At 44.2% G+C, this 144,179-nt stretch overlaps 3 protein-coding genes across 6 annotated transcripts; 2 read left to right on the forward strand and 1 right to left on the reverse strand.

The window, feature by feature from the left end:
- Nucleotides 1-30,167: 30,167 nt before the first annotated feature.
- PLCG1 (phospholipase C gamma 1) lies at nucleotides 30,168-82,138 on the forward strand. 2 transcript variants are annotated; one of them, XM_075277492.1, is made up of 32 exons: nucleotides 30,168-30,529; nucleotides 56,573-56,725; nucleotides 56,958-57,051; nucleotides 58,317-58,364; nucleotides 60,686-60,770; nucleotides 62,686-62,769; nucleotides 63,184-63,206; nucleotides 64,252-64,324; nucleotides 66,193-66,294; nucleotides 66,374-66,492; nucleotides 67,003-67,088; nucleotides 67,801-67,921; nucleotides 68,207-68,375; nucleotides 68,652-68,774; nucleotides 69,780-69,881; nucleotides 70,171-70,358; nucleotides 70,560-70,760; nucleotides 71,280-71,399; nucleotides 71,499-71,679; nucleotides 71,771-71,848; nucleotides 71,980-72,083; nucleotides 73,387-73,483; nucleotides 73,718-73,787; nucleotides 73,892-74,049; nucleotides 74,518-74,614; nucleotides 75,128-75,352; nucleotides 76,060-76,208; nucleotides 76,300-76,414; nucleotides 77,693-77,854; nucleotides 77,941-78,029; nucleotides 79,112-79,263; nucleotides 82,088-82,138. In XM_075277492.1, exons 1-32 carry the CDS (start codon nucleotides 30,316-30,318, stop codon nucleotides 82,128-82,130), a joined length of 3,825 nt encoding a protein of 1,274 aa, XP_075133593.1. In that variant the 5' UTR covers nucleotides 30,168-30,315; the 3' UTR covers nucleotides 82,131-82,138. The 2 variants fall into 2 exon arrangements, with proteins under 2 accessions (XP_075133593.1, XP_075133595.1); XM_075277494.1 differs by having other exon boundaries at nucleotides 79,115-79,263.
- A 7,537-nt stretch (nucleotides 82,139-89,675) lies between these two features.
- Nucleotides 89,676-112,714, reverse strand: ZHX3 (zinc fingers and homeoboxes 3). 3 transcript variants are annotated; one of them, XM_075277495.1, is made up of 3 exons: nucleotides 112,628-112,714; nucleotides 97,415-100,243; nucleotides 89,676-92,221 (listed from the first exon to the last, which is right to left on the reverse strand). In XM_075277495.1, exons 2-3 carry the CDS (start codon nucleotides 100,128-100,130, stop codon nucleotides 92,211-92,213), a joined length of 2,727 nt encoding a protein of 908 aa, XP_075133596.1. In that variant the 5' UTR covers nucleotides 100,131-100,243; nucleotides 112,628-112,714; the 3' UTR covers nucleotides 89,676-92,210. The 3 variants fall into 3 exon arrangements, with proteins under 3 accessions (XP_075133596.1, XP_075133597.1, XP_075133598.1); XM_075277496.1 differs by having other exon boundaries at nucleotides 112,551-112,670; XM_075277497.1 differs by lacking the exon at nucleotides 112,628-112,714 and adding an exon at nucleotides 103,262-103,331.
- Nucleotides 112,715-131,721: 19,007 nt separating this feature from the next.
- Nucleotides 131,722-138,152, forward strand: RAB5IF (RAB5 interacting factor). Its single transcript, XM_075277498.1, has 4 exons — nucleotides 131,722-131,945; nucleotides 133,486-133,589; nucleotides 134,601-134,730; nucleotides 137,359-138,152. The coding sequence occupies exons 1-4, from the start codon at nucleotides 131,835-131,837 to the stop codon at nucleotides 137,398-137,400; spliced, it is 387 nt and encodes a 128-aa protein (XP_075133599.1). The 5' UTR covers nucleotides 131,722-131,834; the 3' UTR covers nucleotides 137,401-138,152.
- Nucleotides 138,153-144,179: the final 6,027 nt, after the last annotated feature.

The following is a 144,179-nucleotide window of genomic DNA, read 5'->3' on the forward strand; positions in this document are numbered from 1 at the left end:
TGGGACCTGGAACCAGCTTAGAGAAGGCTCATTTGTCCAACTGGCGAGAGCTCACTGCGGTGCACCGTGTGCTTCGAATGTTTGCACCCCACCTGCAAGGGAAAGCTGTGAGAGTGAGAACAGACAACTTAACAGCAGTCCGATATATCAACAAACAAGGGGGGAACCAGATCCCCCTCACTTCTGCAGGTGACGAATCTAATATTCTCCTGGCGAAGAGGAATCTTTCACAACTATCAGCGGTTCATATTCAAGGTGGGCTGAACATCCTTGCGGATCAGCTAAGCAGAGGCCTGGTGACGACAGGCGAATGGTCCCTAAATCCGGACATCTTTCATCATCTCACTGAGATGTGGGGTCTCCCCGAGGTGGACCTGATGGCCACCCAGTACAACGCCAAAGTGACGAGGTTTTGCTCCCTCTACCGGGAAGACAATCCTTTGTCGGTAGATGCCCTGTCAATACCTTGGAGGTTCAAACTGGCATACGTTTTTCCTCCTATTCTGATGATTCCGAAGGTATTGGCGAAACTCAGGCAGGACCAGACTTCGGCAATAGTGATCATGCCGTTCTGGCCAAAAAAAAAAAGAGGGCATGGTTTGCCCACCTCATCCTAATGAGTCAAGGGACCTACTGGAGGCTTCCACAAGTCCAAAACCTGGTAATTCCGACAGCTCTGCCAGGACCTGGACAGGTTCAATCTCATGGCCTGGAGGTTGACCGCATCGTATACGGAGATAGACGATTATCCCAGGCCGTTCTAAGAACGTTGGCCCATTCAAGAGCGGATTCAACTAACAGGAGTTACCAAAGGATCTCGGATAGGCAGCTTAATAACTCTGCTATCGAATCGGTCTTGGAGTTCCTACAGAGTGACCTGGATAAGGGGCTAACTCCAGCTACCCTGAAGGTTCATGTTTCAGCACTTTCCGCTCTTCTAGGGACCTGGTTATAACAAGATCCTCTATTAAAGTAATTCCTTAAAGGGGCCTCTAAGCTCCGCCCTCAGATGCAGCCCCCTGTCCCGCAATGGGACTTGGCTGCGGTTCTTCAGGGGCTTTGTTCTCCCCCCTTTGAACTCTTAACAGAAGTGGACTGGAGATATCTCTCCTACAAGGTAACCTTCTTGTTGGCAATTACCTCTGCCAAAAGGGTTGGAGAATTACAAGCTTTGGCTGCCTCGGAGCCATTCATTACCTTTTTCCCTGATAGGGTTCAACTTGGGTTCATCCAGGGATTTTGTCCTAAGGTCGCATATATTTGCGCATATATTTGGATTGTACAGCTTCCTTTCGAAGAACCTGCTCATCAATACCTACGGCCATAACAAAGGTGTTAAAGCCTCTAAAGCCACCCTGTCAAGATGGATCAGGGAGGCCATCGCTTGCTCTCTTCGCACTCAAGACCTACCAGTACCGGAATTGGACCAACTTCCCGGTCAGAGAGACGCTCGCTCTCGTTAGAGCAGATATGTTCCGCTGCTTCCTGGAGTTTTCATCTGATGTTCGCCAGACGCTGCAGATTGGACTGGCGCAGCTCAGAGGTCACAGCCTTCGGACATTCTGTCTTGGCATCTGCTTGCCAAGATCTCCCACCCTAGTTGGGATTTTACTTGCTAGATCCCCATCTTGTGCTGCTGTTTGGCGTAGGGGGAATGGAAGATTATAAAGATAATCTGTTTTCCCTTAGCCCAAACAGCAGCACAAGGCTCCCTCCCATTGTTTATGGTAATGTTTGTATTGTTATATTGCCTTTTATACTTTTTGACTAACACAGGGGGGAGGAGGTCGCTCTGGCCTCTTATAGGGGGAAAAACTGTTAGCTAATTAAAAGTTCCACCTATCCTAACAGCACACAGGGGCAGGAATACCCCATCTTGTGCTGCTGTTTGGGCTAAGGGAAAACAGATTATCTTTATAATCTTCCATTTGCTCCATTTTCTTACTATTGCACCAACAGTTGTCTTCTTCTCACCCAGCATCTTACTTATGGTTTTGTAGCCCGTGCTAGCCTTGTGCAGGTCTATGATCTTGTCCCAGACATCCTTAGAAAGCTCTTTGGTCTTGCCCATATTGTAGAGTTTAGAGTCTGTCTTTTTTTTTCCGGGTAGCTAGTAGCGGAAAAAATAAGCGACATGCCCTATCTTGCTGCGGATTCCGCGTCTGAATTAGTCGCGGCTCGAGACACGCTCCTGTGCAGGCCCTTTCATTCGGGACTGGGGTTGAGCGATTGGGATCGGAAAAGATCGGATTCCGATCGGCGATTGAGAAAGTTTCACGATCGTGATCAGAATTCTGATCCCAATCTTTTCGGGAGGATCGAGATTGTGGGCTTATTTCCCACAATGCTTGGCTACTGGCCAATTATTGTGGGAAAAGCTTAGCACCCATAGGAATGAATGGAAGCGGCCGGCCGCTTATCCCCCTGCGTGCCGGCTGCGTCCATTCATTCCTATGGATTCACCGCAGCCTGCCACTCTTCTGCTTCGTCCCTGTTTTACTGTATACTCAGCTGAATATACGGTAAAACAGGGACGAAGCAGAAGAGTGGCAGGCTGCGGTAAATCACTGTGTGCTGCGCTGCTGTGAGGACGACAAGGCAAGTTCACGAGTAGATAGATACTACTGTATATTGACGTGTCTATCTACTAGAGAAGTCAATGTACAGTAATATCTATCTACTCGTGAACTTCGCTCAACTTACCTGCTCAGAAGTGCTGCGACTGCCCTCTGCTGGTCCGGTCCTCTGTCCTTCATGTGGCTTCAGAGCGCCCTGCGCCCCGCCCCCGCCTCCCTAGACTAGTATTATAGAGAAGGAGGGGCTTAGGAGAGTGTGGGCGGGTACTGGGAGGGGAGACGTGAGTGAATAAATTTTTGGACTACATGCTGTGTAGTGATTAGGATCGCTTTTTAAATCCGATCTCCGATTATTTAAAAAATCCCATTGACTTGCATTGGGATCGGGTTTGAATGGAAAATGATTGGAAATCGGATTTTAAAAATGATCCTGAAATTTCAAGATCGGCTCAACCCTATTCGGGACTAATCGGGAGTGGTATGCCACGTGGTATTGTTTACAAGGCGGAAAAGGTTTCTGCGACCTTTTCCTCCGTGTGAACATACCCTTAATGGCTGGTAGGGGATCAAACACTTATTTCTCTATGCAAAATGCAAATAAATATATAAAATTTATACAATGTGATTTTCGGAATTTTATTTTTGATATTCTATCTCATACTCAGGGGTGAACCTTCCCCTTTCGCCGCCCGAGCTAACTGCAGAAAGCCGCCCCCTCCTCCCGGATCAGGGGTGTGGCCGGGTGGATCAGGGGCGTGGCCAAGTGAAGGGGCGGGGCTTAGCCCCGTTCGCCGGCAGAGAGTAGGCCCGGAGACTGCCTGCTCTCTGCCTGAGCGTGAGGGGAGGCTGCCGGAGCAGCGCTGCTTCAGTGGCCTCCCCAAACCACCGCTCGGTGATAAGCCAGTCCAGGACAGCTTGTCCTGGACTGGCTTAGGTTAGCAAAAATGCCGCCCTCCCTGAGGCCCTGGCATAGTGCCGCCTGAAGCGCTCGCTTCAGGTCGCCTCATGGGAGGTGCGGCGCTGCTCATACTGTTAAAATTAACCTGCGCATAAAACTATAGACCGTTCATATCTTTGTCAGTGGGGAAACTTACAAAACCAGTTTTAGGTAGGTTTGTAAAAACAAATGCAGCAAAGTAAGAAAGCTTTCAGAAACAGAAGTGTTAATAGATTATTATTTTTGTAATTAACAAAATCTTTGGTGTGACCTTTCCCCTTTGGAGGAGGAGTCCTGGAAGTGATGATACGGCCCTCATATAAGCCCTGATCTCAACATCATCCAGTCTGTCTGGGATGACGTGTAGAGACAGACGGATTAGAGAAGATCTGGGCTTAGTTCTTCAAGATGGTGGGAACAACCTCCCTGCCGAGATCCTTCAAAATCTGTCTGCAAGTACCGAGAAGAATTGATGAAAGGCAAAGGTCACAGCGAATATTGATGGGATTTACATCTCTCTTTTCTTCATTCACTTCATGTTGTTAATTGACCAAAATAAACAATTAACCCTTCTATTTCTGAAAGCATTCTTACTTTGCTGCATTTTTCGAACCTGCCTAAAACTTTTGCACAGGAATGTTTTCTATACTGCTACAGCGAGGCGGCAGACCGTGAACACCAGACAATGCATTAATCCATTTCTTCAGCACTTGGCGGAATTAAATGACTTACTTGCTGCAATGAGCTGAGTAAAACCAGACGTGGCCACAAGAGGGAGGTAATAGCTCAGAAATTAATAGTCAGTTCTGGCGCACATCTGGGACACTGCGAGCTGCCAGCAGTGGCGTGTTTCACGAGGTGGAGCTCACCCTGAGGACATGAAGACTTATGGATGTTTTTCCTGTGTGTGTTCAGCTGAATGCGTCAAGTTCATCTATATAGACCCGATAGGATTTTACCCTAGTGGATGTTCACTTTTTATAGTTTATATGTAGAAGCGAGGGTAGGTTGGAGACTCTGCTGCAGAAACCGCCAAAAATTGGCGCAGAGTAAGGTCCTGCTGGTTTCATTTTCAAAACAGAAGACACCTGACGGACCCCATTATAGTCAATGGTGTCCGCCATTGTCCGCATGTATCCTCAAAAGCCCAACAATGGAGAGACCGGTGCAGATGTAAACCTAACCTATTCTATATACTATAACTTACACTTATCCAGAGTGAAGTTGAGCACAGATTTTTTGTATAGTCCATCCTTTGACCCTTCAAGATCTATTGACACCCAAATGTTTTTGGGACTACACAGGATTGGGTCTAACTTAGTTGTCATTTTGTATATAATATATATCAATGGACAGTGAAGAGGATTTTAAGTTAAAATTAAAGCGAGGGACACTAAAATAATAAAATGTCCCCGTATATAGTGCATACATGACAATCAGACTACGTACACATCTCCATATGGAGACTCCTTCGTGATGTGCGTCCAAAATCGCCCGATAAAAAGGTGCTGCAAACCCAACTTCAGTTTTAAAGAACGGACATCTGACGGATCCCATTATAGGTATAGGGATTCATCGGGCTCTGTATGTGTCTGACAAAAACAGGACCTATACTATAAGCTTACTAGGAAGCAAACTCGTAGTGCTGGCCAGTACATGGGGTCCCTTCTAACAGCTGATCAGTGGGGTTCTGAATGTCGGACCACCACCAATCAGCCGTTGATAACCGATCCTAAGGAGAGCCGCTTTATATTTCCTTTTGTTACGAAATAGGACGTGGTGACCCAAGTCACATCAACAATGGGTGTCACCATTTAAAGGGGCTCTATCAGCAAAATTATGCTGTATGAGCCCCACATATGCGTGAATAGCCTTTAAAAAGGCTCGATCCGACGTCATCTTCTGGCACGCCTTCCTCTTCTTTCGGTGACGCCCTCCAGTCCTGGCTCTTCCCCGGCTTCACCATCGTCTTCTTCCGGCGGTTCAAATCTGATTGGTTCAAATCCGACATGTGCGCACTGCCATTGAGAAAAATGGCGCCGGAGTGCGCGCAGTAGCTCCGGAGGGAGCGCTTCTGCGCATGCGCCGGATTTCAACCAATCGAATTTGAACCGCTGGAAGAAGACGACGATGAAGCCGGGGAAGAGCCAGGACTGGAGGGCGTCGCCGAAAGAAGAAGAAAGAAGAGGAAGGCGTGCCAGAAGATAACATCGGATAATACATCACCGCCCAGCGTGCACGATAGGTATGATTTACATATATGGGGGGGAATAACATTAGCGGTGCCTGAATAGTCACGCATATGTGGGGCTCATACAGCATAATTTTGCTGATAGAGCCATTTTAAAGCCCTGAACTCAGAATCTGCAACACGAGCTGAGTTTATAAATTTCTCATCTCCTCTATAGACTATGACACCATGGAGCTAGTGGGGTATGAATGAATCATCCCTGAACCCCTCAATCATTATAAGGACCACTGTCTAAGCATACAAGTTCTTGCCAGCTACAGGATATGCGACTCAAAGTGATCCATAGGACCCACCTGACCACACTTCAAGAACATAGAATGGGTCTACTCTCTACCCAACCTCAGACTGCTTCAAGTATGAGTATCCGCTTGTGGATTCAGAGGTTTTTGGGGTGGGATAGAAAACTTTTTGAAAACACATCTGGTTGAGTCCCTTCCCTTCTTCCTGGGCGATTCTGGGCTTTATAGACAAATAAATACATGAACTAGGAACAATATTCACCTCCTAGATTTGGTGGGTCGAAAACCAATAATACAGATGTGGAATAAACGCCAAGAGCCCCCACTCCGCTTCTTTTTGGGAAAACTCTTGTTTGTTTATAATGAAAATGCGTTAGGTGGAGGTAGAGCATCCTAAGGTCAAGCTGTTTTTCCAGTGATGGGAGGGTTATAAGTCCTTGTTACCCCAGCATGAGGAAGATAAACTTTGGACATGTCTTCAACTCACAACCTGGTACCAGGAACGGGTGTTGTTGGGGGAGCCTCCTCTAGGAGAATAAAGGGAGGTATTGGTGATACACACAATGGGTTGGAACTTGGTACACATGAAATTAGGCGGCCATGTGTAGCCCCGATAGGGGGTGTGGGGAGAGGAATGAGCTCTGTGTTTATTTGCTTAGATTTTTTGGATATTCTTATGTACTTTTGTTCATCCACGTACATTCTCTTACTGTATGGGTGGACTGCCTCAATGGCAGATGAAGGATAGGCTGGGTTCACACTTGCACCCAGATTCCGTCCCCAAATCTGCTTGGAAAATGCAGTCCTGCAAGCACTTTTTCGGGCAGAAACCAGGCAGACCCCATTACAGTTTATGGGGTCTGCGGATTTCTACATGTAACCACTTTTTAAAGTGGATTGGGTTTCCATTTTTCGGGTCCCCAAGTGGACACGGAGAAAGGAAACTTGAATGCAGGTGTGAACTTAGCGTCATTTGATATTCATACGGAAGTTGTATCTGTATCCGTAGCTTCGCAAAACCATATGTAGAGCTTGTAGGATATGTAAAATGAGCCCATGTGCCTATAAAACTTCACCTAGAATGGACATGATTGGGCTTGGCTCGGATATTGCTTTGGGGCTGAGGTTGATAACGGGACTGGATAAAGGTCTGGATTCTGTTAGTTTTGATATTATGCCTCATCTTTGCAGATGGTGGACCACAGTCGGTGTTATTTATTTTGATAAGTTTTGTGCTTAAAGGGGATGTTTGGTTATGGATGTTTATCCCATAGCCACCAGTTGCCAGGACTGTAATTTCTGGCAGTGTTCACAGCCCCATGGAAGTGAATGGAGGGGAAGTCATGGAAATGTAGCTGGTGGTTGGATTCCCAGCAGATACCTGTGGATAGGCAGGGGTGTAACTTGAGGAGGTGCAGAAGGTGCAGTTGCACCGGGGCCCAGGAGCCTTAGGGATCCCATAAGCACTGGCAGCAGTATTGAGATTACAGCCAAGGAGACCCACAGATAACCATCACTATCAAGAATTCGCTGTAGGGATGAGGTAGGGGGCCCCGGACAAAAGATTGCACGGGCCCCACAAGACTTTAGTTATGCCACTGTGGATAGGGGAGAAGTGTCCATGACAGCACAACCTCTTTTACCCCTTAGCGACCTTTGACGTAGTATTACTTCATGGGTGCAAGGTAGTTTGCGCACCATGAAGTAATACTACGCCACAACAGTACCAATAAAAAGCACACATTGTCCCGCAAAACAATAAGATCTCAGCCAACACTGTCAACCGAAAAATAAAAATGTTACGCCTCTCAGAAGATGGCGATGCAAAAATCACTGATTTATGTCCCCAAATGTGTTTTTGCTCTGCAGAATTAGTATTGTATAAAAAAAATACTATAAACGAGGTATCGCCGTAACTGTACCGACCCGCAGAATAAAGTCCACATGTTACTTATACTATACGCTGCATGGTGAAAAATTTAAAAGGTAAAAATCAATGTCAGAATTAATTTATTTTTATTTTAAATCCAGCAAAAAAGAATTAATAAAATGTATTCAATAAGTTGGAGGCACCCAAAAATGGTGTCATTACAAAATGCATCTCATCCCGCAAACAATAAGCCCTTATATGGCCACGTCACTAGAAAAATAAAGAAAATATAGTATCTAGTAATGTGAAGACAAAAACCCGCAAAAATCGCCAAATTATTAGAATACAACTGGCTGCGGCAGGAAGGGAATATATAAGCTGTGCGAGAGTATATTGGGGGACAGATTTAGAGCTTATGAGGGAAAAGACACTAGAAGTGACCCCCAAAGTGATCCCCAGAGTGACCCCCCCAATCATAGGAGCTACTGGGACATAGTACGGAATTTGGCGTTTGCAATGTCCTCCACACTGCTTATATATTCCCTCTTCACCATCCGCTCTGCAGTCACGTCTGGGATACTAATACTCACTATGCCCCCTGATAAATTCTTTGAGGGGTGCAGTTTTCTAATGGGGTCACTCCTTTGGGGAATCCACTTTTCTGGTAACTTACAGGCTCTACATACATGACATGGCATTCAGATACCAAACATCTGAATCTGCACTACAAAAGCCTCATCGCGCTCCTTCCCTTCTGCGCCCTGCTATGTGCCCAAACTGCAGTTTATGCCATAAGTATGACACTGGTGTACCCGGGATACTGTACGTAATGTCATATGTGGGTATAAACTGATATTATGGCACAGCCAGAGACAGAAGGGAAGAAGATTATTTGGTTTTTGGAGCACAGACTTAGTCGGTTTAGTTTTTGGATGCCATGACACTTTTGCCGAGACCCTAAAATTGCCCCTACAAAATGGGGTCACTTCTTGGCGAATTCCAGTTTACTGTCACCTCCAGGGCTCTGCAAAAACAACATGGCGCCCAGAAAGTTCCTCTAAATCTGTAACCCAAAAGCTAAAAAGTGTAGTGCTCCTTCCCTTCTGAGCCCTGCTGTGTGCCCAAGCAGCAGTTTGCACCCACATATATAATTTTTTTCCCCTCGGGATGGCCCCTTAATAGTTTTAGGAGTGCAGGTCTCTGACAACACAAAGTGGGGGCAATGTATTGGGCACCGAAATGGCAGATTTCTTTCAAAATTTAAATTTTCATTTTTGTACATTAATTTTTGGGAAGCATTTTTAGGCTCAAAATGATAATACCCCTTGATACATTCCTTGAGGGGTGTAGTTTCTAAAATGGGGTCACCTTTGAGGAGTTTCCATTGTATTGGTTCTGTTGGGGGTTCAAGACCCCCTGAGGTATGTTGTCGTAGGCCAGATTGAAAAAGAAGGAAGTTACGAGCGCTCGGGTGACACACACACAACAGACACAGCTGTCAGTTATTCAAGTGCCACACTTTATTGTACAAAATCTCAAGTATATATAGTCACAGACAAGCAGCTAGGCATATGAGCCTTTGTCTTAAAGTTTCCATCTTGCTGCTTAACAGACAATTTTAAGCTATAAGAAGCTAAAGATTTGTGCTGATGATCAGTTTCAGTTCTGCCCCCCCCCCCCCCTCATGATTTTCAACTGCAAGCTATGTAGTTTCCAAAAGCTATTTCAACCCTTCACAATACTTTAGGGGCTCAGCAGATGTGACATGGCACAGGCACAATCTGCCCTCCAAAACCCAAATAGCGCTCTTTCCATTCTGAGCCCCGCCATGTTCCCATACAGCATACTATGGCCACATATGGGGTATTGCCGTGTTCAGGAGAAATTGTTTAACAAATTGTGTGTGGGGGGGGGGGGTTTGTCTCCTTTAACCCCTTGTGAAAATGAAAACTTTGGGACTAGTGACATTTTAGTCATTTTTCACTTACACATCCCAATGTTAGTAAAATCTGTGAAACGGCTGCTGGGTCAAAATGCTCACTATACCCCTTGATGAATTCTGTGAGAGGTGTAGTTTCTAAAATGGGGTCACTTTGGGGGGGGTTTCCATTGTTTTGGTACTCTAAGGGCTCTGCAAATGAGACATGGCGCATTAAAACTACTCCAGCAAAATCTGCTGTTCAAACACCCAGTTTACACCCACATGTGGGGGATTTCTGTGCTTGGAAGAAATTGCATAACAAAATGTGAGATGCATTTTCTCCTTTAACCCTTTGTGAATGTGTTAGTGAATTTTAGGTCTAAATGAATGTATTAGTGAAAAAAAATGAAATGTCTAAATTTCACCTCCATATTATATTTTTCTTATGAAATGCTTAAAGGGTTAACAAACTTGCCAAAAGCTGTTTTGAAAAATTTGAGGGGTGCAGTTTTGAAAATGGGGTGATTTATGGGGGTTTCTATTATATAGGCCTGTATAATTCCTTTTCAGAACTGAAGGGGTCCCTAAAAAATTTTCTTGTAAATCTGGAAAATCGCTGTTACACTTGTAAGCCTTGTAACGTCCTAAATAAATTAAAAGACAATCAAAAGATGATGCCGATATAAAGCAGAGATATGGGAGATAATATTTATTCATGTATTTGGGTGGCATGACTATCTGCCTGAAAAGTAGAGAATTTCACATTTTGAAAATTGCAATTTTTTCCAAATTTCCATCAAATTTTCTATTTTTTTGAATAAATAAATACAAAACTATTGATTAATGTTTACCACTAACATGAAGTATAATGTGTTACGAGAAAACAATCTCAAAATCACTTGTGTAAGTTAAAGCATCTGAAAGTTATTGCCATTTAAAGTGACACATGTCAGATTTGAAAAAAAGAGGCCTGGTCCTTAAAACACTTTTGGGCTGTGTCTCTAAGGGGTTAAATGCGTAATAAAAACAGTTAAAAAAAACCAAAAACCTTTATACAGTAAAAGATCTTGACTGATTGAATTTCTCCAGACCTGTCACAGGAAATTCGAGAAAAGGCAATTTATGACCTTAATCATACAAATGGAATAGTTAGAATGGAATGAACGTCACGTATGATCAATATCTATACGCAGCATGCGGCATAAATTGTTGATCTGTATATACAGGACCTAGACCATAAATTCTTTCCTCTAAACATCTGGTCTAGGATACGAAGAAATTCCCGGCCTCTTTAACGTCTCACTTCAGACCTTTACATTGAAATCTGACAAGGGCACAGTACAGTAACATGAAGCAGCATCTCCGCACATCCTCTGCTCTCCCCAGTTGTCAAAACCGCTGCACAACAAAACCAAGCCAATGCCTTGAAAGGTGCTCCAGCCGCGGAGGAAGTCACACACTGTAAGACGCTTCCTGCCCTTATATCATGCAGATGTATCTTCACCTTATCTGATGCAAAGAGGTAAAGTCTAAGACCCTGTATAGTGAAATGCAGCTAAGGTGCCGCATAGCGAAACACATTCCGTTTTTTTCCGCAGCGTTGAGTTCCATTGAGTTTTTTCCTCCCCTACTAAATCTATAGGGAAGACGTTCACAATTTCATAACTAAAATTAACATTATGTTTTTGCAGAGTTTTTTCTGCGGACTTTCTTCCCTTATCATAAGCACGTATATGCAGGGAAGGCATACATGGAAGAAGGCGCTCAACCCAAAATTAGAATGGAAAAATAGACAAGATACACAGTACAGACCAAAAGTTTGGACACACCTTCTCATTCAAAGAGTTTTCTGTATTTTCATGAATATGACAATTGTAGATTCACACTGAAGGCATCAAAACTATGAATTATCACATGTGGAATTATATACTTAAGAAAAAAGTGTGAAACAACTGAAAATATGTCATATTCTCGATTCTTCAAAGTGGCCACCTTTTGCTGTGATTACTGCTTTGCACACTCTTGGCATTCTCTTGATGAGCTTCAAGAGGTAGTCACCTGAAATGGTCTTCCAACTGAATATGGCTGCCATGTTCTGAAAATTATTTGTATTCTTGAGAAATCCATTCATTGGAGAAAACAGTAACAAGTAAGTCTATGGAGCCAGAAAAAAAACATGGCACACAGACAGCATATATTTTATATTTATGGACGCAAAAAGAGTAGATGACACATGGATGAAAAAATGGAAATACACCAGGATTTACAATGTCCATTTTTTTATAGCTCTCAGACTGGGTTACCCCTCAAAGAAATGAAGCTGAATAGATTTTTAATGATATTTGCTAAAATATTTTCTTTTTCTTGAAGTCTCACCGCAGCAGCTATTTCAGTGTCGTGCTTCCTCTGGGGTTGCCATGGAAACGTCAACATACTTCTGAGCACAAACTTCCTGCCATGTGCTTCATAAAGACACATTCATGGATGGAAATAGCAATGACAGGTGCACAGATAATGTTATATTTACATGGCGCAGTAAAACTGAATAAGTGGCATATTATAAGACGCCATCATTGACCATGTGACATATATGTAGTACAATACCATAAAAGCAAGCAGTTAAAGGGGTTTTCCAAGAGTAGATAAGATGGTCTATACTTAGGATATGTCATCAATAGCACGGACCCGTCAACACACCCCATTGATTGATTATTGCGGCCAACAGATCTGCAGAACTATATGGCAGCTAAGCGGCAGTATTCTGGCACAATCTCTACCACAGCCATAACTTGAAGCTTCAGGGACCCAATGCAAAATATGTAATGGGGCCCCTACCTTGCGCCATTTACAATACTGGTATATTTTATGTGGCAGAGGGACCTTTGGGCCCCCACAGGGTCTAAGGCCTGGTATCATCTGCTACTGCTGCACCCCCTATATCTACACCCCTGGTCTACATAGTGTACAGAGTTGTCTGTTCCAGCTCCATTTACTGTGTAGATCCTGCGGCCATAGTGGCTGGTCGGTGCAGGTGCCAGGTGTAGATGGCTGAGGAGGCCCAGACGCACCACTGGCTATGGGGTTATGAAGGCTGGCACTGATAACTTCAGTCTTTATAAACCTCTCCCTATGGGCCTTATTTTTATGCAAGTCTTAAGAAAGAAGACAGATGAAGTGACTAGCACCAAATGTGCAAGAAGTCCTGGAAGTGATGATATGGCTCCCACATAACCCTGACCTCACCATCATCCAGTCTGTCTAGGATGATATGAAGAGACAGATGGATTGGAGCAAGCCTCCATTCACTGTGCTTAGTTCAAGATGGCAGAAACAACCTCCCTGCCGAGTTCCTTTAAAAACTGTCTGCAAGTACCGAGAAGAACTGATGGAAGTCAATGGGCAAATGTCACACCAAATATTGATGGGATTTACATTTCTCTTTTCTTCATTCACTTAAGTTTGGTAAATTTACAAAAATATTGTCAAAAATGAACACTTCTATTTCTGAAAGTATGCCTGAAACTTTTGCACCTTGCTGTGTATTTCAGTAATATGCTCATATTATGGAAAGTGCTGTTTATACAAGTTGGAGGCAGGTAACGTCACCCACTCTCACTCGTACAGGAAACAATTCTAACAATAACATACTTTTTGAAAACTGGTGATAATTGAACTTTTTAACTGGGTTTTCCCATGTACGTACCCATAGTTATATTTGTAGACAACTTAAAGTTAAATAACTTTGCAAATACAAATAATTGAAAATCATTTGCAGAATTTTAAAGATTTTCTCTAACCATCTTGGTGGTGACATCTGTTGTATCGATCAGTTGCCAATGGATATGACGATGAATGCAGGAATGTTCTATGGTCAGAATATCAGCCATGATGTCCTTATTGTGACCGGGTTATCTTCTCATACATGTAGTGTGCTCCTGATAACCAGCCATGATGTCCTTACTGTGTCCAGGTTATCTTCTCATACATGTAGTGTCCTCCTGATAACCAGCCATGATGTCCTTATTGTGTCCGGGTTATCTTCTCATACATGTAGTGTGCTCCTGATAACCAGCCATGATGTCCTTACTGTGTCCAGGTTATCTTCTCATACATGTAGTGTCCTCCTGATAACCAGCCATGATGTCCTTATTGTGACCGTGTTATCTTCTCATACATGTAGTGTCCTCCTGATAACCAGCCATGATGTCCTTATTGTGTCCGGGTTATCTTCTCATACATGTAGTGTTCTCCTGATAACCAGCAATGATGTCCTTATTGTGTCCAGGTTATCTTCTCATACATGTAGTGTTCTCCTGATAACCAGCCATGATGTCCTTATTGTGTCCGGGTTATCTTCTCATACATGTAGTGTCCTCCTGATAACCAGCCATGATGTCCTTATTGTGTCCAGGTTATCTTCTCATACATGTAGTGTTCTCCTGATAACCAGCAATGATGTCCTTATTGTGTCCAGGTTATCTTCTCATACATGTAGTGTTCTCCTGATAACCAGCCATGATGTCCTTATTGTGTCCGGGTTATCTTCTCATACATGTAGTGTCCTCCTGATAACCAGCCATAATGTCCTTATTGTGCCCAGGTTACCTTCTCATACATGTAGTGTCCTCCTGATAACCAGCCATGATGTCCTTATTGTGTCCGGGTTATCTTCTCATACATGTAGTGTCCTCCTGATAACCAGCTATGATGTCCTTACTGTGTCCAGGTTATCTTCTCATACATGTAGTGTTCTCCTGATAACCAGCCATGATGTCCTTATTGTGTCTGGGTTATCTTATCATACATGTAGTGTCCTCCTGATAACCAGCCATGATGTACTTATTGTGTCCAGGGTTATCTTCTCATACATGTAGTGTCCTCCTGATAACCAGCCATGATGTCCTTATTGTGTCCAGGTTATCTTCTCATACATGTAGTGTCCTCCGGACAACCAGCCATGATGTCCTTATTGTGTCCAGGTTATCTTCTCATACATGTAGTGTCCTCCTGATAACCAGCTATGATGTCCTTACTGTGTCCAGGTTATCTTCTTATACATGTAGTGTCCTCATGATAACCAGCCATGATGTCCTTATTGTGTCCGGGTTATCTCCTCATACATGTAGTGTCCCCTCCTGATAACCAGCCATGATGTCCTTATTATGTCCGGGTTATCTTCTCATACATGTAGTGTCCTCCTGATAACCAGCCATGATGTCCTTATTGTGTCCAGGTTATCTTCTCATACATGTAGTGTCCTCCGGACAACCAGCCATGATGTCCTTATTGTGTCCGGGTTATCTTCTCATACATGTAGTGTCCTCCTGATAACCAGCTATGATGTCCTTACTGTGTCCAGGTTATCTTCTCATACATGTAGTGTCCTCATGATAACCAGCCATGATGTCCTTATTGTGTCCGGGTTATCTTCTCATACATGTAGTGTCCTCCTGATAACCAGCTATGATGTCCCTATTGTGTCCAGGTCATCTTCTCATACATGTAGTGTCCTCATGATAACCAGCCATGATGTCCTAATTGTGTCCAGGTTATCTTCTCATACATGTAGTGTCCTCATGATAACCAGCCATGATGTCCTAATTGTGTTTGGGTTATCTTCTCATACATGTAGTGTCCTCCTGATAACCAACCACGATGTCCTTATTGTGTCCGGGTTATCTCCTCATACATGTAGTGTCCCCTCCTGATAACCAGCCATGATGTCCTTATTGTGTCCGGGTTATCTTCTCATACATGTAGTGTCCTTGCCTGATATCCTATCCACAATAAGGACATCATGGTCGTGTATGATTTGTACGTGAAGCCCTAGTTCCACCATTTTACACTGGGGATGATTGAAAATAACAAAAGAAGCCATACTGACCTGTCATGCATGCCGCTACTTCCAGCAATGAGTTTCATTCCCCTCTACCAGTATATGTTTACATGGCTGCAGTGGGAGGTGTCCATATTCCCTTACCTATATCTGCCATAATTGTACCATGGATGTTGGGTCTTTAAATATGGTAACATGGTGGCCACTCTGAAGGCGAGCGAACACCATAACCACCAGGTCTCTGCTGTAAAGTATAGAACAGCCCAAGCACTAATACCCACCATCAGTTCCCACTAGGTTCAAGCACACCAGGGAGGTAAAAAAATTTATAAAAATTAAAAATATATATATATAAAAATTCACAAAAATAAACATAAACAAATGATGTATCCCTATGTCTCAAAATGCCCAATCTATAATCCTTGCGAATCCCATGCCCACTTTGCGGTAAAAACAGTGCGGACACGATGCGATTTGCGAAACCCCCACGGTTTTGTAAATCGCAGCATGTCAATTATATCTACGGACACATCAGTGGTTTCCCCATAGGTATAACTGTAACAGAAAATCTGCGGAGGAAAACTATGCCAACCTTCTGTTTAAAGCGCTGCGGGAAGAACTGCGATGCGTTGCCGCCTTGGTTTTTCTTGCAGCGCTTTATAGCTGCGGGTAGTCCCGTGGGGCATTAGCCTAAATGTTTTTTATTTTAGATTTCCAAGATAAAATGTCTAAACTGACACTTTTCACCATTTTTCCTCCCAAAACACTGGAATAAAAAGCGATAAAATTGTCAGGCATTCGCCATAATAAAAAAAAAAAATTTCGCCCACAATAAAATAGCTTATGCAACCCCATGTACGGAAATATAAAAAAAAAGTTAGGGGTGTCAGACTATAACAACTCCCCAAAAATTTTTTTGGCTTTTGAATTTTTTTTAGAGTAAACATAATAAAAATTAAATTATATATAATATAAATAATATATTAAATTATATTAAAAAAATTAAATTATATATTAAATATAAATTGGCTATCGCCTTAATTGTAACAACCGACTGAATATAAGCAACATTTTATTTTGGCTGCACAGTGAATAACATACAAACAGCTTCCCATTATATTGTATGGAATATTATATTGTACCATAATGAAGTACAATCTGTCCCCAAAAAAATACCGTAAGCCCTTTTACGGCTCTGTGAATGGGAAAAAAAAAAAAAAAAAAAAAGTAACCATACGTTTCTATTCGAGGACAGCCCCTTTAATAGCTGCCCAACCAGCGTCCTGATTATTTTATATTATTTCTGTTGTCTTTTTAGCTTTGAAATCATATAAAATATTCATCTTCACATGTGAAGTGCAAACAATCACCCAGCATTACTACAGGGCAAGGAAATAGGTGAACTTTGTGCAGCCATATGGTCTCAATATCTTATTAAAGACCATAAAGAGAAGATTGTGGTGACGTAACCGGTCACTCATCAAATATTAACTAGCGACAGCGGTTATTCGTATAGTAGGAGAGACTTATAGGTGAACTAGGCAGCTGGTGACTGGACACATAGGATCATCTGTGTAGGGGGAAAGGGGAATTGTGGCTGACCAAAACGTAGACCAGAAATGTCAAGGGTGCATGGTCATATAGCAATGGGCGCATGTGAATAAAACTCCACGGCATGCGGCCACCAATAATTGCAATCGTGCAATCATTGCCACTTGCATGCGGCCGAGGTTTTTGATCACACGTGGCTACCACTACATGAGTATGCACCCTAAGGGTAAGTTCACATGGAGTAACGTACCGCGTGATGTGGCACGTATACGGCGTGTGAGACTTTGCGTGCCATAAACGCTCCCATTGATTTCAATGGGAGCCAGGATCGTATACGCCGCGTTATTTTGCGGCCGCAAAATCATGCCGCGTATACGATCCTCTCTCCCATTGAAATCAATGGGAGTGTGTACGGCGTGCAAAGTCTCACTCACCGTATACGTGCCACATCACGCTACACGTTACTCCGTGTGAACTTACCCTTACAAAGCATTGTAAGAGAAGCCAAAATTTTTGTTACTATGTGAGATGAGCAAATCTTAAAATATGTGCCTGTTTTGCCAAATTTCTTATTGCAGATCACTGGAAAAGCCACTGATCATGGGTATGGGGGTCCCACGTAGACTGTACATGCTTGCTGTCGCTCCATTCATCTCCATGGAATTGATGGAAACAGTTAAAGGGTTGTCCAGGAATTGGAGCCCCTGGGTAGGTTCAGTCTCATGCCAGAACCTTGTTGGCAAAAGTCTCCTGTGTCTCACATGACCACTGAGGTCACTGGTAAGGAAGTGGTGATATATGTACGCATACCTCCCAAGTTTCAAAGGTCAGAAAGAGGAACGCTGCATGGTGCAAGAAAATTTAGCCCTACCCACTTCTAATTTGACTCCCCCCATTCCCATCCATTTCTCTTTGTGTCTCCACACAATGTAATTCCCCTACAGTTTCCCTAAAATGATATGCCCCCACATTATAATGTCTTCCTAATAGTGCCCACATTAAATTATGAGCTGCCCCCAGTTTCATGCCTCCTTCCAATTGCCCCCAGTTTAATGTCCCCCCTCCATCTGCCCCCAAAGTTTAATGTTCCCTCCTCCTGTCCCCAGTTTAATATCCCCCCTCCTGCTGAACCCATAATTTAACAGTTGTTAACAAAGAAACATAAAAAACCAATTACTCACTGAACCCTCTTCCCTACTAATCTTCCCTGGAGTCTCAGATCCTGGAATCTTCAGAGACATGTAGGCACGATGTGAGTGATGTCATTACATTGTGCCTACTACTCCCAGAGTAGACGGGGGACGAATGGTAAAACTGGGAGTGGATGCCTTCCTGCTTTACCATTTTTGTATTCAACTCAAACTGAGACATACCTTCCAGTGACTGGGACAGTGGGACAATCCAGTGGGACCGGAATCCAGGACAGTTGGGAGGAATGATGTGAGTCATGTCACTGACCCTTCTCCAGCATCTGCTGAGGCCACCGATTGGTCTCAGTGGTCATATGAGTGCAATACAGCCTAGCATGAGCCTGAACATTGCTCCTGCAGTTTATGACCACAAAGGTATGTTCCTGCTCCTAGTAAAGGCCCCTAAATGGCAGGATTATTGGTTTGGAAGGTATTTTCGACTTGATACACTCCCATTAAGTGCTAAGCTTCTATTTTGCAGTCCCATAGGGTTGAATGGAGAATGTGCAGCTGACATTCCATCAATGGGCAGTTTATAGATGGCAACACTCCCTGGGGCGGGGTGCCGGCTTCTTTGTTTGGAAAAGCCCGTTTCCCACCGGGGTCTCCACGCTTTCTGTTTGCGCGGTCTTTGGCAACTCTTTTCTTTGCCGTTTCCCCACTTTTTTTTGTGTGGAGTTCTTCCCTCCACCCCACTTGGTTGGTCTTGTTTGTCTTTTTTTCCCGTCTTTGGTGTCTCTTTTCCGTTTGTTTTTCTTCTCCTTTTCCTTTTCTCATTTGTCCCCCTTGATTGTTCTCCGTTTGTCCCTTAGTTGTCTCGTTCTTCTTTTTTCTCTTCTTTTTTTCCTTGGCCATGTCCTCTGTTAACTTTTGTACCCTCAATGCTAGGGGTCTCAATGTCCCCCAAAAGCGTAATCAGATTTTGTATCAGTTGCATAAACAGCGCTCACATGTCCTTGTTTTGCAGGAAACCCATTTTAAGAAGGACCACGTCCCGGATATCCGCAGTCGTCACTTCCCTAAGTGGTTCCACAGTGTCAACCCAGTCGCTAAGTCCAAGGGAGTCTCGATTGCTATCCACCGTTCTCTGCAGCATGAGGTTCTGGACACCTGTATCGACCCCGAGGGTAGGTTCCTCTTCTTGAAATTGCGCACCAGTGGTACGGTTCTCACCGTGGCTGGTTGCTATCTCCCGAATCAGGGTCAGTTGGCGTATTGTAGGTCCCTTATCCGCAGATTGGCAGACTTTAGTGAGGGGGTTGTGGTTTTGGGTGGTGATTTTAACTTCGTCCTGGACCCTCAGGTTGACTCCTCCCCCCCCCCGCGCCCCTCCCACGCTCCCTCGCAATTGCGCTGCTTGTTGTCAGCCCTTCACAACTCCCAATTGGTTGATATTTGGCGCATTCTAAACCCTCAGGGTCGAGATTATACCTATTTCTCCCCGGCTCATAACTCGCATAGTCGCATTGACTTTTTCCTGACTAGCCACCACGCCCTATCATGGTCCCCGGTAGTTCGTATTGACTCGGTTCTTTGGTCGGACCATGCTCCTGTCCATTTGTCCCTGGACATCCCTGGCCTGTCACGGCGCCCCTTTAACTGGCGCTTGAACGAAGGCCTTTTGAAATACATCCTTTGTATGGAGGCTGTCGGGGAGACCATCCGGAATTTTTGGCTTGATCATGCTCTTGATCCTACTTCTCTCCCTATGCAATGGGAGGCTATGAAGTGCGTGGTGAGGGGGGTTCTTATTCAACACGGCGCTCGTCTTAAGAGAGAGCGAGCCGGGGGATCTCCGACTGAGAGACCTATGGGATGAAGATGCAAAGGAATTGATCACTGACCCGTCTCGCTTCCCACAACTGTCACAATTGTCTTTCCTTCACAAGGAGCACATTAGATTCTTCCTTACGCAACTGAAAGACACTCCTGACTTGAGACTTCGTCTGTCCGCTTTTGAGAAAGTTTTAACCTCCCGCACTAGGATGTTGCGAAAAATCTCGTCCTTGCTCCACAGATTTGTTACACCCCCTGCAGATTACAAACCGGCCTACATTACCTCCTGGGAGATGGACCTAGAACTCAAGTTCTCCTCTGAAGAAATAGCTAACATCCTGAAGTTTTCACACGGCGCGTCCTCATGTGTGCGCATGCAAGAAAACCACTTCAAAATTCTCTCGAGGTGGTATAAGACACCTGAAAGGATGGCTAGACGTGGTTTGAGTGATAACCCGCATTGCTGGAGATGCTCGCAGCAAGTAGGCACGTACTTACACTTGTGGTGGACATGCCCTTCTATTGCAGATTTCTGGGCTGAGGTGACAGATCGTATTAGAACCATCACAGCAGCACCCTTTGACCTCACGCCTGCGACGCTGTTCTTGGCTCATCCAAACCCCACTTATAAGCCTGAAAAAGACAAGCTAGTTACGCTACTGCTTGCTGCAGCTAAACTTCTGATTCCAAGGTACTGGTTGCAAACCGCCACGCCCCCCTTATCACTGTGGGAGAACACCAACCGCCCTGCCCCACCCCACCTCCAACCCCCCCCCCATATAGCAGTCACCAACGAAGAGGAAGATGAGACTCCATGGACTGTTATAACCCAAACCCCCCCCCATACCCACCACCCACCCAACCCAACTCCCCCCCACACACACACACTTTACTAGCTTTGGCAATGCCAAATACCTATTCGGACGTGCCAATAAAGCATTTTTTGATTTGATTTGATTTGATTCTGTTAACGAGATCTCGAGGTTGGAGGAACTACTCAGCTGGTCTCGAAGGAATCATGACAAATATGTTAAGATCTGGAAGCCATGGCTTGAATACTGGAATACAACACGCGCTACCAGTAGTTGTACGCAATGACAGAATGGACCTCTCTGACAGGTCCGCCCAGCTATTTTGGCCTTTCTTGGAACAGACACCTACCCCCCCCCCCCCCCCACCTCCCCTCACCACTTCTTTCTTTCGTGTCTGCCGATTTGCTTGTACACCGGTACAGTAAAACTAACTAGGTATGAACCTTATTTAGTTTCTGGTTCCTAGGTACATTTTGACATCCGACATTCTTGGCCCATTTAGTTGTAGCTATGTACCGTCTATATTAGAGATGGCTCTATGTGTGCTGATTTGAATTTCTGTTGTAATGTTCTCTTCCCCCTCCCTTTTTCTTTTCTGTACCCCCATAAAATTTTTTGAAAAACCAATAAAAACTTCTGAATTAAAAAAAAAAAAGAGAGAGCGAGCCGTTGGGGTTACCGCCCTTTTAGACCTTATCCATGACCTGGAGCTGTCTCACAAACAGTCCGGCTCCCGTTCAACCTTTACGGAGCTTCTTAATGCGAGGGAGGAACTTCGCGCCCTCTTGGACGGGAAATATCTGCGCTTTAGGGACCGCGTTAAGAAACATTACTACGAGTTTGCTGATAAATGTGGTCGTTCGCTGGCTCGTCGTCTTCATCCGCGAGATTCCCCGGCGTATGTTCCGCGTCTGCGTACTGGGTCGGGTGGTCTTGTTCATAATCCCACTGACATTGCCGCGGAGTTCCGCTCGTTTTATTCAAACTTGTACGATATTCACGGTCATTACGCGGATTTGGACCCGTCGGTGCTTAGAGACAAGATCCGACAGTATGTAGCTGACACTGCTCTTCCCTCCCTTTCTTGTTCTGACGCGGAAGCCCTTGAGTCGCCATTTACGTTAGAGGAAGTCACCGCGGTAATCCAGTCTACACCTGCGGGTAAAGCGCCGGGACCGGACGGGTTCTCTGCTCGTTTTTATAAATGTTTCAGTTCCCTCCTTTCCCCGGATCTGGCGCGGGTGTTTAATAGTGTGGGGGATTCGTCTCCGTTCTCTGCGCAATCCTTGTCTGCTCTGATCACTGTGCTTCCTAAGCCTGGTAAGGACCCTGTATGCCCGGGGAGTTACCGGCCTATTTCCTTAATAAATATTGATGTGAAATTATATGCGAAATTGTTGGCGAATCGCCTCTCTTCCTTCATGCCCGCTTTGGTTCATAGTGATCAGGTCGGCTTTATCCCGGGTCGGGAAGGGCGTGATAACGTTTGCAAAACTGTTCTGGTCATCTCTGTAGCCCGCTCCTCTAAGGTTCCTCTTTGTTTGCTTTCGATCGATGCCGAGAAGGCGTTCGATCGCATTCATTGGGGTTTTCTTCGGGAGACCCTTGCACAGCTCGGGGTTGGCTCCGGTTTCCTGGGCAAGATTTTGGCTCTCTATGGGAATGCGTCGGCGCGGGTCCGGGTGAACGGAGTGATCTCGGATTTCTTTCCGGTCCGCAACGGTACCCGCCAAGGTTGCCCCTTTCGCCTTTGCTCTTTGCTTTAGTGATGGAGCATCTGGCGGTGGCGTTGCGTCGTTGCCCCGATGTCCACGGTATACAGTTGGGATCCCGTATGGTTAAGGCGGCGCTATATGCGGACGATCTTCTGTTGTATGTCTCTGAACCGCGGGTTTCGTTTCCGGCTGTCTTACGCGAATTCTCCCGCTTTGGTGCCCTTAGCAATTTTAAGGTCAATTTATCTAAGAGTGAGGCTCTTAATGTCTCGCTTCCCCCTTCTGAGGCTGAATTCCTGACACGGTCTTTTCCATTTCGGTGGCAACCTTCCTCCTTCACATACTTGGGGATCCGCATTTCTCCTGATCCTGCTTCCCTGTTCCAACTTAACTATCTCCCGCTCTTGGATACTATTACCTCTGATCTACGTTCTTATGGAGCTCGTCTCCCCTCTTGGTTTAGCCGCATTCATGCCCTTAAGATGGATGTCCTCCCTCGGTTCCTGTACCTATTCCAGGCCCTGCCCATCCCTCTCCCACGCGTTTTTTTAGCCAGGGTGCAGTCATTGTTTGGGAAGTTTGTGTGGGGTTCCTCTCGGAGCAGACTTGGGTTCAGTACTCTTGTCCGGCGTAAATACAGGGGTGGCGTTGGTCTCCCGGATGTGCGCCTTTACTATCGTGCCTCAGTTTTGCTTCGTCTGTTTGATTGGCAGTTCCGTCGCCATGATAAGCAGTGGGTTTCCATCGAATTCGATCTGATTTCGTCTTCGCTATCCTCTTGGCCATGGATCCCTCCGCACTTTCGTCCTAAATCCCCTGGCCTCTACGTTCTCCCTTCGCATTTTCTGAAAGTATGGGATCTGGTTTGTTCTTCTGGCCGCTTGGCCCGTGTTCCGGGCCCTTTAACTCCCCTCTTCGACAACCCTATGTTCCCTCCTGGTTGTTCGGTTGACCGGTTCCTCTGTTGGGACCGAGTAGATTGTACCCGTCTTCAAGAGGTGGCGGGTGATTCTCCGCTCCTTCCTTTCGCCCAGCTGTGTAGTTCTCATCCTGACCTGCGCCTCTCGTGGTTGGAGTACGCCCAACTTCAGTCCTTTCTGAAGCAGTTTTCGCTCACTCCTCGCCTCTCTTCTCCTCCATTAGCCCTAGAATCCTATATTGGGCGTCAGACACACCCCCCCCCCCTCGCGCCCTTTCGCTATTGTATGATGTTCTCCTCTCGGATGTCACTGCGGAACTCCCTCCCTACGTCGCCGCTTGGAACGCCGACCTTCCTGTGGGTTTGTCATCTGCGGATTGGGACCGGTCCTTTTTGCTTTCTCACAAGCTGGCCCTCCCGTGTAGCGCTCAGGAGAGGAATTATAAGATTCTGTCCCGGTGGTATAGGTGTCCAGTGCTTCTCCATAGGATTTTTCCCGCTGTTTCGGACTTATGTTGGCACTGTGGCTCCGCTAGGGGTACTATGTTGCACATATGGTGGGACTGTGACGTTCTGCGCCCCTTTTGGGATGCGGTGTTTTCTTTGTATTCCAGGGTCATTGGGCGCTCGGTGGCTGTCTCTCCTCAGCTGGCACTTCTGTCGGTCATCCCTGGCAAGCTGTCAGAGATTAAGAAGGACCTCCTGGGGCACTTTCTCGTGGCCGCCAGGACCGTCATTCCAAGACACTGGCGCAGCCCTACCCCTCCCTCCCTGCTTGAGTTCCTCCAGGAGTTCCTTCTTATTCAGCGGATTGGAGACCTTGGTGGCGGAAGATTCCCCTGACTATTCCAAGTTTGAACTTCGTTGGCGTCCCTGGGTTATGTTCCAGGAATCATCTGCCTTCTCTACTGCCTTCGCATGAGTGTGGCATGGCCGTCTGTTTTCTTCTCCTTTTCTTCTTTCCCTCTTTTGCTTTCGTTGTGGTTTTTTAATCTTCATCTTGTGTTTGTTTGTTTGTTCCATGTCTATTCCTTGTCCCTTTTTCCTTTTCTTGTTGGGCTGTATTTGGTTTGTGCGGAGGGGGGTCTTTTTGGCCTCCCAGCCCGCGGACTTATATGCTTCTTCATTGTTGCTCGACTTCATTTTTGTTACTCGTTGTGTATTTTATTGAAAAATCTTTAATAAAACCCGTTTAAGCATATAGATGGCAACACTGATGATCACTGATGATGAGAGTTATTCCATCGAGACGTTCCGTACACATGCATACTGGGCTCAGCAACTGTGTACATGTTCTCAATAGAGTGAACCTTTGCCAGACACCTCTAACAGTCGGTTATCTCTTTGCAGAATAGAACATCTGACATCTGGACACATTTGGTACAGCACCATACACAAATGGTCGATTGGTCATATTGAAATCAGAAGGTCTAGATATTAGTGGCCATGTTAAGGACTTGTGCACATGACCAATTATGATCTAAAAAAAAATCCTGCCTGTATATAGCCTGCATTTCCCAGATCGAATCTGGTCTGGAGACTGAGACTCCTTTTATCATAGTCCTCTAAGATGCTGCGAGTCCTGATTTTCCCATGGCTTTGCTGTCCTGTACTGTACTGTATATAGTATGGAGTTACGGGACAGTAGAGCTACAAGGAGTCCGGGACTCCTAACATCATACATCACTATAATACAAGGAGTCATGGTCTCCTGAATGGTTCTGGACAAGGAAATCCAGGCGCTATATGGACCACATTTTCTGGCTTGTATATACCGGTATGCAGGAGGCATGGGCTTGCCAGTTCCTCTGGTTGAAATCTTGAGACTGACTTAAAGGATGCAGTGGGTGCACATAATTTTGCTCTGTAGAGGCATAAGAGTTGCACCTACTATGTCTAAAAAAAATAAAGACTTGCTGCAGTGTAACAGGGCTCTGTGTCTGACTCTGTATGCCGTATGTGTGGGTTTCCACCTACAGACACACTACATGCTTACCTGAAGACCTATAAAACCAACTCTTGTGGGCTCTTATAGGAAGGAAATGACACTGTAAATTCAGCACAATGTGAATACAGCAGGTAATACAGTTCATGCTTTACAGGCAGATATGAGGGACGGTTTCTTCTGGCAATATCCCTAATTATCAGGGAAAACCAGTCATGCTGCCAATAAACTGGTTAGGTATGTAGTGTCACAATGGGCAGCGGATGAAGTTACCATACAAAGGAGCACATGCTTTGATGTGATAAGGCCATGTGACCGATGAATGTGATGTCACATGCCCGCTTTAAATATCTGATCGATGGAAGTCTTGGTTGTTGGATCAGATGAATGGTTCACTGCTTGGTAAGTGTTGAAGGCGCTAAGGCCTCATGTGTTACCCGCTCCGAAAAAGAGTGCAGGGGTAACACATTGCATTTTTCTCTGCAGCATCTTTCACATAAAGTCCGCAGAGGAAAACTTTCTGTTCCTATTGTACCTATGCAGAAAACGCAAGTGTTTCCGTAGGTATAATTGACATGCTGCGAAAGCGGAACATCACCAATACTACCACCACCCAATCATACTTACTCATTTTCCTGTCTGGATATTCAGGGGAGCTGATTCCTCCTCCTCATTTCGGCTCTATTGAGCAGGTGCCAGCAGACATCAAGAGGAGAAGGAGCCGGCTGCACAGAATAACGTAATCTCCAATGCCTAGAACATCTGGACAGGAAGACAGGTAAGTATGAAGGGGTGTGAGGGTGGGCTGGGTTAGTTAGTTAGTTAGAAAGGGCTGGTAGTGGGAGGGCTCGCTAGGGAAACAGGGATGGGGTGTGAGAGAAAGAGGTGGAGAGAGTGAGAGGGAGATGTAGTGTGAGTCAACTCTGAGTGAAGAGCAATGCATCATGGTAGTTGTAGGATAAAGGGATAGAAAGCTACCCCATGTAAACAAATGCAGAGGATGCCAGGAGCTCCAAGAGAAACCCAGAAATCACTCAAAACACTTCTAAAGGTATTTGGGTGCCCTTATTAACCCATTAATAGCACTAATTGTCCTTTTTTAAAATAAAAAAAAAGATGTTTTTGGCTGGGAAACCCCTTTTAATGACACGTTACCTATATTCTGCGGGTCAGTACGGAAAAAAACACAGTTCCGAAATTAATGTGTTTTTGTCACCTTATTTCCCACAAAAATAGCGATAAAAAATGTTCAAAAGGTTTTACATACCAGAAATCGGTACCAGTAAAAACTACAACTTGCCCCACAAAAAAAGAGCCCTCATATAGCTCTGTCATCAAAGCAGTAAAAGTTATGGACTTCAGAATATGGTGCCCCAAAAATTGGGTAAACTTGGTAAACCATAAAACCAGTATTGGGAGACACGGTGGCTCAGTGGTTAGCACTGCAGCGGTGGAGTCCTGGGCTCAAATCCCGCCAGGAGCAACATATGCAAGGAGTTTGCATGTTCTCCCTGTGTTTGCGTGGCCTTCTTAAAAAAAAATCATAAAACCAATATAAACATAGTATTGCCACAATCGTAACAATTTGCCGGACAAAGTTGCAATGTCATTTTTAATGCAGAGAGAACGTTGTAAAAATAAAACTGTATGAATAATGATAGAATTGTAAATTTTGTCACACAGACCCAATGACAAATATTTGTAATGCACGTTTCTCACACAAAGGACTCAAAGCACAGGGAGCGTTGTGGAGTAGGGGAATGTCATACAGGGGCTCATCCCAAACACCCACAAGGGTCAGTTGTTTTATTGGAAGACAATTTACCCATCAGTATTTTTTTGGTATGTGGGAGGAAACCTGAGAACCCAGATGAAACCCACACAAACAGAGGGAACATACAAACTCTATGCAGATGTTGTCCGTGGTCGAGCCAATGACCCCAGCGCTGCAAGGCAATACTGCTAACCACTGTGTGGCCCTACATAGGGCATTATTACTGTTTGTTTTTTGGGCCTCTCCAAAAACATTAATTAAAGCTAATCAAAACATTGTATGTATCCTGGAATAGTGCCGTCTAAAAGTACAACTCAGTGCACAAAAAATAAGCCCAAATATAGTTATGTTAATGAAGGAATAAACAAGTTAGGAATTTTAGAAGGCGGAGATGTAAAATAAGAAAATGTTGCTGAAAGATTACCCTAAAAGAGTTAAAATGGAGTCAGACAACCCCTTTATGTATTATATAAACAAATGATATAGAGAGTGGGGGGGCAACATGGTGGATCAGTGGTTAGCACTGTAGCCAGTGGCGTAACTAGGAATGGCGGGGCCCCGTGGCGAACTTTTGACATGGCCCCCCCCCCTTGACCAACACCGACACTGAAGACCTCGACCGGCCCCCTCCTACACATTCCTGCGCACTCTATTATGCCCCATAGTGGACCCTTCACACAGTATTATCCCCCATAGTGGCCCCTGCACACAGTATTATCCCCCATAGTGGCCCCTGCACACAGTATTATCCCCCACAGTGGCCCCTGCACACAGTATTATCCCCCATAGTGGCCCCTGCACACAGTATTATCCCCCATAGTGGCCCCTGCACACACAGTATTATGTCCCTTAGTGGCCCCTGCACACGGTATTATTCCTCATAGTGGCCCCTGCACACAGTATTATCCCCCATAGTGGCCCCTGCACACACAGTATTATGTCCCTTAGTGGCCCCTGCACACGGTATTATTCCTCATAGTGGCCCCTGCACACAGTATTGTACCTCATAGTGGCACCTGCACACAGTATTATCCCCCATAGTCGCCCCTGCAAACAGTATTATCCCCCACAGTGGCCCCTGCACACAGTATTATGCCCCATAGTGGCCCCTGCACACAGTATTATGTCCCACTGTGGACACCCATAAACAATTATTATACTCTGGGGTCTTTTCAGACCCCAAAGTATAATAATCGGAGACCAGGGGGGAATAAAAACATAAAAAACTACTGTTTCTTACCTGTCCCCCAGCTCCTACACTGTTGGCCTCCGCTGCCGTCCATCTTCAATGACGTTGGACGTCACATGACCCGGGACGCAGACCGGGTTCATGTGACGTCAGAGACGTCAGACAACTAGGAAGGAGGCCTGGCCAGGATCGTGGAGAGGTAAGTAACAGTGTTTTTTATGTTTCTTACCTCTCCCGGGCTGCCGATCATTATACTCGGGGGTCCGAAAAGACCCCCGAGTATAATGATAGCAGCGGTAGCGGCTGTCACCGGGCCCCTAATGTCACGGGCACTCTGCTGCCTCTGCTGCTATGGCGGTAGTTACGCCACTGACTGTAGCCTTGCAGCGCTGGAGTCCAGGGCTCGAATCCCCCAGGAACAACATCTGCAAGGAGTTTGTATGTTCTCCCTGTGTTTGCGTGGATCTTCTTCCATTCTACAAAAACATACTGATAGGAAAATAAAATGTACATTGTGATCCCTATGTGGGGTCACAATCTATATAAAAAAAATAAATAAATGATATAGAGATTGGCATATTGTAGCATAGCCTAACTGTCAAAGGGTCAGTTCACACCAGCATTCAGGGACTCCGTCCCACTTTCTGCTAAACATAGTCCTACAAACAGGACGTTTCTTTCTCCAATTCCAAGCAGAAACCAGGCAGACCCCAGTATTGTCTATGGCAGGGGTAGGCAATCTTCAGCACTCCAGCTGCGGTAAAACTACAACTCCCAGCATGCATACTTGCTCTGCTGTTCTTGGAACCCCCATGGAGGTGAGTGGGGCATGCTGGGAGTTGTAGTTTCACAACAGCTGGAGTACTGAAGGTTGCTGACCACTGGTCTATGGGGTCCACGGCAAATGCTTTTTAAGTGAATGGGGTTTCTGTTTTTTGGGTCCCCATGAATGGAAACCTGAACGCTGATGTGAGCCAAACATCTGCCAATTCATTCTACATACAACTGGTAAACTGAGGTGTAATCCATTTTCACGAATCCCTCATAGACACCGTACAATGGCCTGATACATGACATATTCTACTTTTTAACTTCTCGGACACAGATACCGAAAAAATGTAAATGGTCACGTGAATAGTTCAATTAGTTTCTATGGGGCTGTGTGCTCTCCATTAACAAAAAACATATAGCACACGGTGGTGCGAATAAGCCACAAGTGCCTCAGCTCCCTCAGGTGGAAGCACATGTATCCAGCAGTGTCTCTGCGCCATAGGCCAGCACTGAGTGCAAGCAGAGGGTCTATCCCTTTAAGAGGCAGTCCCAGTATACAGGGGGTGTGGAGTCCTGGCTCCAGTTCCTCTCTGCTTTTAATCCCACTGGAATCTGTATGGATTCATGCTAACAGGACACTGCAAGGAAGCACTGGGTGGGTATGTGCTGACTGCAATCTGTGCATCCCCCTATGAGACAGTGGCCATATTTGCAGAATCCCTGCATGTACATGTATGCACTGCAGATGTTTGCTTTAGGGGCAGGAGAGATGTGAGGGTCTGCAGGAGGGACACTTCCTCAGATCATGTTCCTGTGATCAGTGCATGCAGGGGAGGAGGAGGAGGGGAGAAGAAGAGGAGGAGGTGGTGGAGGTGGAAGAGGAGGAGGAGGGAGATCTCAGCTCAGACTCAGTTGGCAACAATAGAAGCTGGAAGCCTCTTCCCTGGGCTGATATTGCAGGCAGCAGCACTTGCAGGATTGCATTGTCCTCTCATGGCCTCTGATCTGGATTGTGCTCTCTGAGTGGCCCCTGGAGTGGAAGCATGATGGATGCTGGGGCTCTTGTAAATGGCTTTGCCCCATCTGGGCAGAGCGAAGCTGAGCTGACCCATCTATGCAGAAGCCTGGAGGTTGGCACAGTCATGACCCTCTTTTACTCCAAGAAGTCTCAGAAACCAGAGAGAAGAACCTTCCAAGTGAAGCTGGAGACAAGACAAGTTACATGGAGCAGGGGGGCTGACAAAGTGGAAGGAGCAGGTAAGAAGGCATAAAGCCTACTGTACATATAGCCTCATGTACTGTCCACATGCCTGTACTGTACATGTGGAAATGTTACATACAGTCACTATATACTATGTAAGACACATATACAATCTTACAATATTATCATTACATGTTACAATGTTACCAGTGAGACTGAGGATCTCCAAATGGGCCTAGAACTACAGTAACAAGTGATCCCATTGTGAGGGGGCAAAGAATAGTTTTTAATATTATAAAAGGAATATGACTCACATAAGACCCCCGATTGTTGCGCCGCCGTAGGACATTACTGACGCCTTACTGTACTTCACAATGTGGTGCACAATGACCGACACTTTTTTTCTTTGAAGTTTTTTTTTTTAATAGTTGGAATAGAAAGTGTAACAGTGTCATCCCTGTAATTATCGCTGTTTCTATAGGATTTGGCGGCGTGACATGTAAAGGATGGTACATAAATTTACATGGCTTGTATGTAATAGGTGACTATGGGCACAGGTTGCACCTTCTACCTAGAATGGTGCCTATGCATGCTACACCAGGACGGTGGTACCGGTCCACCAGCGCCAAGGCTCAAGGCAACATGTGCAACTTTATGTATAGATTTTTATTGACACTTTATGGCAGTGTTTTTTTTTTTATAAAGGTGTTGTCACACTTCTTATGTGTGTTATACACTTATAGGTAAACTTTTTGCTTAGACTCATATTCTATATAGTGAAATACGTTTGAGACAAGTACCCTTTAAAAGTAGGGTTTGAGGGGTGGTCTTCTCAAAGAAGATGGGTAATATGCGAAACTTAAAATCTGTAACAGTTTAACGGCGCTATCTTCTCTAAGAGGTGCGTATTGGAGACGTTTCCCTGTATTATTCTTGTTTCATAGTGATTTATGTTCTTGGCCTATATTTCTACATATGTTCCCTTTATACTGATTGTAGAAGCCCCTATGTCATTGTGCCCAGCCTGGGGCACGTTCTTGTATACACAGGGGCTGCACTAGTTCTGGGAATAGCTCTATATTTCCCCTGTCTATTTGTGGCTTCCAGGTGTATCCTGGATGTTATTGTCCTACTTCCACCACTCCGTTAACTCCTACTACACTGGCGGAGCGGATATTGTCCAGCAGGCCTCTTGTCTGCAGCCTAGGAACTAGTTTCCATAGCCTTGACGGCTGCGACTGGGTAGTTCATTAACTCATTGGATTGCGCCAATTGTCATATGCTGAGCCGGTACATTTAGCTCCACGTAGTGTATATTTTATTGAATATAAGAAGATAATACAGCAGTACTGGTCAGATCCTATTGGCAAGCACTAGGCCTTGTTCAATCCTAGGCCCTCAATGGCAGTAATTGTTCCTGCAGCATTAGGGTAGCAAATATTGCAATTTTATTTTGTCATATTGGTTGTATCATTCCAAGAAAAAAAAAAAGAAGTCTTGGAAATATTCCTAGAACCGCTTCTATATAAAAACATATATGTCCAATTTTATACAGAGGTGTGTTATATGGAATCGATGGCTAAATCAAAAATCGTACAGTCCATAGCACGGATCTATATGTTAACATTGTGATATATTGTATATACTTCAATGTGAAGGCCCTACAATCCGAAAAATATCACAATCTGGAGTTAAGGTGCGAGTGATGACCGTCAATGTACAGCACTATAGAATGTGTTGGTGCTATGTTATGGAGATAGATACATTTTTTATTTTTATATTGAATAGATCTTAATGTCTTCAAGGAAACCTGAGTTGAGGAAGACTTGACTTTTAAAAAACATGTTATTAACCTTTAAATGTCTCCCAGATTTGATTATTTATAGGAGGACATTTTCTTTTCTATATGTCCATACACAAGCATGTTCAGCTCATCATCGCGCCACATCCTTAGCGAAAAGCGAGGCCTCTTCGTTCTTGTAGATGACAATAACACTATACGACAACGTGCGCTAGAACATGAAACTATTTTCTTTTTATTACAAGTTTGCTATGAAAACCTCAGAGTTCCAGCAAACCCTAACTCTGTGTAGGTGCTGCTTGAATCCTTACTATGGCCATGTGCGAGAGGCCGTGTTTTTTTTTTTTTTTTTTTTTTTACCTGTGTTGGTTTTAATGCACAAGGCCTATTATATTTTATAGAAATGAGTTCTTCACATTTCCATGGAGCTTTGGTTGTCTTTATGTGAAATCTCACTTTAGTCCGACACCTTAAGTATGTTGGTCCTTTGTGACACGGAGGCCTGGTAGAGATTTAGGCTATATACACATGACCGTATTTTCAGCCCATTCGTCTATATGGCCCCATATACACGATTGTATTTTTTCGTGGAAGGGACTGGTCCATTTCCTGTACGTTTTGTAGTCTTGGCTCATTCATTGAAATGTACGAGTCAGTAGAAAGCGTCCGTGTGCCATCCATTCCGGTTTTTTTATTATTGTTACGTTCATGTTGCTTTACTTTCTGAAAAGTGTGCTCTGAAATTTGTTTGCTTGCTATGGGTAACAACTCCACTTTTCACAATTTTAGTAAATCTCATCTACTGTCTGGTAAAAGCTTTGGCAGGGATATACAGAACAAGGTAGACTTTTTATGTAGATTGTGAGCCCCATATAGGGATCACCATGTACATTTATTTTCCTATCAGTATGTCTTTTGTAGAATGGGAAGAAATCCACACAAACACGGGGAGAACACAAACTCCTTGCAGATGTTGTTCTTGGTGGGATTCGAACCCAGGACCCCAGCACTGCAAGGCTGCAGTGCTAAACACTGAGCTAACGTGCTTCCCCAGAACACTGTAGACTTTGGCAGCTTTAGAATTTTTATTTTTTGCCTTCATTAATTTTTATTCAGTCCTAAATTAGAACGTAAAACTCATTTTTAATATTCTGGGCCCCCTTTGTTGCTGGGCCTTCTTTTGCGTGTGGCCATGAACGTAGATAAGAACTGTGGTCCATCTTTGTCACTGGCTTCAATACCTGCAATAACACAGCGCGTGCTTCAGTTAGTCCTCCGTCCTTATCAAAGGGATTCACTGTAAACTCAAGAGTTCCCCTTTAAACTAGAACATGCTTAGGAGACTACAAACTTCTTTCCTTGGCTCCTTCATTACTGAACATATACAAGAAAAAATACTCTGATACACGCGATCCAATGCTTTTAATTGAGATATCGCCATCCTATATTATTGCGCAGTAGCATTTTCTTGCATATGGAGTAAGCAGATGGATTTGGTCCTGACATGTGATGAGTCAATATTGTAGGAAGCCGTGACCTATCTACAGGTCGGTTTTATTAGTTGTGACAAGATGACATATGGCAAAGGCAGAGTCCGAATGTAAAAAGGAAGCGCAAATACTTGTAATCCAGGTTGTGGGGTTTTTACCGTACTTCATTTTTTAATACTATTCCTTATCTATGGTGTCTTTACTAGAAATTATTATTATTATTATTTTATTATTATTGTTTATTTATATAGCACCATTAATTCCATGGTGCTATACAGGTAAATATAATACTAACAGTAACCGACTGGCACGGTGGGGTAGAGGGCCCTGCCCGAGAGGGCTTACAATCTATGGAAATAAAGAGTAAGCTCACGCTAAAAACTATAACGGTAAATAAGTCATTGGGGTATCCTCGTTTTTAAGGGAACATGTCATGTGAATTTGGGACAGTAAACCACTTGTATGTCCGTATGGGTCAGTGGTTAAGTGTCCCAGTTATTGCCTATAACCTACCTGCCCACCATAGCGTTGTTTAATAAAATGCCGTAATGCTTGCCAAGACAAGACCCCATACTCTCCTCCGATACAAAGTAGTACACCTCAACTTCACTGCACATGCTCTGGACATCAAGCACATGTGCAATGAAGCCAAGGTGTAAGTGCTGCCACCTCTCCATTGATGGCGATTGCTGCTCTGGGTCTGTGAACGCTGCCTGCAGGACTAGGTCGGGGAATAGGGAAGGATCATGTGGATATGATGTAAATGTTTAAGATGTAAATATCCCTTTAAATTTTACATTCCCCACAGCTATTGATGGCATGTCATTAGGATATGTCATCCATGCTGGATTGGCAAGGTCTGACTACCATGATGCCCACTGACCCGGTGATCAGGGGTTTGCCTCTAACCTTGGCAACATATGTCCGTCCATTATGGTCTTTCTGTATTCATGTGGATAACAGTAAAAACATGAATGCAATAGTTTTGTGGGTTTTTTGCTTATGTTTTTTTTTTATTTTATTTTTTTCCCGTAATTGATAGAATTTCACTCTCTGTGTCTGTATCATCTGCTACATTGACCAGGGCATGAATGCGCCATTATTCCATCTGCTACTTAACAACATCCTTCTGTTTAGGCAACAAAGTTTGGGTTTTTGGGTGTTTAGGATATAGACATATTTCTGTGTGTGTTACACTTGCTTTGTATGCTTAGAGAGCTAAATTGGCAGCTCCCATAAAAACGCGCTGACTACTCTTTCCTGTTTTAAAGCCTGTTTTGGCTGGGGGCACTGACTTTGTTGATAGGATCAACGTGTTACTCCAGCCAGTACATTATGATCTTGTGAGGGGCATTTTTATATTTAAGAATGTGGTATTTCTACATACAGCTCTAAGAATAACCTCAAAAACAAGATTTAGGGTTTTTTTTTTTTTTTTGTTTAAGGAAAACTGTGCTGTGATGTGGGCGCCTATAGCAACCTATGACAGAGCAGCTTTCATTTCTTAAAGGGATTGTTTTACAATTGGCATTTATTACTGATCAATGGGATGGTGGATCCCTTTAAACTGCTCTGGGGAAATTGACTTGTCATATGGACAAAACCAATTTTCCTGATTTGAAGAATGAGGCCTTATGGGATTCAAGAATGAGGCCTTCGCAGATTAATGAAGCAATGTTGTTGCCCCTAGCAAAAAATCACAGCACAGCTTTTATTTTGTATTTGGCTCCTTAAAAATGAAAGCTGCGCTATGATTGGTTGCTGGGTCAACTAAGACTGGTTTTGCTTTTAGACAGTTTTAAATAGAAACTATGGGGGAATTTACAATTTGTGCCAGTTTTCTGGTGTACATGGGTGATCATGTGGTGCATTTTTCCACTTTCCCCATTCAGGGTCTCCTTCAGCATGGGCAAGCAGGGCAGGGGCATCTTGTTCTGACATTTATTATACCTCAACCCCGAAAACTGGCGAGAGTTAGGCTAAGGCATCACATAGAGGGTTACGGGAAAAAACGCGATAGCAACGCATCGTTTTTCCCTGCAACGCTTAACATAGAAAGCGCCAAGGCTTTTTCTGCGGACTTTGTTTCCATTATACCTATAGAGAAACTGCCGGCGTTTCCATAGTTAGAATTAACGTGCTGAGATTTCCAAAACCGCAATGATTTTGGAAATCACAGCGTTTCCACTGCAATGTGTGGGAGGGATTGGCTAGAATCCAATCCACTTCGCCGCTGCATTTCCACAGTAGCCAAACCATTGCATTTACACCACATGGGGCCATGGCCTTATAACCTACACAAGATCGTGACTGGCATAGATTTTCATTATGGATCATGGTTGTTTGTCTGATGTATTAAGAAGCCGGAGCCTCTTGATGGTTCAGGCTCATACTGACCTTTCTTACAGGGTCCGACCAGAGTTTGACACTCGGCCCCTGCATAAATCGTCTGTCCTGGCAGACTCTCGAATCTGCTGCAGTGGATAGGGAGTATAAGCAACTTTGCTCCTATTCTAGTAATGGGAGTGTCCTGTCCTCCTGATCTGTGTGGTGTCCGGCTGTCAGACCTCCAAAGATCAGATAATGATGACCCATCCTATGAATAGGCCATCAGTACGAAACATGCATTAAGGCCACAATACCCTTTTAGGCTTTCCCACGTTGCAGATTTTGTTGCGGTTATTTGAGCTGAAGCTAGGAGAGGATTAAGTAGAAAGTAGAGGTATAAGTACTTCGTTTATTTTTTTACATTCCTTTTGTAGCCATTTTTGGCTTTGGCTCAAAAAAACACATCAAAATCTGCAACGTGAGGGACCTCAGCCTTAAAGGGGTTTTCTCTTTGACATTAGATTGGTGGGAGTCCAATATCCAGCACCCTTGTCGATCGACTGTTTGCAGAGTCTGCGGCCTCTTCATTGTATGCCACAAATGGGACCGTATGTTGTGTAGCAGCCCTGCATTGCTTTGCTACTCAATCTCATTGACTTGAATGCAACTTGGCTACAAACAGGTCATGGGTAGATGAACATGACGTCACAGTTTATGAAAGGGAAGCAGTGCCCACAAGAGTGCCACAACCTCTTCAAACAGCTGATTGGCTAGGGTGACAGTTGCTAGACTTCTACCAATCTAATCCTGATGATGACCTATCCTAAGGATACATCATCAGAACAAAATTCGTGAAAAGCACTTCAAAGTGACACCCTGCAAGTTTTCAAGTGGCTAACCATGGCAGCAGTTAACCCGTTATGCAGTAGATGGGAAAATCGATGGTGAAAATCAGTCCACTTTGGAGGACATCCCACAGCAGAGTTGTCCTGTATGACCTTATCCTATAAGAGTTTACTATAATATACATTTATGACCGACTATAGCTTCTGTAACCTGTTCATATTAGTGCCATACAACGTGAAGGGGGTGGCACAAATATTTGACCGCAGCTCCAATGGCACTCTTTGGCACCACGGAGGATTTGGGTTCCTCATTGTAGTCGAACATTAACAATCCAGGAGATCCTGGTTTCTGAGCTAGAAATGTATGTGTGACCCACACATTCTGGGGAGAAAGCTGCCCCCCCCCCTTCCCAAATCATATTCTACTAGGTGAGGCGTTATATATACACCAATGTCTATGGTGGGAAACCCCTTGGAAACTTTTTGTTTCTATGGCTCTCATGATCTAAACTGACTTCTGATTATATCTAATCTCTACTAAACAACTGTTCACATCTGGACTGGAGCCTTATTAAAAATGCTGGACACTATAGCACAGACCGCACCGGACTGTTTTTCTTGGTAAAATCCCGAAAAACAATTAGTGCAGTCTGTTGGGTGCCATTTGTCCATCATGCAGTAGATCTGGCGCTTATTGGAAATAACAGGGCAGATGTTTATGAAACCTACAACGTAGACGTGACGCCTTATGGGTCTCTGAAGGTTTTGTGAACCTGGTAAATCGCAATATGGGCGCAGAACCAATAGCAATAAATCACTACTATCATTTAGGAAATGTCTCTTTATTTTGTTAGCTGTGCTAGTGTTATGCTTTATATTTGAAATAGCGCCACTTATATCTACTGGCCGTGCGTGGTATTGCAATTTAGTCAATTTACAAAAGTGTTTGCTGCAATACCGTACTGGCCAAAGTGTAATTGTTTATAGAAAAAAAATCCAAATTCCTTTTCTCATTCCAAAATTCTTTATGTACAGAGCTGCAGATTCTGATTCACACACTGGATTCTGAAAATAAGCTGAGGCCTGATCCTCTCACTGGTGTCTTCACCTTCATGGACATCTTCACATTCATTTAGGAACACTTTGGCTATGAGTCATGGAGGTGACACACCTCTCGCCCCGTACATGGTTACACATTCCAGAAGTATCTGTTACCGCTCCTGATGATTGATTTGTCGTACCTTCATATCATCTTTGTCTGAAAATCAATTGAGCTGTGTAATCCATATTGTCATCCTGAGCGGCGATGGGATCAGCACCTTCATACATTGTGAAGGATTGGGCCATCTCTGGGTGGACGCTGGTCAGACGGCCATAATTCATCTGTTTATATATTTGTGGCGATGGCTTAATGTCTGCGGTTCTGGAGTGAAAGGCCTTATTCACCCAGAGCACTTTTACTGCGAACAGTTGAAAAACATTGGTGTAGTCTAATGAAATCGCTGCTTCCTGTTTGTGCGGGGATCACAATAAACACATTTAACGGGGATGAATAGGTGCTACACTTTTGGACAAGCATGTCTCCACTCAGTGGGCAGAACACCCCCAGCACCTTGCTCAAGTGACCAATATTACCATATGGGAAGGGAATTTTAACAGTAAGAGTAGGTTCATACTACTGTTATTAATGTCCATTGCTGTCATCTCTCAAGATGAGAGCAATGGACATTGAGTGACTGATGCAGAGCCCCCTCCGTCTGGTGTCCATCAACAGTCACACTCAAGCTTTCAGCCGTCATATTTTTTAGTTTGCTAATGCAAGACATTCACACACGCCGGACTTTCTTCCAATGTGTTTTTTACATTACAGTCAGTGGGAACAGACACCAGTTGAAGGGAGCTCTTCATCTATCACTCTACTACAGTTATTGTCTGTTGCGCTCATCCTATGAGGAGAAGAGCGATGGACATTCTTAACAATAGAGTGAAAGTCCCTTAAGTATATTGAATATTTGGAGATGCATATTGCATTTCCCTTATATGACGTCCACTCATATGGCAAAGAAGTATGTGAACCTGCACGAGCACCATAGCCTGGTACTACAGCTACCTCTGTATCCCTTATAGATATAACCTTGATTTTTTTTTTTATATATATTAATGGCTTTGTAACCAATTGGTGCCTAGACCAATTTTAGGTAGACTCAGAGTTGGGGCGACCGAGGAAGTAGTTACCGACTCTGCATTAAAATCATGATTTTAATGATCTACAATTATTATTGTATAATTTGTTTCATATTTCCTTACATGGGGAATCTATTAATAGCTTTGTAATTTAATTAGATCCTTACTACTTCTATATGACCATGGCTGTCCATTGACTGTCCATGGCCATGCCATTTATCAAGGAGTCAGTCGGGCTTTGGAAAATTAGAGGATATGGTTTGGCCTACCGACTCCACAGGAACAATTCCAGCTTGCAGAATACAGGCTGCTGTTAACCATACTTGGCATCAGATAACTACTGTACTAGTTTTGCTTAGAGACCATGTGGTTGTACACATATATATATATAAACTTCTCCTTGACTGCACACCCTATTTAGACTCTATTTAAAGGGACTTTTACATAAGTGACTCCTTTTTAGTACAAGGGAACCTTGTATAGGTGACTCCATCTCACCTACAGCAAGGACAGGGACTTGCTTGTTCCAAGAATTTATTTACCAGACCGCCAAACACTATATAGATTATATGCTATACTTTACTATCCTATATATATATATATATATATATATATATATATATATATATATAATCTCAACGCATTTCAGGCGTTCTTGACTAGCCTTGTCCCATCCTTGTCCATTGATCACTGACCCGTCTTAAGATGCTCATTGGTCCTGTATATAAGCAGTGTTTGTTTGATAAATAAGCAGGCCTGTGCTGAGCGGGATTTTTCCAGCCGTGGATTATAACCTGTAATGATGTGCATACCTCTGCGCTGCTTGCCACCCTGGCAATAAGTTGTACACAGACTTCTGTGTCCTTTTTAGTAACAGGGAGTCTTTGTGTTCTCCATTACCCCTCCCATGTCCCTTATGTCTGTTTCCCAAACGTCATTCACCCCTTACGTGCCATGATCCAGAAACCTATTGCTGAGTGAATGTGATCATTTATTAGGCTTGATATTACCGTCACAAGGACGCTTGGAATGGAATGAGTCAAATTGCAAAATATAGGGTTGTTTTACTGGGAAAGGCAGATAGGGTTTCGCTGGTCAGTATCGCAGTGTTCTTTGTGTTTCTCCTAGTGCTATGTGGCTTACATCTTGTGCCCTTGGCCGTGTCCCTATGGAGGCCCTCTCTGATGCATATTGATTTATCTCTGCAGATTCCCTTACCTGCAGATGAGCCGGTAATGGATACAACCCCGCTCTAGCTGTATACTAGTGATGGGGCTGATTCTTATCTTACCATTTGTAAACTTCCTGTGAAGCCAGCAATTGTCTGTTCTCAAGGGCCCCTCACCCTTACTCCAGCTATATTCATTCTCTGGGGACCTTCAGGATTGAGTGACCAGACTCCATTACCAACAATCCCCTCAGCTAATGACCTCATAGGTAGCTGGTCTGAGGCCTGATACAGCCATTATGTTTGCCCTATCGGGGTGTTTCTGAAGACTCAGGGGTCGTGATACCTATTGGTATCTTGGACCCCCTTGTGCAAATTCTCCTCACAACCATCATCCACATCCCATTCATACATTTTAGCAGAATTTACTTTTTCCTTTCTGTCTCAATTTAGGCCCAGACCAATTATGCAGACTTGCTATTAATGGTGGACATTTATGAAGACTGGTGATGGAAGAGGGTGCATCTCATTTATGACTAGGTTCATGTCTCCTCATAAATTGGGTGCAGCCTCTTCAGCGCCTTCTACTAAAGGCTGTTCTTGCCTCTTTTTTTTTTTTTTTGTCACAACCTCCACCCACAGAGTCCCTTCATGACTACATGCTGCTGACCAACTGCTATGTTTTCCATTGCAGGGGTTGTCCAATTATGGGCACTTTTTTGCTATCCACAGAACATGGGAAGTGTCCAATAGCTGGGAGCCCAATCGACATGTCCCCCAGTAATCGGAAGAATGTGGGACCAAAACGCCCCCTAAGGCCTCCTTGTGAAAGGAAGACCAGTGCGCTTGTGTTATCAGCACTCCATTCATTTGTATAGGGATTCTGGGACTGTAATCTCCTATGGGACCTCGCCTCATAGAAGTGAATGGAGTGGCAATCATGCTGGCGCACCAGAGCTCCATTCATAAGGAGTCCTTAGGCCTAACATGCCGCTCATTTAGACACGTAAACACGTGTCAGAGCGAGGCGCTTCAAAACAGATCCCATTGACTTCAATGGGTGCCGGCTTACGCGTGCTACACATTGAAATTAATGGGAGGCTTTATAATGTAAGCCGGCACCCATTGAAGTCAATGGGATCTGTTTTGAAGCGCCTTGCTCTGACACGTGTCTAAATGAGCGGCGCGTTACTCCGTGGGAACGGGGCCTTTTGGTCACCAATCCCCCTGATCACTAGGGAGACCCAGCAAACAGGTTCCCATCAATTATTCCCTAATGGGCAACTCTTTTAAACCTCTGGGAGTTTCATTTCGAGAACTCTGTGCCTGAATTGGCCACGAAATCCATGGCAAGATTGAGCAGGACGATTATTTTATTTATTTTTTAATTTTTTCATCATCTTGCTCCAATGTTGAGAGCCTGAATCTAATGCTGATTTGGGGGCAGAATAGACCTCAAAATTGGTGTCAGTTGGCCGTGTGAACATAGTCTTAGAGGGCTCCTGGAATGGCCATTTATGGAGGCTTCAGCAGGTGAAACCAGTCTTGTCTTATCAATCTACATTCCTAAGCTCAGTTTCTATTGTTCGGACTGGAGCCTACAGTTTATTGTCCTAAGAAAGGAGCACTCATTTAAGTGTATCTGAATATTCGTGACATTCCTTTCTACTTAGAAGAATTGGAGACCACCACCCTTGTGGCATTGTGAGATTTCTCATGTCTATGAAACTGCTCTCCCACTGCTTTCTGCATAAAATAAAGGAAGGTATGGACTTCCTCCAGATTTGCTATACACACCTTTGTGCCTGAGTATTCTTGTTTCCACCAGCACAGAAAAGGTATTCTCAAAATTAGGAGACCCCTCAGACAACTAGGAGAATAACTTTTAGGTTCTCACAATAATTGGTTACTTTGATGGTCATAAGCTCTACAACTCGACAACGGTTAGGGGTATTATTTCTATGTAATATTTTATTTTATTTAGTTTTTAACCCCTCCAAAATCCAAAACTTGGCAAAAAAATTTTTTTTTTTTTTAATTTCTTGGAATTGACATACTTTGACATCCGTAACTTTTTAATACCGTTACTTCCGTGTATGGGGACGCATAAGGCGTTTTAGGGAATGTCTTATGTCTTGATTAGTGGAGACCCTGTTTTTTAAGACCCTGCATCCTCTTTTCTATGTTTAGAAAGGGTTAAAGGAAATCAGAAAAGAGATCAAAGAAATGTTACCAGCCTTAGGGGTCTGTTCAGTTCACATTTTTAACAAATGCAAAAAACCTGCATACAAATGGCCACCTGTTTATGTAGATAACAGTGTGTACTATGTTTTTGTGTTCCATTATACGGATGTAAAAACCATGCTGTGAATAGAGCTTTATTGTGTTTAGGGTTATCTATGGGCACCCTTGGGTTCGGGGCCTGGTTGGAGCTGAGACCACTATGACCCCTATAGGGCCATGGACTTGCAGTTTGCATTATTGCGGATCCGCACGCTCATTCAGCAGGACTAATCGGTGCGGTGACCACTTGCTGCAATTTCCTTGCTAGGCTGCGAGCATGGGACAGAATGCAGGACTCAATGCTTACTTGGGCACGGGCCTACTGAATGGTTTTGTGTTGGCACGGGCAGTACATGTTGTCATCCATGCAGTTCTGCCATAGGCCCGGTACATGATCATGTATGTTCATGTATGAACATTAAAGATTTCATGTAGCTATAGAACTGATTTATGTGTTCCTGAAGCTTTTGACCGCCACTAGACAGAGACTGATATAGTTGCATTTTTTTTGTACAGCGCTGCAGAATATGTCAGTGTGATTATAACTTATTAATAGTAATAATTCACAGCTGGGCACTAATCACCTCGTCCCCTCAAATACTCACCCCATCCACCAAAATAATAATTGATCACTAATCTAATTGGGATTTGTGGCTGCCTGTGTGCTATAGGCCACCATACAGACTCACAGAGGGGGGCTACCCTTACTGCACTGCAGATCCGCTCTTACTTTCCCTTGGGTCTGTCTGGAAATTCATCAGAATGATCTACCGGGCTCCAAGATCTAGGCAGGATATGAGGAGATAATGGAGCTGCCCCCTGAGGCCCACATGACGTTCAGAGGATATCAGGAGCTGCCTCATGTCCGTCCCACACATGCTTATGTGTCTCCTTTTACTATATTTGCTTTGCGCTTCTATATGATTGTATTATTACATAAGCATTGATTTTCAGGAATGTGAATTTAATTCACTTACAGCTATTAATATATGCGGGAAGTGGAGCGCTCATTGTTTCTGGGATGATAAAACATGGTGGGATTGACTACAGTAAGGCAGGAACCCAGTGACCATTGCAACAAGAGACCAGTAGGGTTCCACACCCAGAACCCGGCTGATCAGCTGTGTGAAGGAGCCGCAGTACATGCCAATGGATTCGTAGCGGCTGTGTAGTGTCTGAGGCCTTGTTCTATTGAAGTGAATGGGACAAGGCTGTAATCTCATCGCATGACCGCTAGAAGAGGTCACAGGGCTCGCACAAACACCTTGACCCCTTCACACAGCCTGGGTGTCTTACTCCACCTACTGATAAGTTATTGATGACCTATCCTGAAGATAGGTCTACCTGGATACCTGGGGTCAGTACAAACATTTTGCAAAGAAATGGCTCACCACAAAGATGTTTCATGGGATTGAGATGAGACCAGTGAAGTTCCTCCAGTAAAACACTCTGTTGTGGATCTCACTTTGTGCACAGAACTTTCTAGATATGGCCGCCACAGTGTTGCAAATTCACTGTACTTGTCTAGTTATGGATCAGCCCAGCTATAACCATGCTCAAATTGCCTTGGGTGATGATTCCTATATGATATAACATTACTGTTGCCACTGCATGCCCTAAAGCAGTGATGGCGAACCTTTTAGAAACCGGGTGCCCAAAATGCAACCCAAAACTCACTAAATTATTGCAACGTGCCAACACGTTAATATAACCTTAATACTGTGCGGATCCACAAGTGCGGACAGTTACAGACCCGCAAAATACAGTCGTGTGAATGGGGCTTTACAGAGCTTTAAGTATAGAAACAATTATGTACCGCATTTGGTATAATTTTGAACAATTAATGTTCACTATTTACATCGCACAGATCTGTTTTATAGTGACCGTGCAATGTTATTATGACCTATAATAATATCACATGTCAGGTATAAAACCAGTACTGTCTGATGTAAATAGCGAAGGGCCTCCACACAGTCCAATCTGCTCCACAGTGGCCCCCACACAGTATATTTTTCTCCACAGTGGCCCCCATACAGTATGATCTGTGCCACAAATGGTTGCCCACAGAGAGGGCTCTGAGAGCCACCTCTGGCATCCGTGCCATAGGTTCGCCATCGCTGCCCTAAAGGAGGGGTTCTTCTGGCATCTGCCAAATGCAGGTTTATCTTTTAGATTTGGGTGTTGATATTTTCTTTTTTTTTTTTTGTCTGTTTTTATGGGGGGGGGGTTGCTTAGAGCAGATTTTGAGGTGAACCCAGCCTGCCCCCCACTATTTTCAATGAGAAGCGCATATATATATATATATATATATATATACATATATATATATATATATATATATATATATATATATATATATATAAAATTTCTATTTGGATACTTCCTGTTCTGTCCACTTTTCAGCAGTCGTCACAGACAGGATTACTATGATTTGATAGCGCTTCTACCCTGTTTCCCCGAAAATAAATCATTCCCTGAAAGTAAGACATAGCAGAGGTTTTGTTGAATTGCCTAATATAAGGCACCCCCAAAAGTAAGACATCCCCCCCCCCCCCCAATGATAATAATCTTTCTGTGTAAAGATTGTATGAAGAAAAACATTGCAGCCGGTTGAGCACTGTGCACGATGTTCCATGTGTACAGGTATGCCGGCTGCTGACACCGCTGCGATACATATATGAGCTGGGAGATGCCTGCTGTGCATACACTAAGCATCGTATGCGGCGGGGGGTCCACTCTCCCAGCTCATCCCACAGCAGCCGGAACAATGGATACAACATACGGTATCGCAGCAGTCTGATTTCCTGTGCACATGTAGCACCGCACACAGCGTTGAGCCGGCTGCAATGTTTTTCTTCATACAGTCTTTGCGCAGCAGCACATCTCAGCGTAGGTCTAAACAATTCTCCCATGGACGTCAGAGAGTCGTCTCCACACTACTGCATCTCTGGTCCATGTGGCTGCTGTAAAGCATATCCCTAAATGCTGCAAAAAGCAGCTCAAGCAAGATGGCCAATCCACACAACTATGTACAGAAAGTAGAATTAAAATTAATAAATGAAATTTAAAAAATCAGAAACTAAAAAAAAACCCTTGTGTAAATTAATACCAAATCTGTAATTCTCGTAAATGAATATGAAAACCAGTCTTGTGGGTTTCAGCAATAAATGGTGAGGGCAGATTCATGTGAAACCACAAATTGCTGTAATATCTGTGATGGTTAAGAGTTGTATCCTCTTATATGTATGATGTAGCGGTACTATTTACTTTCACATGTGATGTTTAGGTGTAAAAAAAAAAAAAAAAAAAAAAAAGGCTCCGTTCACATGAAGCATGCCGTTTACCTAAAGAAAATGTGTCTTGAAAGAGAGTCTACAAACAGCCCTTAAATTTTGTTGTAGGGGTGGTTAGTTAATAGGAATGAGCAAACCGATTTGTTTGCAATGGATTTAATCAAATATTTCCATTAGTTTCGGGTTTGCCCATAGACAAAACTTTTGGGTTTCGTTACTCACTAAAAACTATTTTAGTCTAGGCTCTCCTCAGACCCCAGTGTGATGAGTGTAGTTGGAGGGGAGGGATAATAGATAATAACAACAAACTGTTATACCCCACTTGCCTCCCCTCTCCCAAGTGCGTGGCTGTTCTTTGGCATCCCCTTCAGGCCCAAACACAACTCAAGTGGGGCACATACTTATCTCTCGATCCTCGCAGCTTGTAGGGCTAATATGTCCTGCAGCCTCCAATTCAAAAAGTGGTAGAGCAGGAAGCCTATAGCTTCCAGCTCTACCATCTACAGAAGCAGATTGGAGCTCCTCTTCTCCCTGGTTCTGTGATCTGGTTGTAATTTTAACAACCAGATTGGCAGAACTGGGAAGATTTGGCTGCACCCCACTTCTACCGATTTAGGTGGTGTCACATTGTGGCCAGGAGTGTCTCCTGCCTCACAGCAATTTGCCGAGTGTGCATCTATTTTGCAGTGGAAAGAGGGAAATCAGGGGACACTTGAATGACTCCCATCAGACTGAAACAGGAAGGCGTATTCTAAGAAATATATGGTACTAGCTTCTGCCCGCTACTTCATCTGCGGATTGTTGGCGTTGATGATCCGCCTATATTCATGGTTTGCCTGCTCCGGCATTTTGGAACCTTGCAAGCTGTCTTGCTGTTGACCTTGTTCCTCACCCCGTGCCTGTAATTGTTCCGGCATCTCAGCAGCTCGATGTGACGCCATATAATGAGCGTATTGTTGGTGTTGATGATCTGCATGCTCCGGCGTTTTGGCAGCTCTCAAGCTGGCCTGCCGCTGAACTTGTTTCTTGCACTGTGCCTGTGATTGTTCTGGCATCTCAGCACCTCGCTGGAACGTCATATAATGAGCGGGTTGTTGGTGTTGATGATCCACCTGCTGCGACGTTTCGGCAGCTGTCAAGCTGGCCTGCCACTGAACTCTTTTCTTGAGCTGTGCCTGTAATTGTTCCGGTATCTCAGCAGCTCGCTGGGACATCATATAATGAGTGTGTTGCGGGTGTCGATTATCATCCTCAGCTCTGCTTGAGTAGAACTCTGACTTCTGGCTCCTTCATAGCTCTTGTTGTTTACGACAAATTAGATTTTCGTTTTCCAGGCATGTTGAAAATTGGCAAACTTCCAATTTGGATTAAAGGTGTTTGCCCTTGTCAGTTTGTCAGAAGTGCCTGAAGCAGATCAGATAATATGCAAATGCATGAACACTCACCACTGAGGGTTAGCGTGTGTTTACACAGAGAGATAACAGCCCTGGCTTTCTCGGAAGCTGAGATAAGAGCAGTGCAATATAGTATGTGAACATAAATTCATAACAGTCATGAAGCCATGTTATTTACCGGGATAAAAAGTAGCCTATGTTTTAATCGAAGTTACAATCGATCTATGTGCCAAATTTCATTTAAATCCGTTCAGCCGTTTTTGTGTGATTGAGGAACAAATATCCAATAATAGTAGGAGTAGGATGTAAGTACGATGTGCCTTAAATACGGTATATTACTTTTTCTGGAATCAGACATGGCGAGTACTGGGGAGTAACACTCTGACTGAAACGAAAAAAAAAACTGGCACAGATTTAGTTTAACGAAGTAGTGTTCCCTGTAAAATTCTGAGTAAAATTTTTACAGCATTTTTTTATATGAACCACTTTATTTTTGCTTTAAGAAGAAATTTTCTTTGAAATACAGAAATAACAAAAACAGCATAAAAACAGCCTGGGATACAATAAGTCACATCCTTGTTTTTGAGGCTTTTTTTATTTTTTTATTTTGAAACCTCTATCATCCATCATGCCTGTTTTGTTGAGGCCACACCCATCCCTAAACGTTCACATTCATTCTGAGGTCAGAAGATGTCTGTCCCAAATAAAATGTTCTATTTGGAGCCATGTGTGAAAAAAGAATTTCCTGTGCATATCAAGCTTCTCATCGGGAGCTACAATTATGGCCGCATCTCTGATAGGATAAGTGGCTTTGGGCAGAAGTTTAGACGCTGTCGCTTACGAAAATATATAGCACAAGATCTCAGAACTTGGCTTTGTTCTTAAGTTTTTTTTGTATTAGATTATTTTTTTTACTTAAAAAAACAAAACAAAAAAACACCCTTTGTGAACAAGGCCTACATGAGGACCTGTCATCAAGTACTGAATACTAAACTGCTTACCTCATTTGATTGCTAATGCACCTCTGAACCCCTGATCAATTTAAATTTTATTTTTTATTTTTTTGTTTCTTGGAAAAAAAATTTTTTTTTTCTTTTTTTAATAAGTGGAACAGTGGCAATTAAGTGAAGTAAGTAATTTAGCTTTGGTGACATGTCCTCTTTCAGGTCTGGTTCACATGGGGCAGATTTTTATTTTATTTTTAAGTCAAAATACTAAAATTCTCTTGAAATGAACCGCTAGGAAAAATAACACATGCGCTGTGATGAGCAGGCGCACTGTTTGAACAGCGCAGGAGCTAACAATTAGCATAACCCACGCCTGCCAATGACTTATAATACTCTGCCTTCCGCCGGGCTAGAAAGCTAACAGCCCAACGGTTAAAGAATTGTTTCACCTGATGAAGGGCGAAGTGTTATGCCCAAAACGCGTTGTGCTGGAAATAATTGAATAAAACCGTTTATTTTAACTTATTTGGTGAGCGTGGTTCCTTCCCAACCAATTGTGGTACGATCAATCTGTGTTGTTGGTCCTTCTGATGCATTCTGTACACGCCCGTGAGGCGCCAGGAACCTTGCAGCTACACCAGAATTAAAGGGAACTCCCGTCAATCATTGTCACTGCTATCTCATAGATGTTTATTCACAACCCCATAAGGTGAGCCTTAATTCCACTCTCCTACCTGTTATACAACAGTGCTACACTACGGGCCGATCGGTGTCTCCTTTTTGTTTTTGAGCTACGAAAAATAAAGGTCTGCTTATTTTCCGGAAACAGCACCAGTCTTCTCCATTGACTGCGTCTGGTATTGCAGCTTAGGCTCGGTTCACATCTGTGTTGTAGTCTTCGCAGATTCCTTCCAAAATCAGCGGAGGGAAGACTTTGCCTCCTTTGGTTTCAGAATAAAATAGTCTATGGTGTACGCGGGTAACCACATTTGTAGCGGACGGCCTCTCCGTTTTTCACCGACCTGAATGACAGAGAGCTGAAAGTTAGTGTGAGCCTAGAGTTAGCAGTATACACATAAATGGTCATGGACGAGAGTCACCGTTTCTCATCTTAGGCCACCACTTTCCCTATGTCTTATTAGGGCACGTGGATATCCTAGAAGGAAGTCCTGTACCTAGGCAGAATAGAGAACTGCTATTAAAGTGAGGCTCTTGTTTACATTTCAGTGGCCGACATGTTTTACTACATTGTGTACGTTGTTGTGTGGTCTGCCTTTTTTATTTGCGTAATGCTGGCTATAAACTTGTATCTCCATCTTCGAGAATTCCCAGTTGACTTTGATTATCTCTGGTGCTCCCATACAGAATGAATAGAGTGTCGGGCGCATGCGCAGCCTGTTGTTCCATCAGAATGGGAAGACAGGAGCCCTATGCTCACGGCATCATAAAATTATCCCTTAACCAAATGGTAACAGGGATAACTTCATAAAGTCATACAATCCTTTTAAGTAAAGGACACCCCACCAACACTCACACACACTGTGCCGGATTTATGAAGAGTGGCATTTTTGTACGCTGGTCTTATTCTGTGGTCCACTGGAATCCGATGTGCCAGATTTATTAAAAGGCGCCTTTCTAGCTGTCCCTGTGCCATAACTGAAATCTACACTGGCTAGGGGTATATTATTTACGCCTGTAAATGCCTGGCCACCTAGTCTTTGATTTTTGGGGCTTTTTGACATCAGAAAACTCCGTATGAGGTTCATCAATGTGCCACACTGCTCATGTGCCCCAGTTTCCAGAGTTCCTATATTGATGGTCTGCAAACAGAAGATTTTATAACATAAGGGGTTCTCATACATGGTACGGCATGGTCACATTTAGTTTAGCATTTATCGCTGACTTGCACCTATATTTGCCGTTAAAAAGAATGCCCCGTTGTGTGGCCCAGCTAGTTCACATTGTGTAGGGCACCAAAATATTCCTTACAAGTTCTCTTGGTGGTTCCAAGTGGTTCACACCTTACTTGATGACACCGTCTGGTTGAAGCCGTATTTAGAGCCAATGCATGCTGATTATTTTTCATTATGAAAATACAGTGATAAATTATTTACAGTCTGTTCTTTAAGACGTCTTAGTCCCGTAAAGTAGTCCAAGTCAAACACAGGGGAGCACTTACCCGCCAGAAGGAGAGGACTCGTCTAATTAAAAAGCGGTCAAAGTTGGCTCGGTACATATTTGCTAGAAAAATTACTTGTAAATGGTCGTACACCTACTTTATTTTTGTACTGGATGCGACGTTGGCTGAAAACTTCACAAAAACACTCAACACGATTTACCCTAGAACAGGCGTCGTCAACCTTTGGCACTCTAGAAACGACAACTCTCAACGTGCCCGCATGCTCTTCTGTTCTTGGAACTCCCATGGAGTGAGTGGAACATGCTGGGAATTTTAGTGTCTTAGGAGTGGCAAAGATTGTTGACTCCTGTCCTAAAATACAAGATAATTGGAATGGCTTTTTCTAGTCTTAAAAAAGAATTCAAAAAGTCTCCTAAACCCCTCCTTACCCATGCTACCCACCCACGTCCTGTACTAACAGAGGTGACAGTGTGGTTTGCAATGTTGCCTTGTGGTGTTAGGCTCTTGGAATCAAATCTAAAGGAAAGTTGTAATTTCCTAGTATTTTCGTGAGTCTGGCTCTGGGTAAACCGCGTGATACAATGGAGGGAATTTATCAAGGCTTGCATTCTCAACACCTTAAGTCTTAATTCCTCGGCTTAAAGAGTTTTTCCTATGAACATAACCATAGTTAAAATTGTAGACAACTTAAAAGTTAAACAATTCTGCAGATAAAAATTTTTTTAAAGATTTTCTCTAACCATCTTGGTGGTGACATCTTTAGTCTTGATTGGATACACCTAATAATACAGGCCATGATTATCTTCTCATACATGTAGAGTCCTTGCCTGATAACCTATCCACAATAAGGACATCATGGCTGGGTTTCTGACAAGTCCCAGACCATAGAAGGTTCCTGCATTCATGGTCATGTCCATTGGCAATCGATCAAGACGAGAGATGTCACCACTAAGATGGTACGAGAAAATCTTTCAAACAATGCAAAATTTAAAAAAATGATATGCAAAAAAACTTTTAGTTGTGTCTACAAATTTAAATATGGATACATTTATTGGAAAACCTTTTTAGGCTAAGGCCCCCAATTGTGGAAACGCAGCTTATTTTGTTACGGTTTTCTGATCCAAAGCCAAGAATGGCTACATAAGGAATGGGATATATAGGAAGCTCTCATATTTCTCCCTCCTGATCAATCCACTTCTGGCTTTGGCTCAAAAAACTGCAGCAAAATCTGCAACAAAAAAAAGCTGCGTTTCCGCAGTGTGGGGCCTTAAGGCTCTGGCCTCCTAATAATTCAGGTGCAGGCCACTGACCTCTTCGCCAATGAGGACCTGCCGTAGCTTTAAGACACAGCTCACACCAGCTTGAGTTAAACTACGCATGACGTAGACTAAATTTGACCCTGGCTTGGTCTCTGCCTAGTTTTGTGGGGCAAAGAATGACCAATATGGCACAACTTTGGTGCAAGAAAAGGCCGCAGGCCACTGTTTTCTCCAATATACCAGTGGGTTAATCGGCTTCCTATGTACGTTGCTGTAGTGTGTATGTGTGTACTTGAAAGAAGATGGTGAGGGATGAAAATATTTGTATGCAAAAAAAAAATAAAAAATTGTATAACGTCTCCATCAATCTTATGCTCTGAAAGATTAGTAGTATTTGCAGTAGGTGGGTGCTTGTGGAATACGTTGCTGCATAGGAGGTGAGTGGGGGAGCAGTGGGCACATCTAGAGGATGACAGAAGCATTGCTCCTCCGATACAGGATGCGGGCAGGCAGGAAGCTATACTGCAGAGCACACAGGCTGCATGTGGTTATGTTGCAGCTGAGCATCCTGTCCCACTGCCTGGTTTTGGTCTCTGGGAACTAGATCAGCTGCGGGGAAAGATGAGTTAATGTCATATACTGTACCTACAAGAAAGTAGAACCCGTATGTGTTTGAAGACTCTCCGTGTCAGTAACTTCTGCATCCTTCTCACGCACCCTGAGACGGTATTTTGCAATACATGCTGATGGATCAAGCTTCTGTAGCGGGGTCTCGTGGGACTTCTGGCCATAGCTGTAGGAAGTGTAAGGATTGTAGATACTTCTCCCCTCCATAGTACCATTAGCTGAGACTGTGACCTGGATATATGACCTTGATATTGTTCTCATTCTGGGTAGGAAACCCTCTTTGGGTTTTTTTTGTTTTTTGTTTTTTTTTAAAAAAATCTTGTAAGAATTTTAAGCATAACCTAAGCAACCAAAGAAGGCCATAACAGAAGTAAGATCCAGACATGAAACCTGGGGCCAAGACCCTTAAAGGGATTCTACCATTAAAATCAAATTTTTTGTTATTGACCCGTAGGAATAGCCTTAAAGGGGTATTCCCATGATCATAATCATATCTTTCTAGATTATTAAGAGTTAAACATTTTTTGCAAATCTAAGTAGTTAAAAATTCTGCAGAGTTTTAAAGATTTTCTCTAACGATTTTAGTCTCTTGTCTTGATCGGTTGCCAATGGATACGACCAAAAATACAGAAACTTTCTATGGTGTGGGACTTGATTTTGTCATTGTAGCTCATTGTAGCTGGGTTATCGGGTAGCGATACTACAAATCTGGGAAGATATCCCGGCCACAATGAGGAAATCCTAGCTGACGGGACGGGCCCCAGTGCTCAAACAGCACAGGCCACAAGAAAATGGCCGCTTACTGTGTAAGCAGCCATTTTTCTTGTGGCCGCGGGCTTGCGCAGTCCGCTCTGCCCGAGGTCTAGAAGTTTGACCCCCAGCACCAGAAAGAAGATGGAGGCTTTGCTGGAGAGTTCTCTCGCAGCATTAGGGATGCCCCCAGTGCTGTTTGAGCGCTGGGGCCCGCCCCCCTGTGATGCAAGAGAACTCATTTGCATACTGACGAAAACCGTGATTTCTACCAAATAATGGCGCAGAGAAGATATCTAAAGGTAGGAGAAGAATAGCCTTTCTTAAGGCTAATCCTACGTGTCAACGACAAAAAAATAGATTTTAATGGTAGAATCCCTTTAATACAATAGAAGAACGTCCTCCTAGGAGATATCATATGATGTAGCTGGCCCTTCGAGGTGAAACCATCCCCGATTGAAAGCTTTAAACTATCCTGTTTCTATATGTTCTCAGACAGTCAGACCGGTGTAGGATACATACACGCGGAAATTGACTCTGATGTTTTCCATGGGAGAATTTTTTTTTTTTAAAGGTGGTTAATAATAATGAAACGAATGACCAGAAAATCCCTTCTCTCTGATCACCCATCGTTCCAGTTCAGCCGCTAAGTTGACTCTGGTCTTTGCTTCCTGATGTTTTGACCCACAGTAGAAAACCCACACAAGTCACTTCATACACGTTCATCCAGATATCAGATGGCCTTGGCTAGAACATGTATGATGAACCTTCCTGTGAACCACCTTGTTGGTATAAAGGGGAGACGTAGGGTGCATCTTATGTCATTTAGATTTCATGATACTATCCAGACGCTACTTTTACTTACTTACCATGGAAGAGTCTCCTTGGTCATGTCTACTGCATCAAAAGTCATCAGTCCCGGCTCATAAGTAACCCTTTACCAAGACATTCATGCACTTTAACATGTCAAAATTGTAGTTGTCTTAATGAATCCATTAACATTTACAAATTATACCAAGACTGTGGAGTTGGTAGGCCATAGGTCCGACTACCACTCTTCTATTTTTCTACAGCCTGACTGTGACTGCTCCAGCTCCAATAGCTGATGGCCATAGTCAAACAGTAAAGATCCTCTAATAAGTCACACAAAAAAAAGCTAGCTTACAAGCCAGTTTATCCATCAATAATGTAAATGTATCGGCATAAGTTACTGGGCAAATGTGGTTTCTTGTCTCATGTACGTGTACAGAGTATGAGCACCACGATCTTGCGTCATGACATTCTCAACCACTAAGTCATTTTCAGCCTAAATTCAAAAATTTCCAAAATTAGAATTAGAAACTGAAGTTTTTATCTGTAAATCTGATGTTCCCTGTAGATGTATCTCTGACTGTAGAATGAAGCAATGCATATCAGTATCTTATACCATCTATATGGTTAGATAAGACCATGGGGTGGAGTGTATATGTATCTGTGTAAGGTTGGGTTAAGTTCACTTCTTTACAGTACGGTTCATTTAAAAAATATGTCCTAGGAAAGGCGTCTGTAGACTTCAGGGATTGAAATAAAATTTTCCGTGCGTGCTACTTTTCTATATTGCAAAAAAACAGACAGACCTTTGTTATGAGGTAGGTAGGTAGATAGATAGATAGATAGATAGATAGATAGATAGATAGATAGATAGGGATGGATATATAGATGTATAGATAGAATTTTATTATAATATACGGTATACCGTATATATTTATTTAATTTATATATATTTATTTATTTTTAAATATCATCGCCATCCTACGTAAAACGGATTCTCAGATTGCTCCTGCCAGACACATGGGCCATACAGCAGTATATAGGGATACCACTTTGTATACCTCTTGCATCTCAGTTGCCCCAAAGAGCTCCTTTTGACTCCTTTTGATATGGATACGCTCTCTGGCAGTGTATGGGGCACATATTGCTGGCATTGTAATACACACCTAAGCTGTTACAGGCCTCGCGTTTTAAGAACGAGTCGCTCCGCTTACTTAACCAGTGATGGATCTGAAGCCAGCGCCTGCTCTCTTAGATGCAGTCCTGCTGACGTATGTACTACAGGGATTATGTTCTGTCTGCTGTAATTTATTGAGATTATTAGATGTCCAGATCAGAAAGCTATGCCCTGTGAATAAGCGCTCTGTCTGCAGCCTTTTCATTTATATGGTCATGGAAATTCTTGGCGCCTTCTTATATTCTTGCAGTCGAGATTGCATTATCTCCTATATAATGTTACAAGGAGAGTTGAAGGAAGAGACTGTTGAGATGATTGTGGTGCGTAGAATAAAGGTAATTTAATTAGGATGATATTCTTGGTTTACGGTAATTCCTGATGGTATAGCGGTAAATAGTGTGAATGTAGTGTGGTAGGGGTAAATGTGCCATTTCAAAGGCTCCTGTTAGACCCCGCTTTTTTTATCCGCTTTTTGTTTTTTCTTTTCTAAAATCAGTGCTACTTTTGTGAGCGTTACTGGGGTATCTTTGGGGGAACTTTAGGTTCTGTTCACATGACTGTATACCGCAACCACCCAACTGTTTGCAGAAGAATACTATTGAGGCTACTAACATGATTTTGTTTTTATTTTTTTTGTTTCTTACAAACTGTATGAATGGACCATTAAAAAAAAAAAATTATAATTAGGACAGGACCCATTTATGGTCATGCGTGATCCGTAAAAAAATTGGTCCCATCACAGATGAAAAAGAGCTGTTTTGTCCATTTTACAGAGCTGTTTTTAGCAACTGTGGTGTGACTATAGCCTAAAAGACCATCCTACAATAGCACAATTGACAGCTAAAGTTTACTGTGTATTTCCATTTAGAACAGCAAGGCGTTTTCCGGTAGAAACAAATTATGGAAATTTTTTAAAAAAATTTTTTTTAAAATAATAATGTAAAAAAAGCTTTATTCATCTTACCATTACCCCATTGCTGGGTGTCCACTCTGGTCTTTACTTCCTGGTCCCATCTCAATGCGCAGGAAATCCTTGCCCAACGAATTACTCTTTGAGCTGGGGTCACGCCTGCAAACGATGATCGGTCATTTTTGGAAACTTTTTAATGTCGAGATGGGACAAGGAAGTAAAGCGGGTCCCTAGTGATTGGTAGAGGATGGTGTAGAGATTATATCTAAAAAAAAAAATTTTTTAAACCAATCTAAGTATTTTTCCATCATTTTATCCCATTCTTTTCCTCCATTTCCTTGCTCACCGAATCCCAGAATGAACAGACACCAGAGTTGGGATTTGCTATAGCTATCAACATTCACCCATAATACTATTTGATGAATATTACTTGACCTCTACTCCTCTTCCATGTTGTCCTGGATCAATACACTTAAATAAAGCATTGAGATGTGTCTTTCGGACCAGTGAGACTTGTCTAATCTTCAGGACTAAGATGGAAAAACCTTTATGGCTAGTGCGGAGAATGTGGATCATGAACTCTTTACAACTATTTATTAGATAAAAGCATGCATTGCTGGTGGGGTTGGGGAGTAACCTGTTCAGATGAGAAAGTGATGGCTCATCCATATATTATACCATCTCTCTCCTCAGTGGACATCAGGGAGATAAAGGAAATTCGACTTGGGAAGAATTCTCGAGATTTTGATCGCTACCAAGAAGATGCTACGGTACGCCTGGAACCGGATCACTGCTTCGTCATCCTCTATGGGATGGAATTTAGACTTAAGACCTTGAGCCTGCAGGGTAAGTGACCTCCATATGATACCTCTTAGTGCTACCTTAATAACCCTCTCTGTCTTATAACATTAGTACTAACCACCAAATGTCCTGCCGGCACCAAACGCGTCTTCATTAATATTGATCCCATTGAATAAACCATTTCCTGGAAATATGTACATGGCTGACTTTGGGATAATTTTGTAACTCTAGTGATCTATTAAACCTTCTGCTTTCTAAATGTATTTTTGTCCTGCAGCAACATCAGAGGAAGAAGTGAATATGTGGATAAAGGGACTGAACTGGTTGCTCCAAGATACTCTTCAGGCCACTACACCACTTCAGATAGAGAGGTAATAAACAAGGGTTCCCTTATAGTCAAGGCTCCAGTGACAATCCAAAGGGGGGGCCATACACGCCAGATTTATGTCCATCACACCCGGCACTGGCCGACCATTGGATAAACAGGAACTCCAGACTCCCCAACCAGTCTTGTCAGAAGAAGCAAGGATCAATGTGTTGTGTTTCAGCTCCTGATCCTTTCTTGATGATAAGCTGTCACCAGATGGTATATTCACACCTTTACACCTCTGCATTGAAAACGTATTGCACTTAGCCTTGCATTTTCTAACTTCTATCACCAAATTACATGTATGTCCACCATCTAAGTTTACACACGCTTTGAAGTCCTGTATTGTATACCGCGCCTACAACTTTGCACTAGGAACAAAGGAATACGTTAGTTTTACAGCAATATTTATGGGAATTTCACATATGAGACATCTATAGAGTGTCTCCAGCACTTTAAGGAGCAGATGAATTAGACACAAGACCGTCTATACATACAGCTTTCTCCATTTAATAGTTTATGGGAGTTGCAAAGCCTTTCCATGTTCTCCTGATAGTTGAGAGTTCCAAAAATGAAAACCCCATATGGTAGACTGTTGTAGATTGTGGTCCTTGGCAACAATGCAGCGTGGCCTTCGGACCATAACATTTGATGGGCACCTGATGTAAAGCGGTATACAGTTGTCCATTACTTACTGCATGAGTGGTTGTATTTGTTGGTCTGGACAGGTATCCAACAAGATTAGGGTGAGTTGGTCTAAAAGTAACTAAAAATCCATCTTGACAATATCTTTACACAAAAAGTATGATAAATACCTGATCACTGGGGTATGATTGCTGGGACCCCCCACCTATACCAAGAACGAAGGGTCCTATTCCCCCAACGGCGCACTCAGCCTGAAGGGAGCCGGGATGAATCTAGACTTAGCTGGTGATGGACCTCAATGGGAGATTTGTCCACCACTGGTCTTGCCCACATTCAGCCTGAGAGTGTTCCAGCAGAACGTGCAGTATAGGATAGCCCTTTTAAGAAGTTTGGAACATGGCAAGGCCCCTTAGAGAAGAAGCTACGGGCATGCTCCTTTTTTAGCACATAAAACCTTATTTTGGCATATAATGCAGTTCACAATTAATTGCCTTCGTCAGCGCAAGACCTTCTAGCTCCTTGACCAGATTGGGTTGGAGGTGTACATGAAAGTTACTGCTTTTTTCTATTTCATCACGAGATTTGTGATTTTGTTCAAATAGTGTTTTTTTGCTTCTTTCATAGATGGCTACGGAAACAGTTCTACTCTCTGGATAGAAACCGCGAGGACAAGTAAGTTTCTGACACATCTGGAAAAACGGCCAAGTATTAGAGAGTCAATGGTATTGTTACAAACCTACCGTATATACTCGAGTATAAGCCGAATTTTTCAGCACAGTTTTTGTGCTGAAAAAGCCCTCCTCGGCTTATACTCGAGTCAGCAAAAAAATATTTTATTTTTTTTTGAGGGGGGGTGTCTATGACCAGCTGCAATATCAATGTATAGAAACTCCCATAAAATAGTGGGGAAAAAAGAAGCTTTAAAAAAATAAAAATTCTAAATCCCTCCTTTCCCTAGAATACATATAGAAGTTGAAAATTACTATGAAACACATTATACACATTAGGTATCCCTGTGTCTGACAGTGCCCGGTCTGCTGAATATAGGGGATCTGCAGTGCTCCTGTTCCGTCGGGAAGGGGTTAATAGGAGCACTGCAGATACCCTATATTCAGCCAGACTGAATTCCAAGTGGGGGGAAAAACCCCAGTCCTCAAGCTCAGGGAAGGGGCAGACAGACAACCAAAACACCCCCTCCCCTTCCCCAGCAACTACTGCACCCAAAAACTCCGACCATTTTAATTTTTGAAGTTTTCCAGTAGTTGCTGCATTTCCCCCCCCCCCTCCCCCGGCTTATACTCGAGTCAATAAGTTTTCCCAGTTTTTTGTGGTAAAATTAGGGGCCACGGCCTATATTCAGGTCGGCTTATATTCGAGTATATACGGTACTTTAAGAGGATTTAAAATGCCCAAATATTAGAGTATTAGATATTTCCAAATTATATTTGTTACAGAATATTTTTTTCTGGTTTACTAAATTTATTAAAGGGATTCTATCATTAGAAAACCCTTTTTAAACTAAATACACATAGGAATAGCCTTAAGAAAGGCGATTCTTCTCTTACCTTTATTATTCTGATCCGCGCCATCGTTCCTGACAAATATCTTCCTTATGTAAATGAGTTTTCTGGGGGCGTCTTCAGTGCTGCTTGAAAACTCTCCAGCAACGGCCTCTGTCGTCTTCTCTGCACTCCTTCTCTTCGTCCAAAAGCGGGAGATTGTGTTTCAACAGCTTCTGAATAGGCCTATGTATCTCCATGGTAACTGACTACAAACAAACTCTCGTAGTCGGACTCCTCAGTTATACTCGCGCTCATCTGTCCTCTACTTCTTAATACCGTATATACTCGAGTATAAGCCGACCTGAATATAAGCCGAGGCCCCTAATTTTGCCACAAACAACTGGGAAAACTTACTGACTCGAGTATAAGCCTAGGGGGGAAAATGCAGCAGCTACTGGAAAATTTCAAAAATTAAAATGGTCGGAGTTTTTGGGTGCAGTAGATGCTGGGGAAGGGGAGGGGGTGTTTTGGTTGTCTGTCTGCCCCTTCCCTGAGCTTGAGGACTGTTTTTTTTCCCCCACTTGGAATTTAGCCTGGCTGAATATAGGGGATCTGCAGTGCTAATATTAACCCCTTCCCGACAGAACAGGAGCACTGCAGATCCCCTATATTCAGTAGACCGGGCACTGTCAGACACAGGGATACCTAATGTGTATGTGTGTCACAGTAATTTTCTACTTTTGTATGTATTCTAGGGAGAGGAGTGATTAAGAACTTTTATTTATTTGTTTTTTTAATTTTTATTTTTATTTTTTGCACTATTTTATGTGAGATTCTATACATTGATATTGTGGTTGGTCATAGACCCCCCCCCCCCTCTAAAAAAAAAAAAAAAATTTTTTTTTTTTTTACTAACTCGAGTATAAGCCAAGGGAGGCTTTTTCAGCTCAAAAACTGGGCTGAAAAATTCGGCTTATACTCGAGTATATACAGTATATTGAATGTATGTTAGCAATAAATAAGAAAAACAAATGCAAGGGAGTAACACATAACTATACAGACTAGCAGGGTTTGTTTGTAGTCTGTTACAATGGAAACGTACAGATCTGTAAAGGAGATGCCAATACAAAATAGGTTGCTCGCTACAAGGATGGAGATCAGTGTTCATCCCTTCTAATGTGTTTTCCACGGCATGTCCAGTTATTTTAAAATCAGATTCCCCTACAATCTGGTGGCTCCATTGTCATACGCTCTATTTCCGTACTATGTATATGTTGTCTCTGCCGTAAACTCCTGTTTATATTTGCCCGTTTACTTGTATACTGTCTCTAAAGTTAATAGTCTTCTTGTTGATGTCCCTTTGTTCTGTGGCCTATTGTCTCCATTTCCTTACATTAACTTACAAAGATATCAGGACTTAGGCCTTACAATGACTGACCCACATGACCGCTCTGAAATGTATACAATCAACCATTTGCATTCTTTCTTTAGGATCTCTGTGAAAGATTTGAAGAGTATGTTATCTCAAGTCAACTACAGAGTTCCTAACATGAAGTTTTTACGTGATCGACTCCAGGTGAGAGACTTTGTCGGGATTCCTTTAAGTACATACGCACTTGTGTCTAAAACGGGGTTGTCTCATTATAGACTTTGGTTCCATATGCGAGCCAGTCAGTGTCTCCTTCACCAAAGTTAAGAAGGTGCCACTTTGTTTCCTAGTGCATCCATTTAGATTTTCCCTGGTTGCACGGGAAGTTAGTAAGGTAGATTCATTATTCCTTGTATAGTAGTTTTCTGCCGTGCAAGGTTTGGAAACTTTTTGCATAAATAAAGTATTTGTTTCCAGATTTCTGGTCAGTGGCCCCATTTCCTTGTAGTCTACACAAGGAGTACGGCTCAGATAAGGGTGTCTTAATTTATGAGCGGGTGTGTATTTATCCGTAAATAAGGTCCACCCTCCACCGATGCTGGGGATAGATGAGGACTAGTAATTCATAACACCAATATTACATATTGAGTCTAATGGCCACCTGGTTGGAACCAACAAGAGGTAAGTGGCATTGGGCTTTCCATGCACTGTCTTCAACAGAAGTCGGGGCCCTCAAACCTCCACTGTCACTGGTGACCTATTATAGTGAAGGGTTAACCAGTTTTATAATAAGACAGCCCTGAGTTACATCACACTTAATATATACCAGTCTTATATACCACAAATGGCAGTGGTCTACCACAAAGTCCTCATTTTAATCCTTTTAGTACTGACCTTGTTGGTGGAACTGAAATGTAAATGTCAACTTGTGCTGGGGACTAGTAATACAGAACGGGGCTTTCCAAATAAATACAGCACAACACACAATTCTAAGGTTTTCCGATGTATACTGTTTTGTGCCATTTGGTGACATCCTGTAGGGTTTCTTTTCCCCACAATTGACACACTTACCTGTCTATAGAATAGCTGATAGATGTCTGATCACTGCTGAGACCCCCACCCATCCCTGGTATGATGGCCCAGAGACTCATCTTCTGCAGCAAGAAAGAGTTTGAATAGCGTGGTGGTCAAGTACTTGCCCTGATGCGTCATACGCGCTTCATGCTGTCTACCTCTGTCCCATACACCTTGTCCAGGGAGTCTTGTTTTACTTGATGCTGATCCTGGAGGGTTCTTGGCAGGTTCCAACCCCTCATGTAATAGGAAAGCAATACCTGGCCCCCAGGTCACTCTGCTTCATCCCTTTTCTCAAGTAGTTACTTGTGCTATGGGGGATGGTTTTTCTATAGTCTGTCAGGTAATTAGTGGTGAAGACGGAATAGTAGGGACTAGGAAGCGAGACCCTGGGACTGGTTCTGATTTATGTGACCCAGAGTCAGAACCTGACCCGAACCCCCAGGTCCAGCATCAAAGAAATAAGAGGAAGTAAGTAAAATTAGACTCCCTGGACAAACCTTTTAAATGGAGCGCCAGGACGGAATACCTGTAGTAGTCACTGTCATCGTAGTAGTAGCCTTCTTAGTAGTCGTAGTTCTCTTCCCTGGATGACACATCACGGTACTTATGACTAGTCCATCCTTTAAATCTCCTGGAAAGAACAAATAGTCCTGGCGGCGTACGTTTAGTGCCTGGAACGCATTGTACTGATCCTCGTAATAGTGTGAAGATTTGCAGCAAATGAGTCCTTAGAGCAGGATTGCGGCCAGGCCAACAAATTTGGAAAGCTCCAATTATTGATGGAAGCTAGAAGCAAACACTATAGCAAGAGTCTGTTCACATAATAACATTCTCGGCCATGAAAAATACAACCTGCTTTACTTTTTCGTGGTCCAGTCTCTTAGATCCATTTTTTCAGGCCCTCTTCACCCATTGAGGTGAATGGCTCCACGAAAATAATGGATTCATGAAACCCACAGCCAAGATTTGGGGTATTGTGCAGATGCTGACCATGCCTCCATACTGTGCCTTATCTCGCTTATCTCTCCCCTCGTTTCCATTACAGGAAGTGGAACAGAGGAACCATGAAATTAACTATGCCCAGTTTGCCCAGCTGTACCGCTCCCTCATGTACAATGCACAGAAGACGGTATGTTCTTTCTTTCTGATCTGTAAACCATTAAAGGGATTTTCTCGCATACTGAGCCAGCCTGTCTCCAGTCAGTCATTTGTAGTAAATTGTATGTGTTATTACCCGGGCGCAGCCATAGATTGTGGTGGAGACGTCTTTCTGTGACTGTTTGGATGAGTTTTACTTGCTCGTAGGTAATTTTACAATAAAAGGCAACCAAAGAACCAATTTGCAAAGCTTACAAAACACAAATAACAACATAAACTACAGGCAGGGTTGACCCAAATAGAGGACATTGTGGTTTATAGGGTGCCGGATGTCATTGTAGTCATCTCATGTAGCTTTTCTCTAGACTGGTACTGCAACCACGCTATGTTATCTGTAGAAATGTGTCTGATACTCACCATCACCTCTATGGTCTTTTTCTTTTAGATGCCGCTTCCTTTCTTGGAAAGGTGAGTGTAACCGATTGAGTAACTTTATTTATCCATAAACCAAAATACATAACTTGTCTGCAATTTTATTTTATATTACCAATTCTATGTGACATATGATTTACAACCAATTTACAATGTCGTTTTAAAGAGAACCTTTAATGCCTTCTGCGTTTCGGCACCAATATCACTCCACTGTCAGAAGGGCTCGCCTTGCAACCTACAATCATCACTGCGCGGTGAGGAACACCCCACTGATGGCACACGGCTATAGAAGATTACTGTCAGGGGGTGACCCTCACAGCCCAGCGATGACACCGAGCAGTAAGGCCCGCCTTTCTGACAGTGGAGGGATATCTGTGCTCAAACTAATGACACCGATATCTCTGGCACCAGGGCTCGTACCGGCAAAGCTGACCATGCACTGAAATCAGCGCACTGTCAGCTTTCTGGTGCTATATTATACCACTGATGTCAGAGGACATGAAAGGTCCTCTTTAAATATACATGGAGCAGTAAGTGCATATCTTTTTGGGTTTCCACAACTTGCATGCACCTTGGGGTCGCACAACCAGTGCAAAATGTCAGGGGAAAGAGCAGCCTCACATAAAACCTTATTTTATAATATTTTATGTTTTCGCACATTTCCTTACATCTCAGCAATTCCCCCTTTGGGATGTAGCATCGTCCATCCAGACCTCCCAGTTCATACATAGAATATAAAACCTGGAAGAATTGCCAGACAGGGGAATGGGACCTTAGAGATGACAACTGATTTAGGTCCTGGCACCCGTTGGTGGTTGTCACCCTTGAATGTGAACCTCTGTATACATGTAACTGTGTGTGTATTTAATGTTCTCTACTTTCTTGTAGAAACAGCGCCACACTTATCCATGGGTTGTGTCTGGTATTACAGGTCCATTCTAATAAGGTGAATGGGGCTGAGCTGCGGTATTGCTCACAACCTGTGGACAAATGTGGCAATGTTTTTGGATAAAGTAACGCTGTACATTCTATTTCTATTGGCTTTTTTTAACATAATATTTTTTCGATTCCTTCCACATAGAGGTGGAGAGCGCCCCGAACTGTACCGAGTATCATTGCTGGATTTCCAGGGCTTTCTATTGGACTATCAGAAGGTAAGTAACCTTAGCATGTGTGTGGGAGTCCAGAATACGGAAAAAAATCCCACCTTAAATATTGCTGGAGTCCTATATAAGGGTAAACGTAGCCTCTCCGCTGCCTGAGGCGAACTACAGAAAGATGCTCTCCCACCCTAAAAAAAAAAAAAAAAAAAAAAGCTACCCAACCCATTTATCATCTGGTTGCATGTTGGGACCCCCTAATTAAAATTGTAGTACATGGCCATCTTTCATGACCACCATTTTTTTTTCCTTTGAGGGGGAGGGGCACATCTTTCTGTGGTTCACCTCAGACAGCAGAAAGGCTACGTTCGCCCTTAGATAGGACTCAGTAGAAGACCCCCCCCTTTTTTGACCCACACAGTGATATGTTAGTGGAATAAAAGTGAGTGGGGCGACTTTTGTTTTATATTTGTTTTTATTCGGCCGCTACTTATTGTATTATTGCAATAGGTAGCAGCCAATAATTTTTACTCTCTCCCCATCTATACTACTGTCCAGGCCACCTCTGCTCCCAGGACTCTCTTCAGTTTTGTTACTCAAGTCATGCACCAGCGGAAGTTGGGCTGGTCAGAAACATAGATGGGGGAAGTAAAAATTATCGGCTGATACCTATTGGAATAATACAATAAGTAGTGGCCAATTAAAAATCTAAAAAAAATCCCTGCCCCCCAGTTTATTCCACGAGGTGCCGCCTGGGGCAATCGCCTCATGGTCCTTTCACAAGAATGAGTGGCGTGTGTGTATTTTCTCTGATCAATGGGATTGTGTTGCAGTAGCAGATACAAGGATAAGGAAGTGTTTCTGCTAAAAAAAAATACTTAATTCTAGACCATGGGAGGTCCCAGCAGTCAGAATGTTGGGGGACCCTTCAGCAAATTTAGTAGATATGGGTTAACATTGGTAGACAATCTAGCTCCCCCTAGTGGTTGTCTGTGGTAAACATTGAAGATTCATGTAAAGTTGTTATATAGTTTACAGATCACAAGGGTTAATCTGAGAAGGGCCGATGATATGTAATTGCATTATGTAATACATGCTGTATAGTGCTTTACATTCGTCTATAATTGCATGTGATTCTGAGGCATGATGGAGAAAGCTAAACCTAATAGTCCTGTAACCCTGACTATTCTTACAAGGTACATATAAGGGGTTCCCCATGTTCTCCCTGAAATCAGTAAATCCCTTTGCCTGTCCCAGGACCATGGAGATGGAGTCGGGGCCAGTTTGGGGTGAAGATAGAGTTGGGGAAGAAGTTGCCAACTCCGGCTTCAAAATCAAATCGTTACCTTTAATGATATTATATAATAATAATAATCATATAATTAATTAGATACGTAGTTTGTTACATATCCACTTCCATAGGAATTCAATCTGTAGCTTTTTCATGAATTAGACGAGCTTTCCTTCTTCTGTTTGATCATAACTGGCAGCCATTTACGAAGGAGTTGTAGTCATAGTCAGGCTGCTGAGAAATAGAGGAGTCTGTGCTTTGGCCTATTGACTCCACCATCCTGGATGGACCATGTGTGTATACACTCTTTACATAGAACTCGAACTTTGTGCATTGATTTGCACCAGCTTTCCGCTATTAAGTTGGAATTTTTTATTTTTTTTTAATGTAGATTGTCAGCCCCATATAGGACTCACAATGTAGATTTTTCCTATCAGTATGTCTTTATAGAATGGGAGCAAATCCACGCAAACACAGGGAGAACATACAAACTCCTTGCAGATGTTGTTCCTGTCGGGATTCAAACCCAGGACGCTGCAAGGCTGCAGTGCTAACCACTGAGCTACTGTGTTACCCCAAGTTGGAAATTTTTTGTGGAACCCATGGTCACACTTTGTCGTATGTATTACAGGAAATGTGGGCAACTGACCTTCTCCAGGTCCGAGACTTCATGTTCCAATTCCTGCGTGACCCCCTGCGGGAGGTAGAGGACCCTTATTTCACCTTAGAGGAGGTAAGATCCATATACCCTGTGCTTGTCGCCCTTTGTCCTGTTACATCTCTAAGCTTTTTCTCTTGTCTTGTCTCCGCAGTTTGTTTCATTCCTGTTCTCCAAAGAGAACACTGTGTGGGATTCAGCGCTGGACACTGTGTGTCCCCAAAATATGGACAACCCTCTGTCCCATTACTGGATCTCCTCTTCCCACAACACGTAAGAAATCCTCAGGGTTATTTCCTTCTTGCCTTCATCACTTCTTTATTACTATTGCGTTAGTTTTTCCATGTCTGAACTTTTTCTCTGGGACTTGTTAATTGAATCCCCCGCTGTGTTGTTCATGGGGCCAGGAACATAAACTTTCCTCTCTACCCAATCCTCTGCTTCTAGTAATGGAAGGTGCGCTTTTCAGTTTACAGGCCCCAGGCTGACTTTGCTAGGTGCCCACTGCAGCCAATCACAGGCCTCAGCCGTGACCTCTTCACACATGACATATGACGTGTGTTGTGATATGCCGTAAGTGAAGTGGTCACCACTAAGGCCTGTGATTGGCTGCAATGGTCACCTGGCACAAACGACGGAGGACCAGGGAGAGGTGAGTAATGAAATGTATGTTATTGGCCCCATCAGCAGCATTGTCAATTCTTAAAGCAATAGGTCAGACAACCCCTTTAAAGCTATTGAATGCTTCTGCTCCACCTGCTCACTCAGTATTTCTGTTCTCAGGTACCTAACAGGGGATCAGTTCTCCAGTGAGTCCTCTCTTGAAGCTTATGCCCGCTGTTTGCGAATGGGCTGTCGCTGTATAGAATGTAAGTTTTAAAATGATAGCGCCACCTTGTGGATATTCTGTTACTTTTTTCCCCTCTCTATTTTCTCTTCTAACCTGTATGAATGTGCAAGTGGGTACCTTGTAGTTGTCACTACTATGTGGATTGTGTGGCCGGGTCTATTATGGGGGATTGTGTGACCGGGTTCACTATGGGTATTCTGTGACTGGGTCTACTATGGGGATTGTGTGACTGTGTCTACTATGGGGATTGTTTGGCTGTGTCTACTGTGCGGATGCCTTGACTGGTTGTATTGTGGGGATTCTGTGGCTGGCACTATTATGGGTACACTGTGGATCTTCTCAGTGATAAATGGACCAGCAGCGTGTACATTGGTGCTCTATGATTGTCACATCTATGAGGACATAGTGTATGGTAGTTTAGTGTGATACTACACTAAATGTGTTTCCTAGAAACGCAAATCAAATATATATAAAAAAAAAAAATGCCATAAATGCTTTGGAATCCTGAGCCTGGAGATCACGTGGTCGCCATCTTGCTTAGCAGCTGTTTCTGGGCGGCCAACCAAATAATCTGCGGAAATGGTTCCTTGGTGTGTCTGGAGGACTCCCTGATGTACGGGGAGAATGTCATGTTATTGTTTTAGGATTTAACCAGTTTATAAATAAGTTTAGGATCTTGTGTAGAGAGAACCTTATTCTTTACCATGTAATATCTGTGTCCTCTTATCTAGTGGACTGCTGGGATGGACCAGATGGGATGCCAGTAATTTACCATGGACATACACTGACCACCAAGATAAAGTTTTCCGAGGTCCTCTTGACCATCAAGGAACATGCCTTCATAACGTCAGAGTAAGTATTGGGTTTCTTGGAGAGATACAAATCTCCAAGTCCCCTGCATAGACCTAGAGTAACATGATGACATTCAAAGTTATACAATATATAGTATGTGAGCACATACATGCATGCACACGTATAATAAAACCGTATACTGTATGCTTCTAGCACCACCTAGTGGCAGCCGCAGGCAGGAAGAATTTTATCTTTGAATTCTGCATTAATCTGTAATCCTGGGGCTTTGGAATTCTTGTCTACATTTTATATTAATATTTTCTAATTATATTATCTTTTATTTAGTTACCCAGTTATCCTGTCCATTGAGGACCACTGTAGCATAGCCCAGCAGAGGAATATGGCGCAGTACTTTAAGAAAGTCTTTGGGGACATGCTCCTGACTAAACCGGTGGATGTCAGCGCTGATGGACTCCCATCCCCAAACCAGCTTAAGAGGAAAATCCTCATCAAGGTTAGCTTGCTGCATGAACAGATCGGAAAGAACAATCTATTCCAGCAGCCATTGTTTCAGCCATGATGTATGGCTAATATTAGTGCTGTATGGATTGTTACCTACATATGTTATAGATGTATACAGGAAATAAAGTTCTACATCTCTTCAATCAGCATCTTGTAGACTCTGTGCAACGCTTAGCCTGGTCGTGCATATTAGGTTTGTGTTGGCTACATGAACCATCTCTTCTGCGTCTCCCATTATTTATACCTGCTGTTTTCTGCATCTTTCCAGCACAAGAAGCTTGCAGAGGGCAGCACCTATGAGGAGATCCCGACCTCTACTGTGTATTCCGAGAACGATATCAGCAATTCAATCAAGAATGGAATCTTGTACCTACAGGATCCCATAAATCATGTAAGTTCACGAATGGGGACAGTATTAATTGAAACCCTGTGGTCGCGCCTTCTCTTTCCCATGTTAAGAAAATGTTAGAGAAGTCCATGCAATCCGTTAAAGAGAGAGGCCACCAAACCTCCTCAAGCTAAAGGGCCCCAAGAGGGTCGAGGACTATAGTCCCATCATGTTGAAGCCAACGGGTGGCCAACTTGCTGCTGGTTTCCACCTGGGGCCTCCCTCTATTTACATTGGTGTTGTAGGGAAGGTGGGAACTCCCTATCTGTAGACCTCAGAAGGGCCCCAAAAGGGCAACCATGGCTGCTGGATTTGTAAAAATTCCTCATTGCAAGGTCAGGAGACCAGGTATATAAGGGTGTGTACTCTCACGCTTCAAAGGAGGAAGTGCCGTAAGTAAATAGAGGTGGCCGTATTGCTTCAGCTCAACACAGTAGGCCTTACGCCCTGTTCAGCCAAACTCGCATGTGTTGTGGATAGAGAAACCAATTCGTTTTGCGTTGGTTCACCCCAATATTCCAAATTGTTCAGTTTTGGATGAACTAAAATATCCGCCTCAGCTCACATAGCGGTAAATCATTATACTTGGAGGTCTCTCATGTTAGGGCCTCCTCGTGGTGTCCAGTGCTTTCCTGGTGATGTTATGTGCCCAGGGTCACCGCTGTGGCCTAAAAAGACCCCAGAGTATAATAAATTCACTTCTGGTTAGTACCAAACTTGTTCGACCTGAAACGAATTTTGAGACCCAAGCCTGAAACTAAACAAATCTTGGAAGATTCGCCCCATCTCTAGTTGTGCCAGACACCTCTGTATCCTACAAACACTTATGACAAAGACTTATCTTCCATAAGAATATACATGAAGGTGCCGGACCCCTCTTTCCCCGACATCATCTATCAGGGGATAGTCTGCATAACCCCATACACGTAACATAGACAGTAGGATATACGTATAGGCACCATAAGTGAAATATGGAGGTCTATCTAATCATGTTTCATCTCTTTACAGGAATGGTATCCTCACTTCTTTGTACTTACAAGCAGCAAGATCTACTATTCGGAGGAGACGAATGGCGGACAAACCAACGATGATGAAGAGGAGCAAAAAGAAGTATGATTGATGTCCAAGCCTATTAAAAGACTTAGGCCGCATTCAGATGACTGTAGATATAAGAACTATATATGTTGTATCAAGAGTGGGGTCGGATCCTGCTGGAACAAAGCAGGAAAACCTACAATTTTTTTTTTACCCTTTGCCATTGGTGGATCTTATCCATTTCTTAGCACTAAATATATTCCCCCGCAGCTACAGGGATCTATAAGTGGAATTGGTTTATATATTTTTTGGCTATCCAGATAATAAATTAAGACTTATCATATATACAATGTGTCCCATTTAGGTCAGCAACAGTTCCGAGTTGCACTCAGCTGAAAAATGGTTTCATGGAAAACTTGGTGCCGGCAGGGATGGACGACACATTGCCGAGCGCCTCCTGACTGACTACTGCATCGAGACTGGAGCCCCTGATGGTTCTTTCCTAGTGCGGGAAAGTGAGACTTTCGTGGGAGATTACACTCTCTCATTCTGGTATGTGTCAAAAGTAGAACACCATGGTGTGGTATAGTGCATCACTTTGGGTACAATTGATATCCAGAATAGTAGACTAATCCAACATTAGGTGTCTTGTTCAGACAAGTTTTTTGGGGGATTTTATGGTTTCAATTTTATTTTATATTTTTTGGGAATTTTATTGTCTGTTTGGTGACTTTTTGTTCTTTTATACTATAGGCGAAATTCCAAAGTCCAGCATTGTCGGATACACTCCAGACAAGAAGCGGGAAGCCCCAAGTTTTTCCTAACTGATAATCTGGTGTTCGAGAGTTTGTACGCACTGATCAACCACTACCAGCAGATGCCATTGAGGTGCAATGAGTTTGAGATGAGGCTGACCGAGCCTGTACCCCAGACCAATGCCCATGAGAGTAAAGAGTGAGTTAAGGAAATTTATACACACAAAAAGATGTAGTTAAAGAGGACCTCTCACCACCTCCAACAAGTCCACCTCTTTGCATCAATTAGTAGAAACCCCTCTGCTGAATCCAGGATGGTTGGAATTTTTTCTCTAGTCCCCACCATTCCCAAGCAATCAATGCAGTTAGTTTGGTGCCTGATATGCTATTAGGCTCCGTACTGTCAGGAGGGCGGGGTCAGGCAGGAGCAAATAAGGATTGTGATTCTGAGCTCTGACACTGGCTGCCACTGATTGGAGCTCTGAATAACGCTCCCTGCCTGACACCGCCCTTCTGACATTACAGAGCTTACATGGTATATTAGGCAACAAAACTACCTGCACCCTGCTCAAGAATGGTCGCAGCTAGAGAGAAAACTCCAATTGTGCTGGAATCAGTGGAGCAGTAACTATTAATAGATGCTAAGAACTTGAATTGGTGGCGATGGATATTCATCCGTCCTACTCGCTGAATCCGACTTTTCACGTTCTCTTTGCAGATGGTACCATGCAAGCCTTACCCGAGCTCAAGCTGAGCACATGCTGATGAGAGTACCGCGGGACGGTGCTTTCCTAGTGCGCAAAAGGAGTGAACCCAACTCTTATGCAATATCGTTCAGGTGAGACTTGGAATATTCCCACTCCATTGAGTATCATCCAGCGTTTTAATCATCCGAGCGTTTTTTCACATTGTTTTTTTTTTTATTGACCTGGTGTAGAGCGGAAGGCAAGATCAAACACTGCCGGGTGCAGCAGGAGGGACAGAGTGTGGTACTGGGCAGCTCGGAGTTTGACAGTCTGGTGGATCTCATCAGTTACTATGAGAAACATCCCTTGTACCGCAAGATGAAGCTGAGATATCCCATCAATGAGGAGACTCTGGAGAAGATCGGCACTAATGTGAGTGTTATGTTTGGGCTATTGTCTAGGTTGGGTTGACTGTTTACTTTTGAAGGCATGGATCCATCACTATATCCTCTTTGCGTTGTAGGAACCAGATTATGGGGCACTTTATGAAGGGAGGAATCCTGGTTTCTATGTGGAGCCGAACCCCATGCCCTCATTCAAGGTATTAGTCCTACTGGATTGGTGACAACTTGGGTGTAGATGTCTGTGTCACCTTTTACCAATGATCCTTTGTTTTTTCCTTCCTAATATTCCTTCTTTTCTCCCCGAATCTCTCTCCTCCTGTGTCCCCAGTGCTCTGTTAAGGCCCTGTTTGATTATAAAGCTCAGCGAGAGGATGAACTTACTTTCACAAAGACCGCCATAATCCAGAATGTGGATAAGCAGGAGGGTGGATGGTAAGCACTTGGCCTCCCAACCATATTTCCTAAAGAGCTATCCATTGTAATCTCAAAGGAGGTTGTTCTATCAAGGCACCCACTGTCCATATGCCTAACATGGGCTAGGAGTTTGAGCACCTGGAGACACTGTGATCAGCTGATCTCCATTTCCAAAAGGGGCCATCTTAATGAAAACCCCCTTTAACTGTTGAAATAGTTTTCAACGGGTTTTACATCTCGGGCATATATGACATATCCACAGAGAATATCATAAAAATCCTGTAGACCTGAAGTTGAGATTCCCATCCCATGTCAATGTGAATGGTAGTCTGTGGCTCTCTCTAGTCTCTATTATGGGAAGAATAAGCAAATCTGACTTCCATGATGTAATTAGGAAGCCAGTGCCTCAGTCATGCACACCAATAGAGGGCGCTGACTGAGAATGTGCAAGTCTAATGTCCATGATGTAATTAGGAAGACAGAGTCTCAGTCAAACACACCTATAGAGGGCACTCCCTTTAACATCATGCCGACCTTCTAAGAGGCCTTTGTTTGCAATGATGTTGGGATTATACCAGATACAGTCTTCTCAGCCAAGGACAGCTGTTTCGATGTATTTGCATCTCATCAGCTTGGCGTAGAGAGGACTGACCTGGCAGAGGTGAGAGGCTTAGACCGGGTTAAGGGGATATCGTCATTCCATAGGGAGAGACCACCATATAGGTGTGTGGAGTCTTATTAAGCCATGAGCGCTCCACTGTGCAAAGGAACATGGGAAGAATATGCAAATCTGACTTCCCTAGTCTCTATTATGACAGTCCTGAAAATTGCCGGACAGCTTGCTCAGCAGTTTTTGGCCTAGAAAATAATGAACGCCTTACACATGGCACAGCATGGGGGGACCCTGAGGCCTGTTGCCAAAATGGATCCAAAAGGTAGATATTAGGGTTGAGCAATTGGGAAAGATCGGATCCCGATCGGCGATCGAGCAAATTTCACGATCGGAAATCGTATTTTAAAATCGATCCTGAAATCTCAAGATCGGCTCAACCCTACTGTACATATAATATACAATTAGGGTTGAGAGATCAGGATCGGATCCCAATCGGCGATTGAGCAAATTTCGCGATTAGGTTCGGCTGGAAAATGATCGGAAATTGGATTTTAAAATCGAACCTGAAATCTCAAGATCAGCTCAACCCTAGTAGATATGTCATGAATATCTGAGATTAGTAACTTATTCCACTTAAAGGGGTTTTACTTCAGTGAGGTTCTATTATTTTATTACAGCTTATTAATACTGGCCTTATGGTTTCTCTAGGTGGAGAGGAGATTATGGCGGTAAAAGGCAAATGTGGTTCCCTTCCAACTATGTGGAGGAGATCTTGAGCCCCCCTGAGCCCGAACCCGAGCGACCGGTAAGATATGAGGTGGTATGGAAAGCGATAAGCGCCTTAGGGCAGATTACGGTAAAGATGATGCCAAGCATGCTTTTCTAGAGTTTCCCTGCTTATTTGGGTAGTGAAACAAATGCATACATGGACATGACATGGATGGGTTTGGGGAACACTGCCAGGGCGGGTATTTGTCTGTGTCCAGAGCATAAACTAATACAGATTGTTCCTTTTTTTTTTTCTTTTTCTTTATCACAGCACCTAGATGAGAACAGCCCCCTTGGAGACCTCCTTGGAGGAATATTGGATGTGCCATCTTGTCAGATTGGTAAGACGCCTTCTGAAGTATTGTCTATATTCCTTATTACAGATGTAGATGACCCTTGTATATAATGTATTAGGGTACTTACTTGTATATGTCCTTTGTTGTAGCCATCCGTCATGAGGGGCTGAACAATCGCCCATATGTTTTCTCCATAAATGTCCCATCTGTGACAAGACTTCCACTTGATGTGGCTGCTGAGTCAGCAGAAGATATGCACGACTGGGTTAGAAAGATCCGGGAGGCAGCTCAGACCGCAGACGCTCGGGTACGAGAATACAGATTTTTCTTATTATTATTATTATTACTGTATCTAAATAAAACCACGGATGGCAGTATCATATTTGGTGGTACATCTGACAACCATAACTTTCGATAATCTTTGAAAATCAGTAACCATCCTCACTATGCAGCTTATTGGAAGTTAATGACATAGAGCCATTTTATCAATATACACATAAAAATCTACTTAAAGTGATCATGTCACATTGCACATGGAGTTTTATCTGCAGTCACCAATGTTCAAATTGTCCTGCAGTGCCTCCGCAGGAAAAATGAAGCATTACATGCTATCCATTCAAAGTAGTAGGCTGTTCCAGTATGGTGGGTTGTTAATAGCGAATAGACGAGGGTCCTAAATGGTCACCCCTTTATCACTCCATGGCTGGGAATTTCAGAATAAGTTGTTTTGGGGTTTTTTTTTTTAACCAATTTTTTTCTTTCCGCCTCCTATTAGCTCACAGAGGGCAAAATCATGGAGCGAAGGAAGAAAATTGCCTTAGAGTTATCCGAACTTGTCATTTATTGCCGGCCGGTGCCCTTTGATGAAGAAAGTAAGTGACTGTGGATAGTTATCGTCTTTAGGTCATGTTGTTAAAGGGGTTTCCCATTTTCTTATCCCCTATTCTTAGGATAAGGGATAACGTTCAGATCGGTGGAGGACTTAAGTGGTCAGAGAATTGGGAAGGATGGAGTTTTGACTCCTGTTCTGAATGGAGTGGTGGTTGGACTCCAATTATTTCAATGGGAATACCCGGCTATCTTCGTCAGTCCCATTTAAATCAATGGAGTGGCCTGATCAACAAACCATTCAGAACCGGAGACAAAACTCCATCCTTCTCCTGATGGATGGCAGTATGGGTGGTCAGACCCCCACTGAGCTGTATTAGGGTGCTGAGTGTTTACTCAATGTTGTAGTAAGATGCAGAGCATGTGATATCCAGATAGGAAATTCTAGAAAGAGAGAAGATTGATGATGGATACCTTCTGTACCCCTGCACAAGGTATCTGCAGCTAGCTGTAACAGCAAATGATTTACCTTCTGTATACCTTCTGTTCCCCTGCAGAGATTGGCACAGAGAGGGCGTGCTACCGAGACATGTCCTCCTTTCCTGAAACTAAAGCGGAGAAGTATGTCAACAAGCAAAAAGGCAAGAAGTTCCTGCAGTACAATCGGCGTCAGCTATCTCGCATTTACCCCAAAGGCCAGCGCCTTGATTCTTCTAACTATGACCCTTTGAACATGTGGATATGTGGTAGCCAATTGGTGGCTCTCAATTTCCAGACACCAGGTAACTTTCATTTATTTTCTTATTTTACTTATATAGTGCCCTCCTATTCTGCAGCCAACACTGTCCCATATAGGGCTCATAGTCTATATTCCCTATCAGTATGTCTTGGGAGTGTGGGAAGAAACCAAGGCAAACACTAGAAGAACATACAAACTCTATACAGATGTGTCCTTGGCTGGATTTGAACGTCCAAGGAGTCCAAGGCAACAGTGCTAACCACTGAGCCACCCTGCGTAGACACATGGTTGTGCTATGTCACAACAGGGCCCCATATTATCTCTGTACGCAGTATTTTGTGGCATGCTCTCGCAGACAACATATTGTGGATGCCTGTCCAAGGCCCATTTCTACACTGCAGGGAGCTCCTTGCACCATTGTTTGTTTTTTTTGTTGTTGTTGTTTTTTAATGTAGATTGTGAGCCCCACATAGAGCTCACAATGTACATTTTTTCCCTATCAGTATGTCTTTAGAATATGGGATGGAAATCCATGCAAACACGGGGAGAACATACAAACTCCTTGCAGATGGTTTTTTGCCCTTGGCGGGATTTGAACACCAGGACTCCAGCGCTGCAAGGCTGCAGTGCTAACCACTGAGCCACCGTGTGGCCCCCTCCTTGCACCATTGTTGTGCTGTGTACATGACCAATAAATTCTTTGACTTATTGGACTACGTTTTCCACCTTTTTGTGACTTTCCTTCTTCAGACAAGCCCATGCAGATGAACCAAGCTCTGTTCCAGTCAGGCGGCCGCTGTGGCTATGTCCTGCAGCCAAGCAGTATGAGAGAAGACATGTTCGATCCGTTTGACAAATGCTCCCTCCATGTGTTGGAGCCGGTCATTATCTGTGTGGAGGTGAGACTGGAGATCAGCGTAGACTTCATAGATGTTGTAGGAAAAGCAAAAGTAGACCATTGACTGCATGTATGTTTCTTTCAATATACAGATTCTTGGTGCCAGACATTTGCCCAAAAATGGTCGAGGTATTGTGTGTCCATTTGTAGAAGTGGAAATTTGTGGAGCGGATTATGACAATGCCAAAGCAAAGACGGAGATTGTAGGTAAGATGTTGGGTCTTTGGAACCGTTGTGGTGTTGTTTTACGTGATAGAAGTGCCGTCCCCATGTATATTTGGTTATTAAGTGAAATCTATATGGAAGGCACAGAATTAAAGAGATAAGGGGGGAAGGAAGGAGGCGAGGGCAGGGAGGAAGGCGACCCTAATATCAATCGAGCACAAGTTGTCTGAAAAGTTTACGTTTTTTGGCCCGTGAAACCAATCCTATATAGAGAGGGAAAAATAGTCTCATTGTAATAAGCGTATACATTTTTGGCAGCCCTAGAATTGGTTTATGGCAGTAAGGCTTTTGTAAAGAATTAGGGGGTTATTATTTTATTACCTCTTTGACGTACCCACAGAATGTTGCCAAAAATAAGCTATATTTTTAATCGGGTTTTAAACATGGATTTTAAAGAATCTTTTCTCAAAAAATTTCCATGTTATTATCTGGATTTTAGAAGCTTCCTAAAAATCATTTAGTTCTGACTCTTGACCACTAAGCCAAATAATATGCTGCAACTTCCTATTTTCTATAGGAGACTTCTTTGCTTCCTCATTTATTACTGATGATCACAGCTATCATGTAGATAGTATAGAGACAGAATCCACCAGTCATAATAGGGAATATCATGGCTTCTCATCTATTCCTCTCTCTGTACAGGTCACAGAACATGCCTAGAGAACTCTCCCATAGACGTCAATAGGGTTTACTCCAGACCATTGTGTCTATGGCCCATGACCCATTACCAGGAGACAGGAGTAGAGATGAGCGAACACTGTTCGGATCAGCCGATCTGAACAGCACGCTCCCAAAGAAATGAATGGAAGCAACCGGCACGGCAACTGGCCGCCGGCAAAGTCAGCGTCACAGGTGCTTCCATTCATTTCTATGGGAGCGTGCTGTTTGGATCGGCTGATCCGAACAGTGTTCGCTCATCTCTAGACAGGACGTCACAAACAATTTTAGGCTTAATGGCAAGAGTTAGAACTGCAAGATTTAAAAAAAAAAAATTTAAAATATGGATAACATGGAAAATTTAAAACCTCACTAAAAATAGGTTTAAACAATAGGACATCTCTTGGCAAAACTTTGTAAAACAAGCGTGTCACCTTAGTAGGGCCTTTACCCTAAGACCTTTTACAAGGATTTGTGCAGGTTCTAGTGGTCAGAAGCTCTTTGTGATATAGATAGATATAGATAACTAGACCGTTATGTGTATATAGTTTTTATAGATATATATATATATTTTTTAAACTACATCTTTTGATTTCTCCACAGTTGACAATGGGCTAAACCCCGTCTGGCCTCAAAAGACGTTCCAGTTTCTTATTGCCAATCCAGACTTTGCCTTCCTACGATTTGTTGTCTATGAAGAAGACATGTTCAGCGATCAGAATTTTCTGGCTCAGGCATCATTAGTGGTGCGCGGCCTCAAAACAGGTGCGGTATGAAATGAGCGCGTACTTCACCAATGGCGAATATATGTCTGAGATCCTGGTATAAGTAACTTGTTGTACCTATTGCAGGTTTCAGGGCTGTCCCCCTGAAGAATAATTACAGTGAAGATTTGGAGTTGGCTTCTCTCCTTATCCGGATAGACATCTACTCCAGTAAGGTAAGACGTTATGGAGGGCCTACTTACTTTATAAAGAAGTTCTGGCTTGGAATAGATCTCCAGATCAATAGTCATTTCAAAATGGCTGAAATAATTTGGCATCGTATTGGTATAAATGGGTTCTTTGACAAGGTTTTAATTTCTTTTTGGAAATTTAAAATTTTGTGAAACTTGGTGCACTTCTGGTTTGTTTGGTTTTTTTGACTTTTGGAGTGTGGGAGGAAACCCACGCTGCCTATGGCCATGAATATGCTGTAAAGCATATCACTAAATGCTGTTAACAGAGCAGAGGACAAGCTCAGGCAAGATGGCCGCCCCCATCGTCATGTACAGGAAATAGAATTAAAAAAAAAACTTCAATCAGGAAATGAAAATAGACCAGAAAAAAAGTGATAGATTTGACTGGTTTTAACGCTGATATAGATGCAGTCTGCACACTTGTATGTGCCATATGCCGCATGCAAGGACTTCTGGACTCTTACTTTTGTGGCTACACAAGCCCTGGAAAATCCCTTTAAATATTGTGTCTGTGTAAGTTCAATGATCAGGCAGAATATTATGATCTAGGTAGGTATTAATATATGGTGGACATAGTTGTAGTAGTTATCACTGTATGAAGCCGCTTTTGTATAAGGCCTACTATCAGGTGGGCTCTGTAAGGCTGAGTTCACACAGAGTTTTTTAGACCGGATTTTGACAGAGAATCCGCCTCCAAAAAATGCCTCCCATTGACTTCTATGGGAGCCACTCACTTCTTTTCTCCGCTAGCGTTTTTTTTCCCACTTACGGAAAAAAGAAGTGAGTTGCCCTATCTTCACATGGATTCCGCGGCTGAATCCTGCGGCTCGAGACTCCCTCCCGTCTAGGCACATTCATTTAGGCCTAATCTGGAGTGGAATGCTGCGACAGGATGCCAGTGCACTGCAATGGCATCCAGTTGCGGCTAGCCACGGGAGGCATTTTTGGGAGGCGGATTCTGAGGCGGCTTCCGCATCAAAATCCGGTCCAAAAAACTCATAGGGTCAAGTAACTTCAGTTGTGCTTTGCTGTAGTGAGTTCCTAATTTTCCACCTATATTTCAGCAGGAGAACGGTGAAGTAAATGGAGCTTCTGCCCCCCGTCTCAGCGATTCACGGCTACGTGATGGCTTTGGGGATTCTCGATATGCCGCACACCAGCTGGATGATTTCCGAATCCATCAAGAATTTACAGATGGCTTTGATAGAGATAGGAGGTAAAGCCAAATCCCAAACTGTTTATTGTGGAAACTTAGTCACTTTATCAGTACTTTTATCCTCTAATGGAGAGCTAAGATCGGTTCACTCCAGTCGACCTGTTCATGTATTACGTGGATGTTCATTTCTTATTCTTTTTGCAATTGGAGTTGTCTTCAAGAGATCTATCAATAAGATGGGCCATAGAATGGCTGGTGGACCCAGCATGATTATACATTACACAGACAGCCATGGTTTCCAATGGGTATGATGTAATGGAGTCCCAGGTCCCCCTGCCATCAGCTTATTCTACCAGAAACCAATTGTGTAAAGAGAGAAGCACTTTAAGTACCCCATATAAACCATAAACCCTGAAAGCGAAATAGTTTGAAGGGTTAAATATCCCCAACAACGCAGAACGTTTTCCATCACTTAATGAATAGTATGGATGTTTGATGTGACATCACGCTAAATTTTTCATGGAACATTCTCATTCTGCAGCTTGCATGTGTTCTCATACATTGCAGGCTGCTCATTGCCGTTCAGTGGAAAATTTGTTAGATGTACAGCTTACTCTGTTGTCCTTATCGCTCTCCAGAGCCATCTTCTAAGCTGAAACCTTTTTTAATGCGATTTTGGACACCCCCAAACAGAAACCCTATCTGCTTAACCCCTTCCCGACATGCGCCGTAATAGTACGGCGCGTGTCGGGTCTGTAACTATGGCGACCGCCCGGGAGCGGGGCGGCCGTCATAGCCGCCGGGTGTCTACTGCTTCAAGCAGTAGACAACCGGCTGTAATGCCTCCGATCGGTCCCCGGACCGATCGGAGGCATTAACCCCTCCGGCGCTGCTGTCAAAGGCGCCGGAGGCGCCATTTTCCCGGAGGCGCATGGGCGCCGCCATTTTGGCAGGGATCGCCGGCTCCTGGAGCATGATCCAGGGCCGACCCCCCGTTGCCATGACAGCCGGGAGCCTTGTTAAAGGCTCCCAGCCGGTCTGCAAATTCTCTCTTTTGCAGGCTGGTGTATACAGCCTGCAAAAGAGATGATGCTTTTTTGCAATGCATTGCAATGCATTAGCATTGTAATGCATTGCATTAGTGATCAGACCCCCTGGGGTTCAACACCCCTAGGGGGTCTAATAAATGCAAAAAAAAAAAAAAAAAAAAAAGTAAAAAAAAAAATATAAAAAAATATAAAAAGTATTAAAAGTTCAAATCACCCCCCTTTCCCTAGAACAGATATAAAAGTAGTTAAAAACTGTGAAACATATACATGTTAGGTATCCCCGCGTCCGAAATCGCCCGCTCTACAAATCTATACAAATATTTTTCCTGTTCGGTAAACGCCGTAGCAGGAAAAATAGTCAAAAGTGCCAAACCGCCGTTTTTTCACTGTTTTAATTCTGATAAAAATTTGAATAAAATGTGATCAAAGCAATAACATTTCCCGAAAATGGTAGAACTAAAAAGTACACCGGGCCCCGCAAAAAAAGACGCCCTATGCATCCCCGTACACCTATGTATAAAAAAGTTACGGCCGTCGGAATATGGCGACTTTTAGAAAAAAAAAATTTTAACACCGTTTTGGAATTTTTTTTAGGGGTCAAAATGTAAATAAAACCATATAAATTTGGTATCCCTGGAACCGTACCGAAACACAGAATACAGGGGACATGTCATTTTGGCTGCACAGTGAACGCCGTAAAACCAAAGCCCGTAAGAAAGTCGCAGAAATGCATTTTTTCTTCAAATCCACCCCATTCTGAATTTTTTTTTCCTGCTTTCCAGTACATTATATAGAATAATTAATGGTGGCATCATGAAGAAAAAATTGTCCCGCAAAAATTAAGACCTCATATGACTCTGGGAGCGGAGAAATAAAAAAGTTATGGGGTTTAGAAGGAGGGGAGTCAAAAACGAAAATCAAAAAATGCCATCGGCGGGAAGGGGTTAAAGGGATCCTATCATTTAGAAGCATTTTTTTTTCTCCCTAACACATCGAAATAGCCTTAAAAAAAGGCTATTCATCTCCTACCTTTAGATGTCTTCTCCGCTCCACCGTTCCGTAGAAATCCTGGTTTTCGCCGGTATGCAAATGAGTTCTCTGGCAGTACTGGGGGCAGTACTCAGTGCTCAAACAGCACTGGGGGCGTCCCCAATGCTGCGAGAGAACTCTCCAGCACCACCTCCATCTTCTTCAAGAACGGCTTCTTCCTGTGTCTTCTTCCGGCACAGGCTTTGAACCTTGTAGGCCTTGGGCCTCGGGCAGAGCCTACTGCGCATGTCCGCGGCCACAAGAGAAATGGCCGCTTACACAGTAAGTAAGCGGCCATTTTCTTGTGGCCTGTGTTAGGGACAAAAAAAATACTTCTGAATGATAGGTTACCTTTAAAAAAGCAGAAACCCACAGACTATAACAGGTTGTGCCAGGTTTCTTGCAGGTCTTTTCTCTCCACATCTTTAAAGCTGAATAGGGAACAAACTCTCCAGGCAGAGACCGGGCACATGTGTGATCTTAGTCTTACTTTGTTGGCAGACTAAAGATTGTTCAGGAGAGCAGAGATAAGTGCTAAAAAGTGAGGAGTCAGCAAGATCATCTGATGAATTTCATTGAAAGAGACTGAGCAGCCTGCAATGTATGAAAACACGCAACCTGCAGAGGACAAATGGTTGAAATTTTTTTTATTAAACCAATCGTTTTTATTACTAAATAGATGCCAATCTATGAAACGCATGATTCAGAGGGGTTTATAGCCTGTAAAGTTGATGAGAACTTCACCTAGCTAAGCACTAATGTATCATGTTAGTAAATTTCATTATTAACACGTGCATCTTTTTCAGGGTCCCACGAAAGACACGTCTAAGTGGAGATAACAGACTTTAAACCCAAAAGCCAAGGATCTTCATAGACAGAGGCTGTAGTGGTTTTCTGCAATAAGAATCCAGTTTTAGCCCTGTCCTTTTGGAAAACAGTGCCTCGATGTGGACCTCTGCTGCCAGACAGCTTGATCTTTGCACATTTGGTGTCTCGACTCAGTATTACCCCATAAAGGGTAAATTTGCTTAATGTCTCCAGTGTTTCTACCAAGGGAACCATTTTACCTACAGCACAGACTGTAGGAACTTTCTCTATATATAATGCCTTGTATATTAGTATGGCTGCTGTCAGAGACTGGGTTTCCAGTACGCCGTTTCCAGAGCGGATCCCATCCTCGCTTCATCTTTGGTCATCTTCTGTCAAACTGTGAAGGAAGGCGCTAAAGAATCATTTGTATTCCAGGTTATTACCCGTTCTTTCAGTACTGCGCCACATTCCAGGAACTCGAGCAGTACCAAAAAAAAAAAAAGCTACAACTGATATTTTTTGTTTATTTGTGCATGGCCTTTGACCTCTCACTGCAATAGTTCTCTTGGAACCATGAAGGCAGGGTTTGGTATCTTGCTGCAAACGCATCAAGTTTTACATTTCATCCTATACAGGACTATTGTGTTCCTGTACACCATGTTTTTTTAAGTTTTGGACCTATCATTACAAAACCAGCCATTTCAGCAGATCCGGACAATCAAACATGGCAGATTGAACACTCAATGACAGGACCGCCACCGCTACATTTCCTGAGAATGTTTCGAGAACCGATGGAGTAGTTAAAGGGGTTGTTATAGATTTGTGAAAAAAGTCTGTTTTATGTTTAGTTTTTGGTTTTCAGAAACTGCGCCTCTCCTGTCCATTGGCTGTGTCTGGTATTGCAGCTCAGCTCCATTCACATGGACAGGGGTGGTGCTTTTTTTTTTTAGGGGTAGGGGACTAGGGACAATTTTTTTTTTTTTTTCTTTTAATGCCAGCTATGTCTTCTATACTGTACTAGACAAAATAATTGTCTGTTATGGAGATGTGATCTAAAGGGGTTGGCTGCTTTCCGTACAAACTTCACATTTGCTGTACCTTGTGTTTAAATCTCATGGTTATCCCAACTTTTTTTTTTTCCCAGCCCCCACCATTGTTGACAGGTAGAGGTGACTCTCTCCATGCTCAGTTATTTAGCCATGTGACCACTTCTCCCTGGTACAGCCGTCTTCTTCCCCAGTGCAGAACACGCTGTGCGCATGCGCAGATATGGGCGGTGGTATTTTTTTTTGTATCTGAAGGTACAGCCAAGAAAGTGACTACACCTTCGTATAGGTATAGGGGGAGCTATTCCCATTGTTTACGTGCTGTACCTACGCATAGCCAAGGGCATGGGGAAAGTAATGAGCACCTGTTAAACAAAAAACACGGGCAATTAAGACCAGTGTATACTCACCTGTCCCCGATGTTTCGGTGTCTTGCTGGCACATCCCGTTGCTTCTGTTCCGACGGCTTCTCCCAAGTCTCTTCCTGAGTTCTGCTGAAGCCGCTGATTGGCTTTAGGGTGCATTCACACGGAGGAAAATGGCGCTGAAATTGGTGTGGAATCCATGTCAGATTCAGCGCTGAAAAAAAAAGCCTCCCATTGACTTCAATGGGTTCCTTTTTCTGCTAGCAGCGCCATTTTCCTCCGTGAGAATGCACCCATAGCATTCCCTTTAGGCCTTCCTGTGACCCATTGCTGGTTGGCCTCAGTGGTCACCTGAGTAGAAGACCTGGAATGCGCTGGGAGGACACCGGAGCATCGGGGACAGGGGTTTTTTGTTTTTCTTTTTCACTGCCCAAAAGTAAAAGGGGTTGTCCATTGTTGCCTTGACCACCCCTTTAATTCATAACTTTCTTATCTCGCGCCCGGCCTCAGCAACTTTCAGAAAAGTAGCGAGGCCGTCACAGCACTGGCAACTAAACTAGTCGCCAATCGCCAATTCCTAACCATTTTCCACCACCGCCTATGGCAGATAAGAAGTTTGCCCAAAAAGTGATCAACCCCTTTATTATACGTTGGCATCTAGTATATGGAGTGTGTTATCCCTCAAATGGTTAATGAATCCGTAAAAGTATTAAGGTGGATGTATTCTGGAATTGTATGACAATGTGGCCATATACATATCTGCCAGTGTCCAGCAGTGTTACATGAAGTATTGTTAATGCCTCGTATCTGTGTCGTGAAGTGTTGTCATTCATCTTGGTTCACCTCTTATAAGTGAATGTTGAGTAGGAGACGGGTCCCTTTAAGGCCAGTGACAGATGGTGGTACATCGGCCACAGTATATGGATGTCCTGCAGTACTAACTTAGGTCACCATTATGGTTTGGTAGCATTGGAGGAGTGCAGCTCTAATATGGGCACCAAAATGCGCCCCCTTTATGGCTTTGCCTTCCTATCCCAAAATGTGTCCATAGGAGGTCAACACCCACTTCTTGTTCTTTGCACCCCAATAGACTCTTGGGGACAGACTGACATTATTCCACTAAGAGCATGTGCCTTATTTTAGTTCTCCCCCCCCCCCCCAGCCTGAATTTTAACTGTATGGTCAGCTCCCACAGATAAGTATCGGCACTTCTTTTTTCCGGAGATCTCGGAGGACCACCCTGTCTCTGCACCCTGCGACGTACATAAGGAAGTCACAGTCTATTGTGTATTCTGTCCACCAAGAACACTTTGTAGGATATGGTAGTATTTAAAGGGGTTCTCCAGAGAGTCTGTGTGTAGTCACTTCCTCTGGGGGTTTAGGTTTGCCCAGACTGGACCAAACCCTGGGTCACATGATGGAACCCGCACCCACTTCCAGATTTTTCTCTGCCGCTTCTTCCGTGTTCACACCAGGGCTATAGAGATTACCAGACTAATAAAGCCAGGTGACTACAAGAGAGAAGGTGGAATGACTTGGGGGCCAGGTCTGGTTCCGATTATATGACTGGACCGACTAGGTACAGCGCCTAAAAGCCCTGGAGGAATAAAGTGTACCTTTAAGGAGAACACCTTTAAAGTAAGGCTGGATACATGCCTAAACTGCAATTCCAGACATAACCTATACACACAAGTGGCGCTGTTTCTTTTATTTTTTGTATGCACCCTACTTACACATAGACCTGATGTAGAAGAGCCATTGTGCAGCCACAGGTAGCTTACGAGATGTTCTGGTTGGACCACAGTACTGACCCACCTTTCTGTATACCTCTCTGCAAACAGATCCTAATTCAAAGGGGTGTCAAGGATTACAAAAAACATGGCATCCAACAACAGTGCCGCACATGTCCACAGGTAGTATGTGGTATTGCACCTGATCAATATTACATACAACCAATGGACGCATGTGGTGATGTTCCTGGATGAAAGGGGTTTTTGTTTTTAATTTAGTTTTTTTAACACCTGTTAGTTTTTTGTTTTATCTCAAAATGTTGTTGTTTACGGAACTTTTGTGTCTGTATTAAATACACTGAGTTGCAAAGTAATTCCTTACTCTTAGTGGGCCCTGGGTCTGGATTTTCTTTTCTTATAAGAAGATCTGTCACCTGTCGACGCCTGATATTGTAAATTCTTGTGTTCCTTATAATGTACCTGGTCTGGAGCATCTCTGCTTATAACACTCTGTTGTTCCTCCTACAAATTTGTTCATAAACATATAGAGACTGAGAGCACTGGATTGTGTACAGACACCCCTTGGACAAGGGGAATGGTGATACCCCATAGGTGTAACAGAGGGACCTCATAACACAGAGTTACACTAGCGTTGGCCTATTCCTTGTTCTGGTCCCTCAGACCGCTACCACAGTGGTCACATACGGACACTATTGAGTGTAATGGAATCAGTCTGGTTGTCCATTTTTAAAACTGGAAAAGTCATATGTGAACATGGCCTTGGGGAATGTAAGTATTTACTGAAAACTGATGCTAAAGCTGAGATTACATGCTGAAAAAGAAGCTTTTGGAGAAGGGAGCCGTCACACGGAGTTTACGCTCACTCATTCTGAACGTAAAACTCGTTCAGAGTGAGCGGCGTAAAAAAAAAAAAAGATCCCATTGACTTGAATGGGTTCATGGCTTACGCACGTATCACATTGAAAGCAATAGATTAAAAAAAAAACAAAAAACAAAAACCTCCCTTTGATTTCAATGGGGAGAGCACATATACCGGCACCCATTCAAGTCAATGGGATCTGTTTTTTTACACCGCTCACTCTGAAAAAGTTATACGTTCAGAATGAGCGAGCGTAAACTCCGTGTGCAGGCTCCCTAAGAGTTAGTTCCAAAAAAGGGGTGTAACTCTTAATATAATATACTTATACTTTATTCTGCTAAATCCACTCCTGGCTTTGGCTCAAAAAACAAACAAACCACATTGCTTAAAGAGGACCTTTCATGTCCCCCTTAATGTGCGGTATTATATACTGCTAGAAAGCCAGCACTGTCAAAAGGGCGTGGCCTTACAGCCTAGCATTATCTCTGGGCTATGAGGAACACTCCCCCCTGACAATAGTCTTCCATAGCCTTGTAATGTCAGAGGGGAGGAGTTCATTATGGCAGTGAAATCTCCAGCCCCAACCAATGCATATACCAGAGAAGCTGGCAACGCACTGAATGCAGCACAGCATGCTCTCTAGTGATATATAAAGCCACATAGTCATGAGCACATGAAAGGTCCTTTTTAAGGCTATATTCAGACAAATAGCCGTCATGTGACTTTTTTTTATTTATTTTTTTTATTCATTTTGGCAGATTTATTAGTAAAAGTGAATTGCTCATAGCAACCAATCACAGCGCTGCTTTTATGTTTCAGGAGTAGAATTGAGAATGCAAGCTGTGCTGTGATTGGTTGGTTGCTTGCTATGGGTAACTGAGTTAGTCTCTTGTATTGTAATACATTTGCCAAGCCTATTTCAATTGAACTACTCAAGTGTCTTTTTTTTTTTTTTTTTTTAAATATGTTTTAAGGGGGTGTTCACATGATAGAATTCCAATGCGGAATTGGATAATAGTGCCAGTGTATTTTGCCTCTATTGGGCAGGGCCGAATTTTGGACACCGTAGTGCAGATGTGAACCCAGCCTTAGTCTACCTGTTGTATCCAGCGATTACCAAACATCTTCATTGGAGATGAGCGAGTACTATACTCAATACTCCAGTTTTGAATAGCACGCACCCATAGGAATGAATAGACACAGGGGGTTAAGTAGCTGGCCACCAGCAAAGTCTGCGTGCCGGCTGCTTCCATTCATTCCCATGGGTGCGTACTATTCGAAACGGCCGTTTCGAATAGTACTCGTTCATCTCTAATCTTCATATGGAAATCCTTCAGACGTGACAGCCTGAGTATTGGCCAGTTAGGGACCAGACATCTGCTAATAAATCCATGTTCACATAAGTATGGCCGCTCTGACCTATAGTTACCCATCTCCACCATTGACGCCCTTGTATTGTAAAGAAACTCTTAATGTGCAGCAGATTATTTATCATTTCCATGCTGGAAAACCGGATTAAACATCACCACCATGTTAGTAATAAAGCACATATTTATAACCAGTGTGTGTACACTTACCAATGTCCTGTCTAGTGGGAGGGAATGCAACAATACCTTTTGGACATTATAGACATCACTTAAAGGGGATGTCCAGTTTCAGCAAATGTTTTTTTTTTTTTTGAATAATGAAAAGTTGTACAATTTTCCAATATACTTTCTGTACCAATTCCTGTTGGGTTTCTAGATCTCTGCTTACTGTCATTCATTCAGCTTACTTCTAGGGAGTAAAAACCAGACATGGTCATGTGATGGACACGGTGCACAGCTTGTTACAGTCCGTGGTCATGTGATGGACACGGGTGCACAGCTCATTACAGTCCATGGTCATGTGACGGACACAGGTGGATGGCTCACATGACCATGGACTGATCTGTATCTATTGGAAGTGAGCAGAGATCTAGAAGACCATGAGGAATTGAATTAGTATAAGTTTTATTATATAAGTTACATGGTGGGACAAGACACCCCCTTTAAATTTGAGCAAATTTTTTTTCCCCTAAAAATAGAAGATTGATGGCAGAATAATACCCCCTCCAACTAGTCTGCCCTTATATTATTACCATTTTATCTTAGGACAGGCATGTATCTAGCCCCGCCATGCTTACTTATACTTACTGCAGATTTCTCAACCACATCTGCTGCAACTTCATTCCAAGTCTCAACTACTTTTTCGGTGTAATAATATTTCCTATCATCGCTTTTGATCTTCCCAACTCAGTACAGTAAAAGATTTTCAATTTTCTATGGTTTGCTGTGACTGGAGGACATGACTAAAGATTCCTATGTATGAAGGAGGTGAAGCATCTCTGGTGCAGGATCCAATCCCATCCCTGAGTCAGAATTAGGGCCAATTCACATGGCAGTTTTGAGAACAAGTTAAATTCAATGACAGGAATATATAATTCCCGCTATGCCAGAAAACTGATATTGAGGAACTTGTTTGGTGAAAGGATCTTTCTGGTGCCAAATATACATCTCAATTCCCAATCCACACCTTGACCACCTCATTCCGTGGCCTGTTACCTTTCATTCACATCTGCGTTGGTATTCGGTTTAGGGAGTCTCCCCTTCCCCCCCAAATGGAATGCCGAACGCAACTGCAAGCACTGTGCAGTGAAAGCATACGGCCACCATAGACTATAATAGGGTCTGTGTGCTTGCCGTGCGCTGCCCCCGTCAATCGTGCGGACAGTATTATGAACTACTTTAATGTCTGCATGATCCCTGCGGAGATCTGGCGGCAAGCACACGGACCCCATTATAGAGGAGAGAAAAAAAAAAAAATCTCTCTTAACACTTGCAATTAAAGGCGTTACCCCATATTTATCACGATAAATATTTATCACCCATGTTGTTGCCTATTTCGGACACTCCCACAGAAGTGAATAGTCGCACATGCACACTAGTGCTTTATTCACACAGGGACTCTGCGATCCAGACAGAGACATATATAAGTACAGGTCAGTCAACAGCAGTCTGCGGACAGTTTCCAGGCAACAACATAAAATGCAATAGATATGCTAGCCTTCACCATTGTTGGCTGAGATATATGATCAGTGGTAACTCCCAGCCTTGATAACACAAGACTTCACTATAATAAAGCCGTATTCACACATTAGTGATGGTTCATGCGAACCAGGAAATGGAGATCTGCACCAATTCTGTGTTTTGAACCCATTGTCAGTGTTCACATACAGCCACAGATGCCAGGGGTGTAGCTATAAGGGGGTGCAGAGGTACCAACTGCTACCAGGCCCCAGACCCCGAGAGGGCCCTAAGACCCCAGTATTATAGATGGCAGATGCTAAGTGGGGGCCCCATTACTTGCTTGAGGCCTAGAAGCTTCAAGTTCTCCGATGCATTTACCTGAGGTCTGAACAAGGCCTTAGTCCTGCCTCTGTATCTGACAAACACGTACTACACATCATTCATAAAATACTAAAATAAAACATACGGTTTATTTAAGTGTTTCCAAATAAAATACAAACGTAAAAAAAACCCAGCAAAAACCAATTCTTCTAGTTTATACATTTAGCTATTTACATGTCAGAAAGTGCTTCTGTTCCCATGATGCAACATGTTCTAGTGAAACACAAAAATAGGTCATCTTCTATATACATTCCTATATCATTGCTATGTCAAAAACGTAACGACGGACACCTTACCCCGTGTGCTGGTAGTGTATAGGAAAGGCAAGAGACGGGCATTACACAGCGACCCGGTACGTTTCTGCCACTATAGGCCAATCTACACATTACACCTACGTCGTTGCAAATCCGCCACTTCTCTTAGGCCTCATGCACACGTGCGGCGGAGCAGGCCGAGGCTTCATCCCAATCATTATAGAGCAGGTCCTATCCTCTCCATATCAGAACACCCACTGGAATCAATGGGGGAACAAAAGGCAGTCAGATGTCATCAGAGTCCATTCCACTATAAAATTCCCTCTTGGATTGTAGCCGTATACTCACCCACTAACACCAACAAAATCAATATATCAACCGATAGCCAGAACTGGCAACTTATCTATTTGGAAACATACCCAGAGGGCCCTGTCATCAGATTTATGCTCCCCAACTATGGGGAACTATGAAATCCTGACAAGATCCCATAAGACACAATGTTATGTTCTCCACCGCAGGGTTCCAGAGAAAACTTCAGATAAAGCTTTAAAATGTGTTGGGTTTTTTTAAGCCCAGAAGACCCCTTTAGGCTGGGACCTCATGTAGCGTAAACTGCGGTGTTTTACATTACCTGCATAGGGGATGAGATTCTAGCAAATCCCTTCCATCCCTTCCAAAAATACGTACATGTGAAACGCTGCAATTGTCAAAATACGGGGCAGTTTTGGCAATCACAGCATGTCAATCATATCTACAGGAACGCTGGCTGTTTCCGTATTGTATAATGGAAGGAGAAAGGTTTCCTCTGCGGGTTGTCTGTGGAAAGTGCTGCGGGGAAACTGCGATGGTGTGGTGTAGCCCCACAGCGCTTTTTGGCTATGGCCTGCTACATGAGACCTTGATGGTTGGTTATCACCCTCAAAAAAAAAAAAAAAAAAATGTAAAAAAAATAATTTCACCTCATACTGTCCCAGGCAGGACTTTACCCAATTACCAACTTTAGAATCTATTACAAGAACAGGGCCTAGACCAGGGGTCGGCAACCATCGGCTCTCCAGCTGTTGTGAAACTACAACTCCCAGCATGCTCCATTCACTTCCATGGGAGTTCTAAGAACAGCAGTAGCAAGTATGCATGCTGGGAGATGTAGTTTTACAACAGCTGGAGCGCCAAAGGTAGCCTACCCTTAGCCTAGACACAGATCATCTAATATTACAGCTTTATTGTCTAAATAGGCCCAAGAAACTTCAATGACATCGACAGGCACTTGCTATGCATCCTATTATTTAATAACCTACAAAATGAATATGTAATGAGGACCAAACAAATTAAAATAGGAAGAGTGTGACCGCTACATCAAAATACACACGAGGCTGTAGTCTTACCATGGAGAAACAGGAGTTGAACAGAAAGACTGATGGCAAAGGTAACCCTAACCTTTTAAGGGGGCATCCACACGGACAGTGGCACTGACTCTGGCATGATAACTCTTGGCAGAATCAGCGCTATTTTTTAAACAAAAAACACTCCCATAGACTTCAATGGGTTCCATTTTCCGCACAGAACCCATTGAAATCAATGTGAGGCTTTTTAACCCATTGATTTCAATGTGCTCCACACAGAAAACAGAACCCATTGAAGTCAATGGGAGTCTTATCAGCGCCGATTCTGCCACGAGTTATCGCGCCAGAATCATCGCCACTTTACTCCGTGTGAATGCCCCTTTAGATGTTGTTCAATGCCAGAGACAAATCAAAATCTCCTGACCTGGTAGAACTGACTAATAAACAGTCTACGGCGTTTAGTGGGTGTACAATTGTATGATTTATCTTTATGATTGCGCTTAGTAAAACAGGAGCTTTGGAGCTCTGTATTGGAATCCTATGAGTAAATCGCAATGGCTCAAAAGGTAGCCCATTGTCATACCATGTCACAAGTACCTGATCCTATTCCGCTTTCTTCTGTATCCCGTACGTTACCAATAAGTAAAGGGAGGAAAACAAAACTTTATTTACAACCAGTTAGTCCAAACAAGATTCTCGCTAGAAATTTCTGTATTAAATCAGTTTTCAATACTAAATGGTTATATTATTCTGTAATATAAATAAGCATCTGTACCAATACACATAACAATGAACTGAACGGGCCATAGAAAAATACAATGCACTATGGGGGAAGCACAAAGCCAGAGACAGAAGTGAGAATGCAGAGTCCTGGGAACGGTATATACAATGAGAAGGGCTGCACTTGACAAGAGTTTTTCTCCTGGAAACAGGGTCCCTTTAATTCCTATGCATTGCCATTGCGTCATCGGGTCTTACAGAGACACAATGCTGACATCTCAAGGCCAAGTGCGTCCCTGTGGAGTTGGCTGGAGATCATATTCTTCTTGGTTTACAGTGTCAGTTCCATAGGATCAGTCAGTGTCTGAAAGACAAAAAGTGAGGTATCATTTTACAACGATTGGCGTATAAAAAAAAAAAAAGGGGTTCTCTGGCCCCTAATGCATATTTTATATTGATTAATAATGCACGGGATAGAACACCAGTAGCTGATCTGTAGGGGTCCGAGGCACGGACCTCGCACAGATCAACTGGCAGACTCAGGGTGATGGAAACTACAGCACAACTAATAGGAGAGCAGCTGCAGTACCCTGTAACCGCTACAAGTAATAGCAGAGCAGCTGCAGTACCCTGTAACCGCTACAAGTAATAGGAGAGCAGCTGCAGTACCCTGTAACCACTACAAGTAATAGCAGAGCAGCTGCAGTACCCTGTAACCACTACAAGTAATAGCAGAGCAGCTGCAGTACCCTGTAACCACTACAAGTAATAGGAGAGCAGCTGCAGTACCCTGTAACCACTACAAGTAATAGGAGAGCAGCTGCAGTACCCTGTAACCACTACAAGTAATAGGAGAGCAGCTGCAGTACCCTGTAACCACTACAAGTAATAGGAGAGCAGCTGCAGTACCCTGTAACCACTACAAGTAATAGCAGAGCAGCTGCAGTACCCTGTAACCACTACAAGTAATAGCAGAGCAGCTGCAGTACCCTGTAACCAGTACAAGTAATAGGAGAGCAGCTGCAGTACCCTGTAACCAGTACAAGTAATAGGAGAGCAGCTGCAGTACCCTGTAACCACTACAAGTAATAGGAGAGCAGCTGCAGTACCCTGTAACCACTACAAGTAATAGCAGAGCAGCTGCAGTACCCTGTAACCACTACAAGTAATAGGAGAGCAGCTGCAGTACCCTGTAACCACTACAAGTAATAGGAGAGCAGCTGCAGTACCCTGTAACCGCTACAAGTAATAGGAGAGCAGCTGCAGTACCCTGTAACCGCTACAAGTAATAGGAGAGCAGCTGCAGTACCCTGTAACCGCTACAAGTAATAGGAGAGCAGCTGCAGTACCCTGTAACCAGTACAAGTAATAGGAGAGCAGCTGCAGTACCCTGTAACCACTACAAGTAATAGGAGAGCAGCTGCAGTACCCTGTAACCACTACAAGTAATAGGAGAGCAGCTGCAGTACCCTGTAACCACTACAAGTAATAGGAGAGCAGCTGCAGTACCCTGTAACCACTACAAGTAATAGCAGAGCAGCTGCAGTACCCTGTAACCACTACAAGTAATAGGAGAGCAGCTGCAGTACCCTGTAACCACTACAAGTAATAGGAGAGCAGCTGCAGTACCCTGTAACCACTACAAGTAATAGGAGAGCAGCTGCAGTACCCTGTAACCAGTACAAGTAATAGGAGAGCAGCTGCAGTACCTTGTAACCGCTACAAGTAATAGGAGAGCAGCTGCAGTACCCTGTAACCGCTACAAGTAATAGGAGAGCAGCTGCAGTACCCTGTAACCAGTACAAGTAATAGGAGAGCAGCTGCAGTACCCTGTAACCGCTACAAGTAATAGGAGAGCAGCTGCAGTACCCTGTAACCACTACAAGTAATAGGAGAGCAGCTGCAGTACCCTGTAACCAGTACAAGTAATAGCAGAGCAGCTGCAGTACCCTGTAACCAGTACAAGTAATAGCAGAGCAGCTGCAGTACCCTGTAACCGCTACAAGTAATAGGAGAGCAGCTGCAGTACCCTGTAACCACTACAAGTAATAGCAGAGCAGCTGCAGTACCCTGTAACCACTACAAGTAATAGGAGAGCAGCTGCAGTACCCTGTAACCGCTACAAGTAATAGGAGAGCAGCTGCAGTACCCTGTAATCACTACAAGTAATAGCAGAGCAGCTGCAGTACCCTGTAACCACTACAAGTAATAGCAGAGCAGCTGCAGTACCCTGTAACCACTACAAGTAATAGGAGAGCAGCTGCAGTACCCTGTAACCACTACAAGTAATAGGAGAGCAGCTGCAGTACCCTGTAACCAGTACAAGTAATAGGAGAGCAGCTGCAGTACCTTGTAACCGCTACAAGTAATAGGAGAGCAGCTGCAGTACCCTGTAACCGCTACAAGTAATAGGAGAGCAGCTGCAGTACCCTGTAACCAGTACAAGTAATAGGAGAGCAGCTGCAGTACCCTGTAACCGCTACAAGTAATAGGAGAGCAGCTGCAGTACCCTGTAACCACTACAAGTAATAGGAGAGCAGCTGCAGTACCCTGTAACCAGTACAAGTAATAGCAGAGCAGCTGCAGTACCCTGTAACCAGTACAAGTAATAGCAGAGCAGCTGCAGTACCCTGTAACCGCTACAAGTAATAGGAGAGCAGCTGCAGTACCCTGTAACCACTACAAGTAATAGCAGAGCAGCTGCAGTACCCTGTAACCACTACAAGTAATAGGAGAGCAGCTGCAGTACCCTGTAACCGCTACAAGTAATAGGAGAGCAGCTGCAGTACCCTGTAACCACTACAAGTAATAGCAGAGCAGCTGCAGTACCCTGTAACCACTACAAGTAATAGCAGAGCAGCTGCAGTACCCTGTAACCACTACAAGTAATAGCAGAGCAGCTGCAGTACCCTGTAACCACTACAAGTAATAGGAGAGCAGCTGCAGTACCCTGTAACCACTACAAGTAATAGGAGAGCAGCTGCAGTACCCTGTAACCACTACAAGTAATAGGAGAGCAGCTGCAGTACCCTGTAACCAGTACAAGTAATAGCAGAACAGCTGCAGTACCCTGTAACCACTACAAGTAATAGCAGAGCAGCTGCAGTACCCTGTAACCACTACAAGTAATAGCAGAGCAGCTGCAGTACCCTGTAACCAGTACAAGTAATAGCAGAACAGCTGCAGTACCCTGTAACCACTACAAGTAATAGCAGAGCAGCTGCAGTACCCTGTAACCACTACAAGTAATAGCAGAGCAGCTGCAGTACCCTGTAACCACTACAAGTAATAGCAGAGCAGCTGCAGTACCCTGTAACCACTACAAGTAATAGGAGAGCAGCTGCAGTACCCTGTAACCACTACAAGTAATAGGAGAGCAGCTGCAGTACCCTGTAACCAGTACAAGTAATAGGAGAGCAGCTGCAGTACCCTGTAACCAGTACAAGTAATAGGAGAGCAGCTGCAGTACCCTGTAACCAGTACAAGTAATAGGAGAGCAGCTGCAGTACCCTGTAACCACTACAAGTAATAGGAGAGCAGCTGCAGTACCCTGTAACCGCTACAAGTAATAGGAGAGCAGCTGCAGTACCCTGTAACCAGTACAAGTAATAGGAGAGCAGCTGCAGTACCCTGTAACCACTACAAGTAATAGGAGAGCAGCTGCAGTACCCTGTAACCAGTACAAGTAATAGGAGAGCAGCTGCAGTACCCTGTAACCAGTACAAGTAATAGGAGAGCAGCTGCAGTACCCTGTAACCAGTACAAGTAATAGGAGAGCAGCTGCAGTACCCTGTAACCAGTACAAGTAATAGGAGAGCAGCTGCAGTACCCTGTAACCAGTACAAGTAATAGGAGAGCAGCTGCAGTACCCTGTAACCGCTACAAGTAATAGGAGAGCAGCTGCAGTACCCTGTAACCAGTACAAGTAATAGGAGAGCAGCTGCAGTACCCTGTAACCACTACAAGTAATAGGAGAGCAGCTGCAGTACCCTGTAACCACTACAAGTAATAGGATTCCTTAAATCATCAGTATGAAATGCAAAACGGAAGAGCAGTGTATACAATAAAACACAGCAAATAGAGCAGGAAGAGGGTGCAAGGAAATAATAATCCTTATTAAAAGGGTTGTGCCACATTACGCCCTATTAATAGTATAAGGAATAACTTCATAACTTCCAAGAGGTCAGCACTGATCCCAAAGACAGGGCTCTAGTGACCATAGCCTGATGGAGTGGCAGGCTAAGCATGTGCACTGCTCCCCATTCGTTCTCTACGGCAGAGCTTACTCTAGCCCAGTAGTCGCCAACCTTTTTTGCAATGGAACCAATTTTCCATGGCCTGGCAGGTCGGGATTGAGGTAGGGCAGGGCTTTGGTAATATGGGTGCGGGGTTATGGAGGGGGTTGGATTTTAGTGCATACTTATTTAATGACATTTATAATGTGACAACTCACCATAGGTTCAGAATGAGTAGGAGCACCGGGTGGGACAATTGACATATCTAGCTGCCCAATAACATCCAGAGCTCCTCATCCCCCAACTCGCAGAACATACAGCTAGCAGGAGGGGAAAGGGGGCTGGACACGTGTGACATTCTTGTCTCTGCTCCATCTCAATCTATTACAGCACTGGACCTAAAGCCCACTACCCATTTGAACAAAATTGTAACACATGAGCCCAGTTTATAGAATCAGGCTTTGACAAATCATAGTGTGATCTAGGAACAACCTTGTGTAGGATCAGGCTCATACAACCCTGTTGTGAAGGTTCACATCTGCACTGGTCTCAGTGTCATTCGGGTCCGCCAGGGGACTGTACATGGATCCCTGGCAAACCCGTCTGAAACTAGTGGGGAGAAAAGTTCTCCATACAGGACTCTTCTCTCTGTGGCAATGTGAACATCCAAAGAGGGCTGTTAGCGGGGAAGTTTAGGATCACTGAAGATCCTACTCCTGGGACCTCCTGGGTTTTCCTCCCAAGTCCACCAAGTGAATGTAGCTGGCTATGTGCTCAGTCAGTCCAATAAAAGTGAATGGAGTGGGGGCCACGGAGATGTAATTCCGCTCTGTCCACCTAAGAAATTCGCTGCTGGTGCCCAGTGGTTGGGACTAGCAATCCTGGGGAGAAGAGATAACGGTTAGTAGGAAACTCCCTTTAAATAGGAAAAAGGAAGGTACTGCAACCGAGGATGTGTGCAAGCCTGACCTTACGTATTATATGCCACCTGCTGTAGTTAGAATAAAGACCTTCGCTGGTCACAACAATAACCCAGCCCTTCCTCAGTTGGCAGTGACAGCATAAAGTAGTCACTGACTACTGGGGGGCAAAAACTGATGAAGTCAGGGGAGCCTGGTACAATGTGTTACAAGTAGCACAAGGTGATGTGCCCATACCTGGCTGCAATGTGTTCAATGTGTACTCCATCCCCCTTTCTTAATGTGCAGCAATCTCTGCTGTACGTTCATGGAGGGGCGGGGGGGGGGGCGTTACACTGTAAACCACATCTCTAGCAGTATATCCTGCTTTATAGACAGCTAGAAACCACAACACTTCCTTACCTAGTTTGACAACTGGCGGCTGAAAGGAGGCCAAGTCCGCACTGGTTTCCTGAGAACTGGGCTCCCAAGACTCGCTGTTTTCAGATGGCTCTATAGACTCCTCCTTGGATTTGATCTCTGGTTTCTCTTCGCCGGTGGACTGTGGGTCCTCACCCCCCTCCTCCAATAGAGGACGTTTGTCTTCCTCCGATTTTTCTGCAATCCAAGACCTAATTTCGTCGGCAGACATCCCAGTCTTGTCGCACAAGTCGTCCAGATCTTCCTCCCTCAACGAATGCCACTTCCTGTAGTAATCCAGAAGTGGCTTCACGTACAGGCCTTTAGAGTCCGCAAACACTCTCTTGTAGTTATCATACCACTTTAAGTTGCCATTTTTATAGGAATACCTGCAGTCCCCAAACCAGCGTACAATTTCTGATCGGGTAAGTCCAGTTTGCTCCGCCATGCTGTCATACTCCTCGGTCGATGGCCATTGGGTTTTAACAAACATTTGCTTTAAGCAGTCCCGCTGCTTGGCCGTCTTCTTCGTCGAAGGCCTACTCTTTTGAGGCGTTGATGGCCTACTGCTGCCATTGCTGGGCACACTATAATCGTCCTTTGAGGCCTCTGTATTGTCTCCCGATTCAGTCACCCGAAGAGCCTTCAGATTGATCTTTATTGGGTTGACTTTTCTCTCCGACACCGGAGAATTGTTTTCTATGACAGAAGACACGAGGTCATCAAAAGTTTTATCAGAGCTGTCCATCTCTTCGGCAGAAACCTCCTCCTCCTCTTCATACCGCGCTTGCTCTCGCTTGAGTTCTTCGGCGATCTTTTTGCGTTTTTCCGAGAACCAGGTATCTATTTCACGTCTTGTCATTTTAGTCTCAGTCCGTAACCTATTTACCTCCTCGTCGGAAGGTTCATTATTTTGTGCAAAACTATTCTCCAGAGCTCTTAGCTGCTCCGGCGCCCTCTCCTTGTATCTGGTGGCTGTAAAGTCTGGTGTCTGATGCCATGACTGTCGTCGTGGGGTATGTGATGGGGTATGTGATGGAGTATGTGAGGCTGTATGACTTGTCGGAAGTGCAAAATCAGCATCTGTCATGGTATACAATATATCAGAGTTGGGGTCGGCTACCTGGTCACTCGTGCCTATCCCATACGAGGCTGGTTTGTTACGGAAGTGATATCTTTTATCGCTAAACCATTTCCTAACATCTCTGGTTGTCAAACCTGTAATTCTGGTAAGTCTTCCAACTTCGCCATGTGAAGGAAACTGACTTTTGCAAAAGCTGCTTTTCAGAGCACTAAGCTGTTGGCGTGACTTTTTGGACCGAGCCGTAGGATCGTACGCGTTTGGCGATGGCATACCTGGTGAAGTATTATGATAATCAAAGTCCATGACCTCGGTTTTGGTGTCCTCGGACACCACAGAGGGAACGGTTATGGGCAAGGACGTAGCAGATCCATGAATCCCATTTGTTAAAAGGGGCTGAGTTACGAGCAATCCCCCCGCTCCTTGCGGTTGACTAACAATCTGACCTGGAAGAGTGGCCTGGATAAGGTGCTGGACGTTATTTGCGTTGGCGACGAGCGGTGCATTGAGAACGGTTATAGTTGGCTGCGGTATGGGCTGAGGAATGGACTGGATTACGGTATTAAACATTTTCTTTCTGGAGTCTTCGATCTCCTCAGGTGACCAACTAATGCCCTGTTTAAGTCTTTGTGCCGTAAACCAGATTTTGATCTGCTCTTCGGGGTATTTTGTCACAACGGTTAGATAGCAGAGCTCGGCTTTTGTGGGGTAAGGGAATTTATTGAAAGAGTTCTTTAGGAAGGAGTTTGAGTCCATGGATGAATTATAGGTCGGAATGCTACTCAAAGGAATCATTACTTTCGGAAGCGATTTGGCGGTGGGAAGTTGGTGGCTTTGAGTCTTCTGGACAGATTGCTTCGGTAAAACTGGTGTAATGATGGTGGCTGGAAGTTTTGGCTGTATTACAGACTGCGGAGAGTTTAGGGATACTAACTGTGTCACCCCCGTTTGCAGTACAGGAACTGTCCCTATTATGGAGCCATTCAGAATGGTGGAATTGACAATGTTGTTGATGCTACTTGTAGAAACGGACCCATTCCTAAGTGTTGTGCGGGTCTTTTTCTCGAAGTCTTCACCCACGTGGTTGGCGATTGACTTCTTTCCGTCGCCCCTGTTTTTCACACTCTTCGCTACAGGTGGTTTAGTAAAAGATAGTACGGAGTAATCGTCAGCACGATGGACGCCCAAATCCTGATGGATGTTGTTGGTGCCTACACTTTGCTCCACGACGGTGTAATTCTGGTGCTTGGCCACAGTCCAGGAAAGATCGACGTTGCCACAGTGGCTATCCGAGTTGTGAGATTCCAGTTCCTTAGGGTCTTTTACTAGAAAGCTGCATACAATACAGACATAGGAGGGATCGTCCCTAAAGTCAAGGTGCTTGGTGTTCATGTGTTCAACAAACGGACTGGTCTCATTTGAGCCGTAGTTACAATATTTGCAAAAATAGCTCATGCCGTCGACGTTTTCATGCCCATTAGTGAGAAGATCCGGGTCGCCATCCATTAGATCTGTGGCCGGCAAGATCTCATGGGACTCATCTTTGGAGTTTTCTTCAGATATTTCCGTGTTACTCTCTACTGCCAAGGCCTTGATGGGTATCATACAAGGTGTGGTGGACTTTCTTTTGCTGGCCATAGTGTTTTATTTTATGTTCCACAATGCCAATATCGGAAGGTAAAGTTTTAGATCAAAAAAATCAGGTGGATGGTCTGTGAGACATTACACTTGGACCAAGATGACTCATAGACCTAAGAAAGAAGAAAATATAAATTAATTTTATTCATTCAGATTTCATACAATTCATAACTCATTCCTTTGGGCGGTCCTTCAGAAGCTTTCTATAGAAGTGTGGACACCGAAATAGCGCTCAATGACTCTGTAGGACCGCCCACCAGACTCCTAAGCAGAGCATGGATGCAACAGTACACCACATCTTTACAGTGCTCTGGTCCCAAAATGGCCACATGGCCGGAACCCGTGCACATCGTAGGTGCAATGTTATTCAATGTAAGATGCAGATGGAATGGTCTGGTTACATGCCAATCCATCCGTACTCAGGACTGGAGCACTGTGTAACCAGGAGGTAGAGGTGCGCACCGAGGACATGGGTACACCACATACGTGTAAGCCCAACAGTAAGATGCTAATAATGCTGTTTCCATTCCATTTGTAAACATTAGGATAAGACCGTAGACCTTTTGCAATAAAGCAGAAGTCCTCAGGCTCAGGGAAGGGGAAGACAGACAACCAAAACACCCCCTCCCCTTCCCCAGCACCTACTGCACCCAAAAACTTCAGCCATTTTAATTTTTAAAATTTTCCAGTAGCTGCTGCATTCCCACTCCCCCCCCCCCCCCAGGCTTATACTCGAGTCAATAAGTTTTCCCAGTTTTTGTGGTAAAATTAGGGGCCTCGGCTTATATTCTGGTCAGTTTATACTCCAGTATATATGGTAGTTAAATTGAGGAATATTAACATACGGCAAGTTTTACAACCGGCGCACCTGCCGCAGCAGAATCCCCCCCCCCCCCCATTCAGATGGCTACTAGAATATAAGAGCCATCAATAACAAGGCCAAGTTCACGTATCCAGAGGAAACTCTTAATCCTTTTCTCCCTGTTAGACTAGTTCTTAATGCTGGAAAATGAAGCAGACAGTAAATATTTTGCAGTGACTTATATGGCACAGTTCACACATCCTGGTTGTAATGCCTTTGTGCTTTCCTTGTAGTGGCAAAAATAAGTTCTATCCAACTTCTACACAACCAGCAAGTATTCCTAAGGGATTGTTCACATGGCATCTTTTATGGACTGAAAAAATATAGAGTCAATTTCATGAGAAACCCTCCTGTAAAACACTGGAGTTCTGGGGTTGCATCTTCATTCGGCAGAATTGTCAGGCACAAGAATATCCACAAAACACACAAATAGCAAACAAGCGCACTCGGGGTGTACTCTCTGCCTCCTGCTAACTTCATAGGGGTAAAGATCAGCTTCTAAATGCTTCATGTCACCTTGTTACTTATTATTATTGCTTTTTTTTTTTTTTTTTTCAAATCGGTGCCATAAAAACAGGGCAGTGGAGTCGTTGTCAGAGCTCGGAGCAATTTTGGCTGAAGTCGGAAAATAAAGTTGTAGATTCCAAAACGATTATTTGTAATTACATGGTACAACTATTATATATTGTATAATTAACTCAAAGTATTTACTTTCACACAAATCAAACCGCTGTTTCATGAATTTGAGAATCTTTGGGGTATGTTCACACGGCAGAAACCAAATTCCACTATGTGAAATCTCCGCGTGGCGAGCCACGACAGGATGGCGATGCAGTGCATTGGGCATTCCATCGCGGCATCCCGAATGAATGGGCCTAATCGGGAGCGAGTCTCAGGCCACGAAATCAGCAGCAAGATAGGGTATGTCGCTTCTTTTTTCCGCTAGCTAGCGGAAAAAAAATGTGAGCGGCTCCCATTGAAATAGGAGCCTTTTTAGCAGGCGAATTTTGAGGTGGATTCTGCGTCAATATCCGCCTGCAAAACACTCCTTACTGCTTCTATTTGTCCACGGCTGTCAGACTTTTGTGAAGGAGTCGGAGTCAGAGCTGTGGAAAGACGGACAACTGGGAGTCGGGATCGGTTTTGAATGGAGTCAAAAAAGTTAGCGTTGTCACAGGATGAGAGCAACGGACATGATTTAAATGATAGATGCAGACAGAGCACATGTCATCTAGTATCTGTCAGCATTCACCCCATGTAAAAACAGGAGAGAAGCTTTCCTTCAGTCATTTTTACTTTTATGACTGAGGAAAAATCCTGCAGTCCCTGAAGACTTTCCGTCATGTTTTATACATTACAGTCAATGGGAACAGACAGCGACAGGGGGGGATCCCTCTGTACAATACTCTACGGCCATTAATGTCACCCTATGACTGATAACAGCAACGGACTATAATAACAGTAGTGTGAACATAGCCTTACCATCTCGAAAAAAGAAATGCATTATACAATTAGAAATAATTACCATATAGTCATATATGTGTATAATGAGTAGAATGCATTCGTTATTATATACGGTATATACTTTCATAGGAAGTCAGTCAGTAGCTTTTCATGAATTACTACCATGGCTGTCAGCCATTTATGAAGGAGTCAGTGGTCTTATCTACAGCCATGCTGATATTCTGATATATGGCGACTATATTGTGAAAATAACAGAGCCAGCGCTGTGAGTAACTTCAGCCTGTGTACATCACTACAGAATAGGTTGGCGCTATACAGGTAATATGATAAGTCCTTCCATTCTGCACAAGGCTGATGAAACCCAAAATCCCGTCTTCTAAAGTACAGACAAAAAACCGGAGAATTATCAGGAAGCCATTACATAACCGAGCACAATATGAGGAACATTCCCAGAAAACTAAACGTCAAGTCCCAGAAAACCCGGAACACGAAATAACCTACAATCAGAGCAACGCACTTGTGTGCAGTCACAGGCCTGGTTATATAATAAAAGGCCCCGATCCGTCTGCAATTCCAAGTGGCCAGAATGGAAAGAGATTGACACGCGGCCAAGTAACACCAGAACAGTGTGTTCTGCCATCTGCAGACTTTGCTGGGTTCAGTCATGGAAAAATACTGTGCAGAAACAAGGACGGAGCAGCGAGAATCTACAGAGCAAAAACATACACATGAAATATTACAAACACATCATCGTGTGCACGCCAATCTAGGGCACAGGTTATGGCAATCTGTAGGGGGCGCTCACCGGCGTACAGCATCGTGATGAATAAGCTGTTCTGGAACTGACAGGCTTTTTATGCTCAGACTGTAAAGCTGGCCATTGACGTGCGAAACCTTCACGGACGTTACCCCATCCCCCATATTAAATCGTGTGTGTTTGGCACAGCCGAGGGAGGTGAAAAACGCACTTGGCTGACATCTCCTACGCCATAGAGAATAGCAAATAGTCCAAAGGCGGATCTGACTGAAAACTCTCAGCAAGTCTGTCTGATATCCAGTAGAGGAATACTGAAAATCTCTACTATTATGCTAGCCTTCTATTTTATGTAGAAAAGGTGGCGGGATGGGAGAAGTCTACCCAACCCAGGGTCCCCAGTCTAGGGGGTAAGCTGTTGTGTGTACATGAGGAGTATATAATGTCTACCTTACACAATACACAGAGAAAAGTGCTCTCAGAACCATATAGGACATCGCCAAATACTGACCTGTATAGGAGTGAATAAAACACTGCGGGTGGGATAGAAAACTTACTATTAGCTGCAGAAGCCTGTTTGTCATAGCCTTTGCTTTTCACTCACTCCAAATCCCTCCATAGACTTCTGTGGGCACTGGTAATCTCTATCATATAACCCTATATATCACAGAGCTCAGCTTCTCTCCTCTATCATATAACCCTATATATCACAGAGCTCAGATTCTCTCCTCTATCATATAACCTATATATCACAGAGCTCAGCTTCTCTCCTCCATCATATAACCTATATATCACAGAGCTCAGCTTCTCTCCTCTATCATATAACCCTATAAATCACAGAGCTCAGCTTCTCTCCCTCTATCATATAACCCTATAAATCACAGAGCTCAGCTTCTCTCCTCTATCATATAACCCTATATATCACACAGCTCAGCTTCTCTCCTCTATCATATAACCCTACATATCACAGAGTTCAGCTTCTCTCTTCTATCATATAACCCTATATATCACAGAGCTCAGCTTCTCTCCTCTATCATATAACCTATATATCACAGAGCTCAGCTTCTCTCCCTCTGTCATATAACCCTATAAATCACAGAGCTCAGCTTCTCTCCTCTATCATATAACCCTATATATCATAGAGCTCAGCTTCTCTCCTCTATCATATAACCCTATATATCATAGAGCTCAGCTTCTCTCCTCCATCATATAACCCCATATATCACAGAGCTCAGCTTCTCTCCCTCTATCATATAACCCTATATATCACAGATCTCAGCTTCTCTCCTCTATCATATAACCTATATATCACAGAGCTCAGCGTCTTTCCTCTATCATATAACCCTATATATCAGAGCTCAGCTTCTCTCCTCTATCATATACCCCTATATATCACAGAGCTCAGCTTCTCTCCTCTATCATATAACCCTATATATCACAGAGCTCAGCTTCTCTCCTCTATCATATAACCCTATATATCACAGAGCTCAGCTTCTCTCCTCTATCATATAACCCTATATATCACAGAGCTCAGCTTCTCTCCCTCTATCATATAACCCTATATATCACAGAGCTCAGCTTCTCTCCTCCTACCATATAACCCTATATATCACAGAGCTCAGCCTGTCTTCTTCATATCCTGCTCTCAGATATGGCACCATTCAGGTTTTACTTCTTTTACTCCATTTTCGCAGGCTATGAACGGCCACAGAGTTATTTTCTAACATGTTAGCAGGAAATTGATAGGCAATATGTATCAGAAATGACAAAGTTCATGCTCTCTGGCATTTCAATCTTAACACACTCCTGTAGAGATCCGTGCCAGGAGTTTTATAGGCCTATTTTATCATCAGAGACAAAATGAATGGAGAAAGAATCATATCCACACTAATGTCTGGTGTTAAGTGACGGGGAAAAGGTCACTTGGGGCGTCTGAGGCCCTGGAGGAGAAATATTACAATAACTAAACCTGAGATAGAATTTATTGCCGTGTGGTATAACCTGTGTCGGTGCTGCGGGCTACCCTGCACGGTCGCTGTACTCGGGGTGCGACGCTCACGTTGTGTTTTTCCATCCTTGGTCTCAAACTTCCACAGTATAAATAAATGACATCGCGCATGATCAGATTGCTGCAGGAGGGCCGGGCGTAGCGAAGCGTGTCGAAAATCTGACCCACAATCAGCCTGACAGGCAAAAGGAAAGAGTGAAGCGGAACAGATTGGGGCTGGCGGACTGCAAGCATTCGTGCACATGGAGGCCCAGCTAACAAGTAAAAACGAGGCACAAAGCCTCTTGTATTGTGTCCGGGAACTAAAAGAGTCACCCACCTGATAGCAGGAGACGATACATTTATAAGGTATACACATCAATAACGGAAAAAACAAAAAACTTCTCTAGTCCAAGTCTCTGAGTGAATGTGAGCACCCCCACCATGCCAGACTAAACTACACTAGGACCTAAAATACCGACTATAGGAACACCTGGTTAGGCCGCGTCATGTCAGCGTACGTCTCACCAGTAATCCATCATACGGATATTATCCCATCAGTCTTCATAGCTGCATATAGGAACATGGGAAAACACCCTTTAAAAGGAAATTTCCAGGCTAAATAATTGCTTACCTAAGCTTAGCCCAGAGGGGTAGGGGGTCCCCACAGCGTTATGCCTAAATCCCTATGTAATACTAACCCCTCCGATAGCAGAGATCAGCCCTCGTATCTGCTGCCCATGTGGAGGTCACTGTACTGAACTCTCCGAGCGGGAGAGACGGGTGCCCGGCCATGACCTATCCTGAGGATAACAGATCTGGAATAGCTAGGTAATGGGGTTATCCACATTAAATATTATCCTTAACATAAGCCATCAATTTTAGATGACTGTTAGGACCCCCACTGATCAGCCGTTTCCCAGTGCAGGCAGCTGCCAGTATTGTTTATGTGCGGGGTCTGCTCTTGATAATGGCAGTCGGAGGACTATAAAGTCTCTGCCATACTGATGCAGCATTTATAACGGTCTCTATGTAGAATATGCTGTAAGGAGGGGGAGGGGGCCCCAGGACAAACTCATGGATCTTGTTTCATTGTAAGATGCTGTTTAGTGTATGACTAAAGTGAGTAAGGCCCCGTTCCCAACGGAGTAAAGTGCCGCTCATGCTGACACGTAAACAGGTATCAGAGTGAGGCGCTTCAAAACACGTCCCATTGACTTCAATGGGTGCCGGCTTACACGCGCTACCCATTGAACTCAATGGGAGGCTTTTTTACCTATTGCTTTCAATGTGATACGCACGTAAGCCGGCACCCATTGAAGTCAATGGGACCTGTTCTGAAGCGCCTCACTCTGACACGTGTTTATGTGTCAGAATGAGCGGCGCGTTACTCCGTGGGAACGGAGCCCAAATCTGCTATTTATTCAGGGAGGACAATTCTAGCGATTATTTCCCTTCATAAACAGCAAACTCTTAACATTACGTTAGCCTATGTATCATTATATTGCTGCAAATTTTGTTTTCCTCCTTGGTTAAAAAGTGTTCCTCAAATATGGTAATGGGACCATTTTTAGGGTAAGTTCACGTGGAGTTTTTTGGTCAGGATTTTGAGGCCATATTCGCTTCAAAATCCTGACCAAAAAGACTGCACCCACTGAAATCAACGGGAGCCGCTAAGGAGTTTTTTCTGGCTTGTGCCGGCTCCCGGAAAAACAAGCAAGGTGCTCCTTCAGGCCATTTCACCTCACGCTTCGGCCTGAAGACTCTCCCTCCTCCGGACTAGGCCCATTCATTGGGCCTAATCCGTAGTGGAGTGCGTGGCTGGATACCGGTGCAGTGAGGCTGTAGCGGCCTACAATCCAAAAAAAAAAAACCCATGTGAACTTACACGAATACTGCTGCAAAAACCACCACATTATGGCTGAGGCCCCACATTGTGGAAATACAGCTTTTTTTTTTTGCTGCAGATTTTGTTGCAGTTTTTTGAGCCAAAGCTGAGAATGGCTACAAAAAGAATGGAAAATATATAGGAAGTTCTTCTACTGCTCCCTTCTGCTCAATTCACTCCCGACTTCGGCTCAAAAAACCGCAACAACAAAAAAAAAAAAAAGCCTCAGTCTATAGGTGTTTCTTTTAGGCCAGCATTTTGGGGTGAACAGGGACATGCTGCAGATTTTTCTTATAGGTAACAGTTGTGTAGTTATCCCTTGCCTTAAAGACTATGGGAAGTGATCAAACTATAACAGGGTCTGTGTGTGATCCATATTGCATCAGCGTGTCATCAGTATTTCATCCATTCATAGTGACGGTCTCTCCTAGGTATTACTGATCTATATGCAATAATGATGCAATATTAAAGATACACTGGTGACACTATGATGCAATGTCACCTGGAATATGTCTGTATTATGGATCTGGAATAGAATGTACTATGGGGATGGGATCACCTCTAGTAGTTTTATCCCCATGTGGCATATTTCTGGTGGAGCTGGCAGAAATCGTTTTTGGACATCCTCAAATACATTCTGTGCCAAGGCCGGTGCCATCTACAGGAAGGCACAGCGTGCTATAGAGCCCAACGATAAGTAAGGGGGGTTATGTCTTTAAATACAGTCACAGATTTCCCCCCTTCCCCATTAATCCGTGTGATAAAACGCAGGCATGTTCTCTCCGTGGAGAAGTGGCTGAAAGGAATGTTTTGTGTTTAGATGTGAAAGCTATAACTCAGTCCTGTGTATACGGATGGCGAGTGCTTAGAATCAGCGTTACATTACCCCGTATCAAAACTCATTTCAATCCCAAGGATAAATTAGGCTCAATGACTGTTAAAGGCATACTTAAAGGGAACGTGTTAGTATCTGTAAGCAGCATGACGTACTGACATGAACTAGGTTTTGCTCTGAAACACCAAGACCCTTGGTCAGGGGAGGGGGGAGATGTATCCATCAGGGTAAGTTCACACAGATTTTTGGTCAGGATTTTGAGGCCGTATCCGCCTCAAAATCCTGACCAAAAAGACGGCTCCCATTGAAACCAATGGGAGACGGTCAGATCTTTTTTCCAGAGAGCCAGTTTGTTCTGGCAGAGTCGCCTCGTGATTCGGACTGAAGACACTCACTCCCTCCCGACTAGGCCCATTCATTGGGCCTAATCCAGAGCGGAGTGCACGGCTGGATGCTGGTACAGTGCACCAGCATTAAGTCGCTGCTACCCGTCTTTTGGACCGCAACTTGAGGCGGCCTCTGCCTCAGGTTCCGGTCCAAAAAACCCTTTGTGAACTTACCATTAGGCCCCATCACCCATCTAGGCTCAGGCCCGGATTGCCTTCTGTACAAGGGGCCCTTAGCTGGTTCTCTCTGACTTCTCCCAGCCCAAGTCAGCTTGACTAACACCCACATAGAAGTTTTATGAGAACCAACTAGTGGATAATAGGAAAAGGAGACTATGGTGACTGTACCTGTCCGGTTTCTCCAATTAGGTGTACAGTGTTGCTCATCTTAGGCGATTTGTGTGTCACAATCCTATTCTGACACACCGCAAGCCAAATAATACAAGGTATAAACTTACATTAGGCCTCATATTTATCATGCAGCATCAGTCACTGTGATAAATCTGGTGTATTCCAGACTACCTAAGATTCCACTGTCCACCAGTAAATGAGGGGGGGGGGGGGCGCGATGTTTCCTCTGACATACTGCTAAGTTCACTGTAATGTTGGAGCTGGTCAGTATTTCACAGAACAAACCTACCCTCATGTTCCCTGTAACATTTATTTACTTAAGCTAAGGCCCCACATTGCGGAAACGCAGCTTATTTGCTTGCAGATTTGGCTGCGTTTTGTTTTTTTTGAGCCAAAGCCAGGAGTGGATTAAGTAGAAGTATAAAAGCTTCCTATATATTTCCCATCCCTCTTGTAGCCATTCTTGGCTTTGGCTGAAAAAAACGCAGCAAAATCTGCAACAAAAAAAAAGCTGCGTTTCCGCAATGTGGGGCCTCAGCCTTAAACTGGTTTTACTGAGGAGTCAAAATGTGAAATTTTCCTTTCTGGAGACCCAAATTGAGATGCATTCCAATTTGGTAAACCCGTTGCCATGCAGGATATCAAAGATTTCCAATGGCTGGAATCAATTTATCAACAACCTGAACAACAAAGACTCTGTTCACATGTTGCAATCACATTGTAGCCGCGGTGAGCTTTTGGCATCTGTCCCAGTCATTGGATTGTGGCTTGCAGAAATCCAGAGAAGGAAATCAGTCATTCAGTTTTAAAATGACGGACCCCAATATAGTCCACCAGGTTCTGCGTATAATGACTATTAGAGAGGTTGATCTGTCTGTTGCCCTGGTCCTCCGACTAACCAGAACAACAAACTGGCGTGAACCTAGTGTAATGTGTACGGTCACCTTTAGAAGTGACAAGCAACATGATGAATGAGACAACCCGAATAAAACAAATTTACTATATGGCCATTCCACATTTTAGGCTAAAATCTTTTTGCAGAGATTTGGATAAGTAGAACACAGGATGGTGGAATACAGCCGAACCCCCCCCAAAAAAAGGACACAAGGCATGCTGGGATGTGTAGTGTTGTGGCCACCAGCTAATACTATACTACCTAAATACAGGCATAGACCAGACCATCTCATACTGAGTCACATGTATCACTGTGGCTGCTGCATCTTTACATTGTCTACGTTTATAACACCTATTAGTGTAAGGTGAAATGGGACAAATCTGTAGCCCAATTTTTTTTGGTATTTTTTCAGATCTTAAGCCACACCACTTTCCCACAAAGCTACAACCCCTCGTCTGCCATGTTGGGAAAGTGTTATTGGAAACTAGATGAGGCAAATAGTATCAAAACATAGTACAGGAGTTCTATTGGAAACACAATAGTAAATGTGGCCCATTGTTATTCTCTCCATATACCTGCTGACTGCTAGAACAAACTGGCCCCAGCACGACCAAAAAGTCAACTCTGCTTTTTCTGGAGGCTGCATGGTATAGTCGCTGACCAACTTTATGGCGTCCAGAGAAAGCAGAGCTCATAGTAACTGATGAGGGGAGGGGGATCCTTCTTTCTTAACCAAAGCTAACCAGTGTCGGCACGGCCATCAACCCCTCAGCCATACAAAAGAAATTCTAGCACTAGGACATGGACTTGCAATCTTAAAGGGGTTGTCTGGGCATAGCTAAAAATTGTTCACAGGCAGGAGAAGGGTTAAAAGAACAAATGGAGCATTACTCACCTCCTGGATCACTCACCACTCCGACTCCGCTGCTTCCTGCTGCTTGTTTGTTGATCAGCAGCAACAGTGACGTCAGGATAATGGCACATGACCACTTTAGCCAATCACCGAGGGCACGCTGAGTGGGCGTCATGCAATGACATCACGCCAGCGACACGTGACGTCACTGCTGCAGTTCGACATGCAAGCAGTGGGAAGAAGCTGGAAGCTGAACTTCACAAGGGGAGTAGCGCCCTGTTTCTTATTTTAAAACCTCCCCTCCCAATGGACAATTTTTTTTGACAACCCCTTTAAGAAGCTATACATTTTCAATACCTGTTGGCTACTGGCCATGCTCAATTAGGCCAGACCTCTATTTGTCGAATGGGGAGGAAGAAGCTGCCGACCTCTTATCTCACCTAAGAGCCAAAGGACAGGCACTGAAATTCAATGTGCTGACCGTCATCTGTCCGGGAGAGTCAGATGGACCCCATACATCCTGCCAGTCCAGGCAACTCTGCACTGATGTGTAGGGCGGCCTGAACACATGAAGACAGATTGATCACAAAGACCGCTGAGCAAAAGGAGACATCACAACATGGTGAGGAGGACATCAAGTCAACATGTACAAGCTCACTGATGTTGGGGACTGGCAGGCAAGTATTTGGGAGCGACAGGAATGGTTCTGGAAGACTGATGGCAAAGAACTGCTAGTTATGGTGGATATGATCAACGCCAGAATTTGGCAGAGAGATAGCAATCTGATTACTCACCTCCTCACAAAATAAAGCACTGACTAATCTTGTCATCCACGTCAAACGGTAATAAACTACAGTATTAGACTGGGGGCACTAAAGGGAATTTATGGAATATAAGAGAGAAGTTACTGTTGTGGACGGAGCCAGAAACAGCTCAGAACTGCAGCCCTGCATCTACTACGGCAGGGGTCAGCAACCTTCCAGTGAAACTACAACTCCCAACATGCTCCATTCACTTCCATGGGAGTTCCAAGAACAGAAGAGCAAGAATGCATGCTGGGAGTTGTAGTACCGAAGGTTACCTACCCCAGTACTATTGCTTACGGCAACCAGATCAGCTGATGGTTTGGGGTTCAGGTGTTGGACTTCTGCCAAACAAATTCTGCTGGTCTATCCTGTGGACAGGTCTGCAGCCCAGCCCATAAACCCTCCAAATGAGACTGATAGAGACTGTACTCAGATATCGCCGTCCATTCCCCAGATACCTAAGGAACCCTAAAACTTGTGATCAGTAGACCCTTGAAGTAGCCTATCCTGTGTAGATGGGAAATCCCTTTAAAACAATAAGTAAAAGTTACTTTAAAGGGATTGTTCCAACTTAGATGGGCAAAGGCAAGTGATGAAGTCGGTAGGAGGTGGTGGTACAACCCCCCCATAAAGCTAGATGGTGCTTATATACAGGCACCAGCGGTGAGGCAGATCCTCGGACGTCCGTCATCAGGACAGTATAACTCATCACTACCAAAGGTGCGCCTTACTCATGGGAAGTGAGTCACACAGAAAAGCACAGTGATATTCACTCTCATGGAGAACGGAGGAGGGGGTGTAACTCCGGTCTAGGGGGAGGGCTCCATCCAGTACTAGACAACATGGTGGTGCGAGCTCAAGTGCCGGCCGTTCCTGCAACCGACTGGAATCCATACTGGGAAATGGGAAAAGTTGTGCAATGGACTTGCTCTCCTTCACGCCCACCTGGGGCGACGAATACACTATACATAGAAGTCAACTGCAACTTTGGCGCAACTTTATGTAACACAGAATTAAAGTAACGTATCACATATAGGGCGCTTCAATGCCTTGGTGCCCCCTCCGCTATACCAGGATTGGCTATAGGGCGCCCCCTCTGCTCCCCAGGTTGACAGAGTCACTGCTGGGCGACTAAGCACAGAATTACCTATAGCAAACCATACAGTCCTGGGCACCAGGCAGAGAATTGTGAATAGCGCCCCCTATTTATAATATAATATTATTTACTAGCCTACAGCCCACACACATGACTGCACTGCTTGTGTCCTGCCCCCCTGCAACACATTTTAAGGAGTCTTCAGCCACCCCCACCATATGCATGACCGACCCCCGTGCTTACCAGAAAATATAACGCACAAACACCGCAGCCAACCGCTTGTTTTTAACGTTACCAAAGCCCCGACCCATATCACTTACCGACTACCGGTGTCAGGGCCGCTCCGTTCTCCTCTCTCGACAGTTTCAGGGCCCGGGAGGAGGCGGAGCCGATAGCGATGTGAGAACCTAGTCCTAAAAGCTGATTGGCTATCTGACGAGCACGTGACCTCTGTAACGCTGGGCTGGGCAAACTCAAACCAGCGCCAACCGCCGACGGTATAGAGCGGCCCTGCGATGGAGAGAGGAGGGGGCGTGGCCTGCTGTGCTCACTGGCCGTGGCCAGGCCCCGAGTTTGTAACTACAAAGCTTTATTTATAAGGAAGTGTACACACGACCATGTGTCTTCTGTTTTGAAGGAATGTTTATGGTGCGAAGAGGAACGGCGTGTGTTGTTACACAAGTGTGTCCTAAGAAATAAAATATTTTACATAGAACAGAATTATGTCTGTAAGATAAAGAAATACATTATCTCATGACACTATTTGCATATAATTAAAGGGGCTTTCCATTCTTTATCAATTGAAGACTTGTCCTCAAATGAATGAGGATGAACTGCTATACAATGTACAGCACTAACGCTAGGTTCACACTTGTGCTCGGGTTTGCGTTTTTTCCATCCTCAAGCAGACCTGAAAAACGGGAACGCAATCTGCTTAAAAAATGGTTACCTGTGGCAAATTTAGCCCCACCCACTTTTGTGTTGACTCCACCCACTCATTAATTTTTCATTTTTCCACACACAGTATAATCCTCCTACAGTCACCCGTAAATTATATGTCCCCCCTCCATCTCTGCCCCCAGATTCATGTCCCCTCCATCTCTGCCCCCAGATTCATGTCCCCTCCATCTCTGCCCCCAGATTCATGTCCCCTCCATCTCTGCCCCCAGATTCATGTCCCCTCCATCTCTGCCCCCAGATTCATGTCCCCTCCATCTCTGCCCCCAGATTCATGTCCCCTCCATCTCTGCCCCCAGATTCATGTCCCCTCCATCTCTGCCCCAGATTCACATCTCCACATCTCTGCCCCCAGATTCATGTCCTCTCCATCTCTGCCCCCAGATTCATGTCCCCTCCATCTCTGCCCCCAGATTCATGTCCTCTCCATCTCTGCCCCCAGATTCATGTCCCCCCATCTCTGCCCCCAGATTCATCTCTCCACATTTCTGCCCTCAGATTCATGTCCCCTCCATCTCTGCCCCCAGTGTCATGCCGTCCTCTCCTTCATCTGCCCCCAGATTCACGTTCCACATTACACTTACCTTCTCCGTCGCAGCTCTCTGCGCGCCTCTCTCTCACTGGCGCACAGTTGTAGACACGATGTGACGTCATCACATCGCGTCTACAAGCCAGTAAGCCGGCGGCAGCGGCGAAACAAGGAGCTGACCTGTGTCAGCTCCTTGCTTCAGCCGCGTTTGTTTTCAACTCAGATCTGCGTCCTCTGGACGCAGATCTGAGTTGAAATCGGGACATACCTCCCCTCAACTGGGACCGCGGGACATGTCACCGGAATCGTGACTGTCCCGTGGAAATCGGGATGGTTGGGAGGTATGCTATGGCACGGGTGCCAGAGGTGGCTCTCAGAGCCCTCTCTTTGGGCACCCATCTGTGGAACAGATTATACTGTGTGGAGGTCACTGTGCAGCAGATTGTACTGTGTGGGGGTCACTGTGGACCAGATTGTACTGTATGGAGGTCACTGTGCAGCAGATTGTACTGTGTGGGAACCATTGTGGACCAGATTGTACTGTGTGGAGGTCACTGTGCAGCATATTGTACTGTGTTAGGGTCACTGTGCAGCAGATTGTACTGTGTGGGGGCCATTGTGGATCAGATTGCACTGTGTGGAGGTCACTGTGCAGCAGATTGTACTGTGTGGGGACCATTGTGGACCAGATTGTACTGTATGGAGGTCACTGTGCAGCAGATTGGACTATGTGGGTCACAGTGGAGCAGAAAGCTCTATAAAGCCCCATTCACACGACCGTATTTTGCAGGTCCGTAAATGTCTGCAATTATGGATTCGCACATTATTAAAGTTAAATTCCCATGTTGGAACTTTGTGATAAATTGGTGGGTTTTGGGTTGCAGTTTGGGCACTCGGTCTCTAAAAGGTTCGCCAACACTGCCATAGACTATATTGGAATCCGCCGTGTTTCTGCCCGAACAATGCTTTCAGGACTTTTCTGTCTGCCTTGTTCAAGTGGTATGGGGGATGGTATCCCCAAACGGAGACGGGAGGTCTGGTGTGAACTCAGCTTGAGCTTGATTTTCTGTGAAGACATTGCCTTACAAAAGCTGAGGTCTCATAAAATAACAGATTGCCCTGGGGCCTGGGTGTCAGACTTTTGTTGATCTCAAATAGATGACCTATCTTAAAGTGTAACTCCCATTTCGTTGACTTTTCTCTCAATCTTTTTGCTCTGTGTGTGTGTGTGTGTGTGTGTGTGTGTGTGTGTGTGTGTGTGTGTGTGTGTGTGTGATGTAATATATTTTATTAATCTAACTTCCTTTTATTAGAAAACAGATCGTAAAGTTCCCATTAGCAATTATCTAACCAAGCAACGCCAGGAGGCTGTCCCTACACCTGCATACCTCCCAACCGTCCCGATTTCCGCGGGACAGTCACGATTTGGGTGACATGTCCCGCGGTCCCGGTTGGAGGGAGGTATGTCCCGATTTCAACTCAGATCTGCGTCCAGAGGACGCAGATCTGAGTTGAACACATATGCGGCTGAAGCAAGGTGTACAAGCCAGGAGCCGGCGGCAGCAGCGAAGCGAGGAGCTGACACAGGTCAGCTCCTCGCTTCAGCCGCATGTGTCAGCGAGAGAGAGGCGCAGCGGCGAAGCGAGCATGCGATCAGCTTCAGCCGCATGTGTCAGGGAGAGAGGCGGGCAGCGGCGAAGCGAGGAGCTGACCTGTGTCAGCTCCTTCCTTCAGCAGCATGTGTCAGCGAGAGAGGCGGGCAGAGAGCGGCGAGGGAGCGGAGGAGAAGGTAAGTTTAATGTGGAGGTGGAACGTGAATCTGGGGGCAGATGAAGGAGAGGACGGCATGACACTGGGGGCAGAGATGGAGAGGACATGAATCTGGGGGCAGAGATGGAGTGGACATGAAACTGGGGGCAGAGATGGGGGACATGAATCTGGGGGCAGAGATGGAGAGGACATGAATCTGGGGGCAGAGATGGAGAGGACATGAATCTGGGGGCAGAGATGGAGGGACATGAATCTGGGGGCAGAGATTGGGGGACATGAATCTGGGGGCAGAGATGGAGAGGACATGAATCTGGGGGCAGAGATTGAGGGACATGAATCTGGGGGCAGAGATTGGGGGACATGAATCTGGGGGCAGAGATGGAGGGACAGGAATCTGGGGGCAGAGATGTGGGACATGAATTTGGGGGCAGAGATGTGGGGACATGAATCTGGGGGCAGAGATGTGGGGACATGAATCTGGGGGCAGATATGGAGGGACATGAATCTGGGGGCAGAGATGGAGTGGACATGAAACTGGGGGCAGAGATGGAGGGGACATGAATCTGGGGGCAGAGATGGGGGACATGAATCTGGGGACAGAGATGTGGGGACATGAATCTGGGGACAGAGATGGAGAGGACATGAATCTGAGGGCAGAGATGGGGGACATGAATCTGGGGGCAGAGATGGGGGACATGAATCTGGGGGCAGAGATGTGGGACATGAATCTGGGGGCAGAGATGGAGGGACATGAATCTGGGGGCAGAGATGGAAGAGGGACATGAAACTGGGGGCAGATGAAGGGTGTATATGAAACTGGGGGAGAGATAGAGGGGGGACATATAATTTACGGGTGACTGTAGGAGGATTATACTGTGTGCGGGCACATGAAAAATTAACGAGTGGGTGGAGTCAACACAAAAGTGGGCGGGGCTAAATTTGCCGCGGCCGCACATTTTGTCCCTCTTTCGGTTCTTCAAAAGTTGGGAGGTATGCACCTGTACTAAATGTAGTACACCGAGCTCAAGATTTACCAACGGGGGATGGTCACTTGAAATAGCTGTATTTTGCGGTGTGATAAGACAGCTTTCATATGATGCCAAGCTTTAGGAACTAGCTATAACAGAATCTGAGATATTACTAGTTAATAACACAGTCGGGAATGTGATTTTGTATGCAGCATCAACTACTAACTACTATTAAGTTGAAATTCCCGACTGTGTTATAGTTAGTTCTTAAAGTATCGCATCATATGGAAGCTGAGAATCTGAGAACCTAGTATTGTACTGTAGGTGGTATAAAACCATGATACAGCCATTAGAAGAGACCCCCACCGGCTTTGGTAAATCTTCAGCACTGCATATTTGCAATGTAAACAGTGTACAGACTTTGCCTAACATCATCTCAGTCAGAGGATTGCTAAGGAGAACGTTACAGCCTGTTTTATAATAAAAAGGAATTTAGATAGGGGAATAAAGTATATTACAAAAATGGTCACCAAATACCGCCCGACACAATATCGGAAACAAATACATAAGGTGGGAGTTAGGGCCCCTTCACACGGTGTAAGCACGCTGCTCATTTAGACACATATACACATGTCCGAGCGTGGCGCTTCAAAACAGAGCCATTGATTTCAATGGGAAGCGCGCGAATATGCCGATATCCGAACAGCACGCACGCATTGAAATGAATGGAAGCACCTGGTACTTCCGCTTTGACGCCGGCCGGCCGCTTAACCCCCCGCGTGCTGGCTACATCCATTCATTTCAATGCGTGCGTGCTGTTCGGATCGGCTGATCCGAACAGTACTCGCTCATCTCTAGTGTATACGTGTCTAAATGAGTGGCGCGCTTATGCCGTGTGAAGGGGCCCTTACTCTTTAAAGGGGTTGCCTCGTTATGGACACTTATTTCCTATCTACTTCTATGGGGCTGTGAAAACTAATCTCTGGCAGCCCAATAGAAGTAAATGGAACGCAGTTCATACAAGTGTATTGGTGCTCCATTCACAAGGAGGCTTTAATGGAAAATGGTACCCTGACCTCCTGATCACTGGAAGACCTGGCAATTGGACACTTATTCCCTGTCCTGTGGATAAGGGATAAGTGTCCATCATGGGAAAACCCATGATGTATATTATATAAATACTAGCTGGTACCCGCGACTTCGTCTGCGGTGATTGTAGCAGTGGGTATATACAGGCGCGGGTAAGGTTTTCGTACTGTGTATAAGGTATGGGATATGAAATGTAACTTTGTATCTTGTTGTTTCTGTAATTCAGAGAATATGTGAGACTTTTGTGTTGAAGTTACTTTGTATTTGAGCTGCTATATATACGGTGTTGTGAGAAACTTTACATAGTGACTTTGGGACAGAAGTATTTGAAGTTAACCCTTTCCCGCCGATGGCATTTTTTGATTTTCGTTTTTGACTCCCCTCCTTCTAAACCCCATAACTTTTTTATTTCTCCGCTCCTAGAGCCATATGAGGTCTTAATTTTTCCTGGGACAAATTTTTCTTCATGATGCCACCATTAATTATTCTATATAATGTACTGGGAAGCAGGGAAAAAATTCAGAATGGGGTGGATTTGACGAAAAAATGCATTTCTGCGACTTTCTTACGGGCTTTGGTTTTACAGCGTTCACTGTGCAACCAAAATGAAATGTCCCTTGTATTCTGTGTTTCGTTACGATTCCGGGGATACCAAGTTTATATGGTTTTATTTACATTTTGACCCCTTAAAAAAAATCCAAAACTGTGTTAAAAAATTATTTTTTGAAAAGTCGCCATATTCCGACAGCCGTAACTTTTTTATACGTGCATGTACAGGGATGTATAGGGCGTCTTTTTTTTGCGGGACCGGGTGTACTTTGTAGTTCTACCATTTTCGGGAAATGTTATTGCTTTGATCACTTTTTATTCAAATTTTTATCAGAATCAAAACAGTGAAAAAATGGTGGTTTGGCACTTTTGACCATTTTTTCCACTACGGCGTTTACTGAACAGGAAAAATATTTGTGTAGCTTTGTAGAGCGGGCGATTTCGGATGCGGGGATACCTAACATGTATGTGTTTCACAGTTTTTAACTACTTTTATATGTGTTCTAGGGAAAGGGGGGTGATTTGAATTTATAATCCTTTTTATTTATTTTTATATATTTTTTTTACTTTTTTTAAACATTTTTTTTTTTGCATTTATTAGACCGCCTAGGGTTATTGACATGGGTGGGCGGTGTCGCGGATTGTCAGAGCGGTGGGGGTCGGCAAACATGGCTGCTCCAGAGCGTTAAAGAAAACCTCCTGGAGTATCGTTAAGGGGAGGGGCAAAGTGGTAAAGTATATGTATATGTGATTGTGTGGGGTTAGGGGCGAGGCTGTAGAGGGCAATATGAATTTTGTGGCTTGCTATGGTCCAAAGTGTGTGAGATTGCAGAGATGGTGGTGTGAGTTTGGGTTTTGTGGGGGTCCTGGCACAAACGTATGTGCGCTATTGTGACGAAAAGTAGCCTATTGTTTAATCGGGTGTATTATCTATGTTTGTGGAAAATTTCAGCCAAATCGGTGGAGCGGTTTTTCCGTGATTGAGGAACAAACATCCGAACATGCAAACATCCAAACACACAAACCCACAAACTCACAAACTTTCACATTTATAATATTAATAGGATATAAGCTTTAGAAAAAAAATCTCCAGAAAAGCTGCGTTTTCAAAAACATGTCAATTTTACCTGTGGAAAGGCTTATGTTTTCCCCATAGATTTAATAAGGAAAGAAAAACAGCAGAGAAAACGCAATGAAAAACCTTGCCAACAAAAACATGATGTGTTTCCACTGCGCAATGTTGGGCCTTAGCCTAATATAGTCCTAAAATAAAGAAAAAAAATAAAACATGACACCTGTTGTGCCAACCTGACATCTTAACAGTGGAACATACAGAAGAACCCTTGGCACTTCCTGGCAGAATTTAACCTTGACTTTCTTATTTCAGTGTCTGCATTAGTCATTTTTAACGTATGTTCACACAGGAAGAACATGACTAAGGGACATTACTCTCCTTCCATCACCTCAATATGTCCTCTTTATCTTAGGCCTGGTTCACATCTGTGCTCGGTATTCCGTGCGGGGAATCTGCTTGGAGACTCCCCGAACGGAATAACGAACGCATTGATAAGCGGTGAGCTTCTGAAAGCACAGGGACCCCATAGACTATAATGAGGTCCGTGTGTTTTCTGCACGCTGTTTATGAAGTACTTTTCTCTCCGCATGACTCTTGCAGACAACGCATGGAAAACACACGGACCCTATATAGTCTATGGGTCCGTGTGCTTTCATAAGCTCACCGCTTGTCAATGCATTCAGTATTCCATTCAGGGGGTTTCCAAGCAGACTCCCCGAGCGGAATACCGAACGCAAATGTGAACCAGGCTTTAGCACACTCCAGTAGAAAAATAAAACAAACCACAAAAGAGACTTACGTTGGGTTAAATGGAGTTGGCCACAGTTTTATTAACAAAACCATCTCATAAAGTCCATACCCGTAAAACAGATTAAACAGAAGACAATTGTTCCCTTCTTCCTCTGAACCCTGCCACAGGTAAACAGCGGGCATGTGGAGAATGGGCAGGTATTCTGAGACTGCCAGGTATGCATGAGGTAAGCTGATCTTTTTGCCTTGCCACATTATACCCCCGCCTAAAGCCCTGCTCCGATTTCCATATAAAATCAATGGACACCCTACAGACCCCGTTATAGTCAATGGACTCCATGTGTTACAGCTGTTTTAGCAGTCTGCCTCTTTATCATTCAGGTCCCCAGATGGACCGATATAAAGGAGAGGCGACACTAGTGTGCACCTAGTGTCACCCATTACCCTTCTCCTCTCTGCAGTCCCTAGCCATATCTTTAACCCTATACCATGGCCTTCTAGCAGTCAGTTAGCTAATCTGTTGCCTTGTACAGGCCTATCATAGTGGGTGAGATTTTAGCTCCGCATTCTATGACTAAAACTTGCAATGCAAACTGACATGCGCCATGGTTTTAAAAACCGCAACACGTCAGGCTATGGTTTGGGTTTAACCGCAGCTCTCAACTTTTGCAATGCAAATGGTTAAAGCAGTTGCAAAAAAAGGCTGAAGTTTCCTTCCATCAGTTTTAAGCATCATGCTTTGATTTATCCTTCAATCTTTTTTGTATGTCTTTGGAGTGTGGGAAGAAACCAGCGCAGACACAGGGAGAACATACAAACTCATTGCAGATGTTGTTCTTGGCAGGATTTGAACCCAGAACTCCAGCACTGCAATACTAACCACTGAGCCACCATGTTGCGTTACATCTGTAATTCTGTCTGGTTTACTACAGGGACATCTGAAGTGAGTTTAGCCAGGTAACATGGTATGACACTGTGACACCATAACTGTTTCACACTAGTGTTCAGATTTCCATTCATTGGGTACGTTTGGGGACCAGAAAAACTGAAACCCTATCCACTTAAAAAGCGATTACCCGCAGAAACCCGCAGAGATAAAGGTCCTGGTTGCAGGACTTTTCTCTCGGCATATTTTAAACAGAATGGAGGATGGAGTCCCTGAACTCTAGTGTGGCTGCAGCCTGAGTCAGGCAAGCTGTTGTGTCATCACAAATGAACTTTGATCAGGTAACTACAGTGCATCACAAAGTCCTGTGACAACCACCATGCCACTGTCTGCTAAGCTGATGTTATATTGCAAGAGAATTTTGACCAGGAAATATGCTATGACGTCACATGTGTGTTTCAGTGATGTAATCCAATTTGACTTCACAATCGCTTCAGTCAGGTAAGTGTTTCTGACATCACAACAGCATCTCCATCAGGTGCAGTGACATCATAAATTATGCTTCTGGGACTGTCAGATGATTTATATCTGTGACATCACAGTTGGTTCAGTCAGGTAAGATTTTGTGATTTCACAATAATGGTAATTGCTTTAACATATGTTCTTCTATGAGATGACAAGAGGTCAACCTTCTGTGACATCACAGGTGGTTTCAATGAATGTTTCAGCCAGGTAATCTGCGATGACATCATAAATCTATTTCAGTGATGTACTCATTGCAACTAGTTTTGCTCAGGTAACCTCTGTGACATCATATTTCAGTCAGAAAATGATGACATCACCACTAAGTTTCCATTAGGGAACTGCAATGACATCGCAACTGTGTTTGTGTCAGATAAACTGCTGTGATGTTGCTTGTGTTTCTATCAGAAAATCTGCTGTGACATCAGTCATACAATAGTGTTTCAGTGCTTTGACATCACGATTTTTTTCAGCTAGCGGGAAAAAGAAGCGACATGCCCTATCTTCCCGCGGATTCTGCAGTTGATTCAGCCGCGGCTTCCACGGCGCGAGACTCACTCCCGATTAGACCCATTCATTCGGGCCTAATCAGGAGCGGGATGCTGCGAGGGGATACCAGTGCATTGCATCGGCATCCTATCACGGGTAGCTGCGCGGAGAAATCACACGGCAGAAAAGGTTTCTGCCACGCGAACTAGCCCTAAGGGTTATCATGATGATCTTGGCATCTTTAAAATGAATCCAAGGTCATCATGCAGGCCATAACCTATGGTTAAAGCTGGGTCGGGCAGAATAGTCCCAGATTTGTGGTGCCTTGGAAGGTCTACTAAATGTCCCAATACACAAGCTATCACTGTTTTAGAGCCAGTGGGTACAGTGGGATAGAGGGCTTACAATCTATGCAAGAGGGGTGGACAGAGACAGTAGGCGAGGGTAGTGGATGTTCAGGTGAAGGTGTGGTGGCTGCAGGTTGTAGGTTTTCCCCATGAGATGAGTCTTCAGGGTCTTCTTTTTTTTTATGTAGATTGTGAGCCCCACATAGAGCCCACAATGTACATTTTTCCCTATCAGTATGTCTTTGGAATATGGGATGGAAATCCATGCAAACACGGGGAGAACATACAAACTCCTTGCAGATGTTTTTTTGCCCTTGGTGGGATTTGAACACCAGGACTCCAGCGCTGCAAGGCTGCAGTGTTAACCACTGAGCCACCGTGTGGCCCCCTTCTTCAGGGTCTTCTTGAAGCTTGTGATTGTGGAGGACAGTCTTGTGTATAGTGCTAGTGAGTTCCAGTGTATGGAGGATGCATCGGAGAAGTCTTGGAAGCTGTTGCGTGAAGAGGGAGTAAGGGCAGAGTGAAGAAGGAGGAGGTCTTGGGAGGATCAGGGGTCATGTTTTTGAAGGTAGCAAGAGATTAGATCACAGCTGTGTGGGGGAGGGGACATGTTGTGGATGGCTTTGTATGTCAGTGTTAACATTTTACACTCTATTCACTTGGTGATGGCAGCCAGTGCAGGGATTGGCAAAGGGGTAAGCCTGATAAAAAGTGAGGGGCTAATTGCTCTAAAAATGACATGTCACTCCTGGAAGTAAGGTGTGGGCACTTAGGCTATTTCATGTTCTGGGAGGCAGAGTGTTAGGGTAAGTTCACACAGAGTAAAGTGGCACTGAATCGTGGCAGAATCAGCGCTGATAAAAAGATTCCCATTGACTTCAATGGGTTCCGCGAAGAAAACGGAACCCATTGAAGTCAATGGGAGTCTTTTTTATCAGCGCTGATTCTGCCGTGACTTATCATGGCAGAATCAGCGCCACTTTACTCCGTGTGAATGCCCCCTTAGCAGGACATGTGGTGTGCAGCTATGGAGTAGCCAGATAATCTGCCTTGACTAGTAGTCCGTAGGCACTTCTTGTGGGTTAACCACAGTTTATATTTCTCCAGCTCATTTACATTTCCTCTTATTCTAATGGAATTTCTCCTGATATGCCGGGATACACTCCTAACACATCTATGTGACCAGTTTAGGTGACAGCAATGTTGGCAATAAAGGGAAACGTGCCATTGGGAATGTCACTACTGTCATCTGTCAGTACAGAGGCTAGTGTAACTGCTGCCACTACAGTACAGTAGTATAATGGTTGCATGTAGCAGGGATGTACGCAAGGGGGTGGTTACACAGTTAAAGAGAATGCCCAGGAGCTAGCAAAATATATACGCACAGAATTCAGTATTAGATCAGTCAGGTTAGACATCCCGACCCTGTCCTGATCAGCTGTTTTTGCATGCTGGAAGCTGTATAAGAGGCATATGGGAGCACAGCTACAGTACCCGGCACCTGGCTACAGTATATGGCTCCATACACTGTATACAACTTACAGGAGGATGAATCACTAATCTACTATACAGCCACAGGTGCTGCAATGGTTCTAGTACAGTGAGTGAGCGACTCTTCCTCCTAACATTCGAGCATTGCTACCTGTACAACAGTGCACAGATGGAACTATGAAACAGTAGCCGGGATGGAGTTCAGCAGCAACAGTGGGGTTGGGTTATCAGAGGACCTACCCCCTTAAGAAAATCCTACATAATCTTGTGGTCAGTCCACAGTCTAGTATAATATTAATACATTTTATTTATATAGCGATACAAAACTAAAGAAAATTATGAAGGGTCGCTCTCACTGTAACTTGAAAATGTACAAAAATGGTGCGTGAGCTAAAAACTTTTATTAAATAATAAACATTAAAATCCTGAAAAAACGTGTGATGAATAGATGTCCTGGATCCTGTTTTCTCTAGCGCCTGGATGATTACTTTGCATCCCTAAACGCCCTTGCACCATTTTTGTACATTATTTATATAGCGCCAACATATTCCGCAGCGCTGTACAATTTGTAGGGTTTGAGTACAGACAAAAAGATACATTACAAGGAAAGTCATTTCACACAATGGGACTGAGGGCCCTGCTCGCAAGAGCTTACAATTAGAGATCAGCGAATACCGTTCGATCGAGTATTACGGTATTCGAGATATTAGATTCCAATCGAATATCACGCGGTAAACACAGTAACAATTCTAATCCCCTCCCACCTTACCTGCTGCTTTTTTTGTACCAATAACTGTGCAGGGAAGGTGGGACAGGAAGCAGGAAAACATAGACATCGAAAAAAAATAGGGAAAAGTCATTGGTTGGCTAAATCAGGTGACCTCGGATTTATGAGAATAGTGTCAGCCATGTTCGTGTCAGATGCAGTTTGGTGAGATCGGGAGAGACATCGTGATCAGGGTCAGAGAGAGATTTTAGCTTCTGCTAGGCAGGAAAACTGAAAACCAACAGCTCTTTTCAGAGCTAAATTACTTCAATACTGTATATACACCTCCAGTATATACACTAAGCTCCTGAAATTTCACAAAAGCCCTTTTTAGGGCTCAAATTCTCCACCACTGGTATACACTATATACCTGTCCCATAGGGGTGAGAAGAAAGCTGTATACTGTCATCCGGTATATACGGCAGTATATACGCCCAATATATCTACCCTCTGTGTATACAAAAAAAAAAAAGTATGCAATCCATCAGTTTGTGAACTCACTCACGCACTCATTCCTGTATACTGTCATCCGGTATATACGACAGTATATACGCCCAATATATCTACCTTCTGTATACAAAAAAAAAATTATTTGTATACAATCCATCAGTTTGTGAACTCACTCACACAAAAAAATTAACATTTGTATACATCTCAAAATGTGCAAGGCTAGCGCAAAGAACGGGGACGAGGCCGGGGGTGTGGAAATGCAGCTGGGGAGCAAGGTTGCAGTCAAGCTACTGCGCATCCAATGGCTACTGGTGAGGGGCAGCCAGCATCACACTGCTCTACAATCCCTGGCTTGATGGCTACATTAAGCAGGGTGGAGGTTACAATATTGACCAGGCCGAGCACCAGGAACAGGTGTTGCAGTGGCTAGTGGATAATGCTTTCAGCAGGTTTTCCACCAGCCAGTCAGCCACTACCTCCAGTCATCTTCCTAGCCAAGAGTCTGCCCCTCCTTCCTCCCAACATGCCCAATCTTCCCAGCAGAGTCATCCCACCTTTGCCCCCTCCCAGGAGCTATTTTCAGATCCTTTAACTGTCCCTCACTCTGTCCCACCACTTCATAAATCCCAGGAGCTACCAGATGACTTTGTGTGTCCCGATGCCCAAACACTGGAGCATCTGCCATCTCATGGCGATTTTGTGGTTGTGGCCCTGCAACCCATCATCAGTGATGATGATGAGACACAGTTGCCATCAGGGCAGGCTGTTATCATGTGCGGTGTGCAGGAGAAGGAGCAGATTGAGGAATTGGAAGAGGAGGTGGTGGACGATGAGGCGACCGACCCGAACTGGGCAGGGGTGATGTCTAGCGGGGAAAGCAGCAAAGATCTGGAGGCAAGTGCAGCACCAAAAAAGGTGGCTACAGGCAGAGGCATGTCCAGAGGCAGAGGACAACTGCTTCACAGAAGCCAGAGCAGACCCAGCAAGGCCCAAGATGTTCCCTGTCCTAGCCACTCGAGAAAAACTCCTCCATCCAGGCTACGTTCCTCGATGGTGTGGGGATTTTTCAATGTATGCGCGGAGGACAAATTTAGTGTGGTTTGCACACTGTGCAACTCCAAACTGAGTAGGAGCTCTGAAAAGAGCAACCTTACCACCTCAGGCATGTGCCGTCCTTTGGAAGGCAAGCCCTGGGATCAGTGGGAGAGAGCAAACGCAGGAAAATCATCGTCCGGTGTTGCTGCCACTGCCTCTTCCACTGTGTCCAGTGCTGTTGCTGCAGTCCAGACTACCAGCCAGTACACTCCACATCTGCCTCTGTCACTTTGGGGATTTCACCCTCATCCTCCCCTTTTCCTGCCTCCATTCCTTCTCCTACACCATCATACGCCTCTTTCCAGCAACCCACAATCTCCCAGGCGTTTGAGCGCAGGCAAATATATAGTGCAACCCACCCACATGCCCAAGCCTTAAACGGGCACATCTCCAAACTGCTGGCCCTGGAGATGATGCCGTTCCTGATGGCAGCTGCGGCACCTCGCTATGCTGTCCCTACCTGTCACTACTTTCTTTATGGTGTGCCGTCCCCGCCTTGCACCAACATGTGTCGCGGAACATCAGGCATGCCCTTAGTTCCGCACTAAGGTCCACTTGACCACCGACGTGTGGACAAGTGCATGCGGACAGGGACGCTACATATCACTCATGGCACACTGGGTGAATGTAGTGGAGGCTGGTACCGGGACGCAAAGTGGGACAGCTACCTCCTCTCCCTGCCCAAGATTCCTGGCAGGGGTTTTGAACCACCCTCCCCCTCCTCTGCCGTAACATCAACCCCAGCTGCGAGCTGGAAACACTACAGCACTGGCGTGGGGAGACGTCAGCAGACCGTGCTAAAGCTCATCAGCTTGGGGGACAGACAGCACACGGCCTCTGAGGTGAGGGATGCCATCCTCGATGAGACGGCAATGTGGTTTGCGCCGCTGCACCTCTGGAGCGGCTCTGGAGCTTGCCAGTCTCCAACACGTTCCATGCCTGGCCCACGTTTTCAACTTAGTGGTGCAACGGTTGTTAAAAATGTACCCCAACGTTCATGAGCTACTGGTGAAAGTGCGGCGCTTGTGTGCCCACTTTTGTAAGTCAACAGTAGCCGCTGCTAGCCTCCAAACCCTCCAGCAATGCCTACATCTGCCCGAACACCGGCTGTTGTGCAACGTCCCCACACGCTGGAACTTGCGTACCACGTGTTGAGCAGGCTGTGTGAGTAGCAGAGACCCTTGGTGGAGTACCATCTCCAAAACCCAAGAGTTTCTCAAAGTCAACTCCCGCAGTTTCTGAACCATGAGTGACCATGGATGGCAGACTTATGCGAGATCTTGCGTGTCTTTAAGGATTCCACCAAGAGGGTCAGTGTGTGACGACACACTAGTGAGCGTAACCATCCTGCTCCTGTGTGTGATGTGAGAATTCCTCATCGCCATCAGGGATAACGCATTGCACACTGAGGAGTCAGGGATAGGAGCAGACCCATCCCAGCAGGATAGTCAGTGCACACTCCTGTCAGCTTCTCAGCCTGTAATGACGGAGGAAGAGGAGGAGGAGGATGAAGTGGCAGATGATATGATTGTCACACAGGAGGCTAGCGGGGAAGTTCAGTGCATCCCATTACTTCAGCGCGGATGGGGCGAAGGGGAGGAGGAAATGGAGAGTGACCATTCCGGTGGGGGCAGAGAAATCATGCCAACTAACACTCTGGCACACATGTCTGACTTCATGTTGGGCTGCTTTTCCAGTGAAAAACGCATTGTCAAAATCCTGGAGAGCAACCAATACTGGATTTTTGCAATCCTCGACCCCCGGTATAAAAACAATATATCGTCTTTCATTCTGGTAGAGGGGAGGGCCAATCACATTCATGATTGCCACAAGCAACTTGTGCAAAATATGATGGAAATGTTTCCATCAACTCTGGTTGGCGGCAGAGAGGACAGTTCCTCCAAGAGGCTAACAATTGTCATCCGGCCCACACCCGGCAGGGGCACACTCTCCAAGGTTTGGGACACCTTAATGGCACCCCCTCGCCAAACTACTACCACTGAGGGGCCTAGTGTCACCAGGAGGGACAAGTATAGTATATGGCGCGTGAATACCTGGCCGACCACAGCCCTGTCCTCTCCGTTCCCTCTGCGCCCTACACTTATTGGGTGTCAAAGTTTGACTAGTGGCTGGAACTTGCACTTTACACCTTGGAGGTGCTGTCCTGCCCTGCCGCCAGCATTCTATCAGAAAGGGTCTTCAGTGCAGCCAGTGGCATCATTACCGATAAGCGCAGCCGTCGGTCAGCTGACAGTGCTGACCGGCTGTCGCTGATCAAAATGAACTGCCACTGGATTGACCCATCATTTGCATGTCCACCAGTGTCAAGCAACCCAACATAAAGTTCCATGTGTGTGCACCAGCTCTCCAGTTTCTCCTCCTCCAACATCACAGTTGAAAAACAAAATTTAAAATCACCCCATTAAGGCTCACCTCAAGGGCCTAATATTATGCTCCGACAAGGCTCTATTCATCCATAGAGCATAATATTAGGTTCCTACAAGGCTCAATTCATACCAAGAGCCAAAAACTAAAACTCTGCTGCTTAAAGGCTCAATTCACCCACAGGGCCAATAACTAAAACTCTGCTGCTACAAGGCTCAGTTCACCCAAAGGGCCAAAAACATTGCTGGTAAAAGGCTCCACTTACCCAAAGGGCCAAAAACACTGCTGATGTAAGGCTCAACTCACAACAAGGGCCAAAAACACTGCTGATGCAAGACTCAACTTGCCTCAAGGGCCAAAAACACTGCTGGTTAAAGGCTCAACTCACCCTAAGGGCCAAAAACTCTATTGGTAAAAGGCTCAACTCACCCAAAGGTCCAAAAACTAAATCTCTGCTGGTTAAAGGCTCAACTCACCCAAAGGGCCAAAAACTCTGCTAGTGCAAGGCTCAACTCACCTAAAGGGCCAAAAACTAAATCTCGGCTGGTAAAAGGCTCAACTCATCCAAAGGGCCAAAAACACTGCTGGTGCAAGGCTTAACTCACCCAAAGGGCCAAAAACACTGCTGGTTAAAGGCTCAACTCATCCAAAGGGCCAAAAACACTGCTGATTAAAGGCTCAACTCACCCAAAAGGCCAAAAACTCTGCTGGTTAAAGGCTCAACTCACCCAAAGGGCATAAAACTTTGCTGGTTAAAGGCTCAACTCACCCCAAGGGCCAAAAACCCTGCTGGTTAAAGGCTCAACTCACCCAAAGGGCCAAAAACTCTGAGTTTTTGTCCCTATGGGTGAATTGAGCCCTTAACCAGCATAATTTTTGGCCCTTTGGGTGAGTTGAGCCTTGCACCAGCAGAGTTTTTGGCCCTCCAGCGCCGCCTCCTCTTCTTCAGCGGCGTCATCTTCATCCTCTTCCTTCGGCAGTGGGTTGAAACTTCTAAGGCCTTGGGCGGAGCAGTATGCGCATGCCCACAGGCCATGAGTAAATGGCCGCTTGCACAGTGTTGGAAGTGGCCATTTTCTCGTGGCTTGTGGGCATGCACAGACTGCTCCGCCCAAGGCCCGAGGCCTTAGAAGTTACAAAACACCACCGGAAGAAGAGGCTGAAGATGACGCAGCTGAAGGAGAGGAGGCGGCGCTGGAGACAGCTCTCTCGCAGCATTGGGGACGCTCCCAAAGCTGTCTGAGCGCTGGGGTCCGCCCCCAATGCTGCAAGAGAGCTCATTAGCATACCGACAAGAACCGGGATTGTAGGCAAACGACGGCGCAGAGAAGACGACGAAAGGTAGGAGACAAATAGCCTTTCTTAAGGCTATTCCAATGTGGTACTTAGAAAAAATCATGTCTGAGTGATAGGATCCCTTTAAGCACAGACTACCAGTACGGCCTCTTAATAAACCAATATTTTGCACACACAGTGTGTGAAGATTTTGCTTAACACTGACATGCTACGCAGTAATTACAATGTAGCATCTAATATTCCTGAACTTCTACTGAGGAATATGGAACATGACAGCTTTAAGGTTGAAGTTAAGCAGAGTTGCTGACATTTTTTCACCTGTCCCATTGACATGAATAGGGGTGCAGCATTCCATGTGCTTAATGCCAAAACCACCCTATTCAGATAACAGGAACTCATTTTTAATTGCATAAATCCATACTTGCTAACACTCCTGGAATGTCTGGGAGGCTCCCGACAAAATGGGCAAATCTCCCAAACCCATCATTTTTTGTGCCAGTCACATAAAAAAGGGCATGGCCAGCACATATTTTGTGCTCACATCTGGCAGTATCCAGAAGAGTATGTGGCCACATCCATTGCTGCACATGCTATTGTCATGTATGTTACTTTGCAAATAATAGATGCAAACCCATACCTCCCAACCACCCTGGATGCAGCGGGACACGCTCAGATTCCAGGTGCTGTCCCACTCTCTAGGTCGCTGGGTGGTAAGTCCTCCCTCCTCTGGACGCTGATGAGTTAATTAAAGTAGTGAAGCTGGCAACCATTTGCTTACTGCTTGGAGCAGTAGACATGATGTGGTGACTTCACTTACACCTTACCTACTGCTCCCAGCAGAGAACAGCAGAGGAATAGAACGAGATGTTATTTTTCTGTTTATTTGATACTGTACGGGCACGAGGAGAGGAACTTTATACTGTGGTGGCAACTAGGGCAGCTGGAAGGGGGTGTAAGGCCGGGTTCACACAATGTATTATGGCACGTAATGTGGTACGTAGACGGCACGGGAGCTTTTGCGGGCTGTATACGCTCCCATTGTTTTCAATGGGAGCCGGTACCGTATATGCAGCGCTATTTTGCAACCGTGATTTTGCGGCGGCCGCAAAATAGCGCCTCGTATATGGTACCAGCTCCCATTGAAAACAATGGGAACGTATACGGCCCGCAAAAGCTCCCGCGTGCCATAATACATCGTGTGAACCCGGCCTTATACTGTGGGCATAGCTGGAGGGGAATATTAAACTGTGGGGACAACTTCAGAGGGACATTATTCTGTGGGGGTAGCTGTAGCGGAGCATTAAACTGAGGGGGAAACTGGAGGGGCGTTTTATATTGTGGGGGAAACTGGAGGGGAACATTATATTATGGGGGCAGCTGGAGAGACATTATACTGTAGTCGCAGCAAGAGAGGGACTTTATACTGTTGGAGCAACTGGAGGGGAACATTATACTGTGGGGTATACTATGTCAGGGCCACTATAGGGGTGTTTATACTGTGTTGGACACAAACAGAAATTCATTGAATGAAAGGAGACAAAGTATAAGTGGGTGAGCCAGAGTTGCTGCCCCTCTTCCAATCCTTTACAAAATTTGGAACACTTGGGAATTATGCAGATTGTTGCAGCCAATTGTCCTATAATTTGCAATAATACACCTTTACTGCCCCTATAGTTTGTAGGAAGTCTGATAAATACGGACTTCCATGATGTTTCCCATTACAGTCATGCTCTATCCATTGAGTTACTAGAGCTGTCCTATACAACATGGAGCTGGACAGGGATTACAGAACTACAACTTCTAGCTCAGAGAATAGCCATCTACATCTCTAAGCGAGTAGCGAAGCATGCTGGGAGTTGTAGTTTCACAGCTGTTGACAGACCGTAGCCACGTACACTACGCCACTGAGCTGCGCAGCAAGGCTCCAGAAAAATGGCGGACACTTGAACTTTAGACCCTCTATTCAGGATTCACTTCCGGCCTGTCAGTGTTGACACTTCCGGGTGAGGCTGAGGACGAGCTCGTCATCCTAAGAACTCTGAGGTTCTAGGATCTTCCAGCCCTGTGACCCGAGGATCAGCAGGCCCCAGCACGGGGGACACCCGCCCGGAGAATGAGCAGCGCCAAGCGGAAAGAGGAGCATCCTGTGTCCAATGGGGGGGTGAAGGTAAAGCAGTCTCCCTGGAGCAAGGCACTGCGGGCAGATGCAGCCTGGGATGACAAGGTACGGCCACGGGGCTAGTGCAGGCATGGGGGAGCCAGTGTGTATTATAGCAGCCTAATAATGCTGGGACTTGTAGTCCTGTAGTAGGTGCTGCAGTAATAGTGGTCATAGGCTAAGGTGGTAGACTGCAGCTGAGTGCACACTCAGGGTGTGTGTGTATAATATATATATATATATATATTAGTCCTATTATTGTTGCTGATCTGATCACTAATATTTTTGATATAATTATATTTTATATTTGTTATATTATGTGTATTTTATATTTAATATTTTACATTATATTTATTTTATTTAACTTTTTATACTTATTTTATACAATTTATATAACTAATATTTAGATACGTTCTATTTATATTAGATGATGTATTTGTTTTATATTATTTTACATTATATTTAAGAGGACGTTATCGTTTAGATAATATTTTATTCTATTGTTTTTAAGCCTGATCTGATACTAAGTATTTTATTATTCATCACATTGGGAACAATCCTGTACTGGCAACAGTGTGTCCCATAATCACCATTGATTGGACTCCTTAGAAGGAATATTTCGGTTATATCAAGTTATCATCTATCTAATGAATAGGTGACAGCTCCTAGATCGCTGGGATCTGAGCACTGGATCCCTTGTTCCTCTGGGGTGACTTGAATGGAGCTGTTGAGCATGAGCGGTGCCATTCATTACAGTGACTGATGATACAGTAGTCACAGACTGTACAAGGTTATCTCAGTCAGTCCCATAGAGACTGAATAGAAGAGCAGCGTGTATGATCGACCGCCATTTAATTGACATATTGTCTGCGGTTTTACAGGAACAGGAAATGTGGGACGAGGGATCCATGTTCTGTCAATGGTGAAGGTCTTGGTGGTCAGACCCCTATCGATCAACTTATTACCTATCCTATAGATAGAACTGAAATCTGCCACCAGAAATGATCTTATATATTGTAGATGTGAAGTTTAGGGTATGTTCACGAGTTAGACTTTAAAGCAGATTTTGAGGTCGATTCCGCATAAGAATCTGCTCCAAATAACACAGTGAATCTGCTTTCCAATGGGGGAGCCGAGATCAAAGCAAGACCCTTGGCTGATCAGGCCCATCCATCTGAAAGTGGAGAGGAATTTGAGGCAGAGGTCTTGTTTTGAATTCCTTTTCCTTTCCCACATGTGAACTTCCTATAAGGGGGCAGTATGGCTGGCTATTGGCTGTATAGACATGTCCTCTTATAGTGGGACATCAGACTGCTGCCGCCCAAATTACATGTAATCAGACCAATATATATATATATATATATATATCGCCATTCCTTATGATAGGCCATGCCTTTTTCTCTCCTTAGGAGGATTAATAGTAGTGAGGGATTTATTGTAGTCAGGGGGTGCTGACTCTGCAAGTGTTCCCTGCAGCTGCCGGAGGAGAATTACTGCACCACATGGCGTCCTAAGCCTCCGAGCGTTCAGGCAGAAAATAACTTGTATGTAACTAACCCCTCGTAGAGATTAACATGATAACCTTCTCTGCTCTGTCACCTTACAGGATGAGTTCCTGGATGTTATCTACTGGATGCGGCAAATCCTGGCCATCGTATTGGGCATGATCTGGGGTATCGTTCCTCTAAAGGGATTTGTGGGAATAGCTATGTAAGTATTTGTGAAGCCCTAACGGGCAAGGACATATGGTCTAATGGATGAGATGTCCTGGATGATAGATATGGGGCACCGTGCATGCTCACATGTAGATTTGTGGTGAACCTACGGCAGGATAAAAACTGATCAAAATAAAAGGTCTTGAAATAAAATGTAAAAAGTCATGAACACGGGAATGCAGAGAGAAATACGGTAATACATTACTGGTTACAGGGTTAAAATGCACATAAGGCCCCGGGGTTATGTGTCAGGAATATATATTTCAGCCATAAATTCAAAATCAGCAATTTAAAAAAATTTACAATTTCAGGAGGGTTTTTGCAATTTAGGGTTTATTCAACTTACAAAAATGATCTGCTAATATATCCCCAGCAGTGCTATATCCTCACTGTTTCCGGGTGCGCCCTTTGCTTGGCTTTATTATACTTGCTGATCCTTGTATTACTATGCCACTCTGTATACCCCTCCCTTCTCCACTTTACTCTGCAATAAAACCATAGGACACAAACACCACCTATGTCCACATTCCCTCCCTGGGGTCTGTGTTGTCACATGTCTTCTTCGGTCCATGCCGTACTGCATCTCTGACCAGGCAATAGATCGCTCCCACAGGTCTGTCACTCTAGCCCATACATATCAGATCACAGCAGAATAATCCAACACAATAGATCTTGGTTCTGAGCAACTTTCATGATGGTTGGTGGTATAGGACAGACCATCGTAGATTTATGGACCACCAACCGATAGCAGACCAAAATCTGCCGCTTCAGCAGCCTGAGATCTAATGTGTATGGCCGGCTTTAGTGTAATGTGTATGGACAGCTCAGAGAACCAAAGGAGAGAGCTGGAAATGTAACCTTGACCTAAGTTCACATATTATTGGTGAAGCTCTAGGTACCTGAACAAATTGAGGAACTACTTTAATCATTATGCTTGATTTTTTAAAAAATTTTTTAAAAGTTTTTCATATTATTTCCTGACTTTTCCCTTTTTCTTCTTGGACAGATTTTGCCTAATAAATGCCGGCGTACTGTACCTGTATTTTAGCAGCTTCCAGCAAGTAGATGAGGAGGAATATGGCGGCACCTGGGAACTAACAAAGGAAGGATTCATGACATCGTTTGCTCTGTTTTTGGTATGTATTAGAGATTCTTTTAATGCCAGGACTCTTACATGTCCTGATTTTTTTTTTTTATTTAATATTGTTGCTTTAGGACCCATGGGGAAAAAAAAAATTAAAAATTGCTTACCTCTCCTTGGGCACCGTTTCTAGCAGCGGCAGCTCCATTCTTCTGCACAGAGGTCCCCTGGCTGTTCTCACCAGGGACATCCCGATTGGGATGGGTGATGACCTCTATACAAATAACGTGACCTCCAAGGCCTGAAATTGGCTGCAGACTCACCTACCACAAACAGCCTGTGAACTGAAAAACAGAACTGCTGCCATTGGAAATGGAGGCCCGGGAGAGGTTAATAATTGTTTTTTCATGGCTTTGGGTCCCTCTGTTGCACTATTTTATGGCAATAAAAGTTCAGCATATGTCTTCTCTGCAGGGATTGTTGGGAGTGGAAGCAGCTCTGCTCCAATTCAGGTAATAGGAGAGGAGCTGCCGCTCTGTCCACTGTATAATGGCAGCAGCAGGGTCCACTCCTATTAAATAGGTGTAGAGTTGCTTCTGCTATCCATCAACTGCAGCAGACACCCAGAGACTGCTAGAACAGCTGATCGGTACAGGGTCTGGGTGTCAGACCCCCACAGATCATATACCGATGTCCTATCCTATATGGATGGGTCATCAGTATGAAACATGCATTGGGCCTGAAACGCCTTTCTAAGAAAGGAGGCGTGGGGTTTACTTGCATAGACGTGTCTTCTATAAAGAAGTAGAACGTTCATGTGAGTAATATACAAAAAAACAAATATGTGATGAAGCCGATTATGCATTCACTGCTAAGTATAATAAGAACTGAAAGACCACAGCCTTTGTACACCTCATGTTTGTAATAGGGTACATGCCTTGTATTTACCACAAGATGGTGCTATGTGACTTACTCTGGGTTCACACCAGCGTTCGATCTCCGTTTTCAGGTCAACTGTCATGCCGAGTCCGGCCATGAGCACCGGTGAGCGTTTTATGCTCTCCGGCGAAACCGTTTTTTTTTTTTTCTTTTTTAAACTGTACGCAGAGTACTGCATGTCCGACTCTGTGTCCGGTTTAAAAAAAAAACGGTTTCGCCGCGGAGAGCATATAACACTCACCGGCGCTCACAGCCGGAGACTTTTCAAGCCCATTCAAATGAAAGGGATTGAAACATGCCTGCAGGTTTCCGTCTCCTGCTCTGTTTTGTGCAGGAAACGGAAACCTGCAGAACAGAGACCGGCCGCAGACGTGAACGAGACCTGAGACATTCATTTGCAACATAGCAGAAATTCTGGAGACATTTCAATGCATTTGCCCTGCTTCTCCATTCATTGTCTAAGGACTAGCGCAGATGGTCATCAGCCCAAAAGACTTTGGAGTGGTAGGGACATTGGAGGATTGCTAACTCCAATCCCAACAATTTCTCTGTTCTCAGAAGCTACAACTAATACCTGTCTTGTTAGGAGCAGGACATGTGCTTAGGCCTGCAACACACGTGAGCCCGGTGTGTTTATATATACTGCAACACATGTGACATAAATGTAGGTTTGCAACCTGCGTAGACACTATTACATTTCCTAGGGTGTTCTTGTTTGTTTTGTGCTAAAAATATGGATAACCTACCCTAAGGTTAGGTCTGCAGTATCAGATCGGTGGGGTCTGACACCCAGACCTCCCTCAGATCCAAGTATTCTCAATAGCTTATACTGTATATTTAGAGTAGAGCAGGAGACAGATTGGTAAAACAGAGTTTCTGCAGCTAGAGCTTCCATTCCAATGAATAAGGGGATATCGTCACTCCATAGGGAGAGACCACCATATAGGTGTGTGGAGTCTTATTAAGCCATGAGCGCTCCACTGCAAAGGAACATGGGAAGAATATGCAAATCTGACTTCCATGATGTAATTAGGATGCCAGTGCCTCAAGTATGCACACCAATAGAGGGCACTCACTGAGAATGTGCAAGTCTATCTTCCATGATGTAATTAGGAAGACAGAGTCTCAGTCAAGCAAGCCTAAAGGGAGCGCCCTCTATTGGTTTGCTTGACTGAGGCTCTGTCTTCCTAATTACATCATGGAAGACAGACTTGCACATCCTCAGTGAGCGCCCTCTATTCGTGTGCATACTTGAGGCACTGGCATCCTAATTACATCATGGAAGTCAGATTTGCATATTCTTCCCATATTCCAATGAATAGACATATATCTGCAGTACCTGGTCTGGCCACTATACAGAGAACAGCGCTGTCTGCTTCCTGCTCCATTCTTTGTGTATCAGCTGATCCTTGGAGATCAATGACTTTTCCTTAGGATAGTTCTAGATATTTCTAGCCTGGTAAACCCCATTAATGGTAAGTGTAGTAGTAACTGTATAGGGCAAAGTACTCCACCGGGTCTATAGACTTAAAGCAACATGAATCCGCACCTCTCAGTGATACCCCATGCCAGCCAACATGTAAAGCTTTCTTATACACCTGCCTATATTACTCAGTTTTCCTTAGATTACCTGTATGGCATGGAAAATGACAGGATTTGTGGCCCATCGGTCGTCAGAGTCTTGGATTTGATCCTAATGTAATACCTAGATTTTAACCCTACGTTTCCCTTCCTCCTCTTCTAGGTGGTTTGGGTCATTTTTTATACAGCGGTTCATTTTGATTGATGACGATTTTTACCTCCCTTTTTTTTGCCAAATCCCAAAGTTTTTGTTAAGAAGATCGGTCACTTTTTTTTTTTCTTAATCAGCCAATAAAAAAGGGACATTTCACAGAAAGAAGAACAGAATTATTATTTTTTTCTTTAAATTCCCTGGATTTTGACATTGGGGCTGCAGGTACAGTTCACCGCCATGACTTCAGAGATGTTGTCCTACTTTTTACAAAGTTCTTTGCTTAAAAAAAAAACATTTCTCTCAGTGGACTAAAAATTCTTGGAAAATGTCGGCATTTTCACTTGGCAACATCCTCCGCCTGTCCGTCGTTTACCAGGACGGCAGCGTGGCATGAGGGACGAGTCGCAGAACGGGCGCCAGTGTCACAGTGCGAGCTCCAGCATCCAGATCCGATCCCTGCGTACGTTATAATGGATTAGCGAGGCTTTCTGTATCGGCTCACACTTGTTTCCCCTACACGTGGGAGTGGACGCCGGTCAATCCCTTGGTTCGATGGTAGAAGAGCAGAACAATGTTCCTTCAGCTTCCTTGTGACTTGAAGGTCCTCGTATAACTGTACTTTTAATACTATGACATGTTTTCCTATCACGTCACCTGTCGGTATTGCAAGGCAGCTGCTCCATGGATGGGTTATAGGGAATTAATCCAAACTAGCCCTCACATTAAGCTAGACAGTATTGGAACAAAATTTGGTATTTAACTCTGCGTGAATGTGTTTTACAATTAAATCCGATTTATTGAAATTTGTCATTTCTCTGATCTTTGCTGCACTTGTCATGATATGGATTTTTTTTTTTTCCAGTAAAAAGTTTGAAGGGTGTCTGGAAACGCCTGCCAGAAATTGATGCAGGGAGTATAGGGCATATACTGAGTCCACCCTGCACATTCAGCTGTCACCCCCATAGTACAGAGCACATTATAGAGACAGGGTGCACTGGGGCGGACTGTCAGATCCCTTCACCCCTACATTTTTGTGTCTACTTCTCGTGTAGTGAGAATTGATCCATCCACTGTTATGACATCCCCCACCCTACCTGAGCAACAAGAACAGTGCTCATAGGTCCAAAGGCCCGCCCCCAATGCACCAACTGCCTCATTTGCATGTTTTTCTGCAAATCTACAAAAGTGACATGCATAAGGGCGGGTTCACACCTGCGCCCGGTCTCCGCTTTGTGGGTTTCCATCTTTCGTCCAAGAATTTGGACAGGAAACGGAAACCCGGCAGTCAGTTTTCAAAATGAATGGGTTTGCAAAGTGTCCGCCTGTGAGCGTCTTCGGGTCTCTGCAGCGAATCAGGTTTTGGTTTTTTTTGTTTTGTTTTTAACCGGACACAAAGTCGGACATGCAGGACTTTGTATCCAGTTTAAAAAAAACTGGTTTCGCCACGGAGACCAGAAGGCGTTCAAGGGTGGACACTGACCGCCAGGTTTCTGTCTCCTGTCCAGTTTCTTTGGCAGAAGCCCACAAAGCAGAGATCAGGCGCAGGTGTGAACCTGTCCTAACAAAGATACGTCTGTCACTGTAATGTGCTCTATAATGCTGTGGTGGTGGCAGGTGAACATACTTGGGGGTGGTGTTTTGGATTCCCCTTAACTCCCTTAAATCCTTTTATTTACATTTTAGCACTGTATCTATAATATTGCAAGATATATATGTGTGTGTGTGTATATATATATATATATATATATATATATATATATATATATATATATATATGCGTTACGTCCATGTGAATGAAGCCCTATGCTGTGCTACAGACCTATAATGTGGCAGCTTAGGGTCGCCATCTGCTGCGATGAATACGGACAAATGGTAACTGGCTGTGTGTCTACCGTTTGTCTCCAGCCCATACAGAGGTTATTGGTTCTACACCCTTATATACTTTGTTCCTTACGTTTTTCAAGATCTCTGCAGTAAATGAGGACTCCTACATAAAGAATCACAGGTACTACGTGTGTGTACAATAGTATATGACAGCATGCAACGTCAGCAGAGCACTCCCATAAAAAGAAAAAAAAATGTGGCCATAGCGTGTCCCACAGCGGTAAAACTAGGCCTTGAAATCTGTAAGTCACTGCACCTATCTTCTGCCATTGGACACCCTTCAAACATTAGAGCCCAGTGCAGCCCTTGCAGTTACACTGCATAGTTTTTGCATACTTAAAGGTGTCATTTTGTATCTTCTGATATACTATTGTTCTTTAAGTGTAGTTCATAGGTAGCAGAGGAGTATTCAGATTTATTGCCTAGCATGGCATGGTCTGTAAGTTCACCCCTAGGAATGACATCTTATTGTATCCACTAATAAATGACTGAAATATAAAGTAGTCAATGTGGGGAATAATTTCACTCCCCTGAAGGGTTTGGCCTACTAAGGACACTTAACCCCTATCCTGTACCCCAGAAGTGGCAGTGCACATAGCTTGCCAACTCTCCATTCACTCTTATAGAGCTGAAGAAGTGGTGGTCTATGTCAGCCCCATAGAAGGGAATGGAATGATCAAGCTTTCCTCCAACTCTTTATTCACCTGGATTATTCATGGTAAGTTCACACGGGGTTTTTTGGTACGGAACCTGAGGCGGAGTCCACTTGAGGTTCTGGACCAAAATCCGGGTAGCTGCGACTGAATGCTGATGTATTACACCGGCATCCAGTCGCACACTCCTCTCCGGTTTAGGCCCAAATGAATGGTCCTAGTCGGGAGGAGGGAGTGTCTGCAGGTGGATGTTGCGAGGCAAATCCACCTGAAAGAATGAGCATGTCGCTTCTTTTTTCTGGGAGCTGGAACAAACGGCTCCCGGAAAAAAGAACTGTCCGGCTCCCACTGATTTCAATGGGAGACGTCTTTTTGGTCAGGATTTTGAGGCGGATACGGCCTCATAATCCTGACCAAAAAACCGCATGTAAACTTACCCTTAGAAGAACTTGCAGCTCAGGATCCCAGTGATCGGACCCCCATCCGTCAGATACTTATTCCCTTACCTTAGGACAGGGAATAAGTGTACATTGTAGGCAAATTCCTTGAAGACCAAGATTATTACAGACCTCACTGGAGTTGTCACACAGCTTTCCCAAATTCCTGAATATCCAGCTAAGCAGGTAAAGTGGACTCAGAGATGTGTGGTAATACAGGGGACCATAGTGGTTGCCAAATGGAAATGACAATAGATGTTTCTATAGAATATCTTAGTGTGGTCACTTCAATACAGGGGATTTTCCTTCGGTGTGAGCTGACCAGGATTGTCTGTGAGCCATGTCCACAGGGGGCAGCATTGTAACACATCCATCATCCTCCACTGTGCCCTTTATATGTATTCAGTCTGGGTCAGGGGTCGGCAACCTCCAGCTGTTGTGATATTTCAACTCCCAGCATGCTCCTTTCACTTCTGCATAAAATTTGACCCATTGCTATATTATACTGGATCAAGGAGGGGTCAGGTGGGCCTAACTACATATTTAATATCACATATACAACTAGGCATTTTATACAGACCATTGTATAGCATTTCTCTTTCTTTCTGACCTCTGAAGTAACAGAAGTGCTAAGATGGCCAACCTGCTGGCTTTCTGTCTGACACTCAGAAGCCGTGGTTGCTATGGATTGCAGCACCTACAGGGTTAAACCGCCATATCCGGTGTCCTCTTCTATGTCAATCATTGCAAGGGGGCGTCAGTGAAATAACACAAACATTTGCGCAAGTAAAAAAAACATAGAAAATTCCAGCACCAAAAAAGAAAACTTGAAAGTTAACCTTTACTCTTCATATTAAATTCTCCATGAAAAGGGTCCATGGTGAACGCCCGCTTATGCGTTACGAGGCTGCTATGATTAGGAGGCATTCAGCCTTGTAACGCGCATGTGGGAGTTCACCATAAACCCTTTTTGTGGAGATTTTTATATGAAGAGTAAAAGTTAATTTTTTTTTTTTTTTTGTGCTTGAATTTTATGGGGTTTTTTTGTGCTATTTTTCACTCTCGGGTCCAAGGGTTTTCAGGTCATCATTATAGCACGGATACAAAGGGGTGAGCTGTTATTTGCTTTGGATTATTAGGTGCTCAAGTGATGTACGTGTACGTGACATGTTGCCAAGGGGTTAATGCAAACCAGGAACAGACTCTAACCCCCTAGACTTATGTTAAAGTGCTCCCACTTTGCCCTGTACTCATGGTGGGGGCAAGAACCCCAAAACTGTGGCCTACAGATGGGTTTATTTTTGATTGAGAGAAGACCTTTAGTCGTGCTGCAAGGCCTTTTAACAAGTAGGCCTCATTGATTTATAAGGTGGTTTAGTCCAATAGGTGGCACTAGAGACCAGATTTCTTCCCAATGGAAGAAGGTTAATTGCATACGTTTCCCCCCTTGACTACACAATGTCTTATCCCACCTTGTAACGTCTCCAAATAGACACAGCACCACCCGAGATTATTCCTGCAATGACGTGACCTGCTGCTTTTGTGCTACCCTCCGTAATCCACAAATGGGTTAAATAACCTAAGATTGGATTGCAGATCCCGTATTTCCTAATGGGTGCCAAGGTCAACCAAGGAAGAAAACACACAGTACAAAAATGCCGTTGTGGGTGAGCCCTCTAATTATATCAGGGCGCGGCAGAAAGATTGGGAAATTGTCCTGCTCGGATTTTTGTTGGCGATCGGATTATCATCTTGCGTCTTACCTAACTATAGGTAATCATCCCAGACTGTTAGCTGATTACCGGGTAATTAAAGGAGGGGTCATTAACCTTTAATTGACCTTACAGGAAAATATAGTCCTGCTAATTATCACTTACCCAAATATGTTTTAGAAACAAACCAAATATGATGTCCGATCCAGTTTCACTGCGCACTTTATTTGGCCTCCTGACTATAGAGAAGTGCACTAGAGACAGTACATACGGTAGCCCAGGATTAACATGACAGGCCCGGTGAAGACCCAAATGCTGTGACCTGTATTGAACAATGGCCATGCAATTACTTTTGAGTTATTGGTGGGGGTCCCAGAAGTCAGAGAGCACTGGTGCATGCAACAAATGCAGCCAGATCGAGCTTGTTATCAAGGTTATGGAGTCGGGAGACCAAATCATCATTTCCGACTCCTCTATGTTTCCACAGACTGACTCCGACTCTTGCTGCAAGTTAGGTCGAACTTTGGTCGAATTTATCAAGGCTGTGGAGTTGGTAGGCCAAATCATTGTCTCCAACTACTCTACTTTTCCACAACCTGATTCTGACTCCTGCTCCAACTTATCAAGGCTGTGGAGTCAGTAGGCCAAATCTTTGTCTATTTTTCCACAGCCTGACTCAGAATCTTTCTCCAACTTATCAAGGCTGTTCGATAGGTCAAATCATTGTCTATGACTCCTCTATTTTTCCACAGCCTGACTCAGAATCTTTCTCCAACTTATCAAGGCTGTTCGATAGGTCAAATCATTGCCTATGACTCCTCTATTTTTCCACAGCCTGACTCCAACTCCTGCTCCAACTCTGACTCCTTCATAGATGACCGACAGCCATGGTAGCAATAAAGATCCTCTAATTCATTGAAAAGCCAATGATTGAATTTCTAATTAAGTGCATATGTAACAAACTAAACATCTTATTACGGTAATTAGCAATATCAAGAACTACCGTATATGATATCATTTAAAATAATTAATAATTTTAATTTGAATTCGGAGTTGGTAACTTTTTTCTGACTCCGACTCCACAACTCTGGCTCCAACATTGACATACCAAGCTAGTACTGCATAACTCATCAGGAATCCGGGACCGCCCACATGACAGTTCACCCTTAATTAAAGGGTTGCCCCCCAATTTACTATTAAGCTAGTAATTGGGTCTGACCTTGCCGTGTCTTTCCCAGCTACTACACAGTGTACAGAGCTGTATACTTCTGACAAACAATCAGGTATCGATGACCTTTTATATAGTGGACAACCTGTTTAATATACTGTACATTCCATTATAATATACTAGCATCTGCCCGCAACTTCGTCTGCGGGTAGGCGTTGGCGCTGTGCCGCTTATATTTAGGCATTCGCGTTTGGTTATGAGTCGCCGTGTGGCCCCACGTCCACCCCTGCGTGCCTCGACCCCGTTTGCAACCCACCTGTCCCCCTGGCCTCTCCAACTACCGTCTTACCCTGGCTCCCCCCCTCTTCCGCACCCCCTTCGTCCGCCGCGATCATACTCCCTCCCTGTCCCGCGTCCCTGTCCCCCCCCAAGGGCACCCCCTGCTGAACCCCCCCCCTCCATGTGCCCTCTCCCACAGCACACCAGCTCCCCTCTCCCTCCCGCAGCCCCTCGACTGTCCCTCCTCAGCCCCCTGGCTCTCCCTCCCCAGGCCCCCTCTCCCAAACCCACAAACATACAAACTTTCACATTTATAATATTAGTAGGATACCTTTAAACTCAGTAAAATAATACAAGATACTGACTTTGTATTGTGTCCATGCCATCACTGTTGGCTGGAAATCACAGAGAACTTTATGTATGTGGTTTTGCTGAAGTTCTGATCTTTCACCTGATTCAACACTGGGCATGGAGAGAGTCTACTCATGGGTGGCACAGTTGGCACAGCAATAATATGAGATTACCACACATTGAATGGGCGTCTCTGGCATGTGGTACTGCACCCTCCGCAACTGTAACACCCAACGTGCAGTGATGTCTCTCCATAACCAATTCCAGGTTGGGCAGAGGATGACAACAGAAGGTACAATTCCAGGTTTCAATTGAAGAAGAAGTTCTACAAAATGTTCTGCAAATT

The sequence above is a fragment of the Leptodactylus fuscus genome, chromosome 6 (genome assembly GCF_031893055.1).
Source record: "Leptodactylus fuscus isolate aLepFus1 chromosome 6, aLepFus1.hap2, whole genome shotgun sequence".
NCBI lineage: Eukaryota > Metazoa > Chordata > Amphibia > Anura > Leptodactylidae > Leptodactylus > Leptodactylus fuscus.

What these genes read in the sequence shown, in the direction of transcription:
- PLCG1 (XM_075277492.1), top strand. Translation starts at nt 30,316, where the DNA reads ATGATGGATGCTGGGGCTCTTGTAAATGGCTTTGCCCCATCTGGGCAG. An exon ending in CATGCCTTCATAACGTCAGA is followed by an intron (nt 67,922 to 68,206) that starts GTAAGTATTGGG and finishes TCTTTTATTTAG; the next exon opens with TTACCCAGTTATCCTGTCCA. An exon ending in TGTGCCATCTTGTCAGATTG is followed by an intron (nt 73,788 to 73,891) that starts GTAAGACGCCTT and finishes CCTTTGTTGTAG; the next exon opens with CCATCCGTCATGAGGGGCTG.
- ZHX3 (XM_075277495.1), bottom strand. Translation starts at nt 100,130, where the DNA reads ATGGCCAGCAAAAGAAAGTCCACCACACCTTGTATGATACCCATCAAG.
- RAB5IF (XM_075277498.1), top strand. Translation starts at nt 131,835, where the DNA reads ATGAGCAGCGCCAAGCGGAAAGAGGAGCATCCTGTGTCCAATGGGGGG. An exon ending in GGATTTGTGGGAATAGCTAT is followed by an intron (nt 133,590 to 134,600) that starts GTAAGTATTTGT and finishes CTTCTTGGACAG; the next exon opens with ATTTTGCCTAATAAATGCCG. An exon ending in CATCGTTTGCTCTGTTTTTG is followed by an intron (nt 134,731 to 137,358) that starts GTATGTATTAGA and finishes CTCCTCTTCTAG; the next exon opens with GTGGTTTGGGTCATTTTTTA.